Source organism: Pipistrellus hanaki (assembly GCF_964339955.1).
Source record: "Pipistrellus hanaki genome assembly, chromosome: 6".
Taxonomy (NCBI): domain Eukaryota; kingdom Metazoa; phylum Chordata; class Mammalia; order Chiroptera; family Vespertilionidae; genus Pipistrellus; species Pipistrellus hanaki.
Window position 1 is genome coordinate 81189577 of NC_140508.1, and position 144179 is coordinate 81333755.

The following is a 144179-nucleotide window of genomic DNA, read 5'->3' on the forward strand; positions in this document are numbered from 1 at the left end:
TCGGTGTGGAGCCTTGGCTGAGCAGGAGAGCAGGTCTGGGCTGTGCCTGGCCGCATCTTCAGCACCTAGGACAGCTCTTAGTACCAGTGATTGGATCAGTGTGTGAAGAAAGCTGGGTGCTGTATGCGTTGGGGCGAAGGGGAGAAACTTCTGTGGAAGGAGGCGGGGAGGGATCAGGAAAGATGTCCCCAGGGAGGAGAGATTTACGCTGAGCATTGAAGGATGCGACCTGGGGAAGAGTGTTTCCGAAGGGAAGACCAGTGTGTGCAAAACCCCAAGTCCAGAGAAGTGCGCCATGGTGAGGCGTAGGATGCGCGTGGGAGGAACCGGACACCGGGCCTCCAGGCCACGGTGAAGATCTGCTTCTTTAGTTCTGGATACTACGGGAAGCAACTGGAAAGTTTAAGCCATGGAATGAGGTGATTTGATCTACATTTTCAGAAAAATTGCTCTGGCAGCTGTGTAAAGAATAAACGATTGGGCCCTAGCTGGTTTGGCTCAGTGGATAGAGCATTGGCCTGTGGACTGAAGGGTCCCAGGTTCACTTTCGGTCAGGGCACATGACCGGGTTGCGGGGGTGTGCAGGAGGCAGCCAATCAATGATTCTCTCTCATCATGGAGGTTTCTATCCCTCTCTCCTTTTCCTTTCCTCTCTGAATCAATTATATATGTATATGTATATGTATATGTATATGTATATGTATATGTATATGTATATGTATATGTATATGTATATGTATATATTAAAGACAAACTATTGGGAGTGGATGACAAAGGGGACAGCTGAAGGCTGGTCATCTGGACAAGAGATAATGGCGGGTAGGGGGTGAGTTGGTGAGTTGGGGTGTCAAGAAGTGGTTGGGGTAAGGACCTTGGAAGGAAAGTCAGCCATCCAGGTGGAAAGCAGGAACTTTGAGGTGTCCTCAGGAGAGGACCTGCAGGGTCTGGGGGCCCGATGTCTCCCAGGAGAGGTGGGCACAGGCTGAAGGAGAGGATGGGGTAGAGGTCCCTTTGGGGCACTTTCCTAGAGAGGGGGAGTACACAGAGAATAGGCAGACTCTCTTCACAGTGTCCTTTGCTGCTTTTGTTTGCTGTTTTTTTTTTTGGGGGGGGGGCTGACTTGTAAATGTTCCTAGCAGGGCCCATATCAAGCCACCAGCTTAACCTTACCGAACACCACTATATAATCCTGCCATCATGAATGCGAACGGCCTCAGGGACATAGATAGTAATGAAACAGAAATGAAGAAAGGAGTTTTTGAGTATTTTTACCTTCATTTTTAATATAATCTGTTTCTTTGTAAGTTTACACAATTTAACTTTTAATAATGACTGTTGAAGAACTGGCTTGGACTGTTCCTGAAAATGTAATAATCAGCTCCCCAGGGGTGGTACAAGCCAGGTCTGGAGGCCCCTGGCTGATGCCAGGGCGAATTGAGCTCTGGTGGTCCTTTCCCACAGGGCTCTCCTGCTGCTGGGAGGCCTTGTTCCTGCCCCAGAAAACTGGAGGGCAGGACGCATCCCTGGCTGACTTCTTATAAAAATATATATATATTTTAATTGATTTTTTACACAGAGGAAAGGAGAGGGACAGAGAGTTAGAAACAGTGATGAGAGAAACATAGAGTTAGAAACATTGATCAGCTGCCTCCTACACACCCCCACTGGGGTTGTGCTCACAACCAAGGTACATGCCCTTGACCGGAATCAAACCTGGGACCTTTCAGTCCACAGGCCGACACTCTATCCACTGAGCCAAATCGGTTTCGGCTGGCTGACTTCTTTTTTCTCTCCAGTGTAAAATCATGTATTATTATTATTATTTTTAAAAAATATATTTTTATTGATTTCAGAGAGGGAGAGGGAGATAGAAACATCAATGATGAGAGAGAATCATTGATCGGCTGCCTCTTGCATGCCCCACACTGGGGATTGGGCCTGCAACCTGAGCTTTTGCCCTGACCAGGAACCGAACCATGACCTCCTGGTTCATAGGTCGATGCTAAATCATTGAGCCATGCCAGCCAGTCTACAAGTATGAATTCTCTTCTAAGAAAAGTTTCTGAAGTGTAGCTGGCATACAGTATTGTATTAGTTTCGGGTGTACAGCACAGTGATTTGACATTTATACACCCTCCGATGTGATCACATCATTAAGTCTATCGGCCATCTCTCGCCGTGTGGTTTTAGGATGGAATGGACTAGACGCCCTGTGTGGTGCTGCTAAGAAGAGCTCAGAGCTGGGACGGCTGAGCCAGCTGTGAGACGAGCACCTTTCCTGTAATGCAGGTCCAGGAACCGTCTGATTTTTGACCCCAAAAGAACAAAACACGTTTAAAACGTGCATTTACAAGTGTCCTCGGAGCTGGGATGGCTATAATAAGAAATGTATCAGTGTTAAATGAGAGCGGAGATGAAGCACCCGCCGCCCTATTAGTCAGCGCTTTAAGGCTATATTATTGTGAAGTTCAGAAAGAGAGTTAAAGGCTCTATTTAAATGCAAATGTGCCATAAACCCGACTGAGAGCAGTGCATCTTGGGAATGCTCTCTCCCTTCTTTCAGCAGGCTCTGCCCGGGTAACTGTGTTGCTATTTTTCACCTCAGAGAAGAAGTCTGAGAAGCCCTGTGTTTGCAGTGCAGCTGCTGTGATCACATAGGGCTGGGGAGGCACTTGGGCATATCTTCTGGGACTGGTCAAATGGTGCAGAAGCCCATGGCACCCACTGGACAGGGCCTTGGGCTAAGGGAGAGCTGCCCTGCCCCGGCCTATCTGGTTGCAGGGTCCAGAGGAGCTGAAACTGACTTTGCCCACAGCCCAGGACACACGGGGTTTCCTGAGCCAAGGCCTGAATGGCACACTCCTCAAAAGGAGGCAAACACAGTGCCTGACTCAGGGGACATGCCCTGCCAGCGCTGACCTCTGAACCCTCCTGCCTTGTGCAGGAAGAGGCGGAGAGGTGACCAAACCTTCCTGAGCCTCATGCTGTGCCAGGTGCCATGTCACCTTCCAGGGGCCCTCAGGAGGAAGTGTGATTGCCCTGACTTGATGGAGAGGCTGGAAAGGGGGGGCGTGGAACAGTGATGGCTACTGGCATTAGAACTCTGTAGGGGAGCCGAAACCGGTTTGGCTCAGTGGATAGAGCGTCGGCCTGCGGACTGAAAAGTTCCAGGTTTGATTCTGGTCAAGGGCATGTACCTTGGCTGCGGGCACAGCCCTAGTAGGGGGTGTGCAAGAGGCAGCTGGTCGATGTTTCTCTCTCATCGACGTTTCTAGCTCTCTATCCCTCTTCCTTCCTCTCTGTAAAAATCAATAAAATATATTTAAAAAAAAAAAAAAAAAAGAACTCTGTAGGGGGCTGACCCTAGTGTGTGGAGAGAACTGGGCACGAGGCAGCTGGGCGGAGCTTGGCAGGCAGCCTGGCTGGGCACTGGGGGAAGCCATCTGCTCTCAGAGGCATCAGGATCTCCATCCCCACCAAGGCCTGGACCACTCTGGGAGCAGTCAGGGGACCCAGGGTATATTCAAAGGCCCATGGGTATCCGTAGGCCTGTGCCCCTGACTAAGGGGAGACTGTGCACCCCAAACCCATAGACCAGTCTCAGAACCAAGTGGTTCAAGGAGAACTCTGTCAGGGAACAGGCAAAGCCACCCAGCACAGCTCACCTCATCTCCGTCACTGAACTGGGCACCTTAGGGTGTGGCCATAGTCTTAGCACCAGGAGCAGGGCTCAGCTCATGTGAGCAAGCAATAAATAAGTTGAGTTTTTAGAAGCTATTAAGTGTATGGGTATATAATATGTATAAGTGCAGAATTTCTATTTAAAATATTACACCATAAACATTTTAATAGAAGATTAGCATTTATGTAGCTCTTCTTACTTCCGTTTACTTGGAGCAATTGAGGATTTGGTTTGAAGGACCCTGTGCTAAGGCAGGTTACTCTCGCCTAGCTTCCTCCCTCCCCGAATAACCCCCTCTCCCCCTGACTCACAGGAAGAAGTCCAGCGCCATCCAGGGCTGTGAAAACGTCCACTCCCCTTTTCTTCCTCTACTTTGGGAACACCCAGGGAGTGGGCACATTTTGGGTCTGGGGTTGCTTTCTCCTAGGAGAAGGGGCTGGACCCAGGGTCAGGGCTGGAGAAGGAGGTGCTCAGGGCTTTGAGAAAACTGGTTCAGACAGGGCAGCACCCACACAGCTCACCTCCCGGGAGTCCTGCCTGGCAGGGCCTGCCCTCCGAGGACCAACTGCGGAGGAGAGAGGCCCCGCCTCCGGGAGCAAGAGAAGAGTAGCACATGCCAAGGGTGGATGAGACAGGCCATCGCGCTTGGGGAGTTCACCACCCACCATCTTACGTGATCTCCCCTCAGACGCCCTGTTTATAGAGGACATCATTATTTTTTTTTTTTTAGTTAATTTTTATTGAGGTAACATTGCTTAATGACTTTAATATATATATATATTATTGATTTTTTACAGAGAGGAAGAGAGAGGGATAGAGAGTAAGAAACATAAATGAGAGAACATCATCCATCAGCTGTCTCTTGCACACCCGCTGCTGGGGATTTGCCCACAACCAAGGTACATGCCCTTGACTGGAATGGAACTTGGGAACCTCCAGTCCTCAGGTCGACGCTCTATCCACTGAGCCAAACCAGTTTCAGCTACCTTATTCTTTTAATGGAGTTGTTTGTTTTTAAGTTAAGTAAGTTCTTTTATATTTTGGGTATCAACCTCTTATCAGTTGTATCATTTCCAAATATCTTCTCCTATTTGATTGGTTGCCTTTTTGTTTAGTTGGTGGTTTCCTTTGCTGTGCAGAAGCTTTTTAGTTTGATGTAGTCCCATTTATTAATTTTTTGCTTTGTTTCCCTGGAGCCAAATTCACACACAAAAACCCACTGATACTACCACCTCAGGAATGCATTAAAAAACTATTAAAACTAATAAATGTGGTCAGCAATGTTGCAGAATTCAAGATCATTATACAAAATATATACACTTGCAGTAAATAATTCAAAAGTGAAATAAAAAAAAAATTCCATTTGTAATAACACCAGAAAAGTAAAACAGGAATACATTTACCTAAAGAAGGGTAAGCCTTGAACACTGAAAACTATAAAACAGTGTATAATTCAATTGTATTGTATATTTCATAATTAAATGCAGTAGATTCGCCTTCCACTTTAGCTATATCCCATAAATTTAGATATTATATATAACTTTCACTTTGATACACTTATTTTATTAAATGATTGGGATGACATTGGTTAATAGGGTTATATAGGTTTCAAATGCACATTTCTATGATACTTGATCTGTATATTCCATTGTGTTACCACCATCCAAAGTCAATCATCTTCTGTCACCATATATCTCACCCTTTACCTTCTACAATCCCCTCCACCCCCTTCCCTTATAACCACCACACTGTTGTCTGTCTGTGACCATGAGTTCCACATATGAGTGAAATCATATTGTTCTTAGCTTTTTCTGTCTGACTTATTTCGCTTGGCACAATATTCTCAAGGTCCATCCACATTGTAAATGGCAGTACATTTTAATACAATTAAAAATTTTCTTTGAGATTTCCTTTTTTAAAAGTATTTTTCCCCCCTATTATTTGGAGATTCCTCAGTTATCCTGTCATTAATTTCTAGTTTAATTCCATTATAGTCAGAAAACATATTTCCTATGATTTCAATCCTTTTAAATTTGTTAAGATTTAATTTATGACTCACGAGATGGTCTATCTTGGTAAATGTTCTGTGTGCACTTGGAAAGAACATGTAGTCTGCTGTTGTGTGGAGTGTTCTATAAATATAAACTAATTCCAGTGAGTTAATGGCATTGTTCAATTCCATTCGTGCTAATGTTCTGTCTACTATTTCTGTATATTGCATAGAGAGGAACGTTGCTGCTTCCAAGTATAATTATGGACATATCTAGTCCTTTTCTGCTTGGACAATTTTTTTGTTTCTTACATTGTGAGTCTCTATTCTCAGGTGCTTATATAGATTCAGGATTGTTATGGATTCTTGGTGAATTGATTCTTCTCTCAATATGTAATGTCTCTCTAACTGTGGTAATTTTCTTTACTCTGAAGTTTACTTTGATATTAATGTCACTATTGCTTTGTTTTTTCTATATATATATATATATATATATATATATATATATATATATATTTATTTTTTTTTAATTTTTATTTATTTATTTTTTTACCCTACCTATCTATATATATAAAAGCCTAAGTAACTGATCAACTGTTTGACCATTGACTGGTAGCTATGACACACACTGACCACCAGGGAGCAGATGCTCAATGCACAGGCATGGAAACATGGAACAGACTGATGAGTCTCAGAGGAAAGGGAGGAGGGGGGAGGATGGGAAAAAATTAACCAAAGATCTTATATGGCCTGTGGGGATCGGGCCGAATCTCAGATTGTGAGAGGGCACAGGCCAGGCCAAGGGACCCCACTGATGCATGAATCTATGCACTGAGCCTCTAGTATAATATTTGAAGAGAGTTTCTTTTAGACAGCGTGTGCTTGGGTCATTTTTTAAAATCCATTCTGCCAATCTATCTTTTAATTGATGCATTTACTTCACTTATATTTAATGTAACTGATGTTTGGATACAAGCCTCCCACTGTATTTTTTGTCGTCTATTTGTTCCCTCTGTTTTTCATTCCTCTGTTTCTCCTCTCCTACCTTTGATCACTGAAACTTTTAAACAGTATTCCATTTCAGTTATCTAATACATTTTTTACACTCTCTCTGCATCGCTTGTTTTGTGAGGGAGAGAGAGTTCTGGAGCTTCTTGCTTTCCTTTGCCTCCCACTGTGTGTACCAGCACCTGCAAAGCCCTGGCCACGCTTTGGTTTGGGCCATTTCTCAGCCCTGGGCATGGGCTGGGGGCCCCCAGAAGCACTGAGCACTGCAGGTTGAAAGGAGGTTATTGATACAGACTCCCCTAAGCTCAGACCCCAGACATGGAAGGAAGAAATGTCCATGCTCAGGTACAGACCCCGAGGAAGGGAGAAAACCAGCTGACCTTTGCTTCCCGCAGCTTCCACTGGCCCCGCGGGCTGGTCTCTGCTTCCCCTCGCGCTCCCTGAGCTCGCAGGACTGTAGTCCCTGACTTGTGTGCACGTTTGACTCCCTGGTTCAAGTCTCATGAAGAAAAGGAGCTCAATGTAAACAGATGGGGTTTGGGTGACGTTTGTGCAGGGGAAAGAAATCAAAGTGGCCTGTGGGCAGGGCCCTGGGCCGAGGCCTGTGTTGTATCTGTGGCTCCCGGGACTGGGCCCAGAGTGAGAAGCAAGGGGTTCCGTGTCTGCAGGTCCCCTCCCATAGGGTGGGAGGGCTTTCTCCCATCTGGGTGGCTGCTTAGACAGACCTTCTAGAGGCACATGTAGAGGGCAGCTTCCCCTTCATCCTTTCCTTTCTAAACCACCCCTAGGGGTCCAGCAGAAACAACACAGAATTCTAGCAAGAGAAAGAGAAATCCACTTTACTTAATTCAATGGCCGCCTGGCTACTCACAGGCATTTTCTAGGATGCTGGCGCCACCTGCCGGACAAGCCACTTTTTGGTTTGTTCTGAGAAAGTTGTTCTCAGGTTCCTGTTGAACCCACATGCCGGATTCATGAATGCTTTGGGATTCTTGGACCAGGCACCCCCATGTTGGGTGGATCAACTCAGACTTGATGACTAACAAGGTGGAAAGAGCCCAACAGCCCTCTGTTCAAAGGAAAAGGCATTTGCTCCTCCCCGCCCCATTGATCCCCTCCAGCGTGCTCCCCCCACCCCCTCCTTGCCCCAGGCCTTCTGTTCCATGCTTCCATGTCTCTCAACCCACTCTGTTCATCAGTTTATTTTGTTCCTTAGATTCCACATGCGTGAGATCATGTGATACTTGTCTTCCTCTGACTGACTGACTTCACTTAGCATGATACTCTCCGGGTCCCTCCATGCTGTCTCAAAGGAGAAGAGATCCTTTCTTTTTCACTGCTGCGTAGTATTTTAGTGTGGCTCTACCACAGGTTTTTCACCCACTCATCTACTGTCGGGCTCTTGGGATGTTTCCAGATCTTAGCTATGGTAAATTGTGCTGCTACGAACAAAGGGGTGCATATATCCTTTCTGATTGGTGCTACGGGTTTCTTAGGATATATTCCTAGAAGTGGGATTGCTGGGTCAAATGGCAGTTCCATATTCAATTTTTTGAGGAAACTCCGTATTGCTGTCCACAGTGGCTGAGGAGTCTGCATTCCCACCAGCAGTGTACCAGCTTCCCTTTTCTCCGCATCCTCGCCAACACTTGTCACTTGTTGATTTGTTGATGATGGCCATTCTGACAGGTGTCAAGTGATACCTCATTGTCATCTTAATTTGCATCTCTCTGAGGATCAGTGGCTTTGAGCATTTTTTTTCATGTCTCTTGACCATCTGTATGTCCACTTTGGAGAAGTATCTATTTAGGTCCTTTGCCCATTTTTAAGTTGGATTGTTTGTCTTCTTTCTGTTAAGTTGTATGAGTTCCTTATGTATTTTGGATATTAACCCTTTATCCGATGTATCATTGTCAAACATGTTCTCCCACACAGTGGGCTCCCTTAGGAAAAGGCATTTTCAAGAGCCAGTTGGCCTGGTTCCGCCAGACCCTCAGCTTCACATTAGAAAGTGACAGCAACCCCTTTAGGGAAATAGTACCCTCACCATCCCCCTGTAGGGGTGTCGAACTCAATCAGAGAAGGGGCCAAAATCTAAAATCCAGCCTAAATCGCGGGCCGAATGGTTTACTGAACAGTCATAAACTGACAATGTCATAAACTGACAGCGGAGTGCAGTGATGACAGCGCGGTGTGGGCCACATTGCAAGGCCTGGTGGGCTGGATTTGGCCCGCGGGCCTTGTGTTTGACACATGTGCCCTAGAGCAAAGCCACCGACTCAGGGGGCCCTCGACTCACAAAGGCTCCCCTAAATTCCCGGGCCTGGTGGTTTAGCAAAGTTGATGACATCGACACACTGTGGCAGGAAGTGACCATGAGTATTTGCCCAGGGACAGAACTCACTGCCGGCCCAGTCACCCTGGCCAGCTCCCATTGATGACCCTGGCAACATCTGGCCCTCCAGAGGGAAGCCCTGGGCCGGCAGACTGCAGACTCTGCCGGCAAACTGTGGGAACAAAACACCACCGCTGAGGAGGCAGGTGAGCCACGGATGCAGATGTCCTCGTAAGGATTCTCTCGATCAGACCAGCTGGACTCCCACTGCCCACCTAGCCGGCACCGCCCAGATCACAGCCATCGCTACCCCGGACCCACTTGCAGACTCCGGCTGCCTCAGCCCTGGCAGGGGCTGCTGGGGGACAAACACGGTGAACTCACCGCTGGGGCTGGCGAGCTTCAGATTCCGCTCTTCTCCCCCTTCCCCTGCTACAGGGAGAGCAGCTCCGTGCACGCTGGCGGGGCGCGTGGGGTTTGTGCACGTGCTTTCTCCATCCCCCGGAACCAGGACGGAGGGGAGGGGAGCCCCGGGGGAGATGAGGGGGAGGGGCAGTCCCAGGGAGTCCGCATGGGATGGATGTGTCTCTCTCACATCGATGTTTCCATGTTCTCTCTCTCTCTCTCTCTCTCTCTCTCTCTCTCTCTCTCTCTCTCTCTCTCTCTCTCTCTCTCAAAAAAAGGGTGGGGGGGAATATCCTCAGGTGAGGATTAACAACAACAACAAAAAAGAACTTGACTGCCTTTTTGACTCCTGAACCAGGGTCCTCAACTTGAAAGGAGGGGACTGGCCTAGAGGAGCCGCCCCTATTGCATCCATAGGTGTTTCCCCCAGAGGGCGCTCCGGTACCTTCACGATCCCATCCCTGGCTGGAGTCACCTCTGGGGAACAAGAGGCTTGCCTGAAGCTGTCTGTCTAACCTACCGCCTGCCAGACCTGTGTCACAGGGGCATCTGGCTTCCACAGAGCACCCCTGAAGGTCCCGTGGGACCCAGACTGAGAAACCCCTGGATGACCTTTTGCTGTGTTAGCCTTGTGTGCAGTAAGTGTCCAGTGTATACATTGACTAAACAAATGAAGGCCTGAATGGGGTTGTGCCCGCCCCCCCTCACCCACTCCTCTGGCCCGGAGTTCCTGTCCCCGGGGGCCAGTGTGCAGGTTGCCCTGAGCCTGACCCATGGTCACCTCCCCAGCAGCCCGACTGCCCCCCCACCCCTCCAATAAAGCTCAGGATTAAAGGGGCGAGAGCCCAGTCTCCTAAGAGCCGGGCATGGTGAACGCCATCAGGGCACGGTGAATGCCAGCAGGACTGAGGGACTACTGTATGCCCGGCACTGTGAGGTCACTTTAAGGCAGCTTTTCTGCTCCAAGAAGCTCTCAGTGCTTTGGGGCATTATATGATCCGGGAATGACATTGGCCCCACCTGCTTGCCCCGCTCTGGCCTAGAGAGCGCCATTTCCATGGATAGGCCACACCTGGGCCTCCTTCCCAGCTCCCTCCCCCCTCGGCGGTGCACCCTGCGCTGGGGCAGAGGCGACTGCTGCTCCCGTGGGCTGCCCGGCCCTGCCGTGCCCTGTGCCCAGGGTGGGGAAGAGGCACAAGTGGGCCTGCTGTGTGCTTTCATCTCACTGAGCCCTGCTCAGTGACAGCGTCTTTCACAAAAGCCGGACTCTGCAGCTCTGACTCCTCACCCCCCCCCCCCCGCCCCGCCTTTAAAATCAGGTGCCGAGTTGGAAAAACCTGGCCTGAGATGTTCCTTTGATCGTCTCAGTAAATATTGGTTCTAGGGATCCGCAGTGCCTGGCAGGAATTAAAGCCAGGTACTTCCTGGCACGCCCGTTCCTTTTAGAAGCAAATTATTTCACAGATGCCAATCAAGCCAGTTGCTTATCCCAGCTTGTGTGTGTGTGTGGGGGGGGCGGGGGGGGGGCATTCGGAGGGAACTCGGAAGGTGTGATGGTCTGCACTCCGCCAATTCGAATCCCAGGTCCTCTTCAGGGTGCCACAGGCTCCCTGAGAGGCGGTCGGAGCCGCTCCCGTCCGCCTGGAAGGGCGACGAGGCTGGGGTTCCCAGGGTTAACGAAGAGCCTGGGCCTCCCGCAGGGGGCGGTCCCCAGCGGCCAAATCCTGCCTGGTGGAAAAAATATGCTTCAGTGACAACAACTGTGTGGGGTCTGATTCTGGCCTTTTACTGCCAACGTGCTGTTTTGTAACTGTACGTGGCAGGTGCCTGAGAGCAGCACAAAACGATCCTTATCTACGGACAGAAAGGAATTCTGCTGGAGGCACGACCCTCCCCCGTGTGGAAAAGCCAATGTTGGATTCCTTTGCAGGTTCCGTGCATCTGTTTCTGGGATTCTCCTTTAAATGGTAATAGCCTACAGGCGTCCCTGTCGATAAGGAGTTAAATGAAATCTTCTACGCGTGTTCGTGTCTGTGAGCAGCAGAGTTTCACTTTTTGTTGAACGTTATCCTTTCACACAAACTTCAGCGCCGCAGAGTCCACCCCAGAGCTCCTCACACATTAGGCCTGGGGTGGGGCCCGGGAATGTGATTTCTACCCTGTTTCCCCGAAAATAAGACAGTGTCTTATATTAATTTTTTTCTCCCAAAGTTGCGCTAGGTCTTATTTTCAGGGGATGTCTTATCTTTCCATGCACTAGGTCTTATTTTCGGAGGATGTCTTATTTTCGGGGAAACACGGTAACAAGTACAGGGGTCACACTTGGAGAACGCTGCTTTGGGCTTCCTTCAGGTCAACCCTGGAGGTGACCAGGACTCAGAGGTGAGGGGACAGGGGCTTGCTAACATTGGGATGAACAGGGTGCCTCCCAGAACCCCGTGGAGACTCTACTCCACAGACACCTAAAAGCGGGACGTCTGGTCACCTTATCCTAGGAGGGAGCCCAGGGTGGGGAAGAGGCACAAGCTGGCCGGCCGTGTGCAGCTACCACTTGTGCCCTGAAGGCGGGGATCTTCCCAGGAGGACATGGCCCAGGACCTGGGGGTATGTGTGTGGGGGTGTACATTGGAGCCCCCTGGCTACCTCCCCTGGGTGTTCTGGCTCTTCCCCGGGCAGTGCCAGCCTCCTCCCAGCCCTCCCTAGCCAGGGTGCACACCATGGGGCCCTGGGAGGGGCAGGGAGGCGTCCCTGAGGCTCCCCAGGAGTGGGTGAGGCGTTCATGATGGTAGGGGTTTGGTGGATGGTGGCCTGAGCAGACTCTTTAAGGAGGAGTCTGAGAGGAGGGCCCGCAGCACCTGGGCACCAGGTGTTTCTCATCCCAGACCCCTCCCCGGGATCTCTCGAGATCCTACGAGATCTCACTTTCTCTGGGAAGCTGGTGGAGGCCGCAGCTCCTGGGGCTGGATGCACCCTTCCCGGAGCCTCCTGGAACCCCGCTGGGTGGAGGGGCAGCTGTGCGCTGAGCGGCTCTCCAGGGAGAAGGCCCAGCGCTGGCAGCCGTGGGCTCCTGGCACGAATTCCAGACACCTCGCTGCCCGCAGGGACAGCTGGCCCAGGACGTGCGTGAGTAAGCGGGATTTTGTTTTTTTGTGTGTGTTTCCATGTTTGTGTCTCCCCCCGCAAAACTTACTGCGTGAAGTGCACTACAATGACCAAGCCTGCTCGCTCCGGATGGGTAGTTCAAGGTGCGTGTGCAGCAGCTGAGGCCTGTGTGCCCGTTAGCCGCCCGGGGTCTGGGAATCAGGGCTGGGTTTTTGTTGTTGTTGTTTGCTTGTTTTCACCAGCTTGTGCTGTGATAGCGAGGACTGGCCATGTGGAAGGCGTCCCAGGCTGCCGTCCTGACGTGTCTTATGTTCTGGTGTGAACATGTAACCTTGCTGTGACCTTGGGCCTGGTGGGAGGAGACCTGGTGCGCCCGGGGCCTGGGCGGGTATCTTCGGGCTTTAGTCCCCTGGGCTCTGGGCAGCCGGGGAGTGAGAGATTCCTGGTCCTCACAGGCCAGGCTCTCCCCTCGGATGGGGCAGAGCCTGGCTCCCCCTCGCCTGCGGGGCCCCTGGGATGAGCCTCCTTCCTGGCAAGGCTCCTCCGTGAGCTGCTGTCACAGTGTGACTCTAGCCGTTGGGTTTGGAGGGGGAGTTTCAGAGAGGATTTGGGTTGGTTTGATAGGTGGCAAGAGCCAGACGGGATGCTGAAGGGCCTGGGGAAAGGCGACAGGACCTTTTTGCTGGCTGCCTGCGGGTGTTGCCCTGTGCCGGGCTTCTTGCTTTGAGAGGTCGGTGGTTGTGGTGAAATGGCTTTGAGATGGCCTCCTGAGATTAGCAGATGTGGGGGAAGGTGGGAGGGAAGAATGGGAGGGGGTGGAACTATCTGTTTAGAGGTGACAAACAGCCCGAATGGGCACGTGGGCATCAAACAGAGTCGTTATTTGGGTGGGAATGGGGGCAGGGGGTCCTTAGATTTACAGGCAAATGATTATTGTAAATATTTATTTGTACATATAAAGTAAGAATCCTAAATAGAAAACATAGACAATAATAATTTATACATCTATGTAAACAAACAAACAAACAAACATGTAAGCAATGGAAAAAAAAAAAAAACCAGGAAAAATTACCCAACCCAAACAATAGAGGAAAAAAACAGGTTAAAACAATTAAAAATTAGCAAGGATATAGAATTCAGCATCATCATCATAAAAACAAAACACAACAGAATCTAATTAACATTGTTAGAACAGTCTTTTTAAGTGCCCAGGGAACATTTACCAAGATAGATCATATCCTGTGTCAAAGAGTAAATCTCAACAAATTTAAAAGATGGAAATCATACAGATTGTGGGTGGTGGTGGTGGTTTTTAGCCATATTGGATTCAAACTAGAAATAAATAATAGAAAAAAAATAGAAACGTCCTAAAACACTTAGAAACTAAACAACACACTTCTAAATAAACCACGTGTCAAAGAGGAAATCTCAAGGGTAATTAAAAACAAAATGAACTAAATGACAGTGAAAATAAAAACATATCTGCGGGGGTGGGGGTGGTAACAAAAAAAGAAAATATAAACATATCAAAATGTGAGATACAGCCAAGGCAGTGCTGAGAGGGAAATTTGTAGCACCAGTTATATAAGAAGAATGTTTCAAATCAATGTACACTCCCACCTTGAGAAACTAGACCATAATAAGCTCAAAGCAAGCAAAACAGAGGAAATGAAGATGGGGGCAGAAATCAGTGAAACTGAAAAATAGAAAAATAATATAAAAGAATCAGTGAAACCAAAACAGATTTTTTGAAAAGATCAATAATATTGATAAATCTCTAGCAAGATTGACAAATGTTTAAAGAGAGAGAGATGAAAAATTAACCAATATCAGGAATGAAACAGGAGCTACCACTACAGTCCCTGCAGACATCTAACGAATAATACGGGAGTGCTACACACTACTCTGTACACAAAGTCTGACAATTTAGATGACGTGAACGAATTCCTCAAAAAATACAAACCGACAGGTTTGCCCAGTATGAGACAGATGGTTAGCCTTACAACCATTAGAACTGTTGAATCTGTAGTTTAAATTCTAGCAAAGGAGATTCCAGATGAAACGGCTTAACTGGATTACTTTCACCAAACAGCTGAAGAATCCTATTCTAGCGCTGCACCATCTCTTTCAGGACCACATCTCGGTCTCTTTTATGAACTGAGCTTTCTCCTGCTCCCACACTGCAGGACGATAGCACAACGAAGACATCCACAGACCAGTATCCCTCGTGACTGTCAAGGCAAACACACTTAACCATACGCTAGCAAACAGTTTACCAGTCTATAAAGTTAGCTACACACCGTGACTAAATGGGGTATATGCCACGTGTGTAGTGCCAGCTAGCTCACTATTTGAAAATAAATCAAGGTAATCCGCTATTGTGAGGGGCTGCTGTAACAAATTAACACCAACTAGTGGCTTCAAAGCACACATTTATTATCGTTGCTTTCTGGACGTCTGAAATGGGTTTCACTGGCCTCGCATCGGGGGGTCCATAGGGCCCTGTTCCTGCTGCAGATGATAGACTGGCTCCTCCTTTCTCACTGCTTCCAGCTGTCGAGGCTGCTGCTTCGGTGGCCGTGGCCTCCGTTCACCTTCAGAGCCGGCAGTGGCCACTTGAGTCCCGGTTACATCTCACGGGGTTCTCCTGCCTTCTCTGGTACAGTAAGGACACCTGGGATCGTGCTGGACCCGCCCAGATAACCCAGGATCATTTCCCCATCTCCGTGTCGGCTCATTAGCAACCTTATTTCCATCTGCAACCTTAGCGCTCCTTTGCTAAGGAACCCAATGTACTCACAGGTTCCAGGGATTAGGGCCTGACCATTTTAGGGCGCCGCTCTTCTGCCTGTCACATCTGACCCCCAGGGCCTCTGCCCTTGCAGCGCCCTCACCTGGAGCACCGCCCCATTGCCTCATGGCTGCTCTTGCACCTTTCAGGTCTGGTCAAAGCCCTTCCTCAGCTAGGCTGTCCGGCTGCTGTGGGAGGCCCCTCCCCGCTGACACCCTGTTTTCTCCAAGGCACATTCTTTATTGTGCGCTTGCTTTTTCTTTACTTATTTTTTTATTTATTTTTTTATCTGTCTCTCTGCCCCTGCCCCTCTCTCTGTCATTCTGAGTCCTTGAATGGTGTGGGACCTAGAGGAGGCTCTCAGGGTATATTTGGTGAATTAATGAACAAATAAATGAGTCCTCTGCAAATAATGACAGCAAATTGTTGATTTTTATTTATTTTTTATTACATTTGTTTTTATTAAAATATGTTTTTATTGATTTCCGAGAGGAAGGAAGAAGGAGAGAGAGAGATAGAAACATCTACGATGAGCTGAAACCGGTTTGGCTCAGTGGTAGAGCGTCGGCCTGCAGACTGAAAGGTCCCGGGTTCAATTCCGGTCAAGGGCATGTACCTTGGTTGCAGGCACATCCCCGGTAGGAGGTGTGCAAGAGGCAACTGGTCGATGTTTCTCTCTCATCGACGTTTCTAGCTCTCTATCTCTCTCCCTTCCTCTCTGTAAAAAATCAATAAAATATATATTAAAAAAGAAAAAAGAAAAAAAAGAAACATCTACGATGAGAGAGAATCATGGATTGGCTGCCTCCTGCAAGTCCCGCACTGGGGACTGAGTCCACAACCCGGGCAGGTACCCTGGACCAGAATCGAACCTGAGACCTTTCAGTTCGCAGGCTGACGCTCTATCCACTGAGCCACACCGGCCAGGGCTTGGTTTTTATTTTTGTGTTTGTCCCTCCTTTCTGTTCATGTCCTAATGCATTGCCCAGAGCTTCCTCAGCCCTGCGGAGGGGTAATGGTGCTAGCAGGCATCCTTGTTTTGTTTGGTTTAAATAGCATCGTCTCTAGGGTTTTGTCTCTAAATAGAACTTTCGCTTTTGGTTTGAAATATTAATTTTAGCACAAGGGTACTTTTAAGAAATATATATTAAGCACACGCTTTCGCAACAAGTTTTTACTAGTAATGTTTTACCCAACATCCACTGGTCCAATACATTCCTAGATCTTTCTCTTGACCTTTAGTTGCATTTTAAGACAATCCCATCTTGGTTGCAGTGACTTATACTTTTTTTTTTTTTTAATAAATTATACCTTTTAATAAATTATACTTAACCCAGTGTTCATTACTCTCTGTTGGTCCTGTATCTAGGGGGCTGGAGTCTTCAGTCCCTGAGGGAGGTTGGGACTTTCCCCTCCTGTGTTTCTCCAGCCAGCGCTCTATCCCCTCAGCTGCCTGTGGTCTGTGGACCAGCCTTCCCTGGTGCCGGGTGGAGTCGGGTGGGCTGGGCTGAGTCACAGTGGAAATATGGAAGAGCAAACCTCTGCCGTTTCGTTTCCAGTTTTTGCAGTTTTAAATGTTTCTTCGTTGAGCCAGATCACATCACAGATTGGCCAAGGACCAGATTTACACTCGGGGTTGGTCTGGCACGCCCTGGGTGTGGCAGCCCCCCCACAGGCACCGGCCTCGCAGAGGCAGATGCTGGGGAATGGCTGGCTGATGTCACGGTGTTATAACTGCCCGAAGAGGCAGGCGTTTGAGAGATGGCGAAACAGGGTCCAGAGAGACTGAGGCCTTGCTAAAGATGTCTCAGCTGACAGGTGTGTTTGAGCTCTGCTCTTCTCACAATGCCAGACTTCTCCTTTCCTCGCCGACCCCGCCCTCCCTCTGGCTGATCAAATGTGGAAGTTTCAGGAGGATTGGTGTTACATCTTTAAATGTTTGGTAGAATTCACTTGTGAAGCCGGCTATGAACAGAGACTGTCTCTCCCTCCCTCCCACAGGGTGTGCAGGGCAGAGCTGCCTGGCAAAGGCCCACAGCAGGGGCAGAAAGCAGATTCCTTCTGGCCCATGAGCAGGAATTGTCATAAATGGAATTGTTTTCATAATTTCCTTTTGAGATGGTTCATGTGTAGTGTATAGAAATGCTGCCATTTTGTGTGTTGATTTTGTATCCAGCAGCCTTGCTGAATTTTTTTTTTCTAACAGGGTTGTGTGTGTGTGAGTGTGTGTGTGCAGTCTTGAGGAGTTTCTACCTATAAGGTCATGTCATCTGCATACATGATTTACTTCTCCCTTTCTTACTTGGCTTTTTGTTGTGTTGCCTACGTGTTCTGGCTAAGACTCCCAATACTTTGGTGAACACAAGTGGCAAGAGAAGGCAGCCTTGCTTTCTTCCTGGCCTTAGAGGAAAAACTTCATCTTCCATTGAGTATGATATCTGTGGGCCTTTCATATATGGCCTTACTATGTTGTGATAGTTTCTATTTTCAGTTTGTTGATTGGGTTTTTTAAAAAAAAAAATTTATTGGTTTCAGGGAGTTAGAAACATCAATGAGAGGGATCATTGATTGGCTGCCTCCTGCACACCCCCTACTAGGGATGGTGCCTGCAACCCAGACATGTGCCCTTAACTGGAATCGAACCCGGGACCCTCTATCCACTGAGCCAAACCAGCTAGGGCAGTTTGTTGATTGTTTTTAAATCATTAAAATGTATTGAATCTTCTCATATGCTTTTCTGTATCAACTGAGATGATTATGTGGTTTTTGTCCTTCATTTCTGTTAATGTGGTATATTACAGCAATTGATTTTTGTAGATTGAGCCTAGCATTCCAGGAATAAATCCCATTTGGTCATGGCGTAGAATCCTTTTAATGCTTTGTTGAATTACACATTTGCTAATGTTTTGTTAAGAATTCTTGCAGCAATATTCATCAGAGATATTGGTCTGTTTTATTTTCTTGTCTTTGGCTCTGGATTGGTACTATGTCTTTAAGTGTTTGGTAGAATTCACCTGGTCTTGGGCTTTTCTTTGTTGGGAACATTTTATTGTTCTTTTTTTTTTTTTTTTTAATATATTTTATTGATTTTTTTTTTTACCCCCTCCCTCCCCCCCACACATCCCCTCCCTCCCCAGAGTTTTGTGTCCATTGGTTGCACTTATATGCATGTATACAAGTCCTTCGGTTGATCTATTATCTCCCCCAGATCTTCCTCCCCTCCCCGCTGTAATTTGACAGTCTACTTGTTGATATACTGTCTCTATATCTATCTTATGGTTCATCAGTTTATAATGTTCTTTATTATCCACAAATGAGTGAGGTCATATGGTGTTTCTCTTTCATTGATTGGCTTATTTCACTCAGCATGATGTTCTCCAATTCCATCCAGGATGCTGCAAATGATGAGAAATCCTTCTTTTTTATGGCAGCATAGTATTCCATTGTGTAGATGTACCATAGTTTTTGGATCCAATCATCTGCTGACGGACACTTAGGCTGTTTCCAAATTCTGGCTATTGTAGATTGTGCTGCTATGAACATAGGGGTGCATATATCCTTTCTGATTGGAGTTTCTAGTTTCTTGGGATATATTCCTAGAAGTAGGATTACTGGGTCAAATGGGAGTTCCATTTTCAGTTTTTTGAGGAAACTCCACACTGTTCTCCACAGTGGTTGCACCAGTCTACATTCCCACCAGCAGTGCACGAGGGTTCCTTTTTCTCCGCAACCTCGCCAACACTTGTCGTTTGTTGATTTGTTGATGGTGGCCATTCTGACAGGTGTGAGATGGTACCGCATTGTTGTTTTGATTTGCATCTCTCGGATAATTAGTGACTTTGAGCATGTTTTCATGTGCTTTTTGGCCTTCCTTCTGTCTTCTTTTGAAAATATTCTATTTAGGTCCATTGCCCATTTTTTAATTGGATCATTCATCTTCCTTTTATTTAGTTGTATAAGCTGTTTGTAGATGTTGGAGATTAAACCTTTATCAGTGGTAACATTTGCAAATATGTTCTCCCACACAGTGGGCTTTCTTGTTGTTTTGTTGATGGTTTCTTTTGCTGTAAAAAAGCTTTTTATTTTGATGTAGTCCCATTTGTTTATTTTCTCTTTAGCTTCCATTGCACTAGGGGTAGTATCAGTGAAGAAGTTCTTTTGGCATACGTCTGAGATTTTGTTGCCTGTGGATGCTTCTAGTATTTTTATGGTTTCCCGTCTGATGTTTAAGTCCTGTATCCATTTTGAGTTTATTTTTGTGTATGGTGTAAGTTGGTGATCTAGTTTCATTCTTTTGCATGTATCTGTCCAATTTTCCCAACACCATTTATTGAAGAGACTGTCTTGACTCCATTGTATATTAGTGCCTCCTTTGTCAAATATTAATTGAGCATAGTGATTTGGGTTGATATCTGGGTTCTCGATTCGATTCCATTGATCTATATGTCTGTTTTTGTGCCAGTACCAGGCTGTTTTGAGAACAGTGGCTTTGTAATACAGTTTGAAGACTGGTATTGAGATACCTCCTACTTTACTCTTCTTTCTCAGGATTGCTGTGGCTATTCGGGGTCTTTTATTGTTCCAAATGAACTTTTGGAGAGTTTTTTCTAGGTCAGTGAAATATGCCGTTGGTATTTTAATGGGGAGTGCATTGAACTTATAGATTGCTTTAGGAAGTATGGACATTTTGATGATGTTGATTCTACCAATCCATGAACAAGGAATGTTCTTCCATCTGTTTACATCTTCCTCTATTTCTTTTTTCAGTGTCGTGTAGTTTTCCGCGTATAGGTCCTTTACTTCCTTAGTTAAGTTTATTCCTAGGTATCTTAATTTTTTTGGTGCGATCGTAAATGGAATTGCTTTTTTAGTCTCTGTTTCTATAAACTCACTGTTGGTGTATAGAAATGCCATAGATTTCTTGGTGTTAATTTTGTATCCTGCTACATTGCCAAATTCATTTATTAAGCCAATTAGTTTTTTAATGGAGTCTTTTGGGTTTTTTATATACAATATCATGTCGTCTGCAAATAAGGATAACTTTACTTCTTCTTTTCCAATTTGGATGCCTTTTATTTCCTCCTCTTGTCTAATTGCAATGGCTAGTACTTCCAGTACTATGTCAAAGAGGAGTGGCGATAGTGGGCATCCCTGTCTTGTTCCTGTTCTTAGAGGGAATGGTTTTAGTTTTTGCCCATTGAGTATGATGTTGGCTGTGGGTTTATCATATATAGCTTTTATTACGTTGAGGTATGATCCTTGTACTCCCACCTTGTTAAGAGTTTTTATCAGGAAAGGGTGTTGGATTTTATCAAATGCTTTTTCTGCATCAATTGATATGACTATATGATTTTTATCTTTCAACTTGTTTATGTGATGTATCACGTTTATTGATTTGCGGATATTGTACCAACCTTGCATTCCTGGAATAAATCCTACTTGGTCATGGTGTATGATCTTTGTGATGCTCTGCTGGAGCCGATTTGCTAGAATTTTGTTGAGGATTTTGGCATCTATGTTCATGAGGGATATTGGCCTGTAATTCTCTTTCATTGAGTTGTCTTTATCAGGTTTTGGTATTAGGGTGATGCTGGCTTCATAGAAGGAGTTTGGAAGTGTTCCTTCCTCTTGAATTTTTTGGAATAGTCTGAGGAGGATAGGTTTTAGTTCTTCCTTGAATGTTTGGTAAAACTCTCCTGTGAAGCCATCTGGCCCTGGGCTTTTGTTTGCTGGAAGCTTTTTGATGACTGTTTCAATTTCTTCCCAAGTCACTGGTCTATTGAGATTTTTAGATTCTTCCTGATTGAGTTTTGGAAGTTTGTATTTTTCTAGGAATATGTCCATTTCCTCCAGGTTGTTCAGTTTGTTGGAATAGAGTTGTTCGTAGTATTTTGTAACAATCCGTTGTATTTCGGTGGGGTCTGTTGTTATTTCACCTCTTTCATTTCTGATTTTGTTTATTTGGGTCCTCTCTCTTTGTTTCTTGGTTAGCCTGGCTAGAGGTCCATCTATCTTGTTTATTCTTTCAAAGAACCAGCTCTTGGTTTTGTTGATCTTATGTATTGTTTTTTTGGTCTCTATGTCGTTTATCTCTGCTCTGATTTTTGTTATTTCCTTCCTTCTGCTTACACTGGGCTTTTCTTGTTGCTCCTTTTCTAACTCTTTGAGTTGTAGAGTTAGATCATCTGTTACTATTTTTTCTAGTTTTTTGCAATAGGCTTGTAAGGATATGAACTTCCCTCTCAAAACTGCTTTTGCTGTGTCCCAAAGATTTTGGATTGTTGTGCTTTCATTGTCATTTGTTTCCAGGATGTTTTTAATTTCTTCCTTGATTTCTCTGGTAACCCAGTCCTTGTTTAATAGCAAGCTGTTTAGTCTCCATGTGTTTGATTTCTTTGGATTATTTTTATTGTAGTTAATTTCCAGTTTTATGCCATTATGGTCTGAGAAGATACTTGATATGATTTCTATTTTCTTGAATTTGAAGAGACTTTGCCTATGTCCCAAAATGTGGTCTATCTTTGAGAATGTCCCATGTGCACTTGAGAAGAATGTATATTCTGTGGCTTTGGGGTGGAGTGTCCTGAAGATGTCAATTAATTCCATCTGGTCTAGTGAGTCATTTAGGATTGATATTTCTTTGCTGATTTTTTGTTTAGATGATTTGTCGAAGGGTGACAGTGGGGTATTAAAATCTCCTACTATGATTGTATTGCTATTAATCTCTCCCTTAATGCCCTCCAGCAGTTTTTTAATGTATTTGGTTGCTCCTGTATTGGGTGCATATATATTTACCAGGGTTATTTCTTCTTGTTGGATTGTTCCCTTTAGTATTATGAAGTGGCCTTCATTATCTCTTGTTATGTCCTTCACTCTGAGATCTAATTTGTCAGATATAAGTATTGCTACCCCAGCTTTTTTTTCATTTCCATTTGCCTGGAAAACCTTTTTCCATCCCTTCACCCTCAGTCTGTGTGCATCTCTTTTTCTGAGGTGGGTTTCTTGTAGACAACAGATGTATGGGTCTTGTTTTCTTATCCAATCTGTTACCCTATGTCTTTTGATTGGAGCATTTAATCCATTTACATTTAAGGTTATTATTGATAGGTACTCATTTGACGCCATTTTTATTCTATACCCGTGTTCCTTCTTCACTTCTTATTTCTTTATTTTTACAGTAGACCCTTTAGCATTTCTTGCATTGCTGGTTTGGTGGAGATAAATTCCTTCAGTCTTTTTTTGTCTGTGAAGCTCCTGATTTCCCCTTCAATTTTGATTGATAGCCTTGCTGGGTACAGTATTCTTGGATTCAGACCCTTCCTTTGCATGACTTTGTATATTTCATCCCATTCCCTTCTGGCCTGATAAGTTTCTGTTGAGAAATCAGTTGCTAGTCTGATGGGGGTTCCTTTGTATGTAACTTTCTGTCTCTCTCTGGCTGCTTTTAAGATTCTTACTTTGTCGTCGTTGTTTGCCAATTTAATTATAATGTGCCTTGGAGTCTGTCTTCTGGGATTCATTTTGCTTGGGACTCTGCGGGCATCTTGGATTTGTGTGGGTTTTTTCTTTTCCATTTCAGGAAAGTTTTCTGTCATTATTTCTTGAAATACTTTTTCCATGTCTACCTCAGTTTCCTTTCCTTCTGGAACCCCTATTATTCGAATATTATTTTGTTTTGTTTTGTCCCAAAGCTCCCGTAGGCTCTCCTCCTGCTTTTTAATCTTTTTTTCTAGAAGTTGCTCTACTTGGGTATTTTTTTCCATCTTATCTTCTAGCTCACTGATGCGGTCCTCTGCTTCATCTAGCCTACTCTTGATGCTTTCTATTGAGTTCTTCATGGTAGCGATGTCACTTTTCATTTCTTCTTGGTTCTTCTTCAGTTCCTCATGGCTCTTCTTCATTTCCTCATGGTTCTTTCTCATTTCTTCTTGGCTATTGTCAAATTTCTCTTCCATTCTTTTTAGCCATGCTATGATCATTACTCTGAATTCTTGCTCTGGCAGGCTGCTCACCTCTGGCTCGTTTACTTCCTTTTCTGGTGATGCCTGCTTTTCTTTCACGTGCGGACTATGTTTTTGTCTCCCCATGGCCTCTCTTTTCAGGATATCTGGTTATGTGGTATTCCTTCTCCTGCGTTGATTTTGAGGTACAAAATACAACACTACCAGGTACAACACAAGAGGCACTTAACAGGAATGTATTTACAATATTAATAACCTCTAATAAAGGTGACCACTAGAGAAAGGCAACTTAGGGGATAGGAGAGAAGGAATAAAGGTAAAAATAAAATAAAGAAAAATTAAAAAAAAATTAAAATTAAAAAAAATTAAGTAAATTAAAAAAAAAAAGAGGGATAAAGAGATAGAAAAAGAAGAAGAAGAAAAAAAAAGTAATGACAAAATGAAGTTGGAAAACAGGGAAAAAAAAGAAGAGGGAGAGAGAGAGAGAGAAAGAGAGAGAAGAAGCAAACTAAAAGAGAAATGGGAAACAAACTATATATATGTGGAGAAAATTGCCATAGAAAAACCTCTGGACCCAGCCAATGCCAGTAACAATACTTGGAGATTAATACAAACTACAATATCCACTATTATTAAGTAAGGCTATGATATACAGAAGTAAAAGAAACAAACAAAAACAGAGGATTTAAAAAAAAAATACAAAGCAACAATAACAATACAGGAATAAGCATAACAATTTCACTAAAAGGCATAAAAATTCACAATAATCAACCTTCACACATACAATGCGAAAAGGATAGAGGGGAGAACGGATTTTTTTTTTTTTTTTTAAACTAGTTAATATAGTGCAGAGATTGGTATTTATACACTTGGATCAGGGGTTGGAACTTAGGTCTATAAGTATAGTGAGAGCTTTAGCAGGGGGTATACAGAGAGAATAGAGTAAAAACTAAAGCCGGAAAGGGATAGGATAAACTGTAGACTAAAGGGTAAAGTTTAGTAAGAGAGTGATAGTGTAAAGGTTGAGTTGAGATAGGGTTGAATGATGCTATAGTAGAGATTAAAATAGAATGAAGGTTACTCCCAATGTAAAATAAAGAAAGAATAAAATGGTACTAGAGAGAGAAAAATAAATAAATAAATAAAAAATTTTTAAAAAATTGCAAAATAGCAGTAGTAATAGTGATGATAGAGATTGAAAAATGTAATAATTGAAAAGGTAAAATCAAGTAAGGAAAAAAGAAAAAAAAATTGTTTCTTAAGTAAAAGATATGAAAAATGAAAATTAAATAAAAGATGTAAAAAATGAAAATAAAATAAAGAATAGCAAAATTAGCATAAAAATGACCAGTACTGGTCACTCACTTCCTCAGTTAATGTATTTGGCACTTCTGATTCTTGGACCAGACAATCTTGCAGTGCCCAGCTTTCCACTGCACCTCAGTTTTGTAAGGTAATCCTTAATTTTTAGTAGGCTATATCTTAGTTATTTGTGTCCATTTATTTCTGATTAATTAAAAGACAAAAGAAAAGAAAGGAAAAAAAGAAAAAAAGAAAAAAAAAAAAAAAAAGGGGCAGTTTGTAATTCAGCTCTTAGGTGTCAGTGTTTCCGGTTTGACCTCCCAGTCTTTTTGGTTGCTCCGGCCTTCTTTCTCTATGGCTCTAGCTGGCAGGGTGCCAGCTGGCTCCCAGACTCTCTTCTGGCTCCGATCCCTTGTTTCCAGGGAGGCACTTTCTCACTGCAAATTCCCCGGATATGCCCAACTAGGCAGTCCTCCCCTAGTATTCCGAAGCTAGGGGGTGAAGGGGATCAGGCGCCGAGGTGTCCAGATGTTCCGCCCTTGGCGGGACAGCCGCGATTCTTAACACTCTGTCCCGTGTCCCCTGGCTTTTTTTAAAATAAAAAAAAATTCCCGCTTCTGGGGAAGCTTATGCCAAACCCAGCACTAGATGTCGCTGCAGCCTTCTTAGGGCTCAGCTTTGCGGGCGCTCCATGGAGGCGGGGCCGGCCGGAACTCCCCGGCTACCATGGCTGCCGGCTCCGCGGGACCGCGATCTCTCAGGCTTTCCCCGCAAATTCTGACCTTTCCGTGGGTGACCGAAGAACTCCTTTGAATCCACGCGCCAGCGCCAACTCGGGCGTCTCAGTACTGGATGGACCTCTCCGCAGTGGGCTTTCCAGGCCTCAGAGAAGCCACTCCTTTCTCACAGCGCCGCCGCCGCCTCTGCCTCCGCTGCAGCTGCCGCCGCCGCCGCCGCCGCCGCCGCGGCCGCCGCTGTGGCAGTGTTGGCCACCGGCTGGAAATCCTGTCCAGCGGATCGCTGCCTAGCTTCCTTGAAACCTCTGCTGCCCCTCAGCTGCCAATCAACCCTCCCTGAGCGACTCAGATGTTACTTTTATCCGTTCTGGGACCAGAGTCAGAACAAGTCCGACTGTTTTTCCAGGATTTTATTCATTTCTTCTATGTTATCCAATTTATTGGTATATAATTGTTCATAGTATTCTCAATTGTAATTCCCCCTCTTTAATTTCTGATTTTAGTTATTTGAACCTTTTTTCTTAATCTAACTAAGGGTTTGTTGTTTAGTTTATCTTTTAAAAATCTCTTAGTTTTATTTTTTAAAATCTCCACTCTAATATTTATTATTTCCTTCCTCCTACTATATTTGTTTTTAGGGTGTTTTTTTTCTTCTTCCCCTTTTCTGGTTTCTTGAGGTGTAAATTTAGGTTAACTTGAAATCTTTCTGACTTTTTATAGTACTCATTTAAAGGTACACACTTCCCTTCTGGCCCTGCTTTCAGGTCATCCTATAGGCTTGGTATGTTGTTTTAATGTTTACTTGTCCCAAATGTATTTTCTAATTTTCTCTGTGAATTATTCGACCCATTAGTTAAGAGTGTATAGTTTCCACGTATTTGTGGGTTTTCCAGTTTTCCTTGAGCTATTGATTTCTAGTTTCCTTCCATTGTAATAGGAAAACATGCTTTGTTTGATCTCAGTCTTCTTGAGTTTGTTGACGTGTTTTGTGGCCTAATATGTGGTATATTCTAGAGTGTACCATGAGCACTTGATAAGAATGTGCATTCTGTCATAATTGGTGTTTTCTGTACGTATTTATGTCAAACTACTCTGCAGTGTTAATTTCTTCACTTGCTTACTGATCTTCTGTCTGGTGGTTCGATCCACTATTATAAGTGGGTAATTGAAATCTCTTACTGGCATTGGGTTGTCTATTTTATAGGAGAGGTAGTATGTTCATATGTAAGTTACTTCTGTGGCTTAAGTTTATATATCCCTTTTCCTCCCATTTCCCCCCCCCCCTCGGACTTTAGGGATTTTCCATATTTCCTTGTGAACTCAGCATCCCACTTAGAAGTATATTTCTTTGCAATTTAGCCTTTGAGTGTCTTGTAGCAGTGAAGAACTTTGTAGAAAACCTAGATGCCAAAGGGGTAACTATTTTCCATATTTCCCCCCAGCGTTTTATTGAGGTCTAACTGACATGCAATAAAAAGCATATATCCTAAGTACACAGCTCAATAAATTTTAAATATGTATGCATGATACCATTATCTAAATCAATTTATAGAATACTTTCATCATTCCAGAATGTTCTCTCTTGTCCCTTTTCAGTCTGTACTCATCCAGAGATTATCAATCTAGATTTGTTTTGCCCGTTTTTGAACTTGCTATGTCATCTTGTTCAACAAAAATTTTTAGACTTACCCTCTTATAAGCAATTCATTTTTAAAAACTGCAGACTAGTATTCCATACGCCATTATTTGATTATCCGTTAATTTGCTGGTGGATGAGTGGTTTCCAGTTTGGGGGTATTGTTAGTAAAGCTGCCAGGAATATTCTTGTACAAATCTTACGGTGTGGTAAAGAAACCAATTCCTCTTAGTTGTGTATCTAGAAGTGGAGTCAGTGAGTCACATGTCAGGCAAATACTTATCATTATAAGGAACGGACAAGCTGCTTCCCAAGGCGATCATACCCACGTACACTTCCAGTTGCTCCATGTTCTCACTATTGGGCAGGTATGCAGGGCCATGTCCTTGTGGTTTCATGTTGCGTTCCTTGAAGCCTGACGTTGAGCACCTTTTCCTATGCCAAATGCTGCATTGGGATAGCTTCTGTGAACTGTGTGTTCAGTACTATATATTGAGTTGCTTTTGCAATGACTTTTTAGCTGTTTTTCTGCATACAAGTCCTTTGTCAGTTCCATGTATTGCAAATATTTGCTCCTTGGTTGTGGCTTGCCATTTCACGTTAACAGTATCTTTTTTAGAAAAAGGGTTTAATATTGGTGACATTTATAATTTTAAAAAAAATATATTTTATTGATTTCTTACAGAGTTAGAAACATCGATGAGAGAGAACCATCGATCAGCTGCCTCTTGCACGCCCCCTTACTGGGGATGTGCCCGCAACCCAGGTACATGCCCTTGACCAGAATTGAACCTGGGACCTTTCAGTCCACAGGCTGACGCTCTTGTCCACTGAGCCAAACCGGTTTTGGCTATAATTTCTTTCTTTTATGGTTAATGTCTTTTGTGTCCTAACGATATCTTTGCCTACCCCAAGAGTCATGAAGATACTGTGCTCTTCTAGAATGTTTTGCCATTCATTTCGGTCTGTGATCCGTTTTGAATAAATTGTGTACTGTGGGAAAGTACCAATGTTTTCTTCCTTATAGATATCCAGTTACTCCAGCTCCACCTAAAGAAACCCCCCATTGAATTGCTTGGCGTTTTGTCGAAAAGCCAATGACCATACACATGTGTGGGTCTATTTCTGGACTCTCTCAGATCTACTGATGTGTTTGTCCTAATTTTAGTACCACACTCTCTTAATCACTATAGCTTTTAAAGCAAGTCATGAAACTGAGTAGTGTAAGTCTTCCAATTTCTTCTTCAATATTATCTTGCCTATTCTGGGTCTGATGCATTTCCATATATATTTGCTAATTGACACAAGACAGTCTCGTTAAGACTTTGATTTCACTGAATCTATAGCTTAATTTGTGCAAAACTGAGATCTTAACATTTTGCAGTCTTTGCAGTGTTCTATTGTTTCTCTCAGCAACATTTTATAGTTTTCATGTTGTGTACAATCTCTTACTTTTTTTTGTTATGTGACTTATATGCTGCTATTGTTTTCTAATTTCCTTTGTGAATTCTTTGCTAGTGTAGAGAGAGTACATCTCAAGTTTGTGTCATATCCTGCAAAATGTTTAGTTCTGGTAGATATATCAAGCAAACACTTGTAATCTTCAAGAAATCAAATAATGGGAGCTGTGTCATATAATTAGAAATACATCTAATTTTCCAAACAGTGTAAAAAGTGATGCACTGTTTGTATACCTCCTTTCACAGTTATTTCTCAGGAATATTGCCTTCTGATTTTCTTTCTCCTTTGAAGCCATGTGATTCTGGAATGCACTTGCTCTTGGTATTCTTAGGAGATGAGAAGAGCACCACATCTTTACAGAGGAGCCTGCTTTTCAGTGAATGTCAAGTAAGGAAAGGAGGCTATGGCCTACATGCTGCCCTGTTTGCAGAATGGTGAACAAAGTACTTTCCTCCCGCTTTCCCCCCAAGAATGCCAATAACAGACATTAAAATGGATTGGGATTGGAGTAAGGTGGATAGATTTGTAATATTTATATTATCCTGGTCACATTTATAAATTCTTCACTGGTCAAATAATAGTCCCATCTCTTCATCCTTTGCCTTCTTTTTCATTTATCCTTTTCTTCTGTTTGATTTATAACAGTAATTAGCATATTGCCTAACCTACAAATGGATATAATGATCAGGGACTCATTTTAATTTCAAATAACACCAATGTAATAAGGCACAACTATTCAGGAATATTTCATATTTTCAAAGTATTTAGGAATTCTTTAATTAGAAAAATAAAGGCAATGGAGTTATCTAACAGGTTCTAAAAGTACTCATGAATTAATCACATCCCCCTCTTAAAAGAACAAAAAACAAAACAAAACCTTAAATCACATTGCTATTAAGCTTTCTTATAGTAAGGAAGAAAACCAAGCTATGCTAGAGTACAAAATCCGAAATTCTGAGCATGAAAATAATTTTTGATTAGACATCTGGTTTACTCAAGCATTAGGCCTACATGAAGCAGGAAAAATAATTCCGTCAGTACTGCTTAATTCCAAATTTCCTGGGGACAGACTGTTTGCATTCTGTACTACAGACTCATCTTAAAGCTTCCATGTGTGCTTGATACTGATAAACTTGAAGGGGTATGAGAACTTTCTGTACACTGGACTTGGGAGTAGCTAGTGATGCAACTTTCAGAAGGCATGAGATAGCAGTGCCTGCACTGAAAGTCTTTGATAATCAAAGAAAATAATATCACTTAAATAAAATCTTATAAATAAAGGAAAATATATGCACTTTTGCCAATGGATTGCTTTACTTGTCACAATGAGATTTTGTCTATGAGATTAAAACTTAATTGATATTAAATTTTTAATTGATACTCAGGTTATTTTGCAGTACTAGAAAACAGAAAAAGAAAATTTAATCTAAATTAAATTTAGGGAAGAAGTGCAGGATTAATAATATGGAATAGCTGCACTTCTTTGGCTAACTCATTTAAAAAATGCCAATTAAACATTTTCATTCAAATTTTATTTTTTTTAAAAAGCAGATCATTACAATTCAAGAACCTAATCTAAATATGCACTTGACAATGAAGCACATCTAAGTATGGAGTGAAAAAGTTTTCCAAAAAACCATCAAATGCATCATCTCCAAATGCCCAAATAATAAATCACTTCCACAGGCCTTTTGTAGAGTGGAATCATAAACCAAAAACTAAAGATTTATTGCTGTGAAAACAAACCTGTAGTACAGTAGCTGAATCTTGGGTATTAAGCATCATCAGTTGAATCAAGTTAAGTTGAAAACCTGGTAAGAAATCTGTGTGTGCGTGTGAGAAAGTCTGTAAGCCAGTTGACCCAAGAGCAACTGAGATATCAACTGTTGAGTGAGACCAGACATTATTTTAAATCTCCATTTTTGGAAGGCAATTAAAAATTACAATTCCAACAGCCCACAAACCATATTTTAAAAATTGTAGAAAGCAATTAAAACTATGTTCAAAGAGCCTTTTTCCCCAGCTCAATTTCAGCACCCCAAGGAGAAATAAAAAAGCATCCATGACTATCACAGATGAAAACAAAATGAATGTCATTGGAATCAGTTGTTTTTCCCCACCGAGGTATAAAATCTATATAGAAATTTGATACTATACTATAACAAATTGTACTTCTCATAGTTCTGTTTTAATTTCCTTTAAACCCTGTTTAATATAGTTTTTTTTTTTGTAAAAATGTTGTTTTCATGATTCTGAACCTGGTTCCAGTTCTTTTCATATATTTTTATATCAATATTTAATATCTGGCTACCAGTTCTATCTTGGAAATTCTTCATCGTGACAGCATGTCCAACGGAAATCACTGCTGTGCGAGCAGACCCTCAGAGGTGCAGCTTTCCGGAAGCACATGTTGTTGATTGTTTCACTGTCGGAATAGTCTTCACGATGACTCTTGACGAAAGCCTCTTCGACCTTGTAAACATCAGTGTGCACAGTCTCGCTACGTGGCAGGAGGCTGGTTCACGGCACGTGAGGAGTGAGTCTAGTCTTACTGGCTGAGAACCCTCACCTGCAGGAGGGAGCACTGTCCCCTTTTTGCTACTTAAGAATGTGGCAGAAAAGTGTGCTGAGGTAGCCCAGTCAACCCTTATTGTTTCCGTGTGTGAATTTGGTCTCAGAATATTTCCGGAAGGGTGACGTTGCGGAGAAGCCACTGCTGGGACCGGGCTCCGCTGCAGTCTCTGATGCTGGGCACCTGGCTGTCCTCCTCTGTGGCTTTGTCCAGGCACTGGTTGCTGTTCACATGCTGCAGGGTCAGTTTCTGAAAAGGACAGAAAGAGAGTCAACGTGAATGTGGAAAACAACCAAAACATCTCACCCATCATTTTTGGTGATTATTGAGTTCTTCAGTAGAAAAGGGATTTTTTGTTTTTTGTAATATACGTTATGTAAATAACAATGGAGAAAAGGCATCTATGTAAAGATAGCATTAGGAACTTTGTGGGAGGGGTAAAGTGGATTATACTGGACTTGCAGTAAGATGACCTACATTCTAAGTTCTATTCTGCCATAAGCTCTCTGAGAAATTTTATGTTTTTGTGCTTCAGCCTCCTAAAATATGACTGGATTAGCAGGCCTTAATTTAGGATCCTTAACCTATTTTCAAAAAGCTATTTCAAAAGTGCTTCATTTCCCTGTAATAAGGCTGCTCAAACGAATCCTGTGCTTCCATGCAGGTCCTTTGGAAGACTCAAAATCATAAGGAATCGTAAGATTTATAAAGCAGTTCTTAATAAGTGGCCAACAGATACAGCTATGTACCTTCTGTCACGCTGGTTTTGGGGGTACATTTATTTTTTTAAAATATTTTTTATTGATTTTTCACAGAGAGGAAGAGAGAGGGATAGAGAGTCAGAAACATCGATGAGAGAGAATCATCGATCAGCTGGGGATGTGCCCACAACCAAGGTACAAGCCCTTGACCGGAATTGAACCCGGGACCCTTCAGTCCGCAGGCCGACGCTCTATCCACTGAGCCAAACCGGTCCCGGCTGGGGGTACTTTTAAAAGGACAGGCCAGAGGAGAGCTAACAGAGACACACTGACTCACAGCACAGCATCTGATTCTCAGCAGCTCTGGTCAGGGTAAGGATGCCAAAGCAACAGTGTAGGAATCTGCATTGAGTTTTGCCCCATAAGTGTCTATACATGTAAAGGAAATGTGAAATATGTTTACTATATACATCTATCTCACTTTTTACCTTATGGCGCTATTTTAATGTAATTCACATTACAGTGGAGCTCAAAAAGGCGAACTTAAAAGCCTACTGATTGAGTATAAATACAACTCTTTTAGCTTTCAGTCATTTATTCCGTATTGTGGTCACACTAGAAATTGGCCAAAGGCAGTACACATGTGCAGCTGTCATAGTTTACTACCAACATTGACTGTAGGTTCAGTATTACATATGTTAATTCTTATAGAACCTGGACCAGAGTCAGCATGGTTGTGGTGGTTTTTTTATGCAGATACTCTATAGTTTACTTGTTGAAAGGCTTTGCAGTCAGACATTTCTATAATAAATTCCAGATTTATCACATACCAACTACTGCCATGGACTGTTCTACGTTGGAGATATGTTCTGAGCAATGTGTCATCAGACAATTTCCTCATTGTGTGAACAGCAGAGAGTGACTTACACAAACCTAGATTGTGCAGCCTATTGCTCCATATCACTACAGAAAACAACACAAGATTAAGTCAAGCAGAACAGAAATTGATACAATCAAGGAAGGAAATGTCATAAACACGGGATGTATGAGGGTGCTGCCAGTTTAAACATGACATGCTGTTTTACAGCAAACCTTTGTAAGTAGAAAGAGTAGCCTCTACTATCTATAATTATTTTTAAATACATAAACCAGAAATAGTCTTTATCATTATCAAGTATTGTGTACTGTATATAATGTCTGTGCTGTCGTGTTACACCACTGGGCAGTGCAGTAGGATTATACCAGCGTCGCCACAAGTAAGTGAGAGAGGTGCTGTAACGCTGAGTCACGCAATAAGCGTTTTTCAGCTCCACTGTAATACGTGGTCTGTTGTATGTGGTGCATGACTGCCCCGAACAAAAACCTCTCTGAGCCCCAGCTTCATCATCTATAAAATGGGGACAAAAATACTCGAAACTTTCAGAAGGCACATGAAAGAGAGAGAATGTACAGGAAGTGCTGCCTAGCTCAGAGGAAGCTCCTGATAAATGGCTCCACGCTGGAAAAACTCAGTATCCTAATAACAGCCCGCGTAGCTGGGTGATCTGGCAGAATGGAGGGCCGGAGGTCCCCGTGCATACCGCTTGCTGCCCAGGCCTTGGGTCGGGTGTAAGACAAAACCCTCAGACATTCCAGAACGTTTTGTCTGAAAAGCTTCTGTGAGTGCCAACTATTAGTGTTAATAAAAATATAAAAATTGAACACAACAAAAAATTTAGTTGGGGAATTGGTCCTCTCATCCAAATTTCTAAAATTATTTCACTTATTTAGTTTCATTAAAATGAAGTTCATTAAAATGAAGTTCTAACACAGACACCGGTTCTGCCCCACGCTGGGGGCAGCTGAATCTACACTGGAAGGCTTACTGAGACAAGCCAACCCCTGCTTGTTACCTCACCGGTAGGCTGTCCTTTTTTAATGAGCATATAATTAGGAGACTTTTAATTTTTAAAACATCGGGGTTGTCATGATGACTATGGGATACCACTGGCATTTACTGTCTGGGGTCAGAGACTGCACATCGCAGTACTACCCAAAATGGCAGTAGCATGTACCATGGAAAACCCTGGAACGGAACATTCAGGCCGTTTCCAATGGCAATTTTAACTCGGCTATTGCTGTATTTAATGTTATTTTTTTACTATAGTTTGACATGGTGAAGGGAGACCCAGGAATTATAAAACACAGTGTTGCCTCTAGGATCTAAAAATTTATAGTCGAGAAAAGACTGGTAGGTAAAAAATAAACACTACAAAGAAGCAGGGCCTTAGAGTGGTCAGAGACAATTATAACTAAATTATGAGAGAGCTAATTTATGGTAGGGATTCATACAAGTGATGTCAAAGATGGGCCCTTAAGAATGGGTAGGACTTGTTAGGTAGAGGGACGTGTATGATCTTTATATAAAGTGGGAAAGTTCAGAGAACAGCAGTTCGGTGATGAAAGTGGACCAGGGTTTGTATATGGCACCATATAGGGGGAAAAGATGGGCAAAGTCATAACTTCGGACACTGCCATTTAAGGGATAGCATGGAAAGCAGAGTGCGCCGAGCAGACAAAGGAACATGGAGAGCTAAGAGAAGAAACTAAACAGCAGTGTATCTAGAGCCCATGAAAGAGGCTTCAAACCACCATCGGCTCAGCATCCGCCAGGAGGAGCTCCACGCCCAGAGCCGCCGGGAACCAGCGGAGGCAGGAGCCAGGGCTGGGAGCAGAGGACGAGCGCTGGCCATTCACCTGCCATGGACCAATGCACGTAGAAAGTAGAGTAGGAACTGTCTTTCCTTACAGAGAGGAGGACACCAGGGCTTGTAAACAGAAAAAGAACCAGAGAAGACATCTTGATGCTGTTTCCAGAACCGTAGAGCAAAACCACAAGTTGGGAGGTTGGTCAGACAGGAGGGGAGGGGACAGGCTCGTGTGAGTGAGGAGGGTTAGGGGAGGGGGATTGTCACTGAACTGTCCTTGTGAGCCAGCGAGATTCATTAACTGGGGCTCACCTTACCAAGCCTACTTACCGCTCCATCCCCCCATGCAAGCCTGTGAGCTTGAGGGCATACAGAGAGAGGGGAGTACTTAGTGACAAGACCAGGCAAGGCCAGTTTCATTATCAGGGAGGTTAAAACATGCTTATTTTATGCATATTGTTTTTCCCACCTGTCAATTTTTAGAGTATATGGGCAATTTGACCTATATTCAAATTCCCCAAGAGTTCATTTTTTAGTGATAAAGTCTATAAATTTACCCAACAGCACACATAATTTTATATATTTTATCTTATTCATGTACATATAACGCACCAGGGGATCATACTCCCAAAGTTGGTTGCCTTTTAGGTGGTGGCATTTGAGCATTGTGACTGGGCCGTTGAGTTTGGAGACATCCAAGCAAAGGTCATCCGTCCTGATTTCTTTGTTGGCAGTGTAAGAGAAAACCTGGAAAACAAGCATGCCCACGTGTAAGCTGTCACAGTAAAGCCAGTCAGAGTTTTATACACCCAATCATCTGGAAGGGAAAAAACAAATAATTCAAGAAACACAATTTTGAACTTTATTAATGTAATAGAAAATAAGTGAATCAGAAAAGCTACCACTAACTTTACCCAGAGGAAAGAAAAATTTCTATGTACACACTGAGTGTATTGTCACGGACTGTCATCTGTTTGCGAAAAAGGGCAAAATAAACTCATGCACAGCAATGTAAATACAGTTCTCACAAGGAACCTTTTCAAATGTTTCACTTAAAAATCATCATTAGATTGAAGGCTCCCTTCTCCTAAAGGTCTTTATTATTTTCTCTTTAAAGGAAGGAAAATATTTCCTGAATGACATCATGAGATTAAATGAACAGAAAAATCTGAAAATTATCCCTTTTAAAGCTTTACTAAAATACTCACCTGATTACCTCCCATACCATGACAGTTAAAGATTCCAACTTTTTCATTCTCTTTTCTAGCCATGTTATCGAGACACTGATTTGTTTCCACATTGCGTATCTATGGGACAAAGGATAACACAAACATCAGAAGTGAAAGGGGCTAACCAGACACACATTAAAACCAATCTAAACTTCACTATAAACCAACCTCAGATGCATGGCAAGGTAAGGGCTATGAGTTTGAGGGGTGAAGCAGCAGAATTCACTATCTAAAATTTTGGGTTCTAGAAAGGTCTTACTTTGATATGTTTGTGTTTCAGGAAGAAATCCTTCACATTCTTATTTCCCCCTCCCAAGCTGTTCTTCTAGGATTTGTATTTAGTTCAATAAGTTCTATTTTGCCTAATAACTTAAAGCAATTTAACAACTTCCTGTGGACACCGTTAAGCACAGGGCATTGATTTTGATGACTACTCTAGTGATCTCTTAGGATCTTCAAGATGGATACTTTTTTTTTTTTTTAATATATTTTATTGATTTTTGTACAGAGAGGAAGGGAGAGAGAGAGATAGAGTTAGAAACATCAATGAGAGAGAGTCATTGATCAGCTGCCTCTTGCACACCCTCTACTCGGGATATGCCCGCAACCAAGGTACATGCCCTTGACTGGAATCAAACCCGGGGCCCTTCAGTCCCCAAGCCAACGCTCTATCCATTGAGCCAAACCGGTCCCGGCTAAGGTGGATACTTTCTAATCAGAGTTTGGAGCTTGGCTTAACTGGGAGTCTAATCATGGTATGGTGCAAACACCACTCTCGTTAGAAAACCATCCAGTACATAAAAGGAATTTAAATCAGTTATCAAAATCAGGAAGAATATTTTAAGCAATGCCCCTTAATATGCTTATTTCATCTAAATTATTGCAGGTTAAAAGCATATTGTAAACTAATAGACATCTAAAAGTCCTAAATCTATTCCCATGGATGTTAGCAGGTAGGCCAAAGGGAGATATATGACAAACTACACCTATCATGTCATGTAGACAGAAAAAAATGTATAACTAGTTTTGTGTGGGGATAAAGTTAAAGCCATGATTAAGCCATTTTTAAAAATAAACAAATCTACATATTCCAATATCTTATAAGGCACTAACAAGCCTTTATGTATTATTATAAAGATGCCACAACATAGGTGTGAAAACTATTATTCACGGATGTCAGAAATAGGAACTGGGATTTGGATGTGAGACCTGGGCTTCAATCCAGATGACCCAAACCTTTGAGTTCAATTTCCTAACAATACCTGGGAGGTAACTGGCTCTGTGCTGGGTTAGGTAACACAATGCATCCACGTTATCTATTCAGAGTCTAGCTCAGAAATAGTAACAATCTGCTCAGAAATAGTAACAATCTGCTATTCCTTCTATCTCAAACTCAGTTCATATAAGACAGGATTTTTTCCAAGTATAATGCTGATACTTGGAAAATAAAGAATGACATAAAATGTACAGGCATGTTATCAAGAAGAAGAGAAATTACAGCAAAGAATTTAAGAGTGGTTAATATAAGGATATTCTAGTCAAATTGTCGCCTTTGACTAGAATATCCTTTTTAGTTGGATTAAAAAAAAAAAAAAAAGAGGACAAAAACCAGAATAAAAAGTGAGAACCTTCTGACAAGTGAGTATTTTGAAGTGTAATCTAAGGAAAAGAGGGGCTAGCTTCTGGGTTCTTCCACACTTAAAGGGCTCTGTCCTATCTTTGGTATATCCAGTATAGCTCCACAAAAAAAGCTTATTACACTATGAATTTCTTCTAGTTTATTCATATTCCAAGTGATACCTTGGTGACTATCTTGGAAAGAGAAACGCGAGAAGTCCCCTTGTTTGGTAACACAGTACTTGAAGATTATCATGATTTCCAATGCCAACTGAGATCCTAAATTATTGAGTCACCTCCAACTAAAAGACCAATATGCTCTAGGAAAGGAAGATACTCCGAATATAAATGTGATCCTGATATTTTCTGCTCCATTAAGGAGAACAACTACTGACAGGATGGTTGGGAATTTTATGTAATACATCCCTAAGCAAGTTGTTTTGGATTACATATTCTAAATCACTTGAGAATAAAGATGATTATGGAAGATATACAGCACTTACGAATTTTTAATTCGCTGGGTTTTGACAAGCAAATATGAACATCTCAACTTTAGGGCCTGGGCAGGGAGAAATTTGTGGAATGATGGCAAGATCGATGAACAGCCTCCTGTAACTGTCCCCATCTTTGTCTAGAGAACTTTCTATGCTGATGGAAATGTTTTGTATCTGTGCTGTCCAATATGGTAGCCACCAGCCACAGGTGCCTAGTGTGACTGAGGCATTGAATTCAAATTTAATTTAAATAGCCACATGTGGCTACTGGCTACAACACTGGCAGTGCAGGACTATATGCTGACACACAGGAAAAAGTCTTCCATCTTTTGTGAGGGCTACTTGTCAGTGAGAGAAATGGTGCACAAGCCAGCTAGGAAGTTGTTACCACAGCCTGGGCCCCCTGTGGAGACACATGGAAGGCCCAAGTGTGGTCAGCACCTCCTGGAATTAGTAGACATCCTAGGGCGGTGGTTCTCAACCTTTCTAATGCCGTGACCCTTTCATACAGTTCCTCAAGTTGTGGTGACCCCCCAACCGTGAAATTATTTTCGTTGCTACTTCATAACTGTAATTTTGCTACTATTATGAATCGTAATGTAAATATGTGTTTTCCAATGGTCTTAGGCTCTACAGCAGCAGTTCTCAACCTGTGGCTAGCAGGGTCACCTAAGACCATCGGAAAACACAGATATTTACTTTATGATTCATAATAGAAGCAAAATTACAGTTATGAAGTAGCAATGAAAATAATTTTATGGTTGGGGGTCACCACAACATGAGGAACTGTATGAAAGGGTCACGGCATTAGAAAGGTTGAGAATCACTGCCCTAGGGGATCTAAATTATGTCAAAGGGGAAGGTTTGTAGACGAATGGTCCTTTATATAGGATTTCTTTGTGACTGAATAACACCAGTCATAGAACCAGAACTGCCAATGAGCAGAGCCAAACCAAAACAGCTGTAGGCACCACGTACAGCTAACTGTGAGACTGCCAGAGGGCGGGGAATTGTTAGAAGCAGGAAGTTTTCTACCTGACCCAGGGCAATATCTGAACAGTGGTGATCGGGGAATTAGCTGCACTTCCCAGTGTCTGGGGGCAGATGGGTGGAAGTAAGAGTAGGTCTGGGGATGCAGCCCTGGGCATCACTGCGACCCTATCATTTCACGCCACGAGACCATCGGCAGGTCGGGGTTGCCAGATGGTGAAGCCCCAAACCACGATCTGAACAACAGTATCTGGCCACGTGTGAATCCACGTGTGAATACAAACGCCACTGAAAGGTTTTGAGATCAAACATGTTTGAGAAATACTGGGTTAAACAAGTTTAAATAGGTTTCTTTGCTAAAAGACTTCTCAAAGCCTTTTACATGTTGTGACTCTTGGTAGGGCAGGGTCCGATAATATAGGAGGATATACAATAAAAAAAAAACACACAGCATTTCCCAAACATTTGGGCCACAAAATCCACTCCCTGCCTTTCTGAGCGAGCACCCAGAGGGACAGCAGCATTCTTTAGTCAGTAAATGGGAAATGTTGCTGTAAAAACCTAATTTTCTCACCAGTTTCAGGGGTGCTGAGATCTCACAATGAACCTAGTAGGAACTGACATAACAACTGTCCGTTTCCCTTCTTTATTCACAGATCCAGCAACTCTTTAGTTCTTTCTGAAGTAGCAACTTGGGTGTACACAGCTATCTCTAAAATACTATTTTTCACTTTAGGATTGAAAGTCATTGTGAAATCACTCATTCTTGGGAAATAGGCATGAATCAGAGCTAAGTTCCTTCACTTCTACTCCAGCCTCTTCCCAAAGCTTGCCGTCTCCATTGGGGGGGACAACGTTAGAGGTAAAAGGATTTAGAATCTAATAAAATGGAATCTGGAGACACTTTTTCAATCCTATCCATAAGGTAAAGATTGGTTAGATGCAAGGAAGAGTATGGGATCAGTGGCTAAGAATACAGGCTCTCCAGCCAGACTGCCTGCGTTCAAATCCATCTCTTCTATTTTGTGGCTGTGACCTTTGCCCTGTTGTTTAGACCATTTATGCCTCAATTTACTTACTGTGAAGGGGAGAATAGCACCTCTATCGCATAGTGTTAATGTGAGGATAAAGAGTTAAAATTTGTGAGGCACTCAGGTTGGTGCTGGACATGGAGCTCATCTCACTGAACCTTAGGATCGTCAGGTCTGCCTGGAGAAGGTACCGTTAGTCTAGAGTCTGGCTAACCCACCAGGAGCCTGAATTCCTTGCTTTTTGTGGTGGTCGTTTAGAATATTCATCTCCTGGATTGACAGCTATTAGACATAATGAAACACATTTATTCAGTTCCAGGTCGTACAGGAGCTTATGAGAGTTGGGCTCAGTGAAATCAGAGCCTAAGTTTACACTTTCCAATTTCCCTTCCTCCTCTAAAAGCCTGTGATTCCAGGTTCCCCTGGCCTCTGAGTCTGACAAAAGACCCTTGAAGGCTAGGCTCCAGGCTGCAGTGGAGGAAGCTCACGCAGGCAGAGCTATGATCACAAGCTGGAGAACGCTCCAGCCTGAAAATCAGCTTTCACTGCGTAGTGTGGCTTGCCATGAAGGGTACACAAGCGTAAGCCAGCTGCTCAGTGAAGAACAAGCAGGCCACTGAGGGTTAAATCTGTTCCTTATACAGAAAGCCAGCTGGCAAGAGGCAGGTAAAAGGCAAATTTGCTTTGGCAATCGCCTGCTATGGGTCAGACAAGTGGCTCTTTGTTAGCTGAGCCAGAATATAGGTGTATTACAATGTCCAGGTGTTGTCCAAACTGGGTCAGTTCAAAGGAAAAGAACACTTTTTCATTCTCTATTCTAAAGGCAAGTGACAGGAACAACTGCTATGAATCTTCTCCTGGCACATCACTTCCCTGGGCCTTTCTCAACCTGAGTGAGGCCGCCGCAAAGGGAACCGATGCTCATTATCGAGGCCAGACACTCCACACCACTTTCTGAGGGTGAGCTCCTTAAAACACAACACAGGCAGAGGCAGGGAACTATCAGCCCCCAAGCAGCCTCAGTAACTACTAAGGACAACACGGGAGAAAACACAACCAGGCTGAAATCGCTCCAGCTTACCACCATCGGCTCCCTCTGGGATCTATTTGCTCCCACATTCTAAGCTTCTAATTGACATCTTTTCTCCAAGCCCTGTCCCAATACCTCCTCTTCCCCCTTATATTAGGCAACAAGTCATTAGAACTTCCTCACACTTCCACCACAAACCAACAGCTTCCTCCCCCGCCCTGCCCCCACTTCTCCCTCCTCTGCGCACTGCAGCACACCCCTCCCATCTGATTCCCACGTAACTCCTGCAATCAGTGGCTTGATTTGAGCATATTCACATTTTCTTTTTTGGGTCATTTGCATTAGTTTCATCATAACAAAAATAAACAAAAATTCTTCCTGAACCCCATATTCCCCTCCAGCTACCACCCATTGCTCTGCTCTCTTTTCTGTAACAAGATTTCTTCCAAGACTTGTCCACTCATGATCTCCACTTCCTTTTCTCCCTCAATCCCTTGAAGCCATCAGGGACTTCGTCCCTACCAATCTCCACGGAACCCCTCCTGACACAGACTCCTTGATTTGACCAGACCTCTCATTAAAGAACAGGACCTGGATTTCCCATCCACAGAGCACAGTTCGGGGTGGGAGGCAGAATGGGTGGCTGGGGATGCTTTAAGAATATTGTGGAATAGGGCACACGTCTCTCTCACATCAAATGCTATACAATGGGCACTCATAAAAAAACAAAGGCCAAACTCTAAAGCACAACTAACTGTGCTAACTATAAGCACTAAGAAGCACATTATTTCAGGTTGTTGCTGGATTCTAAGAGCAACAACTAAAGGCGCCATCAGAAACAAACATGCTTACCAACATTCTTCCGTCACCCCACCCACAATGAGATTTAGAACTCTCAAAGGAAAAAAATGAGTGTTAAAAATACAATAATTATCAATGGTCTTGCAAGTTTCCTTGTCAGTTCTTTATAACTGATTGTTACTTTAAAGTTCTTCAAGTTTGGATTCAGGCTAATATACATTAGGGCATGAGATTTAGGAGTATACGGTTTCAACTACAGTAAATGGGTCAGTTTGTTAAAATCAGAAGTCTATGGAAGACACTGATATGTTGTAACAGGAGTCCAACTATGAAAGGCTAGGGGTAGAGCATTCTTATTTTAAGAAAATACGATAAAAAAAATAAGGTTTCAAGTCATGAGGTAGACTGTCAACTAATAAGAATTTTCCCACACTTATGATCATGTAATTTTAATATGAAGGTACTTCTTGTTGGATGTTTAACCTCTATTGATTTTGATATGTGAGAATATAATAACCACATAGAATACATTTTTTTTTACCTCTCCCAAAGAGAAATAGTGACGTGGAATCTGCGAATCAGGATAAATATTCTCTAGGTACCAAGAGAAAGGTTTGCACTGGAGTTTGTGTCTTAGACCAAGTCTTGATGCTATATCTCCATAATCTACCTTCGTAACCCCTGTTAAAAGAAATGAGTGATTGAATTATTGATGTTCTATCCATAGCATATTTCTATTTATGTTTTACATCTAAGCCAGATGAATGGGAAAAGTGGCACCATTTTGGTGATGTGTTACTATTCAAGTGATATACCATAGATCCACTTCCCAAAGTATAAAATGGGGAAATATATTAGTACACGTTTTCCAAAGAAAAATTAATGTGAGAATGGTATACATGCTAATAATAATACAAATGTAAATTATATGAGATCAGAAAACTTTACTACTACGTTAAGAAAAAAGCAAAAATCAAGACATTTGCCCAAATGCCGAGGAAGGAATGGTAACACTGCCAGGCAGATTTCGAGCTCATGGAACAGCTATTCCCACAAAACTGAAGATCGGAGAAACGTCTGGAGAAAAGTCCCTGGAGGCATGCTACCACTGGGCTGGGACTGGCCTGGAGATCCTCAGCACTTCACATCAACGGTAAATGTCACCGTTAGTTACAACACACGTTAACACCTGGACTAACAGTAATTTCTACAATACTGGCCTGGATAACTTATTGTTCTTAATAATATATTAGATCAGGCATTCTGCTAAACATCCCCCCCCCCCCTTTAATCCTCACTGGAGAATGTGCTTTTATTGGTTTTGAGAGAAACACTGATGTGAGAGAAACCATCAATTGGTGCCTCCTGTATGCACTCAGACCAAAGACCAAACCCACAACCTTTTTTGTTAATGGGACAATGCTCCAACCAACTGGGCCACCCAGCCAGGGCTTTTTATACTGTGTGTGATTTCATTTATTTCTTACAATGACTTATGTGGGTAAGCGTTTCACTTTGCTCAAAGCTTTTTCTACCTCTTCTTACCTCTCCTCAGAAGGCATTAGAATCAGGGACAAGCAAGTTAGTCTTGTATTTCTTCTATGCAAAATAATGCTAACCTGGAGAAATTATATAGAAGAAATTCTTGAATTCATCCATCCACACTTCTGCGAGGCGTCTGTTATTTTTATTGATAATCTGTCCTGTGCCTCCTGGAAACGTGTAAGGTGTCGCTTTCCGAAACACATGTCCAACATGTGAGCAAGTAACAATCTCCAGGGTGCCTCCACATTGCCAAATCTGTACAACACCAGAGAAGACTCGTTTTAAACACGGCTTGTTGAAAAAGAAATTTGTTCGCATCTGCTGAGTTTCATACTTGAAATTTTACAGAATCACAGGCATATAGCAGAGCCCCTGTGACATGATCTTTTAAAACCACGCTTCCTCAGGAGCAAACCTTTCTCTAATTTTGGTTCTGATTAAACCAGAAGGTGAAGGTTAAATTCAGAAAAGATAGGCTAAAGGCTAAATACAGAAACAATATTGAGGTCTAGAGCAGTATTTTCCTAACTGCACACCATGACTCATAAAAGGATCATAAACTCAAATTTGATGAATTGCAACCAGTACTTGCTAACAAGGACATACTGTTTCATGAAATGTTTGTGTGTCGTGTGTGTATAATGAATAATGTACTTATTAATATGGTTCATGGCCAAAAAGACTCTGACCACGGAGTATTCAGCCAGAGTCCTGTCTGTTCCACCTCCTCCAAACCTGTGTCACAGCCTGCCCATTAAACACAGCCCAGGAATCTAACTGGATCTCTCATGATTAATCCAGGGAGACTGTGACAGCACACTCTGCTGTCCTTGTAAGCAAAAAACAAAAAGGGGATAAAAGACCGATCAAGTACGGTTTCCCATGCTTATTTAATGAAATTATGCTTTTGCTCCTTTCAAAAGACAGTGTTTCCAAAAATTATAAATCTATCAACTGCTTACAATTGAAATATTCAGTGTGTGTACTTTCACTTTTTCCCAGGATCATAAAGTGAGAAAGCTGATTAGGATCTCCAAGAGGATCGGAGTCCGAGCCTCCCCTTATATAAGCGGCAGACGTCCACTAAGGACCATCGGTTCAGATTACAGTGCAGTCGGTGTGGTTTCCACCGTTAGCTGTGTCTAAAACTAGATTATTTGCAGAAATAAATGTCATTTAAATAACATGTTGACTATTTTTAGAGCTAGCTTGAATTCAGTAACAGAAATTATAAACAAATAGGAAATCTTGTATAAGTTTTATAGGTAGACTATTAAAATAACTGAATTACTTGCTTGAAATAGTTTACAATGAACACTTAATAGTATCGCCAACTTTTTTATGAACTGAAGGCTCTGAAATCTGGTTGAACTCATACAAGATTCATTTTTTTTTATTTAGCAATAACATAATTAAACCATAGATTACTTTTTCAAAGGGAACTTACCCTAAAGGAAATTTCTAGGTTTTCTCCTCCCCAGATATCCATTCCAGCATCGTATGTTCCAATCTCCTGGAAGTAATCTCTGTCTATTGAAAACAGGCCTCCAGCCATGGTAGGCGTTCTGAAATTCAATTGTAATACTATACCGTTAATTGCAATAATTTAAATTTACAATCAGTTTTTATTTTAAAAAGTTGTTTTATAACTGTTTATGACGACAGAATAAACGCTTATTTTCATACTCTTGGGGAACTTTCATAGCAGCCCCAGGAGCTTGCTGTTTTTTTTGCTGGGCTGTTTGGTTTTCAGACCTGACCTGCTCTCTGGTCAGGCCGCCACAGTCCTCCTCTCCACTCCACAGGCTCTTCCTCAGCATCCACCTGGAAACTCCTTAAATTGAAGCTATTTCTCAAAATCCTCTCCCCCAACTCGAAAAGTGGCTGTTATTAACCCACTAAACTCGTGCGAGCAACTCTAACACGCCGGGCTCTAAAGGAAGGCAGATTCTGCAAAGACATAAGACTGAACCGGCTGAAAACCATGGGTCCCTTTCCCTAACCCTGACTGGAACTTTTAAGGAGCGATGAAGTTCAGAATAAAATCTATACATCTTTCTAAGGGGATCATCATCCTGACCACTAAGTATGATATATCCTGGACAAGAGAGGGGCCTCATTCTGCAAAAAATGGCCCCGTATGCAGAACAGGTGGGAATATGGAATCAGAGACATGATAACAAAGGAGGTTTAACTAAACGACCACCGAATATTTTACTTCCTGAAGAATGAGTGGGAATAAAAACTAGGCTCTCAGGTTAAAGGGTGTGAATAGCAGGACGATTATTATCCCCTTCTGGGGGAAAAGTCTATATATGACCAAATGTAAAACAAAAGAAAATTCAGAAGTGCACTAATGAAAATTCATTTTTACACATGTCAATTCTAGTCCTTTTTATATTTAAAACAAGCTTTCTAAACTTTACCAGTCAGTAAGTATCATCCAGATGGTGCTAGGCTGAATTTAAAATCTTATATTTTGGTACAAGGACCCAGTTTTAAGTAATATTTTCACATATTAACACTTATAATTAAGGGGTAGTTTGATTTAAGATCAATATGAATTAAAGCATAAATTCTGACTTATAGATTTGCAAAATGATGTTGATATGGGAAAGAAAGAACATACGCACGTCACCATTTTTTGTGTGCACTAGATTTGTATAAGCCAAAAATTCTAATTTTATTTTTTTGCTTATACAAAAAAAAAAAAAAATACCTATAAGGTACCCATATGTTTCATGTGTCCCAAAATACACTTATAGTCCTTATGATTCCCAAAGCTTCACAATCCCCTGCAATAACACTCTAGGGAAAAGGTTTGACAAATTAACTACCTGACAGGAAGAGTCCGGTCACCTTTCCTTCTGTCCATTTCTCTCTGGGGAACAGGGTACCAGCGAAAATTGAGCTTCCAATTGAATCCCCCATAGGTCATATCAGAACCCGCCATGTACTCAAAAGTATCATCACTGATCACGTCGATGATGGGACACACCACTGTTTTCCTGAAATCGGAAAGGCAAATTTAAAATTCTTTCAAAACTTCCCTTTTTGAGGCCTACTATAACAATAGTACACTAAGTATTTTTAAAATAAGAACATTTCAAAGGGAAGGGGGTGGGGTGAAGAGGTTAACCAAAGAACTTACATGCATATATGGACAGAGACAGTAGTGCAGTGAAGGCCTGGGGAGGAGGTGAGAGCGGGGCGGAGGGGTCAATGGGGAAGCAAAGGGGACACCTGCTCTATCCTACCAAGCTAGCATCAAGACTACAACTTTTTTTTATAACCTTCCATCCCTTTTCCATTCATACTTCTACATTATTTGCCACCAAACCACCACCGTCTAGTATTTTTGCTGTAAGCATTGCTAAAAACATTACCTCGGGCATTTTCAATGCACAATGAACTGGCCATAAAAATAAAATTACAAGCAAGAGAAGTTAAAACATAAGACATAAACATGAAAGAATGGGTTCAAAAATTAAACCATTTTGTTTAAAATGTGTGTAGATTCATGGCAATACTGTGCAAATAACTGGTTTTACGTTGTGGATTTGACCTGTGGGAAATGTGGGTTCAACCCTGCGACCTCAAAGAGGGCCCTTGGCCTCTCTCTCCTGCTGCAGTGTGCACTAGATTTGTGTAAACAAACATTCTCACATGCGCCAGATTTGTATAAGAATGCCCTGAATTACTGCTGTGCTTGAAAATAAGAAACCAACTCTTAGGGCAAATCACTGTCACCTGAAAGAAATGTTAACTATTTTTTAATCTTTATTGTTGAAAGAATTACAGATGTCCCCTTTCCTCCCACTGATCCCTTCTAGCCCACACTTGCTCCCAGGAGAAATGCTATTTTAAGACCACCACGTCTACTAGTCACTGTATAGACATGTGAGGGCTAGCTAAAATTTACATAAAAATGGGAGTTATTGCAAGAACTTTGTCAATAATGACACCAACCAACCAAACCAAAACTGATAAGCAGTTATCTTTTTTACTACAGTTAATTGACTTGTCAATGGAGAAATGAAATCAAACAAAAATACTCCAACCTGTCAACCAGTTATTTAATCTTTTTTATGGCAAAACTGCCTCATAGCCAGTTAGTTATGCAGCAAAATTATTTTTCTTTACAGAAAAAAAACAAATCCTCTACAATTGAGAGCACCAATTTTTTTCTTTGCCGACCCTGACACCCTTTACTTATTTTTCGTATCGCTGCAAAAACCACAGCTTCTTAATAATCCCGAGGAACAGAATTCTTGTTCCACATCTTTTTAAAAATACTTTCAACATTTCTCCATTAACATGATGTCTGCTTGCTAAGGTTTTGTTGTTTTTAAGTTGTCCTTTCTTAGATTAGGAAATTTCCATTCTATAACAGTTTGCTAAGTAATTTTAATTATAAGTGGACCCTTCTTCTGTACCTGCTGAAGTGGTCCCAGAGTTTTAATCAGAGTTTCAGAAATGTGTTAATGGGGTATATTATATAAATTGGCTTTATACTAAACTAAGAGAATTGGTCATGCTATGATACATTTATGTGTCTATATAAAATATTACACATATTAATACATATATATAATCATCTCCCTCTCAGTTGGACTCAGTTTGCTGGAACTGTGATATTTTTGTACTAGCATTCATGAATAGGTTTGAATAATTTTCAACATGTATCTTTTCTGGTTTTCCTGTTAAGGTTATACTAGTTTCATAAAACGAGTCGAGTTGGTCCTCTATTTTTCCACATTCTGTGTATAAATTCTTAGGAGAGATTTGTTCCCCCTGTGCCACCCATGCCAAGGCTGAAGCAGGCCCATTTTCTCTAGGGTGGTGGATTTATTTCCCCTCCTCACTTACACTGAGGTACAGATGGCAGGGTCCTAGCTCTAGACAGGTGTTTGCTCTTCACCTTCCCCCTCAGGCAGGGCCCAGGCTTTGTCTCCTGTCCTCCTGTCTCTCTGTCTTTCAAGGCAGAGGCTCAGTGTCCCCAAGTTCAGCGGAAACCGTACAAGTGAAAGCTGGCTTTTGTGTTTGAACTTCTCACTTACTCTGTTTTGAGACCTACAAAATTCTATCTTTGCTGCCACATCAGTGATGCATTTAAAACTGATTTTTGTATAATGCTTTCCAGCTCGGAAAAGTACTTGGGATCCCTAATCTACTACAGCCTGAACTGGACGCTCTGTGATGACTTCAGCTAATCCTCTTCCTTATTTCTGTTGTCACTTCACGGTGCTTCTCTCCACGGGTCACGGGTCCTGGCTCCTGCGTCATTAAGGCTATGTGTTCTCTTTACAAACAAATATTTCCTAAGCCAGTCACCTATTACTTCCTAAAGCTGCTGTATCTCCTCATCGCCAATGTAGGTGCTTCCTGTTCATCTTTGAATGGGTAGAGATTGAGGTCCAGCAATTGCTAACAAACAAAATAGATGTAATGGCTGACATGCCCTATCCTCCATGTGACCAATAAAAGTTTAGCCTGCCAAAATCTAAACCTCAATGTTAGGTTGACACATAGGTTCTAGCTCAAATTGCGACGACAAGCAGAAATTCAACTAATAGAGGTCTAGCAGACTGAAGAGTCAGGTGCTCTCCTGATACACAAGAACCAAGCCAGAGCCCAACAGTAGATATTCTTTAACAGATGTCCATTAAGAAAGAAGACAATCAGCCCTAACCGGTTTGGCTCAATGGATAGAGCGTCGGCCTATGGACTGAAAGGTCCCAGGTTCGATTCTGGTCAAGGGCATGTACCTTGATTGTGGGCACATCCCCAGCAGGAGGTGTGCAGGAGGCAGCTGATCCATGTTTCTTGCTCATCAATGTTTCTAACTATCTCTCTCCCTTCCTCTCTATAAAAAAATCAATAAAATATTGATCAAAAAAAGGAAGAAGACAATCAGGGGTATCCACAGTGCCCAATGCTGCTCCTGTATTATCTAAGATTATAGTGCTTTTCAACATGCAGTTAAGCATTTCAGGATGTAACATGTGTCTCCCCACCCCCTTCCACTTCTTGCTGTCTTATATTTCCAGGAAAGATGTACACCAAATATGTCAAACTCAAGGCCAGTGGGTTGCATGACTCATTTAACATGCTTGAACCGAGATGGGACGTCCTGCCTGCCCCAGTGTTGGCTTCACAGAGTAGAGCCAAGCAGAGGGTTTTACCCTACTCTTCCTGGCTTCACTGCCCATTTCTTCTGCCCCTGCTCAGTGAACAGAGAATGTACACAGTGTACATCTTAACAGCATGCTTCCTAATCCAGCCTCATTAACGACAGTTTGCAAACATTCCATCCAGACCTTAGAATGTGGTCTTCATTATTAGTTTAGAGTGCTCTTCAAGGGTATCTTAAAGGAACCTTCAGAGGAAACTGTTTTTGTATTATTCACAAATAACAGAATTTTGCAACTTACCGTGTAGCTTAGGACAAACACACTAAAAACACGTTCAGACTCCAGAAAATTACCTGTCCTGTTTGATCCTGGCTAAGAGAGGCTCCAGCCACCCCACTGTGCACTCACAGTGAGCGTCTAAGAATGTGATCACTTGGCCTTTGGACACAGCGGCTCCTTTTAACCTGGCTCTAATCAATCCAGAACGTTGTTCCATTCGAATTACATGAACTGGTACTTTTAACTTTTTCACGTAACTCTCCAGAGGTCTTTTCAAAAAGTCTGAAAAATTAAAGCAAAAATAACATGAAACACTGAACTGGCATTATCTATATGTAAAGCAATATTCATTCAACACATATTTCCTGAGCACTGCGGTGAGGCTCCCTGACTCACAAAGCCGCTGTGCTATAGGGGACCTAACCTTTACCTCCTGAGAGAAAGTGCCAGGGCTGCCCCGCCCTATTACACAGGAATCAGCAAGGAGCCTTGGAATTCAGGCTCAAGACAGGCACATTACCACATTTCTCCAAGCAGTTCTTCGTCAGGCTCACTGCAACTTTTCTAGTTGTGCTTAAGGATCAGGAATAGAAAGAATATAGTTTGAGGGCATTACATCCAGATTGCAATAGAGAACAAGAACAGCATATGCAATAGCTGTTAAAGTTCAGAAAATTTTGGGATTTTTTCCAAGGTAGAAACTAATTGTCTTATTGATTATTACAGTCTTTTATTAGTTCTTTCATCAGGAGATAATAATGAAGTCAAGCTCGGAAGGGAAATGGTGGATTGTAATTATAGGACCACACAGAGATCCTTAACAGACAAGTAGGCACCAGTAGAAGCGGTTTTGAGAGGAAAGGGCAAGTGAGGAGAAAAAAAGAGGAAAAGAGAAAGGGAGAGGAAGTGGTATATGAAATTAATAGCTATCCTAGAGCCAGGCAGACAGAGTTATGACTCTGAGCTAAGGATGTCCTGCCTCCAAAATACATAATTGACTTTAGAAAGCAAAGATAATTTTTCAGATCAGGTTATTTCATGGTATTCATGCCAGAGAAGCTATTGATGGCGGAATGGCCCAATGTCCTTCCAACAATAGGTGTGAGGATAACCTCTCTAGGAAAGGAAAACCCTGAGCTGGAACTACCGGAACTCCGATGACTAGCTTTGTCCCACAGGACTCTAATAATGAAAAGGTGACATGTCAATCAGGAGTATCTCTTAAGGAGTCTCTAAATATCTAAGTGGGGATCCAAAGGAATTCCTACGTAATCGAGAGGAAAAGGCAAATAGGAGTGAAACGATCTTGTCTGTTTAACTAGTAAGAAGACCACAATGACTCAATACGGAAATAATCAGGGATGTGTTCCACTGCACCAGACGAGCCATCATTTCCATTGCTGCTAATTTATTTCCTGATATATTTGGAAAATATCTGGAACAGAACTCCTATCTGATCACTACTGTGATTTTATGAATTGAATCTTATGGTAAAAAAGATATACTTTGAGTAAAAACGTGAGGGTAGTGCCAATCCCAGAGACTGTCACAAATTTTAGATACGAAAATCTAAGGCTCAGAATATTAAATGAAAGGATCAAGGTGACACAGCTTGTCAAGAGGTTAGTTAATTCAAGATTCAAAGCCATGTCTGCCTGACTTTGAAGCCCATCTCTTCATCCATAGCAAGAAATCCCCGCAGGAAGCTGCAGAGAGAACAACTCAGGACTGTGCACTTGCCTGATCGGACACACATTTGGATTACTGTATGTGCAGAGTCTGACAGACTCTCCTGTGGAAGGGTGTGAGCTCTGTTCCAGAACTTTCACCAGCCACCACTGGGTGTGAGATCAAGTGTGTCTCCCAGTAAGTTGCCCCCAAATATCAGAGTTTAAAGTGCTGCAATCTAATTTCAGAATCTGACATGTTTGAAGGCTATAATATTCTCTCCTGTCTATAAATAAAATGAAAAATGAATGTCTCTTTGGTCTGGCAGCTCAAAAAAGTTACTATTCCACAAATTTTCTTGACATCATAGTTTGACACATTTGTGGCAATGATGTTAAGAAATAGGTGTCTTCCTAACAGTAGACACTGAGTTATGGACTCAGGGCTGGGTGGGGGACTAGTAACTATCCAAGTCTCATTTTACAAAAATGAACACAGGGGATAAAGTGGGAAGGGGGCATATTAGGTGATTGTGATTAGAAGCTACTATTGTCATAAAGATAAGAGAATCGTGTTGATTAGAATATCTTTATAGCTGTTAGCCTACAAATGGATGCCTAGGCATCTCTCCACCAGGGAGTGTGAGATTGTCAGAGAATGGAAGTGGCAGGGGACATTTCACTGCTCATAGCAAAATCTGAGAAAGCTTAGCCAGAACTTTAGAAAGAGCAAGGAATTTAAAGTCTAATAAATCTGACTCCTAATCCCTACTAAGTAAGAAACTCTCTTTCCTTTTGTGTAAAATGAGAAAAACACAATAGTCATCTTGGATGAGGACCATTCTATCAGTTCTAAGTCTTAAGATAACCTGAGATGACAATTACACTAACTTCTGACATGAACTAGAGATTCATCTAGAGTAGACTGTCTTTACTAGAGGCCCTGTAACAGTAAAGTTATAACAGATGTGATGTAGGAGCAGTTCAAAGGTCAAGCCCTTGGTTAATAAAGGTAAGGCTCATTTTCCTCATCAATAGAATAGAAATAATGATAGTCTACTTTATACTTCTTTAATAAATGGAGTTACTGTCAACTCAGCAGGTTAGCTATGAAATCAAGTGTCCTGAAGCTATGAACAGACACTGCATGCTACACGATAGTAAGCTTGTACAGACAGGCCATAAAAGCAAGGATTAACAGATTGGTAGATTACTCATTCATTCATTAAGTATATCTGTGCACTAAGTAACAGGCACTGTGGGCACTGAGGAGAGCATGGTGCACAAACAGATCTGGAGTGTAGAGTCTAATTGGAGGCCAGGAGACAAGTAAACAAATCTCTGGTGAGAGTTGTGGGGGAGGACAGTCTTCCAACACATGTTCAGAATAGAACCTGATCTTGGGAGGTCAAAGCCTCTCTAAAGATAACTTGATTCTGAGTAAACATCGGAGCTGTGTTGCAGGGATGGGTGGATAGGGAATGGTTAAGATATGACTGAAGATGCAGGAAGAAGTCAGCCTTTGAGGAAAGATTCTCATTAGAGAAGTGGCATGATCAGATATGCATGTCTGAAGGCTCGCTCTGCGTGCAGCACAGCATGGGGAGCAGATGGGGGTGGGGGTATGAGTGTATGTAAGCAGACTAGTCTATGTCACCAATCCAGGTGAGAAATGACGGTGCTTGGATGTGCCTTATGGAGAGGAAAAAGCAGACTTAGAGAGTTACTTAAAAATAAAGAACTTGCTCTGGGGTTCCTGGGCCCAATAGTTACCACCTAAACAAGAGAGCCAAAGGAAGTTATATAATAAAAGCCTAATATGCTAAGTATCTAGTCTTCCAGCCAACCAATCAATGAGTAATATGCTAATGATATGCTAAGGCTACTCAACCGCTCACTATGACATGCAACATGCACTAACCACCAGGGGGCAGATGCTCTGACTGGTAGGTTAGTACCATCGGGATTGAGCAAGACAGGCCGGACATGCCCTGGAGCCCTTCTGCCATCCCTCCCTGGCCCTGATCATGCACCACTGGGGTCCCTTGGCCTGGTTTTCGCCCTCTCCCCACCTCCCCTTCCACCCCGACTGCATGAATTTCATGCACCAGACTTCTAGTATTAGATAATTCTCAATCTGAATAGTAAGACCACACTTATAACCACAAAAACACAATGCCTAGCAGTTCCCAAATATCAGAATGGTGACCTAAGCTGAGCTTTCTAGGCAGGATGATAAAGGAGAAGCAGATCCCTGCTGAAGGCACTGGTAACAGTTAGGGACTGCGTTAAGTGACTAAGAGCTCAGGTGGAGCAGTGAGGAAAAGCCCCCTCTCCCCTGTTTTCTCCTACAGATGAGGAAGGGGAAACAATAACTGATATATGTAACTTTCTTTGTCACTTTATAGACTTGTGGGCACATCTTCCTAATTAGGCCATATCCTACAGAAACTTACTATTCTGCACAGCCTTCTCAGGCACCCAATAGAGTAACAGAGAAACCAACAGAGAAAATGGGGAAGTAAGTAATTGTATCGGAAGAAAAATATCTCTCCTTGAGGAATATTTAATTTAGCAAATATCAATATATGAGTAAACCAAATACAAGTCACTGGCAGTAAAGATCTTTGTGTAGATCACTGCTTAAACTTCAGGTAATTTTCTTAAAGGGTTAACTCCTAGCAAACAATTATCCACCTGAGATTTATACTTTGTCAACAATAATTGTTTCAAATGTATTCTTAATTTATAACAGCTCTCATTCATTTTTACATTAATCACATTATATATTATACTATTACTGCATGATTATAAACTGTCTCCTTAACTGGATTAGCTAGATAAACTATAAGGTATGTGAGAAGGTGGGACTATAACTTATTCTTTCTTTATACCACTATAATCTGGCAAACTAATAAGCTTTAAATTACGATTAATGGGCAAATTGCTCCCAATAATTAGGATATGAAATGATTAAATTTAATCATGGTTATATATACATATTTAGTGTGAGCACAGGAAGGAGAAGGTATAAAATGTGACTAAACTATCTTAGCAGATGCAATGAAAGATTAGGCAAGAGAGTAGAAGTGATAGGTCATGAAGTTTAAGGCTAATCAAAGAATGAAGGGAAGCCATTTTTGGTAGTTCCTTCCAAGTTTTTCTCATGTGAGTTTAGGGATATTGGGGGAATACATGACAACAATGATTCCAAATAGATGTGTGTGGGGGTGGGGACTGTAGGAGGGAGTCTGGGAAAAGCCAAATAACTCTGAACCTAATAGGTTGTTTTAATGATGGACTAAGCCAAGCCTTTCCTACATTAGCTAATAGTGTAAAATTTCTAAGAAGGATGCAGAATAAATAATGTTGGGTCAAGGTACTTTTAATTGACACACCTTTCCAAAAAGAGTACTTCATAAAACAGTTTGAGGGATTCTAAGGTTGTGGAAAATTCTGAGATTCTTGGAAGAATATAGCCTTATTATGAGATCAGAGTCATATACCACTTTTTCTCAGGCTCCTTCCTCATCCTTTTTTTGACACTTCGCTATAGGTCATTCCTGAACTTGGAAATGGAGTGAAATGGGAAAACCTAAGCAGGATTTGGGGAACTAAGGCTCACTGCTAGGGCTTCATTTTGCCACCAGGGATACTTCCCACTGGACACAGAACTGATGGTCCCCAGTCATGGTTCTAAGATCCAGTTTCTCTCAATTCCCGGGGCTGTAGCTTCTCACAGCGAAAATCCTAAAGTTATGTGGATTTAGTCACTATTCTGCATAAATGTCTGTATTATATAGCATTATTTCTTTTTTTAAAACAAGATTAAGAGGAGACACAAAGTAAAAGTTAATTAATGTTTAAGGTTTCACAGTGGTAATTCTTTTTGCATATGTGAATAAGTCCAAATGCCACAAATATTTTTAGGATAAATTAGAAGTTTGTATAGTTACTGGGTTGAAAATGATAGCAACTAGTTTTTTAATCATTAATGACAAACGGTGAAGGATATTATTGGTGTCACAATTTAAAATTTACCTCTTTCACTGGCATCATCTACTAGAACAATTTCTTCTAGCATGTGTCTTGGTGAGCGATTTATGACACTATGGACAGTTCGCAGAAGTGTGCTCCAGGCCTCATTGTGGAAAACAATCACCACACTTGTTGTAGGAAGATTATCTGGATACACCTTTGTTTTACACCTAGAGACAAAGCAAATGCCTTTATAGAAAGTGACTGTAACGATAGCACAATGAATGAATCTAGACTAGAACGGGCAGCAGAACAATTAAAACAGTGTGCTCTAGCGGTGGGACTCCTGGTAAGTTCCCATTTATTTAGTTAGTGTTTATTTATTTGGTTAGTGTTGCATGTTTAATGAATACTACCTATTTAAAGTTATATGTTTAAATTAAAATTATTTTAAAGAAGGCAACTGTATTCTTACAATTAGGCACCTCTTCCTGATGAATGTATAATATTCTGTTGATTCAGTTTAATGGAGAATGTATTTAAGGCTGTGTTATCATCCCAAACTGAATTATCTCAAGAATCCAATTGGACCAAAACAAAACAAACAGAACCACTAGGATCTACACAATTTAATAATCCCCACAATTATATACCTTCCACAAAGGAGAGAACTAATATTCACTGAGTATCTATGGTATACTAGGCATTAGGCTTCCTAATAAATCTGTGAGGTACTAGGAGCTACATTTCACAGCCAGTAGACAGACACAGCCAGGGAACAGCAAGGTCTGGCTGAGGACTCCACAGCCCATGCTCTACTGGCCAAGCTCATAATGCTGCCTCAATACTGAAATATCAGCATGCATCTTGTTTAATAAAGGCAATGTCTAGAAATGCAATCATCAGAAAGACCAAACACACTCAAATATATATGCACACAGAATCACTACCATAGTGAGCTGATGCTATTAATAGGAGTGAATTAAATACTGGAGTGGAGTTGGAGTTGACTGAAAATCCCTGTTTTTTTTTTAAGAATGAGTCAAAACACAAGTGGTTTCATTTATGGCCCCTATGTACAACACTGATCAAAAGGTGGCCTACACAATGAGCACACTCGTTATATGTGAATGAAAGGGTTACTGAGTAAACTCGAATGCAGGAAATTCACTATATGGTCTGAGGGTTAGGTTGAGTGCCTGCTGGAGTGATTTAGGGAATAAAGAGATTAAGTTTGCTTAGGATAGTGTTCATCTCAGCAAGACTGGGCTTACCAGAGAATCCACGTAAATACCTTAATAATTCAGGAATGTAGAACAACAGAAGTCCCTTGATAATTACTTTTTTCTATTATTTTTCAACTGTTCAAGTCCCACTCTACTTATCCTAACCTTCTTACAACCTGAAATGGCATTAAGAGTTGCACATGCATCATGCCACTTTATCCTTACAATAACACATAAGACAGAGGTATTATGCCAATATTACAGATGAGGAAACAGGCTAAGCAAAGTGAATATGCACATGTAATCCATCCTCTACTCCATGTCCCTTTGAGCTAAGACTTTCAAGGTATTCTTTGTCATCTACTACATTTAGCCTGTTACTACCACTCACCACAGCCAAGTCTATGTTTAAGATGTCTGGTTACCTGCCTGACAGTGTTTTGCAATGTTACATAATTTCTCCTCTGTGTATGCTCATTCAGGCAAGATCTAATCCAAAGAGTGAAGGCAAAGCGCACTGGTTAAGATGCATGTTTTGTCATGGACAGATTTCTCATGTGTCACTTATTAACCATCCTTGGTACAAATCATTTAATCTCTGAATTTCTCCACCTGCAAATTGGGCATGCTACTACTGTTTTTCTCAACTGCTTAAATATGATCATGTGTATAGTGCCTAGAACATAATAAACATTCAATAAGTGGTATCACTTCTTAAACATCTGAGACTAAATATAGAATAAAATTGCCTTATTAAGTGACTTGGAATTTGTCTTAAACCTGATTTGCTAGAATCACACATTAGAAAAGTTATTCTTTTATTGTTACTTAATGCTTCTTGACACTGGAGCAGTGTTATTCTTTCCTCCAGGAAATGTGCCCTTGGAGACCCTGCAAGCAGTAAAGGTTCTTGGCAGGCACAGGGTGACCTGGACACCACTGTCTACACCACCGGGCCAGGCCAGGCTGAGAACAAGCGAGGTTTTCTGGATTCAGAAAAGAGGTGAAGAGCTGCACTCTAGGGGCTGTCCCACATTCTTCATCTTTCTACACTTGGGAACTAGTCTGAAAAGCACCCACTGGCCAGCTGTGGCCAGCTTTAACAGAGGGTTAAGTATTAATCTATTTCTCATTTAACATTTCATTGTGAATACACTTTAGAAGTCAAACAGCACTTAAAGCACTTAGTAAAAGAGAGTGGAGATGGGAAAGCATGCTTGGAGTCGGCTGCTCCTGAGAACTGCACCTCACTCCCTGAATGGAGGCCTACATCGCAGGTGCCACAAAGTATTCGAAGTACTGCAAATCCACACGCAACCCTTGTTATTTTCTTAGGGAACAGATAAAGATCATAAGGTACAGAAACGTTAAGCAACTTGTTCAAAGCCACGGAGCCAGTAAACAGCAGAGCCAGATCTAGACCTTGCCACTATCAAAATATTAATAAGAAACTCATCTGGATACAATTCAAAAAGTGAGACAAGAATAACTACGGGTGAAGAGGTTCTAGTATATACATAGGCATAGTCCCAGGTGAATAGGCCAGAGGGAACAGTGATGCGGCAACATCTGAGATTATTGCTAGAACTGTCCTAGAACTGAAGAATAATACGCCTGCTCAGATCAAAAGTACACTATGTGCACGAGCATGTAGCTGAAGATAAAGCTAGGCTCCAAACTACGAGAGAGAAAAACACGAATACTAGCAGACCAGAAAATGAAAAGGTGGTAAACAGAAAACAAATTTATCAGGTTGAACTTTATGAAACTGTCACTTTTATAGGTCAAAAAAAGATGAACATCAATTTTGTATGGTTCAACCTAAAAGAAGTACAACTATAACAATAGTTACAATAATTGTAGATTCATCAAATTCAAACCATTATAAACAATGACTATTAGAGGAAATTAAAAGTATAAAATTCAGCCATTTAGTAGAGATACTAAAACAAAATCATACAGATGGCTGAAAGTAAAGAAATAGAAAAAAAAAATAGACATACCAGAAAAATATTAAACAGACTAAAAGTGGAATAGCACTATGAAAACCAGTGATCAGAATTAGGTTATAAAATGCACTGTGGGCTTTTTTGGGGAAAGAAAGTTAATAAAGATATAGTGAACACTATATCTTTAAAAAACCCAGAACCATAAATTGTCTTAAATGCATCTAATGATGCAGCCTCGAAAGATAAACTAACAGAATGACTTAAAGAAATGTTAAATCCACAATAAGAAAAGGCTACTTCCCCCCCCCAAAAAATTTGATAGATCATTAGTAAAAAAAAAAAAAAAAAAAGAAAAAGATGGAGAGGGAACCTATCCACCAGCTGCAATATGTAGATCTTATTTGGATTTTGATACAAACACTATAAAATAAAGATACATGACATGACCAGGGAAACTTGAACATTAACTGGGTATTTCATGTTATGAAGAATCACTGTTAATATTTTTTAGGTATGAAAATGGTACCATGAGTTTTCTTTTTTCTTCAATGAGTCCCTATCTTTCGGGGACACATCCTGTAAATTTAGAGTGCTAGGCCTTTGGCCTGGGCCTGGGGAATCTACTTCTAACCTCACTCACCTGGCTGATCACAGAAGGCCACACACCAGGGTGCTGCTCGGGTCATGTCAGCGAGCTTACCCAAGAGCCAGTGATCCAAGTGAGAGTAAAAGACCAAACTGAAACCCACAGTGCATTTTATACCCCAATTCCGATCACTGGTTCTGTGTTCTACTGGTCATACAGACCAACCCTAGTACAACCGGGAGAGGTAGGCACAGGTATCAATACCAAGAGATGGAGATTGTCAGAGGACTGTTAGGATTGTTGAAGCAGGGTAATGAATAAATGAGGGTTCATTATACTATCATCTCTATTTTTGTACCCATTTGATATTTTCCATGATAAAATGTTTAAAATGAGGCTACAAACACAGAGATGGAGCAAGAAGGTATAAAAGGGCTCCTTAGAGGTAGCAGTGTCTGTGTGTTCCCTTCTCTCCCATAAGCTCCCAATGGTTGGCCAGGACTATGTATTAGAAGCTTGAATGAAACAGAATCTTTTTAAGTATGAGGAGGCCTCAGCAAGCCCGAAATTCAGTGCACAAGCTTATGTATCACACCATTTAAACACTGTTCTCAACAGCTTAATTAATAATAGTTAAAAGTGGTAGCAACCCAAATGTCTACCAATATGTAAAAGCACTATGGTATATTCACATTAACAAACCACTACACTGCCATGGAAAAGAATAAGCTTCTGATATATACAGCAACATGGATTTCAAAGACGCTACAGAAAATATACTGTATGGACCCCTTTATAAAAAGTACCAAAAGAGGACAAAAATCACCTATGGTTAGAAAGGCCAAGACAAAGGCTGCATCCCGGGGTGGGAGCACTGGAAAGGAACATGAGAGAACGCTCAGGTGATGGCATGTTCTGCATCTTGATTTGGAAGACAGACAGGTAGGTATATGCAATACGTAAAAATTCAGTAATCTGTACACTTACAACTGCATAATTCACTGTTTGAAATTGCAGAAAACTTAATCTTTTTTAGAAAGTTGATACTATGACTGTTTTGGTAATAATGAAGGTAAAAACCTCCTACCACCTTAACCTATTAAGATAAACAATTATTTTCCAAAGCCTAAAATACACGATCCTAATGATCGCTAGTAACTTGAGGTATTATTTTATCAGCGTTTATTTTTAAGTGGAGCAAGTAGTAAGTTAGTGATATAGCATTCACTCCAGGAGCAGTGAACACTAATGTGCAACAGATTAGGAATTAAAATATACTTTTCATTCAAATTAAACACTATCAGGACCATCCTGAATACTCACCCTTCTAGCCTAACATCAGGTAAAGATCTGTTGAGTGCAATCATCTCGCTTGCCATTAAGTTGAACTGATTGATTTTAAACATCTCTTTCATCTTTTCTTGATCCTCTTTAGGAATGACGACTGGTTTCCCCATTTCTCCGGGACCTTCATGAGGCTTTTGTACTGGCTCTAAAACTAAGAATAAGGAGGAAACTTAACAATTTTAGAACAATCAATTCATACTTCTTTTTAATAACACTTGAGTTTAAACAGTGCCCTCAACGAGAGCCATTTCTGAGCTCAGGTCTCCCAGCCTGCAACACCTCCTGGGAGCTGCCCTGTCCTCCACTTCATGCCAGAGTTATGCTTAAGACTTTCTCACCTGCATCACTGCATTGCCGTGGCACCCTTTCAAATATTACCACAATAACCTCCCTAAAAGCATAGGCTTCACTATTCTCATGTTCTTTAAAAGTCCAATCTTTTCGATATGAAATTTAACCTAACTTGCCAAACCAACCACTTGCTAGGCTCTCCACGCCCCCTCCCCAGTACTTCATCCTCAGTCAAAAACAATTCACAATTCCCCCCATTCCCCAGCCCCCACCCCCCCCAATAGCCTCATGTTTTCTTGCTTTGGTCCCTTTGCTCACACAGCTCCTCCTCCATTGGCATCTCCCTCCCACACTATCTCTGCAACACCTTGTCTTTCAAGGCCCAGCTAAAGAGGCTTCTCTAGCTTTTCTCAATCTGTCCATTTATTACTCTTGGCTACCATATAATTTCATCTAAGAGTTTTTATGTCTCTAACCAACTGCTACTTCTTTATTTTCTTACTAGAGGCCCAGTACACGACATTCGTGCAGTCTGTCCGAGGGAGTGGGCCTAAGCCAGCAGTCCAACATTCCCCAAGGGGTCTTTAGCGCTGCTGTGGAGGCAGGAGAGGCTCCCGCCACTGCAGCTGTGCTCTCCAGCAGTGACCCTGGTTTCTGGCTGAGAGGCGAGCCCCACCCTGTGGGAGCGCACTTGACCACCAGGAGGCAGCTCCTGCCTTGAGAGTCTGCCCCCTGGTAGTCAGTGTGTCATTGCGAAGAGTCAATTTGTGTATTAGCCTTATTATATAGGATTTTTAGTATTTTCTTATTAAAGCTGGGGAAAGTGAAACAATGAATGGCTTAGGATAGAAGCAACAGGAGAGACATATGCAGGGCTGCTTTGATTCTAGAAACGCCACAGTAAAGAAGTGAGCCAATAGGGGACTGCTTTAGCTCACTGAAAAGTCAGAAAAAGGAGGCCTTGGGGACAGGTTCAGGGCCTGATATGGACAGCCGCTGCTCCCCCAGTTACAGGGTTCATGAAGACCCTTAGAGTTTAGGAGAGAAAAGTAAAGATGTGCACTTGAGAAGGAAGAAAGGTGTGGGTGTGCTTCCAAAAGGGAGAGGGCCCAATTGCTATTTCTTACTACAATGATTGCTTTACCTGCCTTATCACAACCCACCAGGTTATGATCTCTTTTTAGCTGGGTTTTTAAAATTAATTTATGTGCCTTCTGTGGAATTTAGCAGTGTCTTATAGGAGTTTTATAACTGCATCCTGAACTAATATGTGAGTAAAAGTGCTCTTCAAAATAGGTCAAAGTGAAACCCCAGAATTGATAAGCACATGTAAGGTGGAGCATCATGAAAGATCATTCTTATCAGAAGTAATGTTACATCTTGATATATACAGAAAGAGTATTTCAGATACACAATCCCACAATCTTATTGTTATATGCTTTTGAGATGTTAAAAACAATCCAAGAAGAATTGGTTCTAGGATGTATTGAATTTAAATAAAAGGGTGTTAAACTTCCCACCTAAAGGGGATGGATATACAATGAAGTGAGGACAATAATGGGATGAAAATTCCTGTCTGGGGCATTACTTTTTATTCTTAGAATCAATTCTGGTTACTTACCTGTCTCTGAAAATAAAGAGCAATCAGCAGGTTTGGGGACTGGGATGTTCAGGGGTCAAGAACACAGCAGAGCTCTGGACCTGACAATAATCTTTAGGACATGGCATGGGCAACCAAGAGCAAGTGGGAGACATCTAATGCCCCTGATTTAAGTATCCTGTGCCCTGTTCTGGTTTAAGATGATGCTTTCTAGAAAAGTTAAAATGGGATCGTTTTCATGCTGCTCAGTGTTGGAGTATTGTTATACAGAACCCCATCTATAACATATTCTTCGGGGGGACGAAGGGGAGCTCTTAAATCTGATCAAGCCTCTGAACCTACTACAAACTCACAGGAAATGGGCACAGAAGGACATAATAAAAAATATGAAAGGATATAAATCCTGACTGTGGGAAACAAGAAAAAGAGAACCCAATTTCTTCTTCAATAATAACCAAAAGAGGTGAAGGGAGCAAAAAGAAAGAGTTATCTATGTATCCATGCCACAAGCCTAGCCTTGAATTGACAACTGTTGAAGCCAAATGATGGGTATCTGGGAATTAAAATTTCAAATTAAATTGTCTATTTTTTTCTACTTTTATTTCCCATCATTATGAAGTAAAAAAAATCTCTGGCCTTGTGATCGTCAAGAATCAGGCAAAACTATACAACATATACAATCATGCTATTGCAATATTTTACAAATTTGATCATCTAATACAGTGTCCACATTATATATTTTAATTTATTGGTACACTGGAGATTTCATAGCCACATTTAAAATTACTATTAATCAAAAGTTACATGACTACTATATGACTTACAGAATCTACCAGATAAATTAAATGGACTAATTACTTTTCTTTGGCAGAAAGGCTAGGATAAAATGTGTGTAGTTAGTGAATATTTTTACTACGATTGCATTTGCAGTATTAAAAAATCAACAACGAAGAGGATGGTAAGCATAACTTTCTACGTATTCTACTTACCAGTCTTTTATGGAAATTTGAAGTGAGTTCAGTGAAATTTTTATTTGAAGGTAACTAAAATGGGGTTTGGATATCATCAATTTTCTGAACTAAAAAATGAAATTATTTTCTTGGCATACAATTTTATATGCCCATCATTTATAAAAATCAAATCAATGTTGATAAGGGAGTGACTAAGGTGTTATACTATGAGAACAAAGATATTTTATACTTCAGTTAAACTGCATTTACATGAGAATATAGAAAAGTTTTGTGTTTTAGAAAAATTATCAAGAAAACTACAGGTTTCCTCTGTATGACACAAAATAAAATTAATGTATACAAACCAGATGACATAATTTTGAATGTACTTGAATAAACCTTATAAATTACTAATTTATATTTTTCTCATGGGAGTAGAATAAAGAGGTATAAGTTTACACAATAGCTATTGAGTCATCCTATGCATGATACTTCAACATTTTTAACTGTTGGAAGAACCATCAAAAAATTGTTGGAAATATGATCATCATATATAGGCAAGCAAGGATCATTATTAATCTAAAACTGTTAAAATTATATAGTATCCAAAATGTTAACAACAAAAAACAAAACAGTGACATACTTATCAAAATGAGTGTTTTATTATAAAATGTCACTCACCATCCCCAGCAGGAAGTCCTCTCTCCTTTTTTTCATCACATTTGTTGCATTCACTGAAGTAAAGCAGCAGGAACATATCCAAGAGTACCCAAATCAAGGAGGTGGCTAGGACCACCTTGCAATATGCAAATTTTCTCATGGCACTTTAAGTCAAATGCAAAATTTTAAAATACATATATATAAATATACAAAGACCATGAAAATGTTTCCAATCCAGTTTCATCAAAAATCACATTCATAACCTAGAGAAAAAGAAAAAATCACATTAATTTAAAAATTCAGAATGTAGAGAACTATAAGAAAAATATGCATATGAAATTTTACTATGGAGACTAAGTTTATAGATCAGACTTAGAAAATACTTTAAACATTAAAATTGTATCAAAAATAACTCCTACATGCCAGGACCGGTTTGGCTCAGTGGATAGAGCGTCGGCCTGCGGACTGAAAGGTCCCGGGTTCGATTCCAGTTAAGGGCATGTACCTTGGTTGCGGGCACATCCCCAGTGGGGTGTGTGCAGGAGGCGGCTGGTCGGTGTTTCTCTCTCATCGACGTTTCTAACTCTCTCTCCCTCTCAATTCCTCTCTGTGTAAAATCAATAAAATATATATTTAAAAAAAAAATAAAAAATAACTCCTACAGATCAATATACAACAACCTAGCAGGAAAATAAGGATGTTACAGGTACTTTCCAGACAGTAAATCTGAATAGCCAATAAACATGTAGAAAAGTGTTCAGCCCTAACTGGTTTGGCTCAGTGGATAGAGCATTGGCCTGCAGACTGAAAGGCCCTATGTTCAATCCAGGTCAAGGGCATGTACCAGTAGGGGGTGTGCAGGAGGCAGCTGATCGATGTTTCTATCTCATAAATGTTTCTAACACTCCCTCTCCTTTAAAAAAATCAATAAAATATATATTTTTAAAGTGTTCAATTCACTTTAATTAGGAAAATGCAAATTAAAACAGTGAGCTATTATATTACGTCCATCAAACACAGGAGGCTTAACTGTCTTCTATTCAATTACTGTATTACATGCTAAGGCAAAGCCAATCCATTGATTGCCACCCAATTCATTTCAACTACTCATATTCAGTTCCCAAGGCCCAAAGACATATGCATTCTCCTAGGAACCTGTACTACAGCAGTTTATTGAGCTAATTCTTGTCCTCTGTGCCATTGAGTCTCATCCCAAAAATGCTACAGTCACCAGCCATTCAGAAACAGACTCATGGAAATTATATTGAAAAAGAAGAGTATCATAAAATCTGAGACCTAGCGTTGGCTCTGACAGTAATTTTATAGATTTCCCTGATTTTTAGTTTCTATTTCCCACCAAACTCCACACCCCCATCTGTTAAAATATGAGAAAATGACTTGAAGAACTGTCACCAAATTTGGGACAGTTTGACTAGAAACATTTCTGGCACGTAAGGAGTTCACCTTGGGGAGCTCTGGAGCAGCCTGGGAATCCTCAGAGAGGTACAGAATCATCCACTGAGCAGCTGATACCAGGCTCAAAGGCCTGTGACACTGCTCATTAGGAGAGAGACCGGCCAAGTGCGTTCAGATGAGGTGTGCATTCAGAGGAAACATACACTCAGCACATATGACCCACATGGAAGCCTCATAAGCATATGCTCTGAAGGCCCAGGGTGAGGTTAATGCTGCAGTCCCTTACAAGGGCTACTTTATGTCGCATGTCCCATGCGGGCAGCACAGATGTATTTACCTGAACTATGTATGGTGTCACATGTGTACTAGATTTATCAGGGTGATGACTTCATAAATTATATAAGTGTCTAGTCACTGGGTTGTACAGCTGAAATGAATATAACATTGTATGTTAACTGTAATTGGGAAAAAAATTAAGAAAAAATAGCCCTGGCTGGTTTGGTTCAGTGGATAGAACATCAGCCTGCGGACTGAAGGGTCCTGGATTCGATTCCAGCCAAGGGCACATGTCTGGGTTGCAAGCTAAATCCCCAGTGGGGACATGCAGGAGGCAGCCAATGAATGATTCTCTCTCATCATTGATGTTTCTCTCTCTCTCTCTCCCTTTCCCTTCCTCTCTGAAATCAATAAAAGAAATATCTACACTAATAAAGAGAAAGATGCAAATTGACTGTACCTTCACAATGCCCATCAGCCAATCAGGAGTCATTGTGCAAATTAACCCAACAAAGATGGTTGGTTAATTTGCATACACAGGCCCTGAGAGGCAGGGGCAGGACACAGGTGTTTCACATTGCCCCAGCTACTCCGGGCCTCTGGGCAGCATGGGAAGGTGGGAAGGCGGGAAGGCAGCTCCCACCAGAGCAAAGGTGGTGCTGGCAGCCAGGGGAAGGAAGGCCCATTCTTGCAGGAATCTTTGCGCATCGGGCCTCCAGTATTTAAAGAAGGAAAAACAGCAGAGACCGGTTTGGCTCAATGGATAGAGCGTCGGCTTGGGGACTGACGGGTCCCGGGTTCAATTCCGGTCAAGGGCATGTACCTTGGTTGCGGGCATATCCCCAGTAGGGGGTGTGCAAGAAGCAGCTGATCGATGACTCTCTCTCATCGATGTTTCTAACTCTCTATCTCCCCTCCTCTCTGTACAAAATCAATAAAATATATTAAAAAAAAAAAAAAAAAAAGAAAAGAAAAGAAAAGAAAGAAAGAAAGAAAGAAAGAAAAACAGCACTGGCCAGTGTGAATCAGTTATTTGGGCATCATCCAAGTGCATCAAGAGGTTCCTGGTTTGATTCCCAGTAAAGGCACATGCTATGGTTACAGGCTCAATCTCCAGTAGGGGGCAGCAGGTAGCAACAGATTGATGCCACATGAATGTTTCTCTCTTCTCTTCTTCTAAAAATCAATAAACTATTCTTTAACAACAACAAAAAAAAAACCAAAAACAAAAAAACCAAAAAAAAAACCAGCACTCTCAAGCACCTAGATGTAGGGTCACTAACTTTGTATCTACTGACCAGGCAGAGGTCTGAGATAGGAGACCCTTCAGTAGATCTATTCTTTTAATTTATAGCTGGACTCTCTTCCAGGAGAACTAAAAGACTCAAAAAGATTATAGTTATCCTCTAACACAGTAATAAGAGCCTGGGTTATTTTATTTATATACTAATTATATACTGCATTTGTTTCATTTCTCAAACAGAACTATAATCATTATATTCATTCATTTATTAATTCATTCAATAAACACAAACTCTATAAATGTAGGGAATACAAAACTGAACAAAATACATACTCCCTGCCCTTATAAAGTTTAGAGTTGACTATAGATAAGCAGGCATTATCACATAGATGTTTCAACTGTAAAAATGCTTTGAAGGGATGTATACAGTATTATAAACATCTGTAATCGATCTGACTTTGTCAAAAAGGATTCCCCGAGGAAGACATGATTTAAGGGGAAAATAAGCATTTCAGACAGTGAGTAGCAAAGGCTCTATCTATAGCAAGAGGAACCCAACACTGAAAGGTCAATAGACCAAAAACAAAAGAGGAAACTGTTTGGATGAAGCTGGAGCTGGGTAAAAGTGAACAGATGTATGCCCTAACCGGTCTGGCTCAGTGGATAGAGTGTTGGCTTGCGGACTCAAGAGTCCCAGGTTCACTTCCGGTCAAGGACATGTACCTTGGTTGTGGGCACATACCCAGTAGGGAATGTGCAGGTAGCAGCTGATCGATGTTTCTCTCTCATCGATGTTTCTAACTCTCTATCCTTCTCCCTTCTTCTCTGTAAAAAAAAAAAAACCTCAATAAAATATATTTTTAAGATATTTTTTTAAAAAGTGGACAGATGTAGATATTAAGGGACAAGCTCAGTGGGATTAAGGATGATTAGATGAAGGTGAAGAGGAGGAAATCCTGGATTGTACAACTGGATACATAGTGGTGCTGATCACAGAAATGAGCTAGTAAATGAGGACCAATTTTTGGGAGCGAGGAGAATCAAGATGGGAAGAAACCTAAGTTTGATTGTGGACTTGTTTAAGATGAGGTGCCTTTGATACCTCCAAGGAAAGATGTTAGCCACAGCTGCTGGATACAAAAGTTAGGGGCTCAAAGGAGGGGTCTAAGGCAAAGATATACAGACAGAAGCCCCTACTCTCCTGCAACTTGGTGGGGGTGAAGAGGCTAAAAAAAATCAACACACAAATGAACTTCTGTGGAGCATTATTTCCCTCCTACTCTGTGGGCTGGACTTAGTAACTTACTTCTACCCAACCATCTGTGGTGGGAGTAATGGTGTGTGATTTGAAGGCTTGTCATGAAACATTCTCCTAGCTCTCCCTCAGAACACACACTCTGGGGAAAGCCAGCGCCATGTCAGAAGGTCACTCAAGGAACCCTACTGTGAGGTCCACGTGGAGAGAAACTGAAGCCTGCCAACAACCAGCACTATCTTGCCAGGCATGGAAATGCACACTTTGGAAGCAGGCCCAGACAAGCCTTCAGGTACCTGCAGCTCTAGCCAACATCTTGACTGCAACATCCTGAAAGATCTTGAGTCAATACCACTCTGCTAAGCTGTTCCTGATTCCTGATCCAAAAAAATATGAGGAAATATTTATTGTTTAAAGCCATTAAGTTTATCAACAGAGAATTTCAAGAGCAAACTAGGACTAGAAAGGAAATTCTTTAAACTATAGTAAAGATTTAATGACGGAAATTTCTGTAACATAAATAAGATGACTTAGGCACTCAATTCAATTTGACATTGTACTGGAGGTCTAAGCAATAAGAAATAAAAGCAAGAATTAGAAAGTAAAGAGACAAAATTATCTCAGCAGACAGCATGATTTCTATACAGAAATTCTAAAAGAATCAATAGCTAAACCATTAGAGCTAGTTTATGATTTCATTAATGTTGCTGAACACAAGATGAACATAACATTAATCATGCTCCTGTATGATCATAATAACTAATGAGACTATAAAAAACAAATCACATTCCAAATAGCTATAAAAACTACAAGGTATTTGGGAATAAATTTAAACTGTGTGCAAGACATGAAGAGAATTGTGAAGCTCTTGTCAAAGGATATAAAACAACATTTGACTAATGAATAGATATACCATGTTCAGGAAAAAAACTCAGCTTCTTCCAATAATGAATCTATAAATTTAGTATAAATCCATTTTTTTTTACCGAGATAAAATTGAAATGTAACATTATAAATTAATATAATTTGAATGAAACACAAATGAAGCTTTGGGGGACTGGATTTAATATAAAGCAGAAGTATTTAAAACCATGTGATACTCAAAAATAAGCCCATACGTGTGTGGATTTCTGAAAAGGTGAATTCTGAATACAACAAAGCAGAGTAGAAAACTGGTACAGGGACAAACGGCTTTCCATATGGTAAAACATAAATTTAGATCCCACCTTATGCCAACAACAGTAAATCTGTGCATGGACAATAACTGAAGCCAATGTTGTTCAAACAAAGGACCAACGGTTTTTGGCCAATTACCTACTGGCTGGCTAAGGTCAGGATGGCAACAATCCCCTAGGTTTCAATGGTATATGGGGTGTCTCCCCAAAATGTGCACACACTTTAACAGCTGGTAAGTAACTTCATTTTCAGTTTTTTTCAAGTTTAACTCATCTGAAATAATGGTGAAACTATACTAAGTTTTGAACAAAGAAAATCCTCAAGTGTCACTGGACTCTTTTCGTGAGGATACATAAAAGATAAAGTTTATGGCAAATACCAAACGAAATGATTCCTGATGTTTGCTATTCCATTGCTTTGAGTTAGCAGCAGTGCCAGAACAATCATCAGTTTGAAAACAGGCATTGACAATGAAAATTATTCATTTCTGTAGTTTCTTTTAAATTTTGAAAATGAACTGTATGTTAATATACACTAACTTTATAATCATTCAAAGTGCATATACATTTTGGGGAACACCTGTATTCTCCACTTCCTATAAAGTATTTAGGTCAATATTTCTGCCACTGTCTTTGAGTAAATGATAATTAAAATTTAGTACTGAGAAGGCTTATTCACTGGCAAAAAAAAAAAACAATTTTTTTCAAGTTATTCGGCATATTCTTAATTCTACCTGCATTAATAACAAAGACTTAATAAAAACCAATCACAAACCCCTACACAAGATGATGTCCACATTCCATATAGATATGGATCTTCTCTATTTTTCAGGTGTTACCCCAAGTTTTGAGGTTGGGGGAACAGGCTTATCATTTTGGATACTAATGGTATAGACTGCTACAAAATTTGCTGGCTTGACTGTTTCAATGTAGAGCATTCAATGTTTGGTATCTTAAGTATAATGTCACTTTCTAAGGTAATAAAACTGACTTAATTTCTAGGAATACCTTTAAAAGTTTATATTTTTTCCTAGTTATAAAAATAATACATGTTCAATGCAAAGAACTTAAGAAACACAGAAAACCACCTATAAACCCTAATAAACATTACTCCACCAATGGGTTAAGTGTCTGTTCAGTCATTGAGAATAGAAATATTATGCCTTAAAGTCTGTAATATCTATTTTGCCTCATTTTTGTGTATTAAAAGCCCTTATCAGGGAGAAAAGGGATGGGTGTGACTTTAAAGGGCTAGCATAAGAGATTTTCACGGTGATGCTGTATTTTTATGTATGTGTGTGTGTTTTTAAATTAAAATAATATGCTCAACAGACATTTCTAACTCCTCTTCCCAGCCCTGCCACTGACCATCATGTCTTTGGCAACATCAAATATCGTAATGGTCGCTTCAAATTAGCACTGATATTCACAATCTATGTCAAAATGCCACATATTGTTTAACACTTAAAGAACAGACATAAATGGATACAAACTGAGGTGGCTCCCTGCACCTCATGATTCTGACCTTTGCTCTCTGTGCCCTCCATGAAGGGTTCTTCTGACACAAGACAAATGACCCAGCCAGGCCACCCACAGAACCTCACCCCTGGCTTCTGGAGTCACAGAGCTAGGAGCCTGTGCATCTAGGACTGCCAACACTGCCCAGCACATAGAGAAAGCCCAACAGTATATAGGGTGTCCCAAAAAATATATACACACTTTTCCTTAGGTTCCTGTTATTACAGGCAGCACTGCTAAGAACATTCCTGAACACTCTCTGCAGTCCAAGAGGGGGACAAGCAGAGACATACAGATTAAGGGGCAGAGGGTGCTGTGGTGACCAAGTTCTGGACTCTTCCTTGGCTTTTGTGAATAGCCAGGGGTCCTTCCTTTAACCCCCTCTTCTGCTTATGAGAGTTTCCATTGGATTCCTGACATAGCCAGAACATCTGGGGTGGTGGGGGTGGATCTTACTAGTATAGGTAAACCATACAGGTCCTGGTTCATCCTTTTAGTGCCCCAAATCACAAAAACATATCAATCCTAAGAATGCAAAAAACTCATCATAGAAACAAAGGATCACAACACAACAGAGCACAGCACAGATCCACCAGCTGGACTAAAGAACTTAACCTTTAGTTCCCTCTACAATCCCATCTCTTCCCCAGGTCCTCACGCCCTACCTTTATTCAGAACTTATCTATCACTCTACTTTTTCCTGATAGTTTTACCTCACAGTCTCTCTTAACAATGCCTTGTTTACATTTATTTCTGAACTGCTTATAGGAAAAACCTGAGTCTTGCTTTTTTCCTAACATTGTGTTCCCAAGATCCATCCATATGTTGCATATAGTTGTAGTTACTTCATTTTCATTTGCTTAGCATACCCCCATTTATCCATTCTATTTTTTAAAATATATTTTATTGATTTTTTACAGAGAGGAAGGGAGAGAGATAGAGAGCTAGAAATGTTGATGAGAGAGAAACATCGACCAGCTGCCTCTTGCACACCCCCTACCGGGGATGTGCCCGCAACCAAGGTACATGCCCTTGCCTGGAATCGAACCTGGGACCTTTCAGTCCGCAGACCGATGCTCTACCACTGAGCCAAACCGGCTTCGGCTATCCATTCTATTTCTAATGGACATTTGGTTCTTTTTAGGTTTCGGTTATTACAAGCAGTACTGCTATGAACATTCATGAACATATTTCCTGGTACACACATGAAAATATATTTATTTAGGGCAGGGGCCAGCAAATTTCTTCTGCAAAAGAAATAATAAATATTTTAGGTTGGACATCTCTGTCGCAACCATTCTAATCTGGTACCACAAAAGCAGCAAAAATGATATGTAAAGTGAATGCGACAGTATTTCAATAAAACTTTATTTAGGAACACTGAAATGTGAATGCCATATAATTTTCACATCACAAATTACAAAATATTATTTTATTTTTTAACCATTTAAACATTGTTTAAAAACCTTTAACTATGAATCCTGATCTAGAGTATATTCTTAGGGGTATTAGGTCACAGGTTTATGCATATTTTAAATATGACTAAATATGATCAATTTGTTTTCCCAGATAGTTGACGCAAAATGAGAGCTCTGGATGTGTTATAACCTTGGCAACACTCATTGATGTCAAACTTTTTATTTTATTTTTTACAATCTGATGGGTGTGAAGTTGGTATCTTAATGTACTTTTAATTTGCATTTCCCCACCATCTCTGACCTTACTGGCCATCCCATTTCCGCTGCCTACTAAAGTCTATTTAGTTTTTTTTCCTATTAACTTGTTAAAATATGTTTTTATTGGTTTCAGAGAGAGGAAGAGAGATAGAAATATCAATGATGAGAGAGAATCATCCATCAGCTGCCTCCTGCACACCCCCCAGTGCAGATCAAGCCCACTACCTGGGCATATGCCCTGTCCAGGAATTGAACTGTGACCTCCTGGTTCATAGGTTGGTGCTCAACCTCTGAGCCAAACTGGTCAGGCTATAGCTTATCTTCTTAATAAGAGCTGTCTTTTATGGTTCACATTTTCTAAGCCTAAACTTCTTCTCTATGTAGAAACCATTTTAGTTTTACGCATTAGGTTTCAGTAGAGATTGAATGTCATTTTCTTCCACGTGTTTAACCAACTATAGAGTACCATTTATGGAAAGTTCATCCTTTCCAATGGTGTGCAATGCCAACTTGTTACAAACCTGGTTTCTAGGGTTCTATTTTCTCTTCCATTTGTCTGTCTATCCCTACACCACATTGATGTCTTAATTATAATAGCTTTAAAATAATTCTTGATAGGTGGTAAAGCAAGCCTTGTCCCCTTTCACTACTTCTTGAGGAATGTCTTGGCTACTCTTGACTCATTGGTCTTCCTTAGCTTTGTTGACCACTCAATTATTTAAAATTCCATCCATTGCAAAAGAAACCTAGTAGTCAAAACTGTTTACATAACTATGGTGGAACAATTCTACTGTTCTGAGAAAGTACGCTTAAAAAATCATAAAGACTATAAAAAAGAAGTTGGTATTGAAGGAGGAATTAAACTCAAGTCTAATACTGTGTTTCCCCGAAAATAAGACATCCTCCAAAAATAAGACTTTGCGCATGGAAAAATAAGACATCCCCTGAAAATAAGATCTAGCGCATCTTTGGGAGCAAAAATTAATATAAAGACACTGTCTTATTTTCAGGGAAACAGGGTAGTTAAGTTCCAAGAATTTTACAAAATGAGGTGATTTTCAAAGTAACTTTTATGTCTACTATATTTTATTTAAGAAAAAAAGTTTCAGTCTTTTATAGTCACAACTCATTACATGCTCTTTGGATATTTACTGAGTCTTGGCCAACTATGTACTTAATAGCGTGTCAGGTACAACCATAAATGCAATGATCCACACCACAGAGGCACTTATCACACTGCTAATCACCAGTCTAAGAGACATGCTGTTCACATTATAAGAGAAACATCAATTCAGCAAACTTGGCAGGGAAAAGACATCCAGATAGGCAAGTTTCTAAACAGGTTTTCTCAGAAGGCAATAAGACACTAAACCTTCTGCAACAAGATTTTCTTTAAATTTTTTCTGTAATTGTTTCCTGTCTTTCCTCTACCTAAAACCTTTTGTGGATTCCCCTGTTCTTCTAATTTGTTCTAAAGAACACTGTTATTGCAGGATTCAAACCTGAGAGTCCTTGCTAAAGAAAGTCTATGGTCAAATAAATTAGGGGAATGCTGTGTTCTCTTTGCCCTGGGAGATTCATACTATATATTATGGCACTGAAGGTTCTGTGAATTTCTGCAATAAGGGAACTTACTTAACTTTAACTCAGAACTTCTCATTTTCAAGCATGGAACTTTCCCCATATCCCTTGTCTTTCTTTTTTGCATAATACAAAGCAGGTTTCAAATAGCAATAAATGAAGTAGTAGAGATTGGTTTCAATGCTGGAATCAGGCAATTTTTAAACTATGGGTTACTTTCTTTTTGCAAAACTGCTGTATCTGTATATCTGCAAATTCTATAAAAAAGAGATCCCATTCTGTTCGAAAGTCCCTCACAAAAAAAGGCCTTCATGAAGTAAAAATTAATTCTGTTTAATATCTTGATTTAACCATTTTAACTTCATTATTTCTGTTTTGTTCCTTAACATAATACATATTTGGATATAATATAAATAGTTGTGGACAAAAATGGAGAATCCAAAAGTCACCATTATATAAATTCCTAAAAGAAAATGTTCTACAAACTTCTCAGAAAAGTGAAATTTGTCAAATATTTCTACTATCAATTCTTTTTTTTTAAATTTAGAGTAGCATCATATTCTAAAGACTACATCAGCGCAAATACTACATTCAGCAAATGCAGCCTTATCTCGGGTAGGATGCTAACAGGGCAGGTCTGTTTTACTCAGTCCTTGCTAATCCTGGGGTAATGCCTGGAGCCACAGCAATGACTCCTGGCCAGACTGAGAACTGAACTCCTGAAAAGTTGTCAATGATTAAGGATGTTAGAGGCAGTGGGTCAGGGATGTACCAGGATGTTAGCAATTTTAAAGTAGTCATCAAGATTTATGATGTATGCCTTGGTATCTCTTCTAGGTTCTGAGTTTCAGTTACCAGGCTGGCCAGATGGCAGAAATGTGCCTGTGTGACCAACTTCCTGGAAGAACTCTGGACTGTAATACTCATGTGTTTCCCTAGCCAGAGAGACATCTTGTACATGTCTTCATCGTTCACAGCTACAGAGGAAATTGTGTCCATGTAATTCTCTTCGCAGAAAGACTTGGAAGTCTGTGTCAGATCTCTTGAGCATTCACCCATACATCTTTTTCCTGCTGTTCCTGCACTGTGTCTCCTTTGCTGTATTAAATCTGAACCTGAGTGCATGATGTTGAGTCATGTGAGTCCTTCCAGCAAATCATGGGATCCACAAAACAAACACCATCAAAGAATTTGATTGGCCATTACCTACTTCTCTCATTTTTCAGAAGCAAAATGATCATAATTACAATCTCCTTAAATGAATGAATCAGTGTACAGGATAAAAGTTAACAGAGCAGGCCTGAGACTGCTATCCTCAGAAAGACTTGGTTGTAAGGTTGATCCTTGGCTGGTGTCTGGGAACTTTAATGATACACAGTTCCCTACACCAATATAAAACTTACCTTAAAGGACCAGTGTGGCCCACTGTGCCTAAACTCTTTTACAAACAGAATGGTTTATGCAAAACACCTGCTTTCCCTCTGGCAGCCTCAAGTTTTGGTACATGCTAGGACCAGGGGTCCTCAAACTTTTTAAAGTGGGGGCCAGATCACGGTCCCTCAGAGAGCTGGAGGGCCGGACTATATGAACTACTAATTCCTACTGTAACACCTCGGCTGCGCTCACTACCCAAAAAACCTGGCGGGCCGGATCAGACTCCTCTGCGGGCCGCATGTGGCCCGCGGGCCGTAGTTTGAAGACCCCTGTCTAGGCAGAGGGTGGATCCATCACAAGCCTCAATAAAACCCTGACAGAGTCTAACGAGTTTCCCTAGAGTCTAACGAGTTTCTCTGCTGTCAAAGCTCATTGCTGGAGGAATGAGGAACATCCTGAGCTACTCCACAGAAGAGAGAGGGCTCTTGAAAGCCTGTGCCTGGTTCCTCCAGACGTCACCCCTCTACCCCCACACTCTTTGTTAATATTGCTTAATCTTCTCACTGTAATAAATCTTAGCCATTATTGTGACTACTAGAGCCCCGGTGCACAAAATTTGGTGGGGGGGGGGTCCCTCAGGCTGACTTGCACCACTCCAATCCAGGACCCCTCAGGGGATATCCAACTGCCAGTTTAAAATTTTTACACCTGTGGGATCGGGCCTAAACTGGCAGTTGGACATCTCTCTTGCAATACGGGACCTCGGGCTCCTAACTGTTCTTTGCCTGCCCTAACCATTCTGCCTGCCTAATCTCCCTAACTGTTCTCCCCTGCCAGCCAAGTCACCCCTAACTGTCCTCCCCTAATGGCCTGGTTGCCCCTAACCGCCTCTGCTTTGGCCCCTGCCACCGTGGTTTTGTTCAGAAGAATGTCCAATTGGTTGTCCAGAAGACGTCTGGTCTAATTAGTATATTACCCCTCTTATTAGTAGAGATAAACTGGCAGTTGGACATCCCTCTCGCAATCGGGGACCTCTGGCTCCTAACTGCTCACATGCTTGCCTGCCTGATCCCCTCAACTGCCCTCTCATGCTGGCCAAGTCATCCCTAACTGCCCTCCCCTGCTGGCCTGGTCGCCCTTAACCGCCTCTACCTTGACCCACGACACCGTGGTTTTGTCCAAAATGACGTCCAGATGGTTGTCCAAAAGATATCTCGTCTAATTAGCATATTACCCTTTTATTAGTATAGATATGCTGAATCCTGAGAGTCCCCTAGCCAATCACTGAAGGTGAGAATGATCCTGGGAACCCCCAACACAATCAGCATTTTTTTTTTAAATATATTTTATTGATTTTTTACAGAGAGGAGGTGAGAGGGATAGAGAGCTAGAAACGTCGATGAGAGAGAAACATCGACCAGCTGCCTCTTGCACACCCCCTACCGGGGATGTGCCCACAACCAATGTACAGGCCCTTGACCGGAATCGAACCTGGGACCTTTCAGTCCACAGACCGACGCTCTACCACTGAGCCAAACCGGTTTCGGCACAATCAGCATATTAAAACTTGGTTTCAATTCCAACACCTATTATGATGATCCTATAAATATGGGCCTCTTTATTCTTATAAATGAAAAAAATCATAACAAACTATAGTCCCATTACACAAAATTAAATAAAGTAATGCACAACCCACTCAGATACCACAGTACACAGTCAATAAATGTGAAATAATATTTTAGAGCACTTTCTTAGATAAAACAAAAATTGGGAACCTTTTATATTTGTACTGTTGCAATGAGAATTCAAACGGCCACTTGGATTACTGAAAAGGGATACTGAAAAGACAAACTTTAACCCTCTATCTTCAACACTAGCTCTACGAGTGATTACCAGTCCACATGGCAGGATTACTGGGTAAGATCAAGCAAGTTAAACCCTATATAATCAGTATCTTTTCATTTCTAAACCTGGTCTTCATTTAGTCTTCAAATTAACCTCCCTACTGAGAAGTGAATGCACTAATTAGTACTGAGCTATGCTTGGTGGTTAAACCTCTCAAATTACTAAACTGGAACTTCAGTATAAGCCATTTTCTTGTGTGTGTATGCAGCATAAAGTACAATCAACAAAAGTTTGAGACCTTTGGAGCTGTTAAGAACAAACCCTAATGTAAAAAGAAGTGGAATCCTGAAGTCATTCACTCCCAGCTATCAACTTACCCCAAAGTGGCTTTTCAAATGAATTCATATCCCAAATCCATATGTCTCACATCTCCTGTTGAAAAATAAATTTCCTATAATCAGTTTATTAAAGAATAACTCTACCCTCCCCCTTACCTCAGCCACCCTATTCCACTGGACTATACCAGCGCACCTCCCAGTGCTGAGCAAGATGCCTGGCCCACATGCATTCAGTTAATGTCAGTCCGTGAACGAGTCAATGGGTAAAGTATTATTACTGGAACCAACACCAAGCTCAGTGGAAATACTTGCCTCCTCTTACAAATCTACGAGGATATTAACTTTCCAGATGGGCAAGCCAAAGGCACATAAACAGCACATGTGGCAGATATTGTTTATGCCTTATCCCATCCTCAAACCCTATGTTTTTCAAGGCATGAGACCCCCAACTGAATTCAAGTGATCCTTCTTCTTGCCAGTGCAAGTGACCAAATTTCAGCCCATGGCACCTGAGAGGAAGTATGTTGGGAAGCTTTCAGAAACAGTCACGCTCCCTCACCGAGATGCTAGAGGAAAACCTGTCCTTTTCTGCCTTTGGGAATTGTTTGCATAGGATACACAGCCATCTGAGGTCGGAGGGAAACAACACGCTGAGGGTGGCAAAGTGAAACATGGAAAGCACATGGGGACCTGATAACATGGAGTCACTGACAGACAAACCCTGAAATCTCTATGTCTGGACCTCTTCTTAGGTCAGTTGATAAAGCCTGCATTGTTTAACCATAGTCGAAAATATCCTAAGACACCACTCTGTAACCTACAATTACTTATTTAGACATCTCTTCTGTGAAGGAAAAAATAAGATATGAATCAGTGGAGAATCCAAATTAAGGAGTCTACTTTTACAGGAGATTACTTAAGAGGCAGAATTTCAATAAAATTAAAAAATATATATTTTATTGATTTTTTTACAGAGAGGAAGGGAGAGAGAGAGCTAGAAACGTCGATGAGAGAAACATCGACCAGCTGCCTCTTGCACACCCCCTACCAGTAGGGGGTGTGCCCGAAACCAATGTACATGCCCTTGACCAGAATCAAACCTGGGACCCTTCAGTCCGCAGCCCGACGCTTTATTGCTGAGCCAAACTGGCCTCGGCTCAATAAAAATTTAATAGCTACAAACTAGAACTTGGTATATAATACATCCATCTTAGACACAGCATTAACCTATCAGAATCACATATCCCTAATTTATGCAAACTTTAATAAATATCAAGCATGTGTAAGCACTATGCCAAGTAAAATCTAATGTAGATAAATGTGGGGAAAAAACAAACCCTCAGTCCTGCCCTGGCTGGTGCGGGTCAGTTGGCTGCTTGCCATCCCATGTACCAAGAGGTCACTGGTTCAATCCCGATCAGGGCATATGCCGAGGTTGCGGGTTTGATTCCTGGTAGGGAGCATGCATGAGGTAGCCAATCGATGTTTCTCCTTTTCTCTCTCTCCCTTCTCTCTCTCAAATCAATTTTAAATACATTAAAAAAACTAAAAAAAAAAAAAAACTCAGTCCCTATCCTCAACAAGCTTGCCGTTTAGGGGGAGAGATAATAAGGCAAGTTTGCATAGCACTTCACTATTTACAAAACACTTTCGTACCTTTGCGATGGGTGCCAAGTGATAAGAGGCTACTAGCATAGTGCACAAAGGAGTGAATGTGGTAAGGAGAATGACTGGGGAACTGATTTGAGTTATGAAAAGACAAAAGGATATTTCAAGTGGATACAACAATGTGAGCTAAAATAAATAGGGAGGCAGGAAAATGCATGGAGTGTCCAGGGACCACAGACAGACAAACTGGGAGATATGGTTGAGGGGGTGAGTTCAGAACAGGGCAAATCTTGACTATCACGCTAAGAAGTTTGAAGGAAATGAAGGGCAATGGTCAGAGGGAGTTTACCCATGTTTATACTTTTATCTCTTGGTTGAAATAATTACAACAGAATACTGTGGTTTCAGTATTCAGTTCCACCACCAGCTCAGACACCAGGAAATATATCGCCGCCATCAACAATGGAAACCCCCAGGGATTCTGGGGAGCAGTCTCTGGAAGTAAAGGGCCGGGCAGGAACTTCCTCCAGGCCAGGGGCCCACGCTATTTTCTGGCCATGGAGTTCTCAAAACCTCCAAGGTTTTTGTTCTGTATTTTTTGCCAAAACACCAACTTGAGCTCTGTGTTCTAATGTTGTTCTCTTCTTCTCAATCTATCTCTCTCTCCTTTCCTTTACCATCTTCTGAACAAGTAGACTTTATTTTCTCAACTCCACAACTCAGTGTAGTTTGGCTTCACTTCAGCAAAACCGTTTTTTGATCAGTCCCTGTAATGTCCTAACTTCCAAGACCAATCTCCTTTTCAGACTCATTCTACTTGATATCTCAGCCTCCTTGATTACTTTTGGAATAGGAAGGCTGTAAATAAAATATAACCTCTTTTCCTGGCTCCTGGAGTCACTTCTAGTCCTTCAACTTTTCTAACCATACTTCAGTCTTTTTCACTGGCTCATTCCACTCGATCCTAACACTCTGCACACCCTCCATGGAAATTCATCAGTGCCATGTACCAATGGCTCCCATATTTGTATCATCTTCCTGAAACTCTCTGGTTAGACCAGTAGTTGCAAGCTCATTAGTCAACAGAGCCAAATACCAACAGGACAACGATTGAAATTTCTTTGGAGAGCCAAATTTTTTAAACTTAAACTTCTTCTAACACTACTTCTTCAAAATAGACTCGCCCTAGCGAGTATTTTGTAGAAGAGCCACACTTAAGGGGCCAAAAAGCCACATGTGACTCGTGAGCCACGGTTTGCCGACCACTGGGTTAGACTACAAGCTCCTCCAGAATGAGAATTATGTTTTTCATACTTGAATCCTAAAAATTTTATGGAATGTCTGAAGATAGCAGACACTCATGTATAAAACAGCATCTCCATCCCAACATTATTATTTCTAGTTTCCTAATGCTTTCCTTTCCATTCTAACACCAAATACTAATTTATACCATAACATATGAATCAGTTTATGAATTATCTTGTAAGCTTCATGAGTGCAGAGACTCTATCTTGTTCAATGCTATTACTACAGTACCTGGAATAGTACCTGACAGACACATGGTAGAAGAGTTTAAAAATGATTTGTTAAAAACACCAGAAAACAATGTCATGTAAGAAGGAATAATGGTGATTGAAATTAAAGCATTTTAAGGTTGCTGTGATTAGGTATATTTAATTTACTTTAGGTTTTTAAGATCAAATATTAAAAATTAAAAGTTAACTAATTAAGCAAAGGCAATGCGAACTTAAAAATTAAAGTTGAAAAAGGGAATAAAAAGAATAAAAAACAAATTTTAAATCAGAAAACCCCACAAATATAGAAAACGCAAAATGAAATGGTAGGACTAAATCTCAAAACATAAGTAATTAAAACTTGTTAACATAAAGATGTGATACACATGAAATTAGAGCAAAGGAGTTAAGTGGAACTACATAGTTGCAACAGACTTAAATTTTATCTGAAACAGTACAACCCAGGGCCCATTCATGATAAATAAAACAAAAACAAATAATCCCTGGCAAATCAGAAATAGGAATGAATTTTGTTTACCTAATAAAGGATGGGAACCCCAAATCTACAGTAAACAAAATACATATTGGTGACGTCTTAGAAGCGTAACCAGTTCAAAATTGTTCTACCCTGTTTCTAACAATATACTGAGTTGCCTTTCAGAGGAAACAGACCAAAACCTCAAGTCATGCAGCTAAAGCATGTGCAGAAGAGAATGCTGACCTCCAGTTGCCCCCGGAACCAAAGTCTAGCCTCTCCCACACACATAACCCCTAATCCAATCATGGATACAAAAGACCAGGACATGACTGAAACTTGAACACCAGAACCCCTTCAGAAGTGAAGGGTTCCTGTTGCAGGAAGATCCTGTGTTGAAGCTCCTTACCATGTCTTACCATAAATGGCCCAGTTCCAAAGCCCTCCGATTAAAAACTGCACAACCGATGCCCTCAAGCTTTGCCTTTAAAAACCATTGATTAAAAGCCACCAGAAAGCTTGGGTTTTAAGTGATAACTTCCTATTAGGTCTAGTAATAATTAATATCGTTTTCTAATTTTTTAAATCGAATTTATTTAAACAATACAACAAAATTTAATCAACAATATAGTTGCCGTTGTTTTCTACTACTTGTGCCCAACGCTCAGGAAGCATTTTAATCCCTCTGTTGTAAAATTCTTGTGATTTTGATGCAAAAAATTCGGTCAATGCATTTTTGAGGCATTCTTCATTATTAAATTTTTTTCCAAGAAGGAAGTTTTGCAAAGAACGAAACAAATGGTAATTGGAAGGGGCAATATCAGGAGAATATGCAGGTTGAGGGAGAACTTCCCATTCCAACTGGCGCAGTTTTTCAGCAGTGATTCTTGCAGTATGAGGTCGTGCGTTATCGTGGTGAAGAATTACGCCCTTCCGATTAATCAGCGCGGGTTCTTTTTTCTCTTAAAGCTTGGGCTAACCTTTCCAATTGGGCACTATACACTGCACTTGTAATGGTTTGGTTAGATGGCAAAAGTTCATAATGAAGAATTCCTTTAAAATTCCACCAAACACACAACATCACTTTTTTCGTATGCAAGTCAGGTTTTGGCGTGGGCTGTGGAGCCTCATTTTTGTCCAACCATTGAGGCCCCTTTTCAAATTAACATACAGCACCCATTCTTCATCTCCGGTATCAATTTGCTCTAAAAACGGCAAACGGTTTTGACGAGAGAGGAGCGAACTGCAAATTGTGACTCTTTGATTACTGTTGTTGTCGGTCAACTCATGAGGAACCCATTTTCCAAACTTTTGGACTTTGCCAAGTGCACGCAATTGATTGGAAATTGTTTTTTGTGAACAATTTAAAGTTGTCGCAAGCTCTTGTTGGGTAATTTGAGGATTTTGCACCAAAAGAGCTTGAAGAGCTTCTTGATCAAAATTGGACACACGGCCTCGACCACTCTTGTCATCTAACGAAAAATTTTCCTCGCGAAATTTCTCAAACCAACGCTGGCATTTTCTGGCGCTAACTGCATCTTGACCAAGAGCACTACAGATGTTTTTTGCAGCCTCACTTGCTTTTCTTCCTAATTGGAACTCGTAAAGCATGCAGTGCCGAATATGCTCTTCATCCGCCATCTTCTTAGCCCTAGTTCTGCAACAAAAACCAAACCGAACACAAACTTTTTCAAGCAAAACTTGTTAATTGCACTTCACACGTTCTGTAGATACCACGTGTTTGAAGGTTATGTCAATACAAGTCAACGCCAAGCAAGATTTTAAACGAATGTTTTAAAACGACATTAATTATTACTAGACCCGATACTTGCTTGGTGATCTGCAAATAAAACAGTTTTAATTTCTTCAATGCAAACATCAATGTTCTGTGTTTGGCTTTGCTGTTCATTGGGTGAGTGGAACCTTGTTCATTTTGGTAATAGAAGTGTTCCCTTTAAAGTTAGAAAAAAGAGAAAAGCTGCCTTATATCATTTCTTCCGGTCAAGAAGTCCTATGCAGAACAGTAAAACAAGAAAAAGGAACACATTTAAGAATCAGAAAGGAGGGAGGGAAAAAGAAATAGAAAATCCAATAAAATAAAGATAATCAGAACTAATGAGAACTTTTAGCAAGGCTGCTGGATACAAGATTAACATACAAAATCCAATGGAATTTTTTGCCAATAGTAACCAGAACTTTGTTTAGAAAGACCTAAAAAAAAAAAAGAGAGAGAGGTATGTTCACATATGGAAGATTTACTATAGAAAAAAGTAAATTCTCTTTAGTATTGACCTACTTTAATGCAGTTCCAATCAAAATCTCAATGTATTTTTTTAATTGACCTTAAAGCAGATCCTAAAAATCACATGGAAAAACAAAGTGGGGGGGAAAAAGCCCCAATATAATTTTGAACAAGGTGAAAGAGTAGTGTCTACTATAAATCAAGCTATGTAATTAAGACAGTGTGATAATATGGCAAAGATAGATTAAAAGACCAATGAAACTTAGAGCCCAGAAGCAGACCCACATGAATATACAGGCTAGATATATAGATACCATTGTAATTAACCCAGTTATTAATTAACAGAAAAAGGGCAAAGGGAAGGCTGGATAATAAAGGAACACCATTTGTACAGCTCTGCCAGAAAGTTGCAGTTTAACACTCCCCAGGTCTTTTCTCATAGATCCTAGGGGACTGGACAAAAAAAAAAGACTCTGGACATGCCCAGGAAAGTCTAGGTGAATTCACTCCTAGGAACAGGCCACTGGCCACACTGGGCATGGCCACTGCAAAGGTGTCAACTCTGAGGTACATAAACTCCTGAATGAAGGGAGATCCCTCTCTTGGCCCTTCTGCTCTCTTGGGACTCTTGTTGCAGGGGATGTGCTGTCACGCTCCTGCATTCACCCACGTGGCTCATGGCCACATGGACACCACACAAATGGACTGATGGACTAAAATTAGCCTGATGCTCTATTGGACCCCACTCCACCATGGAATGGAAACCTTGGACACTGGCTTTGCTTTTAACTCTGCTGAATCCCAAGCTGCACGCTTTCTGTGACTGTTTTAAGGGAAATGGGACTTTGGAAACAGTGGGATGTAATTCCATCCAATAAAGCTTTCTGTCACATCCCATGGGGTCCTCCAGAAATCCTAATTCCTTCGGTACCCCAAAAACCCCACTTCCACTCAATTCTCTGATAACAATATGTCAGAGTTGGCATTACAAATCACTGTGAAAAGGATAGACTATTTAATAAATGTTTATCCACATGTAAGAATAAAATAAAATTCCTACTTCACACCATACAAAACACCAATTTTAAATTTTAAAATAAAATATAGGCAAATATCTTCATGTCCTTGGGTAGGGAGGAATTTCTTACTCAAAATGCACAAGCCATTAAAAAAAATGAGTAATTTCTAGTTTAATTGAAAATTAAAAATTTTTTATGCAACCCAAGACATCATAGAGAGGCAAAGATTCAAGGAAAATATCCACAATATAATTAATTAACCAAAAATCAGAATGTATTAAAAACTTCCAAATCAAAACGAACAACACATAAATGAGAAATGGCCAAAAGATATGAATGGGCAAAGCACAAATAACTAATGAACATATAAAAACTAGAGGTCCAGTGCACAAAATCCATGCATGGTGGTGGTGGTGGTGGTGGTGGTGGTGGGTTGTCCCCTCAGCCCAGCCTCTCCAATCCAGGACCCCTTGGGGGATATCCGATCCCTAAACCAGCACTTGGACATCCCTCTCGTAATCCTGTACCTAATCCTGTTCCGCTGGCTCCTAATTACATACCTGTCTGTCAGCCTGGTTGCCCCTAACCGCCTCCCCTGATGGCCTGGTTGCCCCAACTGCCCCCTTCTGCCAGCCTGGTCACCCTCAACTGCCCCCCTGCCAGCCTGGTTGCCTCATGCAGCCTACTATTCAGTCATCTGGTTGTCCCTCAGTAACCCCCCTGCCGACCTGGTCGTAGACAGCTTGTGAGGGGTTGAGGGCTAATACGCATATTATGTCTTTGTTATATAGGATATACTCAACTTCAGAAGTCTTCAGGGAAATTAATTTCACCTCATCAAATTGGCCAAACTCAAGTGTTAGTGTTATCCTAGGTAGCTAGATATCAATAAAGGGAGGAAACAAAGGGGATCAGATATTAGTAAGCATAATCAACCAGGGAGCACAGCCTGTTTGCTTCACCAGGAAGCTACAGCTTCACACACACTCCAGGGGATCACAGCTCTGCCCCACCTAGATTAACACCCCTCCCTTCTGTGGGGCAGAGAGGGAGCAGAGGGAGATAAGCACATGCACAGCAGAAGCCAAATTGGCACAGGGAGGCACTTGACAACAGAGGCCTGTCAGTCTAACCTGGGAAAGGGATGGTTGGTTAGGACAGTGGTCGGCAAACTCATTAGTCAACAGAGCCAAATATCAACAGTACAACAGTACAACGATCGAAATTTCTTTTGAGAGACAAATTTTTTAAACTTAAGCTTCTTCTAATGCCACTTCTTCAAAATAGACTCACCCAGGCTGTGGTATTTTGTGGAAGAGCCACACCCAAGGGGCCAAAGAGCTGCATGTGGCTCATGAGCTGCAGTTTGCCAACCACAGGGATGGGGGTGGACCCATCAGAAGCCAGGAAAGCTTGGAAAGTTGATTAAAAAAAGATGATTATTAAAAAAAAACCAACAACTCCTGGTTCTTCCCAAACCAGGGAACAAAAAGAGTTCTCTCTTACTAGGTGACCTATAAAAGATATATGTTTAACTTTCTTTATTAAAAAATATGTTACATCTCTGATTTCAAACAAATTCTAAAATGGTACACCCATACACAACTTAGCCAAGCGATAAAGCCAAAAATGCAAAGGCAACATATATACTTCATGAGGTGGGTAACCAGAGTAGATAGCCATTAGTGAGGGACCATACTTTGCCACCCTAAAATATGCCTTTGGGAATATTGATTTGAAGCTGGTTATTAAAACACAAGACTCAGAAAGAACCTTTAACGGTCCCTACTTACCTGCCTACAGGAATTCCGATAGAAAAGCCTGCTTAAAGAAGGCAGCCTCACCCTAACGGTGAATGGCAAAGGGAAGAAATAGGGCAAAGCCTGTTTGTAGGACTCCCTCTGTGGCCGGCCTATTGTTTCAGGTGGCCCAGGAAGAATTTGTTTACCACACGCGTGCTTTCTCGTTCTGTGCATTCCCTACTTTCCCTTTTAACTCTCAATTGCCCAATCTGTCCTCCAGCCTCATGTGATTATGGAACCTCCACATACATAAAATCAATTTGGACATTTTCTCTTGTTAACCTGACTCATGTTAATGTGACTATTAGTGCGGCCAGAAGAACTTAGAAAGGTGGAAGGGAACTTTATTTTTCACCCCACACTAGATCCTGGCCAACCGCACCCGCAGGGAGCAGTCACTGTACTATCGCCTCCAGCATTGCCGCTGCCAGTTTGGATAACAAGCAAGACTGCAAGACACCACAGTCTCCTGGCTCTGGCCTCGGGATGAAAAGACCAGAAACAATCTGCAAACTAAATGGAAACTCTGTTGTCATTCCCTTTCCCCCATTTTCCCTTCTCCCAGCATTCCCCGGAGTTCAGTGCCATGCTCTCCACACTGAATCATCTGGGGAGAGAAGAAAAAGTACCAAAGGACAGTAAGGACTTAAGAGGAAGGTTACTTGTCTTATAATTTCAAACTTGAAGGTTCTTATGAGAATTATTTCACTTAAAACACTATGTGATGTTACTTGCATATAAACCGAAGTGGTATTCTGAAACCTAACAAGTTTTAAGTTTTGCTCAACAGACCAAATAAAAACAGAAATTGGGATAGGGGTAGATTTTGGCCTACGGTAATAATCTGAAATACTTAATAACCCTGTGGAAAAAAACACAAATCATTCATTTATTAGAAAGATTGTGCTCAGTTAATCATGAATTCTACTGAATAGATTTATCACAGGTACACATTGCAAAACACATATAACCTTTGTTTTCTCCTTAACTAGTCAGCAATTTGGTACATCCATTTTTGTTTTGTGGTTTTTTATTTCCTAATTTGGTTTCTCTCTTACTTGGTTTCACCCTAATGCCATTTAACTTATTTTCTTAGCTTATAACTTCAGTGGTTGTTCTGCATTCTCTCCTGCTGATCTGATTCAACTTTCTGGTCTGTTACCTTTTATAATATTTCTGCGAATGGCTCCTCTAGGCTCCACGCCCTCAATTCAGTCTTCCCCTAGTGGCAGATTCTTCTGCACTGCTACTAGTTAAGATCCACACTAAATGGACCATCTCAAGTGCCTTTTTCTTGGAACTTTTTCTGCTCTTTGGGGGCAGATTATAGGATTTGGTTACTGCTCTCAGAACACAGAACATCACCGTGATTAGGATGCTAATAATAGAAAATTAACAAGAAAATTGTTTTTAAAGCCCCTAAAATTTTAATACTGCTATTTAATTCACATCAATAACTCAAAACATTTCTTCTCCATTGTTTTTTTAAAATTCTACCTAATTCTCAAAATTGTAATCTGCTAAAACCTCTAAACACCTGGGTTATCCCTCCTTTCCTCCTTATGTACACTGAACAGTTGCACATTTGTTTTTATTACCAATAAAACTATAAAAGATAATTTTTTTGCAAATGGCACTTTTCCATGTTAGCTTTAGAAAATTTAAAAATTAAGTTCATGAGCAAAATTTTCCAACACACATACTGTGATACATCTTCCTTTTTTAACCATAAATTCAAGAGGAATAATTACAAAATATATAACATTTAACATTAACGAAACTTTTTAATGACCATAAAAAAATTTTACAGCTTTAATGTAAAGTCCTAACAGTATTGAGGGGATAGTTAATTTTAACTGTAACTGTCAGTTTTGCAATATGTTGTGCTGTTAACTATAGTACTGCCCTATACATGTTAATTGCTTGATTACTAAAACAAAAAAAGAATCCAGCAAAGAAGTCTTAAAGGAGATAAAAACTATCTGATATAGCAAAATGTACTGTCTTATTATAAAGAACCATAATCTTCAGGGAGGGAGAGGTATTTAAAAAAAAAAAAACAGGAGGAAAAGGGAGAGAAATAATAAAATATAGTTATTGCTTTATTTCTTCATAAGATTTTTTTTCATAGAAACCAAATGTAATGTGTAGATTTGTTTGAATTTTGAATCTACAAACCAAGTCAAATGATACTTTTGGGACTATGGGGGAAATCTAACTATAGACAGGGTGTTAGATGATATTAAGGAATTAGTTTTACCAAGATTGTGGCTACATTAAAAAAAGTTCTCATTTTTATTTTATTATTATTTTTATCCTCACCCAAGGACATGTTTATTTGTGGGTTTTTGGGTTTTTCTTTTTAGAGAAGGGAGAGGAAGAGGAAAGAAAGGGGACCGAAAGGGAGAAGGAAGGAGAGAGACATTCGTTGACTGCCTTCTGCACAAGTTATGTGTGTATGTTAGTGACTAAAAAAATCTTCTGCCAATTATAAGTCTCTCCTTGCCCTAATACTACACTAATTCAATTATTAAAGTTTACATTAACTTAAAATCTGGTAGGATAAGCAGTCTTCAGAGATACCTTGGCTATTCTTGGCCCTTTGCTTTTCCAAATAAATTTTGGAATTAACTTGTCAAGTTCCACAAAAACAAACAAATAAAACTATACCATTCAGGGTTTTTATTAAAGTAGCAATAAATTTATCAATTTATTAATGACAGGTAAATAGATAGATTTACAAGAGAGAGTCTTTCTCCCTATAACCATGATATGCCCCACATTTATTTAGGTCTTTACTATCTTTCAATACACCTTTACAACTTTCTATAAACAGATCTTGGTACCTCTTTTTATATTTATCCCTAGGTAGCTTTTTTTAAATACTGTTGTGAAATTTTTTTATTACAGTTTTTATTGTGAGCTGCTAGGTTAGAGTAATAGCACTGACTTTACTGTATTGATCTTATATTCAGCAACTTGCTAACTACTATAAATCCTAAAAATGTATCTATGGACTTGAATATTCTATGAAAGTGTTAATACTGACTCTTTTTGCTCATTCCTTACAGCCAATCCAGCCTCATAACTTTTCTTGCTGTGCTAATTAGTAAGTAGTTCCAGTGCAATGCTGGAGAGATGGACTAGCAAGGAACATTCTTATATTATTGCTGAGTTTTGAAGGAATATTTTTATTGTTTCATTATCAAGTATGATGTTTGCTGTAGGTTTTTTTGTAGCTGTCCTTTGTCAGGTTATGAAATTTCTCTCCTATCCTTAGTGTGGATAAGTCCGTATCCTAAAAAAGTGAATTTTAATCAATGCTTTTTCTGCATTTTTTGGGGGGTGATATGGGTTTTGTTTTGTTTTTCAGTTTTAATCTGTTCATGTGGATAATGACATTAACAAAAACAAGCTTGCCTGCCTAGCAGAAACCCTTTGTTCAATATGCAGTATTTTCTTTATACTCACTGTATTCAGCTTACCTTAATTTTTTTGGTGTTTTTCCCCCCTCAATTTTAGTTGACATTCAATATCAGCTTGCCTAATTATTTTTGAGAGCCTCTTGCTCTGCTGACATATTTCTCTCACCAATGTTTCGCTCTCTCTCACTCTCCCTTTCTCTCTCTCTAAAATAAAAAAAAACAAGCATTTAAATAAATAAACAAATAATTAAATAAAGAGGATGAGGGGAAGATCATCCTCTAATGGGAAATAAAGAAGCTAAATTATTCTGCCCTCCCCTGATACACTTCCTCACCTCAGAGAAATGAAAAGTCTGTATCTTCCAAGAAAAAAACCACAAAAACAGGATCCAATCTAGAAACTGGTATTGCCTCTCTTGAGGACTTTTTCTAATTAACTGGTCTACATAAATAAACAAGAGCTACAAAAACAATGAGGTTAATTTTAACACCTGCATTTGTTCCATAAGCGTTAACAAGTTTTGAGGCCTTCGCTATTATACATAAAGGTGAAAGGCAGATGAGATTTTCCACGTGGTCATGATAGTGTGAGTCATTAGTGCTACCCACCAAACATAGGGTGTCCCAAAAAAATGTGCACACCCATTGTGAATAATCATAAAGGCTATGTTCACTAAAATACATTTTATTTTCAAAATGGAGCTACCAGCTGTTACAGTGTGTATACATTTTTGGGGGACACCCTGTATTTCTGGTTCTCTTTGTAGGCACATGGTAGATGTACACTTTTCCATCCCATTGAAGAATGGGTTAGGCCTTGTGATGTGCCAATGACGAATGGCATGCCTTACTTCATACAGAAGCTTTAAGAGACTGCACAATTTGCCCTGCTCTGTTTCCCTCTGGGGCAGTGCTGGCAACCTTCAAGACAGTCATGGCTCCCTCAGCGTGGGTCCCAGCGGGGTCTGAGGCAGAGCAGAGTCCACAGCCAACCAGTAACAGAGCCAAGATGTCGTGTTGTTTTAAGCCACTGAGATCTGGGGGTTGTATGTTAGGTCAGTATAACTCATCCTACCTTGACATGTACAAATATGAATGCCTAAATAGTCATAATTGTTAGACCACACCTACAATATAAAGACTTGTTTTCAGTGTTATAACTTCTTTGGGTGTTAAATAAGATAGTATTAAATAAACTGAAACTTTAAAACAAGGGAGACCTGCCTTAGGTCCGAAGTTTAGCTGGAAGAAAGCCTGCTGAGAAGAGCCAAATGTAAGCACTTACAGCCACTTGTTTAAAGATGACCAAGTGTTGACAGTTACTGAGGTGAGAAGGTGAGATATGGGAGTTTATGACACTGTTCTCCTACTTCTATATGTATTTGAAAATCTTCACAACAAAAAGTGAAAGAAACGGAGAGAAAAAGAACAAAACCTGGAAAATCTTAAATAAACCAAAAAAAATTTTAAGTGCTACTAGTTTTAAGCCCTTGGAAAGAAAAAAGTTTTAATAACACTATTAAAAGACTTTACCAGACTCGGTGGTTAGAGTGGCGGCTCAAGCACCAAAAGGTCACGGGTCCAATTCCCAGTCAAGGGCATGTATCTGGGTTGCAGGTTTGATCTCCAGCCCCCATCAGAGCACATGCAGAAGGCAACCAATTGATGTGTCTTTCTCACATAGATGATTCTCTCTCCTCCTTCTCCCTTCTTCCCTCCCACTCTCTCTAAAAATCTATATAAAATCCATTCCTGAGTGAGGATTAAGAAGACTTTACCATTACTACTTAGAGACAAGTTGTAGAAATGAAGTGTTTTGGGGCTACTAGATTATAGTAATAAGTTGAGATGGCTCACGGTTTTTAAAAACCATCTCCTTAAGTCCTAATTAAGTTTAACCAGATACTTTTCATGGGCTCCAAAATTAGAAAACACTTTAGATGAAAAGTACATTATAGCTCATCCTGGGCAACCCTGGTATTACCAATAGAAAATATAGGTCTGGTGACATGGCCCAGGTTTTTTTAACTCTAATTCTTGCCAGGTTAGACCCTTAGAAAGAAAAAAGTTTTGTGATTTTACTTTAAACATCCAGCATAAGAAAGCTCTCTTCCCATTGCAGTTCTGCTTTATGCCATCATTTAGGATGTCAGAAAATGAACAGAAATCACACTGCAAAGTGGCTTAAACATCCAGAAATTCACTGGCTCACATAACTGTTAGTCCAAGAGTGGGGTGGAATTTCAGGACTAGCAACCCCAGCTCCATCCCTCAATGATTCTCTCAGCTCTATAAGCCGCTTTCTCCCTGAGCTGGTTTCCTTCATAGGTTTGATAATAAGATTACTGCAGCAGCTCAGAGCCTCACATTCATGTATGACAATGTCCACACAAAGACAAGGAAAAAAGTATTTTTCAGAAGCTTCTGCGAATTTTGCTCAGCCTAAAATGATAACATGCCTATTTCTAAATCAATCCTTAGCTGGGGGGAAATGGGACTGCCATCATTACCTTAGATTACCCTGGTCCACCACTGACTGCCACACAGCAGGGAAGGGGAGGCCACGACTGGGAGGGAACCACACAGCACTAGAAGTAACCGACATCCTAAAGAGCCTAACTCTTTCTGAATTATATAATTGTGTGTGTGTGTGTGTGTGTGTGTGTGAGAGAGAGAGAGAGAGAGGGAGAGAGAGAGAGAGAGAGAGAGAGAGAGAGAGGGAGAGAAACATGGTACTACCATTTTAAAATATGCACAAATAATCTAAAATTAATAAAATCCAAACTTATTTAAAAGTATTAACTAATCCATAATAATTTTTTAAATGGCATGGGGCAATGCAGTACCAGATTACTACCTGGGTTTGTGCCTGGTAGTGGTTCACCCAAGTGTTTACCTGCATACATCACAAGATTAATTGCAACAAAACAGGCAGCATGTAAAGAAATGAGATCAAGCACGGTATAAATTGAACTGAGCGTAGCACTAAGTAAATTCTAGCTATTACTTGTCTCACACAAGTAAATTACTTATGATGTGGAGAAATCTTTGATGTTAAAAAGCGGCCTTTCTTTTTGGCTGCCAAGCATCTATTTATTCTCATTTCCTAATTTCCTTCTGGAGAATTACCTCTCAGTGCCTTATATAATCTTGCTGAGACTGTAAATTGATGAATCTCCCTTCCCACTATGAGGCCAAAAGGATTCCTGGAGGTTCTTTAAACTAAATCCCTAGTATAGCTACCATGACTTACATTCAGCCAATCAGATGTGCTCCTAGGAGTCTCACGAGCAAGTAATTTGCAAAGGTGAAAGATACCGGGGACAGTCATTCATCCCAGTGGTGAACTTCTCATCAGATCATTCTTTTTTTAATATATTTTATTTATTTTTTACAGAGAGGAAGGGAGAGGGATAGAGAGTTAGAAACATTGACGGGAGAGAATCATCGATCAGCTGCCTCCTGCACACCCCCCACTGGGGATGTGCCCACAACCAAGGTACATGCCCTTGACAGGAATCGAACCCAGAACCCTTTGGTCCGCAGGCCGACGCTCTATCCACTGAGCCAAACCGGTTTCGGCTCATCAGATCATTCTTAAAACTCTGCTTGCAGCTCCCCAAAGCTGCCTTAAGTTTCCACTGTTCCCAAGCTTGGCTCCCTAGCAGTGGGGATAGTTCTGGAAGTTTCCAATACATTACCTCCTACTTAGATTAGAGTTGGATTCTGCTGCCTCACCCAAAGGACCCAAATAAAAAGTGAACTAAGATCAGTCCCTGGAGTACAGCATGAACGTACTGTGCTGGGACTCAAGAATGGAAGTGGGGCTCTGTGAAGATGAGAAAGGTTAAATTTTAGAAAGTTCAAGGAGGAGCCAGAAGACTAAGATGTGATGAGAAATGGGATAAGGTTTATTCCCGTGTATGGATGTGAGAGACTACCCCAGAGGAGAACCGTGGTGTGATGGGCAAGTTACATGGGAGGTGAAATTCTAGGGTGTTCTTATGAGACCTTTTTCCAAGAGTTCTAATATATTAATAGAAAGGGGTCAAGTTCAATGCTGCTCTCTCTCCAAGGATACAAAGGGGGAGGCCTTCCCCAGCTTACTCTGTCTTTGGTAGAAATCTTTTCCTACTTCACTATACTTTAGCACATAGAAGGTTCAAATTCATAATGAACTTCCATTACGTATTTAAGGACAGAGATTAATCAGAGAGAACAGTATAAAAGTCATCCAGGTGGCTTATACGGGTTTAAGGTCCTCAACATTTTTTCCTAGGAATTCTATTTTTATTTTCCCCATCTACATCACTGGATCCTAGACTACTTTGACTTGTTTACCTATTTGTATCTTCACACCCAATCTGATCAAGCTACTGCTTTTAGCTCTCTGGAGAAAAGAAGTTTTTCTAATTCAGGACTCAGATACACGTTACCCGACTTCACACTTTTCTCTGCTGACATAATCTACCCTAACTACTCTCTATATCACACACCCAGTGTCCTACCTTCTCCCTAAACTCTCTCCTGTTTTCCCTGATCTTCACAGCACCCACTCTCTCCAAAATACACTTCCTTAGCTTCTTCCATTTCTCTAAATTAGGGGTGTCGAACTCAATCAGAGAAGGGGCCAAAATCTAAAATCCAGCCTAAATCGCGGGCCGAATGGTTTACTGAACAGTCATAAACTGACAATGTCATAAACTGACAGCGGAGTGCAGTGATGACAGCACGGTGCGGGCCACATTGCAAGGCCTGGCGGGCTGGATTTGGCCCGCGGGCCTTGTGTTTGACACATGTGCTCTAAATGCACCACAAAATTAAATTAAAAAAAGTTTCTTTCCCCTCTAGCTCATATACCTTCATATCCTAGTTCACACACACACACACACACACACTTGAAGCTACTTTCATCTGACCCAGCACTATCTATGACTTCTATTTATATTAAGTATTTATATTAAGTAAATAAATACTAGGATGGAAGAATTGCTTTACACTGTATGCCTTTTGATATTTTCCCACATACACATTACTTTTCCTATTTTTTTTTTAATTCCCATTATTCAATAATGAAAAAAAAAAAAAGTTTACTCTGTGGATAGTATTTTTATGCATGTGAATATCAGATGAGAAATAGCATCCCTAAATTCCTAACTGTTTTTGTTTAGTTTTGTTAGGAGGGTAGTGAGTGAACAGCGGCAGCTTCTTGCCATAGGCTTATGGTCAGTTTACTACACAAAACAATGCTCTTCCACCGATGAAAGTTTAAGGGAAACCTCAAGACCTGTTCCAGCCCCTGGGTCCTCAGCAAGGGGTTCGGCACACACTCCAGGTTCCCAGGTGGCAGCATGCCTGGGTTAGTCAGCATCCCCGCCATTTCTCACAGTCTGGGAGTTGCTGGTGAATCAGATCAGAATAGGTCAGGGCTGTAACTGAGCATCTCTGGGTGTGGCTGAAGTGAATCCCATGGACTCCACCCTGGCTGCCCTAAGCAAAATGATCAGTCCAGATCTTCTCACATATTATTTGCTATTTTATTATTTAAGTATGGAGAGTGTTTTACATAGGATATTTCCCATCCTATAAATATAAAAGGCTAACATGCAAACAGACGGAACAGCAGAACAACCAAACTGAACAACCAGTCTCTATGATGTGTGCTGACCACAAGGGGGCAAGCTGGGAACACAGTGGGTGTTGGCAACAGGCGGCAGAGCACAGAACATGGCGGGTGTTACAATACCACAGTGGGATGGTGTAGCAAGTAAGCAGGGGCACCAGACCAAGGCAGGGTCCCAGTTGCTGTCACTGGGGCAAGCCTCTGGTGGTTACTGAAAATTCTTTTCTCCTGCATGCTGCGTTCCGCCTGGCACTCACACCTGCTTGCAACCACAGCCAGTGCTTGCACCTGCTGACAGGGTGACCCCAATCGTTCTGTGCTGTCAGTGGGTACGGCTCCATCAGTGCAGGGGAATGATGGTGGGAGCGGGGCTGCTGGCATACAGGGGACTGGGGCTGTGGCAGGAGGGGCTGGGTGGGGGTGCAGAGGATGGGCCGAGACTCACCCCTGTACCCACCACAGTTCCTTTCAGGGTGCATGAATTTGTGCACTGGGCCCCTAGTAATATTATAATAGCATGTTGTAATAAATTAAAATTATAGATTAGTCAAAAATCTGCTATTTCATCTACAATCCCATTCCCCAAAGATGTACTGTTACAGCCTGAGACTGATGTTGAAGGCTCCTTCCACCTTCTCAGTATGTTGTCAGCACTAGATTCACCATCTTCCTCTCCATTTCCTCCCCCACCCACCCTATTGCCTGCAGATCTTAAGCTGCTGTCTAACACACTTATTGTCTTCAGGAGCCCAGAACCTGGTGATGTCTTCTGTCCCGGGGCCCAACACCAACTTGCCTCTGGATATCTTAAACTAACGCTTCAGTCAAAATCAAACCAGACGCAAACCCAACCACAGCCTCTGACCATATGGTACTTAGATTCTCTCGCCCCGACAAACCTGCTCTTCTCCATCTGCTTCCTCGTCACCTTCTGTTCCCCCACCTAAGCAGGTTTCTGGCTTCATATGCTTAGCTCCCTACTGAGAAGTTACACACAAAATCCCTCACCGACTGGACCTTTCTGCCTTTCAATCCCTAACCCTAGACAAGTCCCACTAACTTACTTTTTCTGCTTCCATTTCCAGGACATGAACACCACAGAGAAAGTTTTGAAAGAAGACTGGCTGAGCCTATACTAACTAGCCTGAGGCTTTACCATTCTTCTCCTGTACTCCCCTCACACCCCACTGCACACATGCACATACTCTCACGGACCACCTGACACAGTCCTGCCCTCTGACTCTATTCCTCTCACCTCCTCAGAGTCAAGTTCCCTCATTTCCCTTTCCCCTCAGTCCCTCTGCTCCTCCTTCCTCCTTACAGAGGATGCTCTCCCTTGTGCATTTAACTGCATCCCTTCCCAGAGCCTTGGAAGTCTTGTTCCACAAATACCCCTCCTCCCCTTCTCTCACCAACTCCACCAGCTTTTCCTCCCAGAGTCACTTTCAGGCCAAACTGTGCCCAGAGATGAAGGTTTTGTCCCTCTCTCCTCCTCCTTCCCCCCCAAAAGATTCAGAGAACTTGGATATTCATAGAACAATTAAAAATCAGGACATTCCACTCGAATAATCAGGATTTCTGGCTTCTCTGGTAAAACAAACAGAATCCTCTGCCAGCAGTGAGCGAGCACACCCAGACAGCAAAACCCTAGGAGCTGACATGGTCAGCCCTGCAGTGGGGCACCTGCCATCTCCAGGGCATCACCATACCCTCTCCTTGTCCCCTGTCAGACCCACACTGACTCTCATCCATCTGGCTCCCTGGCTCTCATTGGCCACACCCTATTGTTTACAAATAATTGGCTCTGATCCTTCCTACTCGATTAGTAAAAAAATACTTTCCTCAACTACCCACAATGCAAGCTACACTCTCCTCCTCCTTCCTCCCAACAGGAAGGACCAGTCTGTGGTCACCACTTGCCACCAGGCCCTCACTCCTGCCCTGGTGGTAGATTTCTGCTGTTCCCTCTGCTAAAGCTACAGGAGCAGAGGAAGCAATGCCAGTCCTCCCTCCTAAGGTCTCCTCCCCTGGGGTTCCTGAGTTTGCCTCTTCTAATTCTCCTACTGAGGAAATCATGTAAACCCTCCAAAGGTCAGACACCTAAAAACACCTCTGAATGCCCTGCAGCCCCAAGCAGTCATCATACTCCTCCCTGTAACACTGCTGCTGGCCAACTCGTGTCTTGGAGTTTGGGGGAGGGGGAGAACAACAGGAAAAAGACTCAGTCTAAAACCTGACTAGAGTCCGTCCTGCATCTCTGAAGGTCAGTACCCTGATTTATTCAACATTTACTGATCACTTCTCGGGTGGAAGTACTGGTGCTTAAGAGGCCAGTAAGAGACGGTCCCTGCCAAAGGAATTCACAGCCAGTCCAAAGGGACACAGACGGGTAAACGGACAGTGTCACCATGATACCAGAATATGATAGAGACAAACAGCAGCCCTCAGGGGAAGGCCAGGGACAGCAGAGCAGCTTGCTGAGAGAAACACTAGAGCCTCCTCGGCCTCACAGAGATCCACTGTCACCACTTTAGTCCAAGCGTCTCCTGATTGGTGTCCATGCCCCCTCTCACCATTCCTACTCTCCCCCAATCCATTCTCCACAGGGCACAGTGGCGATCTGCTCAAAACTCCACACAGGGCTCTCTGCTGCTCAGAACCTCTGGCTAGCACTGAGCACAGGCCAGTCATCATCTGCCCCATGATGACTTTTCTCCCTTCACCTGCTCCACCAGTGGCCTTTCAGCCTCACTGCTCTCTCAGTTCCTTAAACAGAATCAGTTCTCTCCTGCCCCATGGCCTCCGTACATACCCTTCTTTTTACCTGGGATCCTCTTGCCCCCACTCTTTGTATTAATGCTTTGACCTCTGATCTCTGCTGGAATGTCATTTCCCCCATGTACATAGTTGTCTCTCCTTTTTCTGCTCCAGTTATTCGGTTGTATAACTAACAAGACAGCATGGAGTCTCTTTGTTTACTTGTATGAGGATGTAAAAGACTGTTTCCTCCTCTGTCCCAACCATAAACATCCCCTCAGATCTATTTTTCAGCCCTCCTTACCACTCCCTATTTCCATTATCTCAATGCTGGCTCCAAACTAATATGATGCTACATGTTAGTTCCACCTACAGTCTCTCTCTGGCACCTGCAGCTGGATAAGTCTCAAGACACACGTTCATTAATATCCTTAAACAAACTCTCCTTTTTTTCCCCATTGCTGCTAATGATGGCATTTACTTGGAGGTCGAGTGACTGACTTCCCTCTTTACCCATTGAAAGGAACATCTGATTCCACCTCTAAATACGCACATGTATGCTCCTGCACACACAGTCAACTGAACTCGTGCATCAGACTCATTTCCTACATCTAGTCTTTTAAAATAACAATCATCCAGCCGAAACCGCTTTGGCTCAGTGGTAGAGCGTTGGTCTGTGGACTGAAAGGTCCCGGGTTCGATTCCGATCAAGGGCATGTACATTGGTTTCGGGCACATCCCCAGCAGGGGGTGTGCAAGAGGCAGCTGATCGATGTTTCTCTCTCACTGACGTTTCTAGCTCTCTATCCTTCTCTCCTCCTCTCTGTAAAAAAATCAATAAAATATATTAATAAATAAAAAATAACAATCATCCATCTACATGTACATTAATTAAAGCTTAATTCTGAACAAAAAAATCAATATTCTTATCAAAACCCTTCAACGGCTCCCTACTGCCTTCCAAATAGCGCCCATCCTCTTCTGCTGTTAGTCAAAGCCTAGCAATCTTGCCAAAACTATCCTAGCAAGTCCATCTAGTTTGGTGAGTGAGGCCATGGACTGTGGGACCAGACTGCCATGTTAACACACAGGGACAGGTGCAGATCTCTGCCTCACCACTTAGCCTCTCTGTGCTACCGTTCTTTCATCTGGACAGCGAGGATAATGATAAGAGAATACTGTTACAAAGATTAAATTAACTAAGATAAGTAGAACACTCAGCACGGTGCCTGGCACTGGTCACTACTATACACACAGTGTTTTGTAGCCCCATTTCCAATGACCAATAGCCTACATCCCGGCCTCTTAGGCCCAGCTCACTGTTCTGCTCCTCCTCCTCCAACTTTCCCTTCTGAAGCAACAGCCCACAGCAGGGGGAGCAACAGTTCATAAGCTGCCAGTATTGCATTCCCTCCACCAACTCAAGGGTGTTTCCAGTCAAAAGCTCTGCCACAAAGCTCTTCTCCAGCAGTGTTTCTCTATTTCATGCACTGAAATGACCCAAAGGTTGCTCATCAAAGGATTTCCAGCCCTGTTCAAAGACTCTCAGGCTACAATTAACCACCTCTTCTTCCCTCTACTTTCTCATTCCCCACCCAAGTTTCAGATCAGAGACCGCCTTACCACCATTTTCTAGTCCGAATTTTCTCGTGCCCTTAATCTGGGTAAACGGTGAAACTCTCATGGGTCCTCTCCCTACTACAGCCCTAATTACTTCAGGTAGTGTTCCTTTCATGGAAAGGCTTAAATTAATTAAAATTAATGCTGCAGTCCTTATTATGAGCAAAATATGGACTTCAATCTCTGCAGTGGTCAGGCCTCCCACTGTGACAGTGCTACTACCTTCTTATCCTTTAAAAGCCACTGCTATGCATGGGGACTTGTAAAAATTGGTAAAGTGTTTATTGAGAGAAACATGCTAACTCCTAGGAATGGAAAAATGTTACAACACAGCCAGAAAATTTTCATTCACTGTTTAACCTTAAGGTACTGGGTTTCATTCTGGTCAAGGGCACATACCCGGTCTGCGGGCTCAATCCTCAGCAGGGGGAGAGCAGGGGGCAGCCAATCAATGATTCTCTCTCATCATTGATGTTTCCATCTCTCTCTCCCTTTCCCTTCATCTCTGAAATCAATTAAAATGTTGTTGTTGTTTTTTTAAAGGGGAAGAGAAGTAGTAGCTATGTCAACATAAGATAAAATGGAATCAGAGCAAATAAAATTACTAGAGACAGACAAGGACATTATATAATAAAAAGAGTACCCCACCAAAACACAACAATCCTTCATGTGTATGAACCAAACAGAGACCTGCAAAATCAGTAAAGCTGAAAATGGGTTTAACTCAAAAGGAGAAACAGACAAATGCACAAATGTAGTTGAAAATTTCAAAACCCCGCCTCAACAACTGATGGACTACCTGTGCAGAAAAGCAGCAAGGGCATAGAACTCACCACCACCAAGGATCTAACGGACGTTTACAGAATACTCCACTCAACATCGCAGAAAACACATTCTATTCATGTGTCCATGGAACATATGCCAAGACAGGTCATATACTGAGCTTTACATACAGCAGGCTCCCCAAATTTGAAAGAACGGAAATCACACAGTGTGTCCTCCAATCAGAATGAAATCAAACTAGAAACCAAAAACAGAAAGATAATAGGAAAATCTTCAAACATTTGGAAACATAACAACTCAATTCTAATTAATCCATAAGTCCAAGAAGTTTCAAGGGAAATAAAAATATACATTGAGTTGAATGAAAATTAAAATCTGTGGGACAGTGCTGAGAAGGAAATTTATAGAGTAAATGCCCCTGCAAATATAAATGCAAAAACTCTTTAACAAAATATTAATAAATAGAATTCAGCAAGATATAAAAAGAATTATTCACTACGATCAAGTGGGATTTACTTCAGGGTTACAAGTCAGTCTCATTTCAAAAATAAATCAACCCATCATATAAATAGGCTAAAGAAGAAAAATCATGCTGTTTCCATATGTTGGGAGCAACTGGGTAAAGGGTACATGGGATCTCTCTGAATTATCTCTTATAACTGCATGTGGATCTACAATTATGCCACAAAATATTTAAGAAAACAAAAACAAAAAAATTGGACCTTCCCTGACTGCTCTAAGATCCATCATCCAAATGTTTAACACTTCAACAGATCGACATTCTTAACCTTTATTAATTCTGGCTTTGTGCTGGACTAAGTGAGGACACACAGATATAAACAGAAAATATTATCCTGACCCTCAAACCCATATGCTCAAGTAGACTGACAAACACAGGCACAAATCAACAGTGAAGACTTCATAAAGAAGATGAGATTTGAGTAAATCCTTGAGTAAGAGGTAGCACTTCCACAAGTGGAGGTGAAGAGGAGGGCATCTTGGGAAGAAATCTATATATGTAAAACCCTAAGTGACCAAACGACGGGTCGCTATGACTTGCACTGCAGGGGGCGGGGCGGGCCAGCCAACCAGAGCTAGAAATAAGCCCAGCGCCTATGGAGAAAAAGGCACATGTGTACTATAAAACAGAAAGTGTGCAGGGTGCACACAAGCCAGAGAGAAGAGTTCAATGTCTCTCAGAGAAGCCTTCCTCACCATCCCAGCCAACCAAAAGCAGCAGCTCTCCCACTCATCATCTCTCCAGCACACTTTACTTTTTCTTTATAGAGCTAATCACAAGTTATAATTATTATGTACTTATCTGCATGCTCATTTGTTTAGTGCTGTCCCACCCCCAGTTATCTTGAGTATTTAGCACTGGGCCCCGCCACACCAGAAGCACTCAATAAAGTATTAATTGAAGGAATGAACAAATGAAAAGTACCCACTCCTATTTCTATGCAGCTACCCCACTCCTCTTCATCATATGTCATTTCATACACCTTGGTCCCTCTCTGATCTACCTCCTCTTTTAGCTAATCTCCTTTTTCCTTACTCCTTCACCTCAGCCCAGCTCTTAACCCATTAAAAAATAAAAACTATCCCTTTGCACTCCGCTGTCCCCTCTCAGGGGACATCGGAATTCTAGCATATCACTCGGATGTCCCCTCTCAGGGGGGACATTGCAGTTAATTAGTGATTACAGGGAACTGAGTTAATTCAACGCACGTGTCCGCCGCAAAGTAGCGTCGAGTAGCTGGTAACCAATGTCCAGAATGGTTCGGAGTACAAAGGGCTATATATATTAAAACTGTGGTTCAGAATTGCAATGTTCTAACACTCTTCTGAATCACAGCCACTTAGAAACTGGTACCCAAGAAATCTGTTACGGCAAAGCACTAAGATTTTATGTTGTTACATAAGCGTAATAGATGTATATATTACATGAACAAACAAGGTGTCTTGGCTGTTGTGGCTCAGTTGGGTGACTATTATCCCATGTACAACACGAGAGTCCTTCCCATAACTGGATGATCCTAACTGGCTGTATTCAAGGCTACTGAAGTCATGAAAGACAGAAACGGTCACAGACTAAAGTCGGAAGACACAATGACTACATGCAATGTAGTACCTTGGATGGACCCTGGAACAGAAAGCAGATATGAATGGAAAAACTGGTGAAATCCAAATAGAGTCTGGAATTTAGTTAAAAATATATATGGCACTAAAAAATGATTAGGATTCAGATTTATTATTTTACCTATAATAATAAAAGAGCAATATGCTAATTAGACCAGACGACCTTTGGGACTAAGCCAGGGCTGGGTGCCAGAGGGAAGCCGATGCCAGCAGCCAGGGGAAGGAAGGCCTGCTCTTGCATGAATTTTGTGTATCAAGCCTCTAGTATTATTATAAAAGAAAAAGAGATGGGGCAAGTCAGTCAGGAGTGCAACTCAGGCTAGGGTAGCTGAGGCCTGAAGCTGAAAAGCAAATCACATACATAGATAGATCTCCCTTCATTTTGGCTCTTACCTAATATGCCATGAGAATTACCTTGCCTGCAGTTGCTTGAGATTAACAAGTTTTGACTTCCTTAGCATGCTCATTCATACAATCACGCGTTAAGGACGGGGTCACATTCTGAGAAATGTGTCCTTAGGTGATTTTGTCATATGTGAGTATCACAGAGTGCACCTACACAACCCTAGGTGTTATAGCCTACTACACACCTAAGCTACATGGTTCAGTCTATTGCTCCTAGGCCACAAGCCTCTACAGCATGTTACTGGACAAAACACGAGATGAAAACAAGCACAAGGGAGAAATGATGCAATCAAGAGATGTGGGAACACGAGATGTGTGATGCTGCTGTCGCCGTTTTAACATCCCATGCTGTTTTACAGCAAACTTTTTATAAGCAGAGAGTACACTCTAAAATAACAATTAAAAAGATCAGTATAGTGAATATGTAAGCCAATAACATGGTCGTTTATTATCAAGTACTATGTATTGTACATAATTGCATGTGCTATACTTTATACAACTGGCAGCGCAGGTTTCCTTACGCCAGCATCACCACAAACATAAGAATAATGAGTTGTACTACAATTTCCAAGGGCTATGGTAAAAGCAATCTTTCTGCTTCATTATAATCTTATGGGACCATCATCATATTTGTGGTCTGTTGTTGACTCAGGCTTCCTTCGGTACATGATTACACTAAAGCATTTATTGAGCACCCCATGGCTTAACAGGCACCTTGAAGTTTCTGGCACACGTGGCTGGACAAGGAAGGCAATCTCTGCTCTCACAAAGCTGATACTCTATTGGAGAAGCCAGGCATTTAACAAGTATTTGCATAAATGGTGAAAGCTCTCAAGAGTTTTACAGCCTGACTCTTAAAAGCCTCACCAAACAATGCATCAGAAGATTCCCCAAACCAGTTATCACGGGTGTTCTGAGTAAAGTTTTCAATGTGAACACAAATCAGCTGAGATAGATCTACGATCTATCACCTGTGATCTGTTAAGTCACTTTAACAGATACTCAGTTAATGTGGTTTGTGACCTGAGAGTCTCCATTTCTTCCAAACTCCCAGATGACAGGGTTTACCACTTCGAATTAACAAGGCTCGGAAGTACGACGGAGGCATCCCTCAAACTATCACGTAAAGTGCAAGCGCCATAGAAACAAGGGTCCCTCTTTTTCACCACAGTATACCCAGGCCTTAAAGCTGTGTGCCTCATGGAGAGGGAGGCACTCAATAAATATTTGCTTACTGAGTAAATAAATGGATACGTAGTCTAGACAAGCACGGATCAATAGTAGGCACTGATCAAATTTGGCTACTGAACAATTGAAATGTGGCTAGTGCGAGTGAAGAGCTGAGTTTCCCTCCCCCCCCCCCGCAATTTAATTTTAATTAATTAAGTAGCCACATGTGGTTTGTGCCTACCACAACGGACAATCCAGGTCTAGACACAGATGGGATGTAGGAGCGCTGGATTAGTAAGGCCTGGGTTGTGAATCCCAACTCTGCTGCTTGGTCTGTGGCCTGGAAAGTTACAACTTCTCAGGACCCCAACTTCCTCATCTGCGAAATGAGGGAAGACACCACTCCCCCACGCCCCTGCCCCACACACACCCCTCTCTGGGCTCTTGAAGGAAGAACTGTAAGTCAGTGTATTAAGCATAAGGTGCGACTAAGGTACCATTCCCTGCCCTCCAGAAACAGTTCACAATCACAAAGACGGACTACTTTGCCTATTGCCCACACTCGCCAGGAAACGCGAGGCGCGGTTCGGTCGGAGGTTTGGTTAGCTCCGTGGCTCTGAGAATGAGGCCAAGGTCATAAGTTTAGAGGAGGGGGGAACCCTCACTGAACAAGTTCGAACAGGTTAAGAGCGGCAATGACAATGCAAGTCATCACAATTCCTGGCAGACCTTTAAGTGGGCATTCTATTGCTTATGGAAGAGCCAATGACATTTCATTCATTCATTCTTCCAGGAAAAGACCGCCACCTTACCGATCGCCTGCTACTTGCCACCCACAGACCTTTGCTGTTCGGGGGGCCGGGGAGCCCCCGCCCGGGGCCGCGGGTCCTCCCTCCCCTCCCCCGCGGCGCCGACTCGGCGAGGGTCAGCCTGGCAGCGGGGCTCCGGGTCCCGCACAGCCCGGCCGAGAACCCAGGAGCCATATTTAGCCGTATTTTTGGTCAATACAACAAACTTCCGTCTTCCGAAAAAAAAAAACGGTCCTAACTCAATGTCAAACTAGGACGGAAACTCGCGGCTCGCCGCAGCTGCCAGACACGCCGCGTGGCCGGCAGCCCCGGAGTCCCCGGCCCGACCCGGACCCGCCGCCGAGCGCGCCCGCACCCGGGCCACGGCGGCGCCGGCCACAAAGGGACGCGGGACGCGGACGCGGACGGGCCTCCCCGGCACCCGCTCCAGCGCGCGCGGGCGGCCGCGGCTGCGGGAGGGCCGGGCGCCGGGGCCACTCACCTCGGTCCGCGCGCGGCGGCGGCGCGGGCGTTCCTCGGGGCCAGCCCGGGTGGTGGCGGCGCGGTCCCGCGGGCCGAGCGCGGGCGCTCTTCTCGGGCCGCCGTCCGCCGCGCCGCCTCCTCGGCCACTGCCCACGGCTCCCCCGGCGGGCGGGCGGGCCTGGCGCGGGCCCCGCCTCCCGCCCCCGCCCCCGCGCCGGCCTCGCGGGCTGGGCGCGCTACTCCGAGCCGCGCCGCATGCGGTCGCCGCCGCCGCTGCCGCTCGCTCGGGGCGCCTCCGCGCGGCGGGCCGGGACGCAGGGCCGCCGGCTCCGACCGCCCGGGCGTGGTCTCCGCGGCGCGGCGCGCGCGGGGGAGGCGGGGGCCGTGCGCTGCGCCGGGGAGGCGGGGGCGCCGCTCACCCGGATGCGCCGCCTCCGCCCCTGCGGCGAGCCCACCTCGGGGCCGCGGCGCTTCCCTCGGGGCCGGGGAGGATCCGGTGTCTCGGGGCCGGGGAGGTTCCGGCGTCGCGGCGCCTCCAGCTCCTGCCTCCCTGACCCGCAGGAAGGCGCGGGCCGGGGCGCCGGGGCGGGAGACGCCGCGTACGACGAGCTCGGCGCGCCGTCCGTCCGGGGCGGGTGGGCTGCACCTGAACCCGCGCAGGACAAAGAGGCCGCCGCAGCAGCGAGGAGAATGGGACCCGCGCCGCCGCCCGTCGAGGAGACGGCGGGTCGGGAGGGAAGGAAGTGCCCTCACCGCGCGGAGGAGGTCCGCGGACCTACCGCGGCCCGAGCCCAGGGCAGCTGCTGGCCCGGGTGGGGCCGCCCGTGGCGGCGGGGCGGGCCCGGAGCTGGAGGGCTGGCGGCGGCGCCTGGGCCGGCCCCGCGGAGCCCGGCGCCCGGGGTGCTGGAGGCCCGGGACCCGGGCTGGGCGGTGAGCGGGGGTCACGGGCGGCACCGGCCCCGCCGGAAGGCGCTGCCAGCCCTCGGGGGACTGAGACGCCCGGCCGCCTGCAGAGGGGGGCAGTTTGGGGAAGCGTTTCCCGCTCCGAGAGGGGCCCTGCCACGGTGCCCACGTGGGAAACACTCCTCTTTGGTACTGATTGCATCCCTCGTTGGGTCTGACCCTGATGGGAAGACCCGACCCTGGCCCTCATGACTCACACTGGCCATAAGCAGCTGCTCTTAATAAATGGTCTGCCTTAGCCATGCGGTGGTTCATGTGTCTGCTTGCCAGCCAAGACTGGAATGATAAAGAGACCAGTGTTGAACATGTTTTTTAAATTTAATTAGAATGTTATTTTATTTTTAAATAAATGCTGTGTGTGTTTACCACACAGCCTGGCTGTAAGCAAAACGTGTTACCAAAGATGATCAATGGGATTTTTCTGCCCTGTTTTGTGCTTAATACATTTTCCAAGTATTGCAAGATAAAAGTAAAAAGTTGCTTTTTAAAAGTACTTATGTAATATTTTGAAATAACGTGAATCATTGACTTGTTAATATACCACAAAGGAAACTTCACTTTGAAGTTTGTGTCTCTTAAAATTACCCATTTAAATAAGAAATACCGTATCGCAGTGGACAAGAAATTTGCAAATCACATATCAGATCAAGGACTTGCATTCAGAACATATAAAAAACACAACTCAATAAGACTAATCATTTGAAAAGGACAAACGATTTGACTAGATATTTTTTAAAAAGCAAATATTTAAATGGTGAAAATAGCATGAAAAGATGCTCATCATATTAGTCAGTAGGAAAATGCAAATCAGAACCACAATGAGAAAGCGACTCACCCGCTATAATGGCGGAAAGGAAAAAAAAAAAAAGACTGAAAAGTTGGTGAGGAGATAGAGAAATTAGAATCCTCATACATTGCTGGTGGGAATATGAAATGGCACATCCACTTTGGAAAAATTTGTTAGGTTCTTAAAAAGTTATCCATAGAAGTACCATATGATCCAACAAATCCACTCCAAAACATTGAAAATGTGCAGAAAACGCGTACATATGTAGTTATAGCAGCATTAGTCATAGTACCCTTCCACATGGCCAGCACCTGGTGAATGGATAGATAAGATGTGACATATCCATACAATGGAACGCTATTCAGCAATAAAGCAATGAAATAGTAACAGCGGATACAACCTAGAGGAACCTCGAAAACATTGAGCTAAGTGAAAGAAGCCTGTTGCAGAAGAGCACATATTGTATGATTCTATATATATGGAATGTCTAGAAAAAGCAAATCTATACAGACAGTTGATTAGTGGTTGCCTAGGGCTAATGGGAATAGAGAGACTACAGATGGGCACAGAGATCTTTTTAGAGTGAGGAATACACTACAATTAGATTGTGGTAACGGTGACAGGACTGTAGATTTATTAAACATCATTGTATTGTGTACTTGGAGCTAGTGAATTTTATGGTATGTAAATTTTACCTCAAAATATTTGGGGGAGAGAAGGGATCTCTATGCCATTAGTAGTCCAGGATAATAGTACCTTATCTAGTTGGAACTAAGTCTGTGCAATAAAATGTTTTAAGTCCTTCTAAAACAAATGGAAAAAGTTGTGTGCTGGTAGCACAGTACAAGGTAATAAAATGTACTTTTTGCAACTGGTTGTATAACCAAGTGCAATTACTCTTCCACATCTCAAGTCTATTTGCTATTTATTCAAAAATGTATCTTCACTTTGCTAAAAGAATTGGAAATGAGGTAGAAATGGTAGGTGTGTCTGAAAATAGGAAAAGAACAATGGGGTGGCGGGAGGTGTAAGGGCTCAGATTGGGAATCCAAAGTAAGGACAATGACATAATCTTTCCCCAAGTTATTCTAGTTTCCGTTGGCCCTGAGCCCTGACCCACGGGCTTCCTCTAGTGCAGGTGTACCTCCGCGGGAGCACTACCTTTGGGTTGGGTGGCGGTATGATTTATAATTTGTTTTCATGACTATGGATTTTTATGATATCTATGATTTTACCGTAGAAGAATTTAATCCCTTGAAGATTAATTACGGAGACACATTGAAGGTGGACTATCCCACAGGAAGTAGTCAGCCAGCCCTGACGCTCCTTCACTATAGCCCCTGAGAAGCAAACACACAGACCTGCTCTTTTGGATGAGCGATTGTCTCCCTTCATTGTTTCTATCAGGCCCTTTTTTAAATTATGGTTATTTGAGTAACACAAATATTCTTCTACCTTGTGAATAAGAACTAGTTGTTTGTCCCCACTTAGCTAGAAAGCAAGAGAATGGTGCGTTGGCTTGATTGGTTTATAACGGGGGATGTGGGAGATTGCCTAGGGCAGGGTAAACTGCCCAAGAATAATTGACCCACCTGGTAGGTGGGAGGAGTGGAGAAGGGATCTGTTACGCAGAATTATGGGTCAAACATGCCGACCGGATGAGGAAGGACAGAAGAAGGTGACATTGAAGAACAGAAGAAGGTGGATTGGCAAGCACATACCCACACATGAGTCAGTGGTCATCATGCAGAACGCATAGATGCTATTATTATATGATTTTTTAAAATATTTTTTTATTGATTTATTACAGAGAGAAAGGGAGAGGGATAGAGAGCTAGAAACGTCGATGAGAGAGAAACATCGACCAGCTGCCTCTTGCACACCCCCTACCGGGGATGTGCCCGCAACCAATGTCATGCCCTTGACCAGAATAGAACCTGGGACCTTTCAGTCCGCAGACTGACGCTCTACCACGGAGCCAAACCGGCTTCAGCTATTATATGATTTTTTTACTTCTTGTTTTTGCTTTTGCCAACCTAAGACCTGACAGCCCTGCCTTGTGGCTGAAGCCTCAGGAGCCTGGGTGCCCTTCCTCCTCTCCCAGCTCTCCTGCCCACAGCACACCATCATTGTCATGACCACGGCACTGCTCTAACACCCAGCAGCAAGAGGGGCAAATTGAAGGGAGGCAGGCGCTTGGTCCACTCATCCATTGGGTGGTGATCATGGGTAAGGTCAGGCAGGGAGGGTATTGCGGCATAGGGAGGGCAGTCCTTGGGCTGGGGGCTGAAGGTGGATCAAAAACAGGAAGGTACTCTAATCAATAGAGCAGTACATTGTAGGCATTTGTGATGGGTGGACAGGTAATGGTCACTAACAGGTGTAGTACTATACAGGATAGTTATATCTAAAAGCCCATGGCCAGCGTGGCTCAGTGGTTGAACATCTACCTATGATCCAGGAGGTCACGGTTCGATTCCCAGTTAGGGCACATGCCTTTCAGAGTCTTCTGTTTGCTTTATGCTCCATGTCCAGAGCTTTTAGTGGTTCTTAAAATTGAAGGGTACTCCATCCATGATTCCATCTTGGTCTGGAAACAGAAGCTGAGAATAAAGTTGAAAAACAAATTAGATCAGATTGCAGATTATGCCTTTAATAATGTCTCTCTTCTCCCTGTTTCTTGTATTCCAGTAGGTTATCTTGAGATAGGAAAAGGAAGACTGCAGTTTCTTGGAAATTTCACACATGTACTCTGAACATTTATATGGGCTATAATGTTTATCATATAGGAAAAAGGAATGCTGGAAACTGCTAGATCAGAGACACGCTGGAGTCTGAAGCAGCAAGAATGGAGGAGTGACAAAGTTGAGAAAGTGAGAACAGGCCTGAGGCAATGCACATGAACTGGCCTTGAACTGATGAGGCTCAGGATACACAGTTAAGACCGTGGCCATTGAATGGAAAAGGTAGTGAGTGTGGAGCCCGGCTGTTGTGGCTCAGTGGTTAAGCATCGATCCATAAACCAGGAGGTCATAGTTTGATTCCCGGTCCGGCACATGTCCAGGGGCTGCCGATCAATGATTCACTTCCCCTCTGAAATCAATTTAAAAAAATAAATAAATTATATATATATATATATATATATATATATATATATGAAGATAGTTGGCAGAAATGAACCTAAGAAACTGAATATAAAAGTTAGACAAGTCTTCAATATGATTATATATATATATTTGTAATTTTATGGAAAGCAGGAGTCAGAACAGAGGGAAAATCTAAGGTACAAAACTCAAGGACAATGAAAGCAAGTCTTGGTGGGTGTTAGATTTGGGCCGTCATTACTCAAAAGGAAATCAAATGGCATGGACCTGAATAAAGAGAACTGGAGAGATGATAGGTTCTTAGCTCAAAAGAGATGCTATGAGTGAACACGAATTAGTGCTATGGTTAGATGGCATTTAGGGAGACTCAATAAAAACCGTTCTAAGTAGCACAAGTCTCTCCCAGCTAACAGTGGCTTATAGAGATTTATAAAATACGTTTTCTTGGCCTTCTCTTTCCCCAAGTAATATCTTTCTAGTCCTACAGGGCACCGGTCTACCGAAATAATGATTCTACATATTTCTAGTAAGGGAGTGAAACGCTGCTTTTTATAAATTTAGACCCAAGGGATGTAGTAAGAGAAGCCACCTGCCTAATAGCAATACCTTGGCAGATGCCAGAACACATGATGCCTAAATGACCCTGGAGATGGTTTCTGCTTTAGCTCTGAGGACTGTTTTCATCCAGTGCAATCTGTCCTGCACAGCCCTGTTACATTGGTCTTCCTAACACACCTAGTTCATGAAGCCGGTGTCTGTCTGCACACATTAGTCAAGCATTCCAGCTCATCACAGTCTGGTCTCATCCCACCAGTCCCAGACCTCTTGCCCACAGCTCACCCGTAAGAATTCCCTGCTCTAGGCACACCACCACTTCACTCTCATAATTGTCATGCTATTTGTTTCTTCTTTGCCCACTTTTCTCCACCTATTTTAAGCCTTCAGGTTTCTGTTCTAGTGTAATTTTCTCTACCTACCACAATCTCTTCAGTCAGGTTGATATTTTCTTCTAAATTCATATAATTAAATCATCCGTAGCATTTTATTTTCCAACACAAATTAGCTGCCTTATCGTATTGTTGTTATAATGCTTCATGTATTTAAGGCTTATACTACCTCCTGGATGGTATGCACTGTACTTGTACCTTTAAATATAAAAGTAATACATATATATGATTAAGAGTCAAATGAGACAGGAAGGTGTGAAACAAAAACTCTAGTTCTCTTCCCCTAAGAATATCACCAAAACTACCTTTAACTAACTCTGTTTCATGGTTGTCACCTTTACCTCTCCGGTGGATATCTCTCTAACTCTAAATAATATACTTACAGTTCCACTTTTTAATTTATCAACTTTAGAGAGTGTGTCTGCCAATTTTGCTGCCATAAAACAACCCCCAATATGTGTTTATAACAATTCAAAATAACAATAAACACATATTGCGATATATAACAGTAAACACGTATTACAAGCTCACAAGTCATTGGCTGCCGCGATGCTGACTTGGCTAGGTGTGGCTCCGGGTGTCTTCTCATTTTGGACTTGGGCTAAAGAAGTGATCGTTATTTGGGGTGTGTTCTCCCCATGGCAAAGGGCCATAGCTGAAGAGAAACCACAGAAACATATGATACTTTCTGAAAGCCTCTGTTCAGAACTAGCCTCTGTCACTTCCACCCACATTCCATTGTTCAAAATAATTCACACCGCCACACCCAGAATCAATGGGGGCAGGGATGACACTACAGATATACGCCCCATCAGGAGGCATAGCAAAAATCATATGACAATGAGGGTGAATGTATAATCTATTACACAGAGAGAGCAGAGTTGGGAACAATGATGTAATCTATCAAATAAGTTTCTATTGATTCTCACTTATCAAAAATAAGGAATTGAGCCTATTAACACTGCCTCTATCTCTTCTCAAAGTTTTGTTAGAGGCTTGTATCATCTTATAAGTAGTTCCTCTGCTTAGTTTATAACCTTAAATTATACAGAGAAAGTATTTTCTTGATCATTCAACTTCAAACAGTATCTCTCAAACCTTTATAATAAAAAATAAGAAAGATATGTACACTCTTATACTTTCATACCATCTCTTCCCTTTCCATCTCATAACGCATATATTGTGAAGGTTTATAACATTTCCTTTCTGTTTTGGAACTAAAATTAAGTCGTCTATGCTCTGTATATAAGTTGAGTCAAAGAACTAGATCAAATAAAGGACACTTAAAATACTATAATTGTGTACTATTAAAACACTTATTTTCTGCAGAATCAAGAAATGTAGTTGGACTTGTAAAGAAGGAAATGAAACACTTTTTCTAAATATATGTAGCTCAAAAACAAATATTTTGAAAACAAAGTTTGAATGTTAGATCATTCATTACCTTCCATGTGCTATTCTGAATCGTGCTATATGTAATTTGTTTTATATAAGCCATGATTTTGCTATAGAGCTTTTTGGTTTTCATGGAGTTTCAAGGAACACAATTATTTCTCAGAGAGCTTCATTCTATAGGACATTTGCACTCTAGCTTAAAACAAAACAAAACAAAACAAAACAAAAACTTCAGAGAGGAAGAGATAGAAACATCAACAATAAGAGAGAATCATTGACTGGCTGCCTCCTGCACACCCCCTACTGGGGATAGAGCTCCCAACCCAGGCATGTGTCCTTAGCTGGAATTGAACCTAGGGCCTTTCAGTCCAAAGGCCAATGCTCTATCCACTGAGCCAAACCAGGTAGGGTTGAAGAATGAATTCTTAAATGGCTCTTACAAAATGTTTCTTAATGAACCAGATTGAACTCAGCCATTTGTTTTGTGTCTTGTGCGATTATAGAGGAGAAGTTATTTACTTTTGCACCTAGTGGTAAAAAAGAAAACAATATATAAATGTTTTGTTTTGTTTTGAATTTTAAAAAGCAACTATATATAGTTGCTTTTAAAAATTCTTTATTGTTTAAAGTATTACAAATATCTCCTTTTCCCCCCATTGACCCCTCCCCACCCATTCCCAATCTCCAGCACATGGCCGAACCCCCTACTGTCTGTGTTCATGGGTTATGCTTACTAATATATGCATGCATACAAGTCCTTTGGTTGCTCTCTTACTGCCCCCCCCGCCCCCCACATACACACACACGCCTTCTCTCTGATGTTGGACTGTCTGTTCGATGCTTCTATGTCTCTGGATCTATTTTTGTTCATCAGTTTATGTTGTTCATTATTAGTGGTAAAAATATTAAGTTCTGTGACTGTGAGGAGGGAACAAAGTCAGCCATTTCATTGCTCTGTTGCCTCTTTAAAGTTACCTTTTCTACGAGCCCTTCTCCTGTCATTTAAAAACAATTTTTAAATAAATATTTCAAATTATATTATAAGAGGCCATCTATTTAGTAATTGACATAGAAGTTGAAATGAATTATTTTCATTTCTTCTTTTTGGCCTGTCCTGTACTTGATCACATCTACAATGAGCTACTTGCTGGCTTGGTTTGTCCTTTTGAGACCATTGCTATAGTTTCCTTTAGGATCATAGAATGCACATCCCCTAACCTAGGTATCTACACCAGCAAGGAGAATAAAACCATGATAATTTTTGTCTTTTTCTTGTACGTACGTTCGATCACCTGGCCTACTGGGGCCAGATTCCTGCTGTCACAGTGAGTAATGACATGATCTCCTTTCAAAGTGTATGAGAGTAAATGAGAGATGATTGGGAATAAAGAGTGGTCTAAAAAATAAAATAAAATGAGAATACCATCTCCAAATGTCCTTATAATCTCTATGTCTACAATAACATAAAACAAGATGAAAGCTGTAGGGGTGGAGAGATTGAGCAAAAAAGAAAAAAGAGAAAACTCATGGACATAGACAACAGTGAGGTCATTGCCTGGGGAAAGTGGAAGGAGGAAGGAGGAGGAGCATATAGGGGCAATAAATGTAATGGGCGGAGGAGACTAGAGGTGGGGTGGTGAACACACATAGTGTACAGATGATGTGTTGTAGAATTGTGCACCTGCAACCTGTATAATTTTGTCAACCAGTGTCATCCCAATACAGTCAATAAAAAAGTGAGAAAACAAAGTAAATTAAAAAATACACAAGGGATATTCTAGAGAAATTAATATATTAAAGCACAGAAAAAGAGCCCTCTTCTTTTCTACTAAAGCCTTGAGATACTGTAAATTTGTGTTCCTCAGTCCTTAGTATGATTCAGAGTTCCTTGGAGATGCTTGTTAAAAATATGACTCTCTGAGCCCCACCCTGGAGGTATCTGGGAGCAGGTAGAACTGGTTTTCCCCACTACAAGTACCGAGATCTTCCAGAAAAAAGAAAAAAAATTTGTGATTTTTGGATAGAATCATCCATCCTTTAAAAACCTGAGGATCTGTATTGCGAAACAACAGCTGAATGTTACTGCCAAACAGTTGCCACCCACCCCACCCTCAGAAGGTGTTGCCATATTCTCAAGGCCATGCACTATTTATCTCTCTTTGCGTATCTATCAGTAACTCAGACAACTAACTGTTATTGACTAAGTTGGATGAGGTAGCGCAGTACAATTTCCTTTTGGGAGTTTTCTCAACATAAGCCTCCTCCAACAAACGGTTGGAAGACAAATCTTACAACAGAGGAAATGGACATCCTAACAGTGGACGTGATTGTGTACATATACATTCTAAACCATGCATACACTCTAACACATACATACACATATGTGCACCAGACTTTTTACTTGAGACATAAGAAGTCTTAATGAGGTGGGAATGTCTCAGCTTTCCTTCTGATACATGACTAGTCAGGAAATCTGGCCATGAGAGAAACTATGTTCATTAAGTCCTATCCTTCCTGTGGTGTTTTAATGTCCTCCCTGGCATATGGACCAATCGGTCATTCTCTCAGATTTGAGTTTCTCAGGGGATGGGGAATTCAGTGGCTCTAGGAGTTACTCATTCTGCTTTTGTTATAGCTTCCTGAGAAATTCCTTCCCTGCGTCTACAGGAAATTTTAAACATCTATTTTGTCTGATATTAATACAGTTACACCATCAATTTTGTTTTGTTTTGGTATTTTCCCCATCCTTTCATTTTCAACCCTCTGTGCCTTATGTTTTAGGTATGTTTTGAAAATGTCATATAACGAGATGTTTAAACATCTGTGCCACAAAATTTGTTTTGAAACTGAGTTTATTCTATTTAGAATTATACTTGAATTTATTTCTACTACTTCTTTTATACTTTCTATTTTTCGATCTTACTGTTTTTGTTTCTTTTTCTTTCTTGTCTTTAAAATTTTAACCTGCTTCTCCTTCACTTTATTTTTACTCTCTAGTATTTGTAGATTATATACACTATTTCTATTTCTTCTAGAAAATTTGGTGTTTAGATTCACTGAAAGTTTTATTATTATTTTTTTTTTTTTGCTAACACTTTCTTCTTATATCTAAGCTCTTCTCTTTGAGATCTTTTCCTACTGCCTGAAATACAACTTTTAAAATATATATATATTATTGATTTTTTACAGAGAGGAAGAGAAAGGGATAGAGAGTTAGAAACATCAATGAGAGAAAATCCATTAGCTGCCTCTTGCATACCCCCTACTGGGGATGTGCCCGCAATCAAGGTACACGCCCTTGACCAGAATTGAACCCGGGACCTTTCACTCCGCAGGCCGACCCTCTATCCACTGAGCCAAACCGGTTTTGGCTGAAATACAACTTTTAGTATTAACATTTTAAAGGATCTGTTTGTCTTAGCCAGTTTTGCTCAGTGGTTGGAGCACTGGGTTCAATTCCTATCAAGGGCATGTACCTCAGTTACAGACTCAATCCCTGCTCTTGGTCAGGTTGCATGTGTTTCTCTCTCTCTGTCTCTCTCCCTACCTTCCACTCTCTAAAAATCAATGAAAAAATATCCTCAGGTAAGGATTAAACAAACAAACAAAAGATCTGTTGGTAACAAACTATTTCTGTTTGTCAGATCACATCTTTATTTCATCTTGACTCTTGACAGTTTCAATGCAAATACAATCCTAGATTAATAGCTCTTTTCACCACATTAAAGATAGCATTCCACTACTTCCTGGCTTCCATTGCCACGATTGAGAAATTACTTTTAAGTCAAATTTTTATTTATTAATAAGTAACCTGCCTTTTGTTCCTGGCTGCTTTTTAAAGAACTTTTAATTGTGAAAGAATTACAGATTTACAGGAAGATGCAAAAATAGTGCAGAAAGGCCCTTTACACTTTCCCCCAGTTTTCCCCACTGGTGATAGCTTTCATAACTATAGTACAATATCTAAAGGAGGAAATTTATATTGGTATGCATAGGTCTGTGCCATTTTATTATATGTGTAGAGTCTTGTAAGGACCACATGTTTCAAGACACAGAATTGTTCCGTCGTGACAAAATCTTCCTTGTGCTTCCCCTTATAAGCCCCCTACATCCTTAACCTCTGGCAACCATTAATCTTTTCTCCATCTCTCTCTATTTTTTATTTTGTTTTTTAAGTGTTATGCAAATGCACTGACAAAATTGTATTCCCTTATATGTATTCCCGTTTAACCCCGTGACTGTGTTTGGAGATGAGGCCTTAGGAGGTAGTTAAGGTTAAATGAGGTCATGAGGATGGGGCCCTATTCTAATAAAACTGAATGTCCTTACACAAAGAGATAGCAGGGATCTGTCTCTTGCTTGTATGTTCTCTATTTCTCTCCCCCTCCCTCCCACGGCCCCATTTGAGTATTCAATGAGAAGGCAGCCAGCAGCAAACCAAGAGGCCTAATCAGAAACCAACCCTGCTGGACTTTAAGACTTCTAGCGTCCCAAACGGTGAGAAATACATTTCTGTTGTTTAAGCCATTAGGTCTATGACATTTTCTTATGGTAGCCCTAAAGGATTAATGTTCTTATGTGACATTTGGAAATTTTCTTCCCCTCCACACAGCATAACATTTTTGAAATCTGTCCAGGTTGTTGGGTGTATCAATAGTTCATTTATATTGAGGAGAAGCCTTCTACCTGGCTGCTTTTAAGAGCTTTGATTTGTCTTTGGTGTTCTGCAGATTAACTCTGATGTGCCTAGGTGCTAATTTCTTTTCTTTTCTTTTTTTCCCCTAACTATCTTAGAATTTGTTATGATTCCTGAATCTGAAAATTGATGCCATTAATCAGTTTTGGGAAATATTTAGCCATTATCTCTTCTGATAGGGCCTTTCTCCATCTTCTCTTTCCTTTCCTTCTAGAAGTCTAATTAGACATCACATTTGATGTTCTCACTCTGTCCTCCATGACTCAACTTTTCTTGTACATTTTCCATCTCTTGTATCTTTTTGTTGTATTCTGGGCTATCTTCAGATTGATATTCCAGTTCAGTTATTCCCTCCAGGAGTTTTGCCCACAACTATTGAGTTTTTAATATCAATTATAATTCCTTCTAAGCAACTTTATTATAATATAATTCATAAGTCAAAAAGTTTACCCTTTTAAGGTGCACAAGTTTATATATTTTTGTCTTTTACAGTATTTTTGAAAAATAATTGACATATGATACTGTACAAGTTTAAGGCATACATCTTGATGTTTTGATTTGCAGATATTACAAAGGATTGCCACAATGGTTGAGCTAACATCCTTCTTCTCATATAGATACAATAAGAATAAAAGAAAAAATAAAAGAAAAAAGAAATTTTTCCCTGTGATGAAAACTTTTAGGATTTATGAAGTGTACGAATTTAGTGTTTCTTAGTATAGTTACAGAGTTGTGCATCTACCAGCATTATCAATGTCCAGAACATTGTCATCACCTCAGAAAGAGACTCCATATCCATCAGCAGTCACCCTACTTTCCCTTCTCCTCCCAATTCCTGGGAACCACTAATCTACTCTCTGTCTCTACAGATTTGCTTATTATGGACATTTCATATGAATGGAAACCTTCAATATGTGGTCTTTTGTGTCTGACTTTTTTTCACTTAGCATAATTTTTTTCAAGGTTCATTCATGTTATATCAGTACTTGATTCCATTGTATTGATAAATAATATTCCATTGTACGTACTGTATTCCACACCACCTTTTGTTAACCATTCACCAGTTGACAGACATTTGAGCAGTTTCCACTGTTTGGCTATTACGAATAATGCTGCTATGAAAATTCATGTACAAGTTTTTGTGTGGACATATGTTTTCAATTCTCTTGGTTATATACCTAGGAATAGAGTTACTGGGTTATGTGGTAACTCTGATTTAATAATCTAAGGAACTACTGGACCGTTTTCCCAAAGTGGCTGGATAATTTTATATTCCCACCAGCAATGAATGAGAGTTCCAATTTTCCTACATCCTTGCCAGCACCTTTTATTTCCATCTTTTTTTTATTATGGCCATCCTAGTGAGTGTGGAGTGGTAGTGTCCCATTATGGTTTTGATTAAAATTTTTCTAGTGACTAATGAGCTTGAGTATCTTTATATGTGCTAATTGGTACATGTCTTCTTTTGGAAAAATGTCTAGTCAAATGCTTGGTCCATTTTTTTTTCATGGGTTATTTGTCTTTATTGTTGAGTTATAAGAGATTTTTATATTTTCCAAATATAAGTCCCTTATCAGATATATAATTTACAAATATAAGTCCCATTCTGAGGGTTCTCTTTTCACTTTCTTAAGGGAGTCTATTGAAGAACGAATTTCTTAGTTTTGGTGAAGTCCAATTTATCTACTTTTTCAGTTGTTGCTTATGCTTTTCACGTCATAGCTAAGAAACTGTTGCCTAACCCAGGGTCACAAAAACTTGCTCCTATGTTTTCTTGTAAGAATTTTATAGTTTTAACTCTTACAGTTAGGTCTTAGATCCATTCTGAGTTAATTTGCATATATGGTATGGAATAAAAGTCCAAGTTCATTCTTTTACATGTGAATAACCATTTGGTTTAGAGCAAATTTCTGTAAAGATTATTTCCCCCCCCCCCCCCCCACTGAATTGTCCTGGTGTCTCTTATAGACTGTTTGTGTTGCCTGCCCACCCCCCAAACCCCAAATTCATATGTTGAAATTCTAACCTCTGATGTGAGAGTAGAGGCTCCAGAGAGCTTTTGAATCTGTAGATTGCTGAAGGTAGGACTTGAATTCTAGCTTTCTGTTCATGGTGTCCTGAAGTGCCACCCAATGAAAGATCAAGGTCACCAGGGCTAGGCAGGTGGTCTCCAGAGGAAAGCCAACTCTAGGGCTATCTTTCCCACTTGGGTTTCAACTTTCATTTTACTTTTGGCTTCTGAGGCTTTTTAAAAAAATCTTTCTTAAAAATTTATTTGAGAACAAGAATAAACATCAATTTGCTGTTCTGCACATTCATGCATTCATTGGTTGACTCTTATATATCCCCTAGGGATCTAACCTGCAATCTTGGCATGTGAAGAGGACACTTTAACTCCCTGATCGGGAAAATGTGGCTCGTTAGCCCCTTGAGTGTGGCTCTTCCACAAAATACCACAGCCTGGGTGAAGCTATTTTGAAGAAGTGGTGTTAGAAGAAGTTTAAGTTTAAAAAATGTGGCTCTCAAAAGAAATTTTAATCGTTGTACTGTTGATATTTGGCTCTGTTGGCTAATGGTTTGCCGACCACTGCTCTAATCAATTGAACGACCCAGCCAGGGCTTGTAAGGCTTTTCTACAAGTTCGGTGATGCATTTATAAATACATATATTTTAAATTTGTGTTCAGCAGGTTTAGTTAGTTTCTTTAGCAGCGGTATTTAAGGTATGTAGTAAATCATACTGCTCATGTTACCCATTAGTTCTCAGAAGCACAGCAACTTCTACAATTCAGAGGAAAGAACATATTAAAAAGTTGCTACTTTTGACTGTTTTCTTGATGCATCTCACCATCTGAACAGATACCTCTTTAAGAGGAAGTGCTTGTGATTCTCACCCTTCGCTCCTCCACTTTTTTTTTTTTTTTTTTTTTTTTTACCATCCAATCTCCCTGACATCAAGGTCTCAGGTCAGCAAGACAGCGTTTCCAAAGCAGATGGCCGTCCAGCACTTGAGGTCAGTTTCATGCCCCCACTTCTTCAAGCTGTGCCTCTGTACCTTACACACTGCGGCATGGGAACAGCCGCTTTGAATGTTGCTAGCAGAGCGGGACCTCCCGTGGCAGGCACTGTCCCTCTAGCAGTGCAGTCAGAGCTGCTGCAGCTTTGCCCTCTGGGCTCAGTTTGAGTCACCATCTAACACGTCACAATTCTTCTCCATACCTAATACTAATGCACATCTCCCCCGCTTCTTATCGTACTGGGTGGGTGTGGGCTGTTGTTTTTTAAGTCTGAGTGCATGAACACACATCTATCACTTTACTTGGTTAGTTTCATCCTGCCATTCTAGCCCACAAGAACTTTTAGTCCTGATTCTGTCCACATTAGAATTTACTGCCTTTTCTTGTCATCTGACAACTTGATGAGTACTTCACTATCGATTCATCCAAATCACAGATAAAATATTTAGCTAGATCAGGCTTACCTCTGGAAATGTGCTTCCACGCTGATGTTGATGCATTACCCAATACCCTGTGGGTATGATTGTCCAACCGGTTGTTAATGAGCCTTGTTGTACTTGTACCGAGGACAAATCTGCATGGATGTCATGTATGTTCTTGTCAGTAGCCTTGTTACAAGTGCATGTTTTGTTGACCCACCAGTATAGCAACCATCTCAAAAGAGTGAATCCAAGACCAGTTCAACAAGACTTGTTCTTGGTACAACCATTTTAACGCCTAGCAATCTCGGCAGCCTTTGTCAGGTGACTCACCAACATCCTCCTTTTACTAACTAACCCTACAAAAATGACCCAAGAGTGCCATGGAACTCACCAGTGTGGGATTTATGGACCATTCTCAACTCTTTTGAAGATAAAAAAAAAATTAAATCTATTGAAATCATGTAGTCTACCTGGTTGAGCTCTTAAATACTCCATTAGGTAACCAACTATAAAAGGAGGCCTAAAATACAGGGTCTTAAGCAAACTAGAAGTCTATTTCTCTCTCAGATAAAAACTGGGTAAGCACATCTGGTTGTTACGGCAGCTTTATAATGACCAGGGACTCTGTGTCCTCCCCTAACTAAAAGTTCTCTGGCATTCTTAACAGGCTGCTTCTATCTGACATTTAAGATGCCTTCTCTCACTTCTTCACTTGAGCTAGTGGAAAGACAGAAAGGAAGAAAGGGGAGAGCATGTTTTTAAAAAATATATATTCTTTTATTATTGATTTTGAGAGAGGGGGGAAGATAGAGGGAGAAAGAGAGAAAGAAAAACCCACCATTGATGTGAAACATCAATCTGCTCCTCCTGCATGCCCCCTACCAGGGATCAAGCCCACAGCCTGGGCTTGTGCCCTTATCAGGAATTAAACCAGCAACCTTTTGGAACACGGGATATTGCCCAACCAACTGAGCCACACTGGCCAAGGCATGTTCTTTTGTTTAATGTGAACAACCCAGAAAGTTCAGACATCACTTTGGCTTTTATTTCATTGTCATACTTAATCACATTGCCACAGGTAGCTGGAAGGGAGCCTGGGAAATAACTATCTTCATTCTGGGTAACCAAGGACCTAGAGTGACCAACTCATCCTGGTTTACCCAAGTCTTTTCCAGTAGAAGTACTGAAAGTCCTGGATCCTGGGCAAACAGGGAGATTGGTTACCCTATATCTAGCTAAGATTTGGAAGTTCTAAAGAAAAATAGAGGGAAATGGTTATTGGTAGACCACTAGGTCATTTCCTCACTTTCCATTTTGTCTTATGGATCTACTGTTTCTTCCTATATGTGAGACTGCCTTTCCTCCTTTGAGCCTCAAGAGTTTTCTCCTTGAAATAGAGGTGTTACAGAATCTGCATTGTCCTTATTATCAGTCAACACTGCATCTATTATCCACTCTTCCTTCTCTTGCCTCTGAACATTTATTTGTCTCTTTTGCTGATCTTGGATTTTTTTAAAAGTCACTCAGAAAACAATATATGAGAATGGCTCTGAAGCACATGAATAAGTGCTTAACGTCACTAATAATCAGAAAAACGAGTCCCTCAATGACATTCCTATACGTCCATAGAATAATCAAACTCTAAAAGACTGATAATAGCAAGTACGGGAGAGAATGTGGTGCCACCTCTCATACACAGCTGTTGAGAATATAAATGGTACGCTACTTTGGAAGACAGTTTGACAGTATCTTTAAAAGTTAAACACACCTACAATTTGCCCAAGAAAAATGAAAGCTTATATTTCTACAAAGACTTGGTCATGAATACTCATAGCAAATTTATTTGTAATACCCATAAACCTGTAAACAAACTAAATATCCCTCCACATGTGAAGGTATAAACAAATTGTGACATATCCATACAATAGGATACTCCTCATCAATACAAAGCAACAAACTATTGATTTACAAAACAACACAGATTAATTTCAAAATATTACATTGAGTAAAAGAAGCCAAACCCTTCACTTTCCCCCCACCAAAAAAAAAAAAAAAAAAAGAATATACGATCCCATTTCGTGTATGATTCCATTTGTATAAATTTTGCAAAATGTAAACTAACATATACTGACAGAAATAGACCAGAGGTCACCTAGGGACAGGGGAAGGAGAGCTGGATTATAAAAGGACACGGGACATTTTTAAGGATGATAGAAATAAATGGTCAGTACCTTGACTTCGTGATACTGACCACCTTAATTTCACACATTAAATATATGTAGGTTACACCTAAGCAAAATAGTTTTAAGAAAGTGAACTGTTTTTGGCAAAACTAAAATATAGTGTTAGAAATCAAGATAGTAGCCTTGGCCAGGGGTGGGGTTCGGGGTATGCAATGATTAAAAGGAGCCATGAGGTTTCTGGAGATGCTGGCTGTGTCCTGTTTTTTGATCTGGGTGCTTATTATATAAGTATGTTCCTTTTGTGAAAACGAGTTGAGCAATACAGTTGTGATTGTTGTGCTCTGGGGTATGTATGCTGTAGTTAAATAGTGCTTGCTAAGAAAAAAGTCAAGCCTCTTTTAGGCTTTATTCTTCCTGATGTGTTCTTGCACATCTGTCTAACTGCAAAGTCACCCTTGGTTCTTTCCCTCTTCTGTGTGTGTTCTCAGAAAGACTGTGCTTTCAGAGAAAAATAGCTTTCTCACGGGTATGTCCTTATTTAATCACTGGAACAATTTGAGGTGATGTACATGTGATTGAAATAGAAAAGACACTGAGATTGTAGACTCTAAGCTCCTTGAGAGCATGTGTTGGATTCCAACATCTAGACCACTTTCTGACACATTATATGTGCGTGATACAGATATTCACTTCATGAAGGTCACTGCACATTTGTTTCTTCTGAATAAAGTAAGCTCTTCCATCATATTCTATTTTTAAATTTTATCATACCAGCCTGACTGGGTAGCTCGGTTGGTTGGAGCGTCATCTGATACACCAAGGTTCAAGGGTTCAATCTCCAGTCAGGCCACATACAAGTATCAACCAATGAATGAGTGTATAAATAAGTAGAACAGCAAACTGATTATTATCTCTCTTTCTCTCCCCTTCTCTTTCTCTTTCAAAGAAATTAAATAAATAAATATGTAAAAAATATTTTATCATATCTGTCTTATTTTATTAAAACTGTACACTTCCCCTATTGGCTTTTCCCCTGACTGTTGGGGAAACTGAGGCTGTAATAACTTCGTTTCTCAACTACTTTCCTCATGAGAATCATTGGGAACCTCCTGCCCCCTTATCTTTCTTTCTGTGACGTATTTGCTTTTCTTTCTCCATCCTCATCCGTATTTTGTCTAAAAATCTCTAAGGTACTATTTAAATTTTCTCACAAGTGTCTAGGTTACTTTTATCTATTTATTGCTTAACATTAAGATTTATTCTACACAGTAGACTTTTGAATCACTTTAGTTTTCATCTTTGTACATCTCTTTATTTTAAAAAACACACAACAAAAAATACACTTTATTTTATTATTATTTTTTAATATATATTTTTTACTTTTTACAGAGAGGAAGGGAGAGAGATAGAGAGCTAGAAATGTCAATGAGAGAGAAAGATCGACCAGCTGCCTCTTGCACACCCCCTACCGGGGATGTGCCCGCAACCAAAGTACATGCCCTTAACCGGAAAAGAACCTGGGACCTTTCGGTCCGTAGACTGACGCTCTACCACTGAGCCAAGCCGGTCTCAGTATTATTTTAAAAATTCTCCCAAACAGCTCAACTAATCTCTGTTCTGCCTTATCTTTGTGAGATCCACATCCTCTTTAGTTAGGAACTTCTCATCCTGGCCCTTTATGTTAAGGTCCAGAATGATAAATGCCCCCATGCCATCTGCTATAAAACCAGTCTCTTTCTTTATTTCTTTCCCTGAGTCCCATAGACAGATTGCAAGAAGCAGCAACAATACCATGTATACTCCTTAGGGCTTCTGTCTCCTGCCTAATAATTTACAAATAGTAAAAAATGTGTCTGTTCTCTTTTAAGCAAGGCTACTTGTCTTTCTGTAAGACAGCACCTGGGGACATCTGTGAGTGAGTTTGAGTTAATTTTCACTCAACTCTGTGCCATATAAGAAGGCAGCCCAGGCCATTGATCATGCCTGGATCCATTAATTAATTAATTCATTCTATCTATCTATCTATCTATCTATCTATCTATCTATCTATCTCTATCTCTCTCTATCTAATCTTTCCATCCATCCATCCATCCATCCATCCATCCATCCATCCATGTTTCTATTCCAGAAGGTTGTATATATTCTCATTTAGTTGTATTTCTCCAATACTACACTGGTTATTCACTTTTTCTTCTCTGCTGCTTTTTGGTTCTAGTCAACAATATTTTGATTCGAGGTTTATTTCTATTCAACTTCTCAGAATCTTGCATTTTCTACTTTCTTTTCTTTCTGGAGTATATATTATTTCTTCCAATGGGTCTAGGAATTTTACCTCTTCTGTCACGTGGCGTCAGAATAATATTAAATCATTCTTTAATAGTGGGCAGGGAAAATATGAAATTGGAAACATGAGTATGCCTATTGAGAAAGGAATCGACCTCTGATGGAGGGGAAATGAGGAAGCGGTCTCATGACTCTTTGTTTATTCAGGTGCAGTAAAAAACGCCTCAGCTCCAGAGTGTCCAATGTTTGTGAGTTAGACAGCTCATTTCAAAGCTGGCCCAGGTGGACCGGGATCAAAGGTCCATGCAGACGGCATTCTGCTGTCCTCTGCGTTTCCTCCCGACGTCATTCACACTTTGCTTATTGTCACTCAAGGTCCAAGGAGATAAGCCCTCTCTCAGAAGCATTACAAAGCTGGTCTTTGTCTTTTAAAATGAACCTCTGAGTCCTAGCTGGTTTTGCCTCGTGCATAGAGCGCTGGCCTGTGGACCGAAAGGTCCTGGGTTCAATTCTGGCCAAGGGCACATGCCAAGGTTGTGGGCTCGATCCCCAGAGGGGGGCCTGCAGGAGGCAGCTGATCAATGATTCTCTCTCATCATTGCTGTTTCTATCTCTTCCTCTCCCTTTCTCTCTGAAATCAATAAAAATATATTAAAAAGAAGAAAAAAAAGAAAGAAACCGAGTCATGAGTGGAAAGAACGCACTGTTACTGTCTCCGAGGCTTGCTCTACTTGCCTTGTCACGGCTTATTGACTTTACTGCACTTGATCTTAGCCAAGAGGCCGAGAAGCACGGCTTATTGACTTTAGCCGAGACTTTCTTGCTTAACCTTGTATTGTCTGGGTTTCTGTCATGAGTGTCCAAAAGGATTGCACCAGCTTGTGTGCCCCTTCTCCCAGTGGGTTCCCAGTCCCTGGCAGCCTTGTTAGTAACAGGACTCCTGGGAAGGTGGGTTCAGATCTGGGTCCTCCAACCCTGCAGGCCCGAATTTGGCAGCTCAGACAAGAAGGGAAGAGAGAAAAGTAGGCGGCTCACCCAACGGTTCAGACACAGAAATAGTGTCTGCTTCTGCAGCCTCCCGGCCAAGGTCAACCTGGTAAACAAAGCAGTCAGCAGCTATAAAAAGCAAAGTGGGAACAGTTCACAAGCTTTAAGCAGAATCCTACATGAAGGAGGGTTATGGTGACAAACCCAGCTGAGAAATGTATTCATCTTATACCTGCACCTTGGTAGCCTTTTACCAACATCTTCCCATTTTCTCCATGAAATCCTTACTAATTTTTGAGCAAGGGCCTCTGCATATTTCACCCTGGGCCCCACAAATGATGCAGTTGGTCTCTTGAAGGCTCAGACGTGGCGATTTGGGGTGCGGTGGTGGCTGGAAGTGAAGGCAGGCCTGACAATAGGGAAAGTAAGTGACCAGCAAAGGCTGAGCTGTAGGCCCTTGCCCCTCTGCCCTACCCTGTCTCCACAACACAAGTAACCTCACATTTAATACCTCTCCTTGCCCCGGTTTTGTTTTGTTTTTAATACATTTTTATTGGTTTCAGAAAGTAAGGGAGAGGGAGAGTGAGAGAGAGAGGGAAGCATTAATGATGAAAGAGAATCATCATTGATCGGCTGCCTTCTGCACGCCCCCTACTGGAGATTGAGCCTGCAACCTAGGCATGTGACCTGACTAGGAATGGAACTGTGACCTCTGGGTTCATAGGTCGACCCTCGACCACTGAGCCATGCCAGCTGGGCCATACCCCAGTTTTTATACTAACTTTTCCCAACTTTTATCACCTTATTTGAGTTAAAGAAATTCCTACCCTCCACCATGTTCTTTGATTCTAATAATCCTGTTATTGCATGTCCCCCCATTAACCCTTATTCTTTTCATATGTTTTGTTGTTGGGTTTGTCACCACTCCTCCTCCTTCATGCTTATTGATGGAGTCACTTCTGGAAAAACTGAAGGTTCAAAGAAAAGGGGTCTAGAAATTTCTAGAAAACTTTGAAAGAACCCACAGAAAGGCCTGCAGCACTCTGTAATAAAGCCCATCTTTCCAGGACTCTGGAGTTTTAGTTAGCTTTTAAATAAAAATAGACCCTTCCAGTTAAGGAAGGTCTCATGAAAGTCAGATTGCAAAACAAATAGAAGGGGAGGAAAGGAACCTAGAGAAAACAGACACAATAAAGAAAACTGTAGAAGCTTAAACAAAAATAACATTCTCGAAAAGTTAGAAGAGGACATCTCACTCTGAAATAAAAATAGGAGTCTATGAAAAAGAGGAATAAGGGAACAAGAAAGGGCATTTAGAAATTTAAAATATGGTATAGCTATAATATAAAAATTTAATAGACTTCATAGAAGATGAAGTTGAAAAATATCTCCAAGAAGGTAAATTAAAAAGAAAAAAAAAAAAGGAAATCAGAAAGGTAGGAGAAATAATATGAGAAAAATAGAGGATTAACACAAGAATCCAAGACCTTCTACTAAAAATTCTAGGTGGCTCAATTGGTTGGAGCTCTGTCCGATACACCAAAAGGTGTGTGTGTGTGTGTGTGTGTGTGTGTGTGTGCATATACTAGTTGGGTTGAAGAAATTCTTACTCTTCTACTATCTATAGATATCATATATATGTATATGATAGAATCTACCTTGAAATAATAATCTAGCACTTCCTGTTTAGTGTAATGATTTTACAACCATATATTGTCATGTTTTTCCTCCCACTCCTCATGTTATTTTGTCACAAGTTTTGTTTTACATATACTTTAAACATATAATAAATACATTACTACTATTTTGCTTTATGCAGTAAGTTTTGTCTTAGAGTAATTAAAAATAAGGAAAAAAATAACCTTATTTTAATTTATTCCATTTCTAGTTCTTATTTTGTGTAGATCCAAGTTTCTGTCTGTTGTTGGCTTGAAGAACTACCTTTAATGTTTCTTGTAGAGTAGTTCTGCTGGCAATGAATTTCTGCAGTGCATGTTATCTGAGAAAGTATTTCTTTCTTTTCTTTTTCTCCCACTTCTAATAGAGATATTTTTCTGAGTATAGGATTCTGGGTTGAAAGCTTTCTCTTTCAGCACTTTAAAGATGTCACTCCATTATCTTATGAGAAATCTGCTTTAATACTTATTTTTGTTCTTTTGTATGTAATGTTGACTTTAAGATTTCCTCTTTCTTTTATTTTAATAATTTGAATATGATATTGCCCCCTCCCCTTTTGTCATACTCTCTCTTTCTCTCTCTGTTATTTGTTTGTTTGTTTTGGTATGTATCCAGTCAAAAGATCCAAACAGACACTTCACAAAAAGGATATCCAAGTTGCTCAACATCTTTAGTCACCAGGAAATGCAAACTAAAACCACAATGGGAAACCACTACATACTTAGGAGAATTATTCAAATGAAGAGATTGGCAATACCAAATATTGCTGGGAACTGGAATAACTGAAACTCTCATATGATACTGGTCTCCCAGTGTTGATTACCACTGTACATAATGATTTGGCAATATCTACCAAAGTTAAGCATATATTTATCACATAATAATGCAATTCTACTCCTGGATATATACCCAACAAAAATGCATGCTTAAGTCTGAAAAGAAGTACAAAAATGCTAGTAGTAGCTTTACTCATAACAGCCCCAAATTAAAAAACATACACAAATATGCCTCTACATAATAAAAATAAATGTTGATATAATGAGATACTGCAACACTAAAAAATGTGGATAGCCAAAACCGGTTTGGCTCAGTGGATGGAGTGTTAGCCTGCAGACTGAAAGGTCCCAGGTTCGATTCCAGTCAAGGGCATGTACCTGGGTTGCGGGCACATCCCTGGTGGGAGATGTGCAGGAGGCAGCTGATTGGTGATTCTCTCTCATCAATGTTTCTAGCTCTCTATCCCTCTTCTTTCCTCTCTGTAAAAGAGTCAATGAAATATATTTAAAAATAAATAAATAAATAAATAAATAAATAAATAATGTGGATAAATCTCATAGAGCTAATATTTAGTTTAAGAAGTCAGCTATGAAAAAGCACTTGCAGTATGGCTCCTCTTAAATCAAGATCAAGAATAGACAAAATTGGAGGGGGCAAACGGGAGTCTTCTGAAGTTTGGAAATATTTTATATATACATTTAGATAATGGTTATATGGGTATATACCTATGCCAAAGTTCATTGATCTGTACACTTAAGTTTTGTGTACTCACTGAGTATAAGAAATACCCCAAAAAAGAAGTAAATAAGAAAAAATGATGTTTACATGGAATTTTAGTACCATGCAGAAAAGATTGGTATGATGCCAAGTCAGAATCAAAATACTATATAGGGAATAATGACAACATTACCTTAAACATGTAAATGAAAGACTGGAAGAAAATACACTAAAAGGTTAATAATGGGTCTTTCTGAGGGTGGGATTATGTGTTTTCTTCATGTTTTTCTGTGTCTTTATAACTTTCTCCGGTGAACATGAATTTCCTTTATAATTAGGAAAAATTATCTCAAAATATTAAAATGCCTTTTTAAAATTTAAAAGCCAAAAATTAGAAGGAAATAAATAGCCTGGCAAAACAGCATTTATCCTAAATGTTTATTATTTCTGTAATTGCCTCATTTTGAGACTTTAGAAATTAAAACTAGGTCATATATTCAACAACTTTGAATTGGCTCATTTTCTCTCATTCTTTTACATAGTAGTCAAAAATCATAGGAATAAATGGATCTATAGTTAAGTAGTTAAATATGTTTGAGACCAAAAGGATTTTATTTATCATTTTTTATTAGATGTGCTCTTGTTTCATTTTTGTTATTAACGTGTAAAGCTGAATTAAAGAGGCCTTTTTTGCTTTTAAACGTTTCAGTGGAGTCTCCATCTGTTCACGAAAACTCGTGTCTTCCCCCTTACTTCTGAGGGCCTGAGTTCTGAGTACTCATTATTTTGAGGTTAAGTGAAAATTGTGACTGGAGAAAGCACCCTATCTGAGGAATGCCCAGCCTGCCAGGTCCCAGTGGACCCTGCCTGGAGCAATGTACTCATTCTTATGTACTTACTCGAACTATGTTTCAAATAAATCAGGGGTTATAACAGAATCTGCCAGACCTGTGGCCATAAAACCCAACCCTAGGCTGGTCTGTCTTGCATTGTTTTTCTGCTAACTATCTCTCCTCAGCCACAAACTCAGGCCACCCAGGCTAGCAAAAAAGGACTTCCATCACTAAAACTATAGCAAGAAGACATTAAGGAGAGTGGAGGGTTCAGGCGGCAGTCTTGCTGTCCAGTTGCTGTCTTCTAACAGTCTTCGATACATTCAACGAGCAGTTATTGGGCCCTCTTTTTCCAGGCACTGTACCAGATCAGTGTCATCGACTAAATCATATCTTCCCAAAATTCATATATTAAAGTCCTAACTCCCAGGACCTCAGAATATGGCTGTATTTAGAGTAAAAATTACTTTATGGGGATAATTAAGTTAAAGGAGGTCATTAGGGTGGGCTCTCATCCAATACAACTGGTGTCCTTGTAAGAAAAGGAAGATTTGGATATAAACACCAACTGAGGGAAGATGATGTAAGACACTGGAAGGAAATAACCATATATACCAACCAAGGTGTGGCCTGCGACGGATCTTTCTTTATGACCCTTTGAAAGAACCAATCCTACTGACACCTTGACCTTGACTTTCAGATTCCAGAACTGTGAGAAAAATAGACATTCATCCTTCTTTATTTCTTGGATTTATGTCCATTAAAATTGTTATGTACAAGTGTATATAGTTCTATGAGTTTTAACACATGTACAGATTCATGTAACCACCAAGACAATAATAATAGAAACAGTTCCATTGTTCTGGAAAACTTGCTTGGCTGCTCCTTTGTAGTCAAATCTTCTCTTACCTGGAAATTCTTGCAACCACCTCTCTCTTCTCCTGGTAGGTATAAATTTAACAAGGTCCCCATGACCTTTGTCTCTGGTGTTACACCCTAAGTCATCTCTTCTATCTTGGGTGTGGACATGACCTGTGACTTACTTCTAGCCAACAGAATATGGCCAAGATATACAGTGTCACTTTCTTGGGTAGGTTGTGTTACATAGCAAAAGTCAGTCCCCTGATTATACTCTCCTATATAATAAAAGGCTAATATGCAAATTGTCCCTTTGGGAGTTCTACCACTCGATATGACGTGCACTGACCACTAGAGGGTGTCACAGAACGAAGGAAGCCCCCAGCCTGCAGCAGGGGGAAGGAAGGCCCCATCAGTCCTGATTGTTGACCAGAGCTAGGGACCCTATCCATGTACAACTTTCATGCACTGGGCTGCTAGTTGTTATATAAGACACTGTCCTAACAGACTGGAGCAAGAGATACTCTCCTCTTGGCCTGGAAGAAGCAAACAATTCTGTGTAACTGCCTAGGAAAAGGCCATGTGGCAGGAAACTGGGCAGCCTCTAGAACCTGAGGCTGGCCTCCAGCCAAAAGCCAGTAAGAAGCCAGGCACTCAATCATAGAGCTGCAAATGAATTCTGCCAACAACTTGGATGAGATTCTTACCTAATTGAACCTCCGGACGAGAGCAGCCTGGCTGACATGTTGATTGTAGCTTGTGAGTAAAGGACCCTGTCAAGCTGAGCTCTGACCCCTGATCCACAGAAACTGGGAGATGACCCATGTGTATTGTTTTAAGCTACTAAGTTTGTGGGACTTTATTATGAAGCAATAGAAAACAAATACACCTCCTTATGGTGTTGCCTTTTACAGATATTAATGGACTCGTGCACCATGTAAACTTTTGAGATTAGCTCTTTTCACTTAGCATAATACCTTAAATTCATATATTACTATATCAAAAGCCATTACTCATTCTGGTTTCAATTAAAATGGCATAAGCAGCCTTTACCCTGTTATTTCCATTTTTGACTAAAAATGACAGCCAAAATATCTGAAGGTGCTTTGAGGGAGGGGAAGGGAATGGTAGCAGGAAGACTGGAGAGGAAAGCCAAAAGTCCAAATAAGATTGATTCATGGGTGAGTTTCCCCTATTCCCCCCCGCTCCTACAATGTCCCCCGGGGTCTATAATCAAAAGGAGTCTGAAATCAGAACTGTGCATGGTGGAGAGAAAGAACTCCAAGAGAAGCACTCTTTCTGGTCTGAAAATGGAAAGGGGAACCATAAACATCAGAAAGAATAGAGGAACTTCTTGTTTTTAGTTATTTCCATTCTCTCCACCTAACCTTCCAGGCAGCCCTGTGGTGGTGGTAATGACAGCAACGTCAGCAGAAGCTGAACAGGCACCTAAAACTCTGAGGGAAGGAAACCCGTCTCTCTGACCAAAGAGACTCTGGTCCCAAGAGCTCTGGAGAATTTGTGTTGCTTTTTATCTCTGTCCTCTCCCTGCCCGGCTTTGGAGATAGACATAGCAATATGCCACAGTGCAGGAAACTGCAACTTCAGCTTTCTAGCCAGAAGGCTAGAACAGGTCCCTTGGGCCAGGAAATGTCAGTGATCGTGGTATAAAGGAAACTCAAAGAGCAATACAATAAAGTTGTATGTGAACCGTGGTTCATTCCTGAGCTACAGATTCATAGATCTGACCCTAGACAGCATAGCAAAAGCTTTGAGGATTAAACTATAGCCCAGATCTCAGGCTGGCCACTGGAAGGTAGGTACATAAAACATCTGAATAGCCCTTTAACAACTGGAAAAACTACCCTGGCTGGGTGGCTCCGTTGATAGGAGCATTGCCTCGTACACCAAAAGGTTTTCAGTTTGATTCCTAGTCAGGGCACATACCTAGGTTTGTGGGTTCAATCCCTGGTTGGGGCACATACGAAAGGCAACCGATCAATGTTTCTCTCTCACATCAATGTTTCTGTCCTCCCCTTCCACTCTTTCTAAAATCAATCAAAACATATCCTTGGGTGAAGAGAAAAAGAATTTTTTGTAAACCCCAAAACTGGAAAACTGAACTGACATTAAAAATAAACTCACGGAAGGCAGCCATTGCCTGCTGAAACAAACAAACAAAATCAATACTCTTCCTAGGAATTAAACAGGACCCAGAGTCTCAAAACAAAATTTAAAATGCCCCAAATGAAGAAGCAGGAAAATCTCAACAACTCAACAGACACCAACCCCAAGGATAAAGATAATCAACAGACACCAGCCCCAAGATGACACGTAGGAGCTGTGACCTTCTGCTCCGCCAGGGCCTGGAGGGGATGCTGAGTTCCGGGTGTCGTGATGGAAGGGGTTTTCACAAGCTCCTCCTGCCTGACCCGTGTGGCCAGTTTCCTGGGGCAGGTTTCTGGTTTGCTCCTGAGGAACTAGTGGTCCCACCTGAAACATTTTCCTACGCAGTCTTCACCATTCAGCTGCTGTCAGCGCCTCTCTGCATCAGTACAAATTCAACTTGTCTAAACCCCTCACTAAGCAGGACAGCTCCACTCCACAGAGAAAGCTGTGCTGCTGATACATTTGGAATCAACTAAATTGTTGACATTATATCTAAAATTATTTAAAGTAGATCAAAATAGCTTAAAAGAGATATGGCTGTTTAAACACATTTAAGGCTCTGGCCAGTGTTGCTCAGTGATTAGAGTGTTGGCTGTTACACCAAAAGAGTCATGGGTTCGATTCCCAGTCAAATGGCACACATCTGAGTTGCTGATTCGATCCCCAGCCAGCTCAGGGTGCATGCAGGAGGCCACCAATTCATGTGTCTCTCACACATCAATGTTTCTATCTCTCTCTTTCCTTCTCCCTCCCTCCTTCCCTTACACTCTCTCTAAAAAATCAGTGGAAAAAATATCCTCAAGTAAGGATTAACAACAACAAAAAGAAAAGAAAACATTGAAGGACATAAGAGGACCTGGAGTGGGAGCTTTGCTCACACTGACAGTGGTAAGTGAGGAAGGACAAGATGTAGAATGCAGCTTTCCTATTAGAAATACAGGGGAGAAATGATTCTGAACAACCTTATAGCAGTGGGTTGCCATGGTAACGCAGGAAAACTGATCTGAATTAGGAGGCAGTCACACAGGTTGGACCTTACCAGAGGAAAAGGAGATCAGTGGGAGAAGGGAAAGGGGGAGAGGAGGGAGGTGTAGGGCTGGGAAGGGGAGGAAGAAGAGGAGAATGGGTCCCCATAAAGGGAGAAGGAAAGGGGGGGGGGGGGGTTCAGGACCCTATTTAGGTAGGGAGAGCTCCCTCAGGTTTTTCTCTTCTTCCATATATATATATATGTATATGTATATGTATATGTATATGTATATGTATATGTATATGTATATGTATATGTATATGTATATATGTATATATGTATATATATATATATATATATATATATATATATATATGTTATTCTGTCACTAAGACTGGTATTGAACTGGCAGGTGAGGTGGTTCTCTGTGTCTTGGACTCAATCCCTCACTCACTCAGCCAGTAGTGACTGCTGTGGCAGTCAGGGCTGCTGCCAGGGCCTGGGACAGGAGGGCCCGTCAGCCTCTCAGATTCTCCCCTGAGTCACTGGCAGCCTGGATGGGGGCTGGTGTCAACGAAGGGCTGGCTCACAGTTCTGGAAGGCTCTCATTCAAAAGCCACCTGGAGGGCTTGGGTCAGGCTCTCTCTTGTTTGTGTTGAGCTTTAGACAAGATAAACCAAAGGAGAAGTAGAGAGATGTGGTAAAAGTCTTTCCAATCTTCTAAAAGCAAAAAGAACATAACAGCCAGTTACCACTTAAATAGCTGCTGGGCTGAGGGGGACATGGAGTAGGAGGAAAGGAAAGGAGATAAAACAATTTCTCAGGAATGCTATTGCCAGGTCAGGTCTAAAGCGGTGAGAGACAAAAACCAGATCACTTGTGTTCAAGACCCGGATCTGCTACTTGCCAGCAAGGTGGGACCTTGGCAAGTTACTTAATTCTTGATGCCTCAGTTTTCTCATTAGTAAAGAAGGAATAGTAGTTGTTCCTATATTGCAGAGTTGCTGAGAGGTTTAAAAAGGATAAAGTGTTAAAATATAATAGGCACTCAATACCCAACGACCCATGACTTGGTATGTTATTGCCATAATCCATCTGGGGAGCCACAATCAGGCCCTTGGCGATCGGGCAGGATGTCACTGAGCCTACAGAGGAGGCCAGGGGTCACTGCCTTTGTCCTTCAGTCACATAGGCTGATGTACCAATGGTGAAATATATGGTACTTAGCATCTGGCTGTGCAGAGTTTTGTTGCCTCTGATGGAGTTAAATGATTATACCATTTATTTATTCTTGTTTTCTTAACAAAAGTTCAATCTGTTGAAGAAAACATGAACTTAATAGCCTTGGAAAATGATAAATTCCTGCAAGTGGAAGAGGTCAGATAGTAACTCAGTGAATTTATTCAGGAAAATGATTTCTAGGTCAAATGTGTCCCAGCACCACGGTGCTCTCCAACTAACCTCTCTTCCTTTTGAACTTAAGCCAGAAGATGGCCAGATATGTTCTGATGCTTGTCACAGCTCCAGACCAGAGCCCTCCAGGTGGCTTCTGAATGAGAGCCTTCCAGAACTGTGGGCCAGCACTTAGCGGACACCAGCCCAGATCCAGGCTGCCAGGGACTGGGGACTAGGGGTCAGACCAGGATCAGGGTTTGACTCCTAGTTCCCAGCACACCACCAGGCATGTGTTAGATGTTCAATATACATTCAGTACATGGATAACGGAATGATCAAATGTGCAAGATTTCACCCCCATAGGATGCATATCTTTAATATTGGCATTAGGGTTCTCAGGTTGCCCAAGAGAGAAATCAAAAGGGAACCCTGGCCTTGGCTGGTTTGGCTCAGTGGATAGAGCCTCAGCCTGTGGACTGAAGGGTCCTGGGTTCGATTCTAGTCAAGGACACATGTCTAGGTTGCAGGCTCAATCCCTGGTAGGGGGCATGCAGGTGGTTGCCAATGAATGTTTCTCTTTCATCATTGATGTTTTTATCTCTACATCTCCCTTCCTCTCTGAAGTCAATAAAAAAAAATATTTTTTTAAAAAAGGAACCCCAGAGAAATTTCCAGACAAAGTTTATTAAGCTTATTAGAGACCTGATGCACAAAATTCTGCAAGAATAGGCCTTTCTTCCCCCAGCTGCCGGTACCAGCTTCCCTCTGGCACCTGGGACCTGGGCTCCCCTCCTGCCGGCAGGTACCTGGGACACAAGCTTCTCTCACAGCCCTGGCTGGCTTCGTTTGGAAGGTCATCCAAAAGGACGTCGGGTCTAATTAGCATATTATGCTTTTATTATTAGAGATGCTTGAGCTGTTCCAAAGCAGTGCTGTTTTTCACAGCCATGCTGGGTTACCTTTGAGCTGTTGGCACTAAAGTTTCCTTCTACACTGCACCCATAATTGGACATTCCTGTTGGCATTAAATTGGTGCCAACAACCATCGGTTGACACTATTGACAGATAAAAAAAAACAAACATTTATTTTAGATAGACGATAGATAGGTTTATTATAAGGGATTGGCTCCTGAGGTTATGGAGCTGAAAAGTCTCCAGATCTGCAGTCAGCAAGTTGGGACTCAGGAGAGCGGATGGTGTAAGCCAGTCTGATGGTGGAAGCTGCAATCTGAAAGCCTGCCGGCTGGAGACCCAGGAGCCCATGTTTCTGTTTGAGTCCAAAGGCAGGCGAAGACTAATGTCCCAGGTGTTGTTGGTTCCTCCCCCTCTTCTCTTCCCTCTCCCCTCCCCCCACCCCAGTCACTGGAGGGTCAGCCTTTTTGTTCTATTCAGGCCTTCAACTGCTTGGATGATGTCCACCCTCATGGGGGGAGGAGGAGCCATCTGCATTACTCAGTCTGCTGATTCAAATGTTAATCTTACTCAGAAACACCCTCACAGACACACCCAGAATTATGTTTGATCAATTATCTAGGGATCCTTGGCCCAAACTGACCCACAGAATTAATCATCACACCAGGGGGTAATGTTGGCTAAAGACCTAAAGAAAGGCCCGGATGCAGCCAGCGACAGAAGGTGCAGACCAGTGAAAAACAGATGTTGAAACAGGAAGGACCCAGCGTGGCCCCTGCAGCCCCGTGTCTATTGCCTGTGCCTCGGAGCGCCGTGTTCCTATTTTTGAAAGTTCTGAACAGGGGAAGTTCTGTGCGGGACCACAGGAGAGCTGGAACCTAAGTGCTGGGTTAGAGCACTCTCTGCTCAGCCAGCCAGATAGGGGGCCTTGGAAGCAAAGGGAGTCTCTGAGGCCGGGAGCCAGCGGCGCCTTTCTTAAGGGCTCTTTGCCCAGTCCACACAATGGAAAGAGGCTAACGGAAGTCCCTTGGAAAATCTGCACAGGAATTGGGACATGACCCAGCAGGGTCAAGGTCATCCAGGCTGCTTGGTACCACATTCAGGGCTAGTTTCAGTGGTCTGCGACCTGGGCAGTAAACACAGGGTCCATGCATTAGTGGCTCGTGTTTGATTGAATACTCTGCTGTTACGGTCTTTGAAAGTCTTAGTGGTTCTGAACAGGAGGATCTTGCATTGTCATTTTGAACTGGGCCTCGCATATGATGTAGCCTGTCCTGGCCATGTGGTCTGCAGCCCTAGCTGGGGAAACCCATGCTAGACTTAGAAAGACAGACCGAGTTAAAATGGACCCATGAGACCCCTTCCTTGGTCCGGACACATTGCCGGCACAGCACACCTGGCCCCTTTAGATCCGGCTGGCTTAGAACCGGGCAATTAAGGATTTTGTTTGCAATTAGATTATACCAATAAATTTAAAAATAGAGAGGTCAGCCCCTCCTTCCCCTAAGCATGAACCTTGTGTGTGGCTCTCCTCATGCTAGAGTTGGGGGAGACACACGGGGGGATGTGTTAAGGATGGCGTGGAGCCAGAAGGTGGTCCCTGGACAGAGGCGGGGAGGAAACTGGCTCCGGAAAGTCCTAGAGGAGAAACGTGTGGGTTGCTCTGACTTGCCAGGAATTCCATTACAATTTTCCACATCCCCCATGTTGGACTTGTTTTATGCCCAGCATAAGTCTTCAGGCTGCAGGAAATAGCAGCATTCAAGCATTAATGGAGAATTTTAAAGTACCTGTGTTAAGTTAGTGAATGACCTATTACTTGGTCACTCTTAATATATATTTTTCCTGTTTGGCTTCATACTTTGTAACAGTCTTGTTTTCTATTGGTTTGCATATGTGTAATGGATTCCTTTTATCATGGTTTTTACATAAAACAGATCTCTAACCTGCTTTTGGGACACAACTTGTTGGTAAGCTATGCATGTTTAAATTCAGTAGAATACTGTTTTTGCATTCACCAAAATAGTCACAAAACAAGAGTAGCCTAAATATATCCTTAGGAGGAGAATTACAGAGGTAAACCAGTCTCCAGAGGGGCCTCAGTAATTAGCAGATGACGACTGGGAATATTCTGGGTAGAGTGGCTTTGTGCAGTTTTCAGAGTTTCTGTTTCATTTCAGGCCATGCAATCACATTTGACTCCATGCCACTGGTGTGAGGTTGCTGGAACAAGCTACTCGTGTCTATTTTGAAAGCCAAAGCCTGGGACAGAGATGTCCTGACTAGCCTAAAGGCCATATAGGAGCTGGAGGAATTGTCTGACACACACACACACACACACACACACACACACACACACCCGTTTGCCTGAGGTTGTGAGGAAGATAATGTTGCCTTCTGGCGCAAGTAGCCTTCCTCTTTACCATTCTGATCTCTGATTATTTTTGGTTTTGACCTCTTTATCTGGGCTAAGGTTTTGCAAGAATAATCTCTACACATTTTTTCCTTCCTGAGTTTTCCGTTTTTTCAGCCTCCTATCTGGGCTAGGGTTGGCCCTGGATCATTTCCCCTTGGGAAGGGTGAGCAGGCGGTTGAGTGGAGTAACCTCTAAGTCAGACAGACTCTATCTTCCTGAAATCTATGCTCTGAGGTCAGACACGGATAGTCTGGGATAAACACGGAGTAAGAAGCATTCCCTCAGGGTACACAGAGTCTCCCCGGGGCTGAAGAAATCTGAGTAGGTCTGTTGAGCAGGCTGGCCTGCTGGGGTGCAAACAGAGAATGGCTTTATTTTACTGACTCATCTCAGCCTCACTTTTACTTTGAGAGTTGTAAACACCCAGTGCCATTTCATTTAAAATATCACCCTCCTCCCATTCTAATCCTCCAGCTCTCCCCTTTTCTCTGCTCAGGGCAGCTTCGCAGCATCCCAGGGAGGAGAGGGTGTGGTGATCCACTCTCCCACCTCCTCCATCTCTCAGTCTGCTCCAGCAGCAAGGAAAGGTTAGCTCTCTCTGGTTACTGAAAATTCTCTCTCAGTGAACTCCATCATTTAAAAGTCTGTCCTTTTTCATTTGGGCATGAAGCTGATGAAAATCTGTAGTAGAATTTGTTCTGAAGTGCATATACTCAGAATCACCCTCACAGACACATCCAGAATTATGTTTGATCAAATATCTAGGGATCCATGGCCCAGTCAAACTGACACACAGTTGATTGCATGCATATCCTGTAGCAGGGGCTGGGGGAAGAAATTTCATGAAAGGATGAGGCAACTTTGCCCGAGGAAGCACATGGGGGAAAGTTGAGAATGGGAAGAGGGATGGCAGAGCTGCTATTTCCCAGTCTGTTGGTAACTCGCCAGGTGGGGAGGACTCAGCGGTAACAAAGCCAGCTGGTCTGGCCAGCCACAGGGGAGTGGCCAGGAGGGCTGAGGTCTAAGGATGATGGCACTGGGTCCTCATTAAGGCATGTGTTCATTTGTTAGTGCCGGGCTGTGAACCTGGGCAGGTAAGAGTGAGATTTCCATTGTTCTCAGAAATAGTCCCCGGTCAGGTCTTTGAAGGAGACAAACCTTCAATTGAGAAATCACGAACCATTATATTCCAGGTCTGGGAACAAACTCTGGTCCTGTTAGCTGCTTCAGATAATGGGGAGCTGCGTGGCTGGGTTAGTCCGCCCCTCGGGGTGACCAGTCCTCCTGCATACCTGGCATGGTTTTAAGAAGGTGTGTCACTTCTGAACTTGTGACAGCTGTGCCTTTTAGAGTGAGGTGGATCTAAGATGTGAATCTTGAGAGCTTTAACTCTAGAAGATAACGAAGAATAAAACAATGTTTTGATGCTCTTTAGTGGTTGTTTTAAATAAAAATCCAGCCAGGATGCACAAATGGTAACTGCCTTAGCTCTTGTTATCATCAACAACCATAGTCCCAGTGGTCTAATATCTGAACCCTTTCCTGGGTTTTGGGGTCCCCTTCTCTCTAAAGAAGCTGAAAATGCCAGATCTGCATTCTCCGAGTCTCTTTTGTGCTTGGGTCCGAGCACAGGTCGCAGGCTCTACCTCCCAAGGCCCAGCCCAGATTTTGATGTAGGCAGAGGCTGGCAGAGGCAGTAGGTGTGTGTTGCCAAGCAGCGAGGTGGCTTGCACACAGTGGCCCGAGCACTGCTTTGCCCTTGGCTCCTTTGGGATCAGGACTGTTCTGCCAGCTTAGCCTTGCTATCTGGAAAAAAATAGTCATTCTAGGGCCAAGAACTCTTCTTGCACATCTCGCTCACTCATTCCCACGCCCTCTCCCTAAGCCTTTGGCCGGTCAGAGTCCTTGCTCCCATCAATCGTAGCACTGAAAGCAGTGCATCCGTGGTACACATGTGTGCATCTTGGCGTTTTGCGTCACCCACAGCTGGTTCTGCGCCTGGCACAGGGAGACACCAGGAAGTATGTGATGAATGGAGCACTTCTTATGAAAGTCACAAAACGAGCCAAGACCTTCCGAGATGAAAGTGGTCTTGGAGGTCAGCACTGTTTCTGTAATGAGGACTTACTTCATTCCAGAACGAGGGCACGCTTCACTTCGGGTTTCACATGACTGTGACTTCTGCCATAGTCCACTGCCTCGCCTCTTGCTCGGGGCATTCATTTGGCAAACACAGTGATTCATTAGACAGTTCAATGAAAACTTCCTTGATCGTTTAGGATATTTGGAACATTCACTTGCTGCTGGTGGGGAGATGAATGGATACAATTACTTAGCAAAACTTTGGCAATATCTAGTACGCCATAGCCTATGACCCAACAAATGTGTACCTATGTGCACCAAAGATAGTAAGATTTTCAATGCTGCTTAACTCAACGGAGCCAGAAGACCCCGGAACAATCTAAATGTTGAGCAGAGGAATGGACACGCTATGGTACACTGTCACAATGAAAAACTTTATTGTCAGCAATAAAAAGGAAGCAGTATTACATGACACAAAACCACGTCTCACCAAAGAAGAGACACAGAAAAGGAACACCGTGTGCATGATTGCATTTTAAAAACTTCAGAACGAATCTCTTTGTTAGAAGCCAAGGCTGTGGTGAGCTTTGGGGAATAGAAAGGATTGGCAATTTCCTTTTAGGTGCTTTTAAGGTGCTGATGATGTTTTGTTTCTTGACCTGGGTAGCCAATATGCTAACTTTGTAAAATTCATCTGATGGTACACTTAGGATTTGTGTACTCTATTGTATGTGAGCTATGCTTTAAATATATATATATATATATATATATATATATATATATATATATATATATAATTTTTTTTTTAAATCTCTGAAAACTCCTGTAAACAAGATAGTTAACTCTTTCATTTTACTTTTTCTTTTTGTTACACTAAGGTTTTACTATGATGGGATTTATTCCGAATCCCCTTAAAACTGATACACTTGAGTCACAAAGAGTCTGCAAAAATCAGTGCATGTGCTTAATTTTGTCCACTTCACTGTATTGTCGGACATTTTAAGTGATTCCTGTAGTCATATAAAGAATCCTCCCCATATTATTTGTTAATATGATCAAGTCCCTTCTTAAAATTGCATTTTCAAGTGTGAGGCTTCCTCCAAGCAGGGATTCTTTCTTAAGCTTTGGGGAGATTTTGAGTTCTTTGAGAATCTGGTGACTGCCACATGTGCTCTCCCTGGAAGAGTGCACAGATTCACATATGCACAGAAAATGGCATCAAATTCAAGGTCTGTGAACCAAAGATAAAGATCAGAAAAGAAACTGGCCCCTAATGAGGCTTTGTTGCCATTGTAAGGGCTTTGATGTCCATTCTGATTCAGATAGGAGGCCACGGAAGGTTCTGTATTTGTTTGTTTTGTTTTTAAATTTTTATTGAATTTATTGAGGTGACTAGTTAATAAAATAATATAGGTTTCTAGTATACAATTCTATAATACATCATCTACATATTGTATTGTATGTTCACTTCTCAAGGTCAAGTCTTCTTCTGTCACTCTTTACCCCCCCTTTCTCCTTTTCTATCTCCCCCACTGTCCTTCTCCTCTGGTTATTACCATACTGTTGTCTGTGTCTGTGTTTTGTTTTTTTGCTTTATCTGTTTTTCACCCAGCCCCCAATGTCCTTTCCCTCAGTGTGTTTGGATAATTCATTTTAGAGAATAAAAAAACAAGTCTAGCCTTAACTGGTTTGGCCCAGTGGATAGAGCGTTGGCCTGCACACTAAAGGGTCCCAGGTTCGATTCAGGTCAAGGGCATGTACCTTGGTTGCAGGCTCATCTCCAGTAGGGGGTGTGCAGGAGGCAGCTGACTGATGTTTCTCTCTCATCAATGTTTCTTACTCTCTACCTCCCTCCCTTCCTCTCTGTAAAAAAACAAAACAAAAACAAAACAAAAACAAAAACAAAAAAAACCAAGACTAATGAGTTAAAAAAAAAAAGTCCTTGACCACCCAATGAAATCTCCCAAAGCCCAAGCATATGCCCTGACCCCTGGACACCCATCCTGTTCCCTCAAGGCGTCACTCCTGGGCACCTGTGATGGTTTTAGCTATCCTTCTAATATCTTTGGGGATCTGTCACTTTTGTCTACAGCATATTAAAAAGCAGATGCTCAGTACATATAAGGGAGAGATACCTAAAGCCAACTCTTTAATGACAAAAATGAAAATCATAAAGCAATAACTCAAACTACCTATTGGTCCAAGGCCATTTAGTGTAGAAAAAATGCCATAGACACAGCGATAACTCATGAGAACCTCCTTGCTGTAGGCAGGCAGAGAACCAAATAGGTCACTTCAGAAAGAGCTCCACCACGAGGTCAGAGTTGTGAAAGTGAACACAAGCTAAGGTGAGAGGCCAGAAGCCACTCTGCTCACAGATCCCGGGGCTGGGCTCAGAGGAGCTCTGGCAGGCACCAGGCCAGGATGAGGCACAGCCCCCCAAGAGCCCTGAGAGAAGTGGGATGGAAACCAGCTGGACTTGGTCAGAACCCACTCAACATTCAAGTGCCCCAGTGAGAGTGCAAAAGGACAGATAAAGAGGTCAGTCACAGGGCATCACAAGGAGTTTGAAACTTCATAGATAATGAATACTTTTCTAAAACTTCTGTGAGTAAAATCACACATTTCATTTCTTGCCTTTCCAAACAATGACAGGCAGAGCCTCCTCACCAAGCTGGGCTTCCTTGGACAAGGCAGAGGATGGGGCTTTTGTGTCCCACAGGCCTCTGGGCCTCTCTGGTGTCCTACCAGGAAAGAAGGTGGCTGACACTATCCCTTTGTTCAAAATGGGTCACCCTCCCTCTGCCCCACCCCTGTCCCCAGGGATGGGCACACTCTGGGAGCTGGACTGGTTGGTTCAGCTGCCTCTGGACGGGACCAGCAAGATCTTGTGAGGACATGGAGTGAAGGGCACTCTAGAGGAGGCCTCAGCTTCTCAGTCTTTTGAGGATTTCTTTGTGAGCTTAGAAAGCAAAGCCTCCATATCACCCCTGTTTTATTTCACAACAAAACTGACCCCAAAGGTTTTGGACTGACTTTCTCCAGTACCATCTCGAAGGACAAACACGGCTGGTGGAAACGAAATGCCACATGTGAATAGAATCAAAGGCAAATCAACAACACAGTAGCAGAGTTAGGAGCCATGAGGCAGGAGGAAAATGGAAGCAGGCTGGTCATTGAAGAAGGCAGGTGTTGTCCCAGCCTGGGGATTAGCAAATTTGAGGGTTGGGGAGAGCAAAATAGGGCGGGCATCTCAGAGAAAGGAGAAT

General features: G+C 41.6%; 1 protein-coding gene across 5 annotated transcripts; it reads right to left on the reverse strand.

Moving 5' to 3' along the window:
• Positions 1-29924: 29924 nt before the first annotated feature.
• On the reverse strand, positions 29925-106121 carry GALNT1 (polypeptide N-acetylgalactosaminyltransferase 1). 5 transcript variants are annotated; one of them, XM_084887992.1, is made up of 13 exons: positions 106078-106121; positions 77511-77565; positions 63796-64037; positions 60250-60424; positions 55229-55395; positions 49595-49802; positions 45945-46115; positions 44555-44672; positions 43182-43362; positions 42104-42243; positions 35579-35677; positions 34983-35117; positions 29925-31231 (listed from the first exon to the last, which is right to left on the reverse strand). In XM_084887992.1, the coding sequence occupies exons 3-13, from the start codon at positions 63932-63934 to the stop codon at positions 31085-31087; spliced, it is 1680 nt and encodes a 559-aa protein (XP_084744118.1). In that variant the 5' UTR covers positions 63935-64037; positions 77511-77565; positions 106078-106121; the 3' UTR covers positions 29925-31084. The 5 variants fall into 5 exon arrangements, with proteins under 5 accessions (XP_084744118.1, XP_084744117.1, XP_084744120.1 ...); XM_084887991.1 differs by lacking the exon at positions 106078-106121 and adding an exon at positions 105344-105481; XM_084887994.1 differs by lacking the exon at positions 77511-77565 and having other exon boundaries at positions 106078-106117.
• Between the last annotated feature and the right edge of the window lie 38058 nt (positions 106122-144179).

Excerpts from the sequence above, each read along its gene's own strand:
- GALNT1 (XM_084887992.1), bottom strand. The coding sequence starts at position 63,934 with ATGAGAAAATTTGCATATTGCAAGGTGGTCCTAGCCACCTCCTTGATT. Across the intron at positions 44,673-45,944 it reads GACCGGACTCTTCCTGTCAG|AACGCCTACCATGGCTGGAG; the intron begins GTAGTTAATTTG and ends ATTGAATTTCAG. Across the intron at positions 43,363-44,554 it reads ACCTAGAAATTTCCTTTAGG|ATTTGGCAATGTGGAGGCAC; the intron begins GTAAGTTCCCTT and ends GGTGTTGTACAG.